At 43.6% G+C, this 144,179-nt stretch overlaps 2 protein-coding genes across 2 annotated transcripts; one reads left to right on the top strand and one right to left on the bottom strand.

Moving 5' to 3' along the window:
- Positions 1-47,139: 47,139 nt before the first annotated feature.
- Positions 47,140-58,586, bottom strand: RIBC2 (RIB43A domain with coiled-coils 2). The gene is made up of 7 exons (XM_052639842.1): positions 58,473-58,586; positions 57,664-57,745; positions 54,746-55,090; positions 53,015-53,133; positions 51,399-51,626; positions 48,384-48,550; positions 47,140-47,218 (listed from the first exon to the last, which is right to left on the bottom strand). The coding sequence occupies exons 1-7, from the start codon at positions 58,584-58,586 to the stop codon at positions 47,140-47,142; spliced, it is 1,134 nt and encodes a 377-aa protein (XP_052495802.1).
- A 341-nt stretch (positions 58,587-58,927) lies between these two features.
- Positions 58,928-142,265, top strand: SMC1B (structural maintenance of chromosomes 1B). The gene is made up of 25 exons (XM_052639831.1): positions 58,928-59,036; positions 69,157-69,345; positions 70,526-70,638; positions 70,728-70,931; positions 73,305-73,543; positions 75,110-75,368; positions 76,348-76,488; positions 80,995-81,077; positions 81,642-81,849; positions 84,699-84,884; positions 86,153-86,332; positions 97,203-97,349; positions 108,783-108,920; positions 109,220-109,336; positions 111,136-111,242; positions 119,335-119,476; positions 120,557-120,702; positions 122,297-122,450; positions 126,179-126,277; positions 131,650-131,806; positions 132,309-132,463; positions 134,981-135,132; positions 137,083-137,152; positions 140,612-140,722; positions 142,164-142,265. The coding sequence occupies exons 1-25, from the start codon at positions 58,928-58,930 to the stop codon at positions 142,263-142,265; spliced, it is 3,708 nt and encodes a 1,235-aa protein (XP_052495791.1).
- Positions 142,266-144,179: the final 1,914 nt, after the last annotated feature.

Below are 144,179 nucleotides of genomic sequence, written 5' to 3'. Positions count from 1 at the left end.
GACCCCAGAGACGGCAGCCCAGCAGGCTCCCCCCGCCCTGGAGCAATGAGGCTTAGATTAAATGCTAGCACTGGAGACCCCAAGAGGAGCTGAGAATCTCTAGCCATTGTTCTCTCTGAGGACGGAAGATGGGGCTGCTTTTGGCTGGGAGGCTCAGCCAGGGGAAGGAGAAGCCAGCTAGTACCCAGTGGTCACACAGGACAGTGGGGTAAGGAAAATTGAAGGGCTTGGGATGCACAGGCCGGTTTTCCTGGGAGCACATTTGCCGAGTTCCAGGGCTGTGCAGGGATCTGGGGAACTAGGAGGAAATCAGAAAGGCAGAGTAGGGCTGAGGACACAGAGCCCAGGCTGAAAGAAGACCTCCCTCCAACATGCAGCCTCTGTCCTGTGCCACGTAGTTGCCAGGTGTTGAAGCTACTTTGGCAGGACGTAGGAGGGCGGACTGTCCTAGTCTCTCAGGGCTGGGGGCACAAAGCCCACCAGGTCCCGAGTCAAAAGCTCAGGAGTATGAGAAATGGAATATTTCCTGCCACATCAGTAAACAAGGATGTCTCAGTCATCAGCGATTGCAGCCCTCTGGTGTGAGCTGGTGAGCCGTAAGGACAATCGGGAAGAAGACTGTGTGACCTAGCAGCCGTCAGCCTGCAGACACTCCTGACTCTGAGCTTCCTCCAAGCAATACTGGCCCCGGATAGCTGAGACCCACGTGAAAGGAGTGACTTCAGACAGCCCAGACGCTTGCATCCTCCCATACATAGAAAAATGCTAAGTTTCCTAACTTGAGATATCTGGTTTTCTTTTCATTAACAGTCATCTTTGGATGTTCAGACTACCTTCCCTCTGTTGTAAAACTTCTATACAACCTGGCTCCTCCCCTCGTCTCCTCAGAGCAGTTCTCTCAAGGTCACTTGAGTTGCTGTCTCGGGGGCTCAAAGTCCTAAAAATTCCCACCAAATAAAACGCAACTCTCAATGTTTAGGTTGTGAATAGTTTTTAAGTCGACAAGGGCATGATCTGGGAACAGGGATACCCCAGAGACAAACTTGAATATGCTCAAACCACAGGTCAGCCCCTTCCCTACTCAGTGCCTGGTTGGATGAGGCAGGAAGGCTCTCGTACCACTTATCCAATAGGGACAGTTTGGGATTTACCTTTTTTTCATGTAGGCAGAGGTATTTTTAGGAGGTGAGGAGAAACCCTCCCCAGAGGAGAATAAAGTCAACTGGATCCTCCTTGCTTTCCATACAGAATGTCCAGCATTCAATTAAAATTTCTATACATGGAAAGAGTGAAGAAAGTATGACAAGTGATGTGCAGAGAAGACAGGCAAAGGATTCATAACCTCCGCTGATCCACATATTGAAGTCAGCTGACAAGAGTTTTACAATAATAATGATTCATATGCCAAAGGGACAGGAACATAGGCAAAATAATGAAAGAGAGATTTTTCAAATAGGAAATTGGACTTTTTAGAGAAAAAAAAGCTGACATTCTAGAACTGGGAAATTAAGAACTCAAGGGAAAGGTTCAACAACACATTAGATATAGTAGAACACGGGAAAAATGAGATCAAAGATAAGTCAATAAAAATATGTAACTTGAAACACAGGAAAAAAGAAGAATGGGGGCTTTCCTGGTGGTCTAGTGGTTAAGAATCTGCCTGCCGATGCAGGGAACACGGGTTTGATCCCTGGTCCAGGAACTCGCCTGCCAATGCAGGAAACATAAGAGACCTGGGTTCGATCCCTGGGTCGGGAAGATCCCTTGGAGGAGGGCATGGCAATCAACTCCAGTATTCTTGCTTGGAGAATCCCATGGACAGAGGAGCCTGGCAGGCTACAGCACATAGGGTTGCAGAGTTAGACACGACTGGTGCGACTTAGCATGCAGCACTCCAGGAAGATCCCACAGACTGCAGAGCAACTGAGCCCGTGCACCCCAACCACTGAGCCTGCACTCTAGAGCCCGCAAGCTCAGCTACTGAGCTCACGTGCCTCGAGCCCGGGCTCTGCAACAAGAGAAGCCCCCGCAATTAGTAGCCCACACACCACAACGCAGAGTAGCCCTCCGTCTCTGCAACTAGAGAAAGCCTGTGCACAGCCATGAAGATGCAGAACAGTTAAAGAAAGAGATCTTAAAAAAAAAAAGGATTAAAAAAGGATAAAAGACCTATGGGACTCAGTTCAGAGGCCCAACAGGCATGTAACTGTAGCCCCAGAAAAACAGAGGTGAACCGGGGAGCAAAAGCAATACTCAGATCTTGGTCAAGAATTTTCCTAAAGCCATGAAAGAGGCCAGCCCACGGATTCAGGAAGTTCAATTTATCCAAAATAGTGTAAACACAAAGAAAACCACATTCTAAATACCAAATAGTCAAACTGTTGAAAAACAAACACAAGGAAAAATATTCAAAGCCACTAGGGGTGTGCGGGAGGGCAGAGGAAGGGGCAGAGGGGACCCAGGAGCCCCTGTTCTGATCGCAGAGACACAGTGATGCCTGGAGACACGATCCCTCCCAGGGGAGCTCATAGGCCACGAAGGAAACAGAGGCATGTGGTATCACGTGATTTGTTTACGACAGTCGAATGCAAAGGGGATAAAGAAACCCCATGGAGAGGAGTCAGGGAACGCAGACTCGGGGGCAGGTGGTCTTCCCAGAGAGGGAACATCTGGCTGGAGTCCTGAAGAACAGGTGAGAACACCTGGGGAAGACCGAGGATGTTCCAGACGGGAGCCACCAGCAAGTCCTCTCTGCATGACCTCCAGCCAGCACCCCACTGCCCAGGGCCTCCAGGAGGGGAAGGTCCCTCCACTTCGGGGTTCCCCAGGACTTCTCTTGGGATCCCCCGGTCCCCAACATGTTCTGAAGGGGGAACGGGGCACAGGGTACAGGTCCCACCAAGGAACTCAGAGGCATCAAGCTCTCTTCCTGCCTCTCTGGAGTCTCTCCTTCCAGGCAAAGCAACTTCTTGGATTTCAAGGCAGTGCGTCTGCTCGGCGTTCCAAAAGTCCATCTTGGAAGTGAAAGGCACCACAGCATCCTTTGCCCTGGGGCATGGATCGTACTCTTGGAGACCCATCCTTGCAACACAGCTCTAATGTCACACTTTTCAAATAATCCTTTCAGCTGATGTTTCCTAAGCACCGAACGCTGTCTGACACTGAGTTAGGGGCTGAAAATTAAGAAATGAATGAGTCCCAGTCCTGCCCTTGGGGAAGACACTTAATGAGAAACATTTGGGGGCCAGTCATTGGGCAGACTGCTCTCAAGCCAATGCGCTGTAATGCTTTTTCTTCCTGCCCACCCCGCCCCCACCCCAGCCCCCGCCCCTTCCCCAGCCTGTCTAAGGGGGTTAAGCTTGAGAAGTATGTTTGGCAAGTCCTTTTAACAACCTGCACTGCTCCTACCCCATGTTCCTTATTGGCATAAAAGAACATTGGAACCGAGATTATCCAAATGCATGAAAAAAATTGGAGGTATATGATCTCATAATTTTATGCCTGATCTCAAATACCAGTTTTCCATGTTTAAGTTTTGGCAATTTAAAATCACAGTGGGGACATAGGCCAAACACACACACACAAAGCCCAAACTGAAAAAAAAAAAAGAAGTGTATAAGTTAAAGTCACCTTTTCTATGCAAGAGTGAACCCTGAAATCAAATCTGAGATATTTTCTAGAGAATATGTGTACTATTTGTGGCAGGTTTGATATATGTCTAAGCTTTTTCAGCACACAAAAATCGCTTTAGTAAAACTTCCCTGCACACTAACACTCTAGAAAGAAAGCATCTGTTGGCAATTCTGAGATCTTATGACTTCATCCTGAAGCCAGGGAAAATTCAAAATATATTTTTTAAACTTCGATGGAAAAATGAAACAGCTCATAAAGATAGGAGATGTACTTTAGAGAGACAAGTAGGAATTTGTTCAGAGCTATACAGAATTCGTAAGACTTTACTTCTGATCCAAAAAATTAAACTTTATTTGACACACTGAAGTCATCACCAAGAGTTAAAACTAAGGGCCGTGGTGCCTTATGACCCTCTGTGCTCTAACAGGACAACACTTTAACGGCCCTTTGAAAACACCAGGCACTAACCATTCATCCGCGAAGTGCGTTTGAAAAAGAGCCAGTCCCACGAGCTGTTTTCCCCCAGTTTTAAAGCTTATCCCTTCCAGCAACAAGCCTTTGCTTCTTTATTTTGACAGTTTTGAACGGAAAGAGTTCCAAAATGTAGAAACACATTTCCTCGCCTTGAGAAACAGAGCGTGAGTTTATTTCATCATGTCTTTCTTTGATGGTTTCTAGTCTTTATGCGGATGACGTCCAGTCCTGAGTCGTCCTGGACAGGACTACGTCTGGCTCAGTTCTGAGCGGCCAGCGCACGGCCCTGCCCGGGACAGACATGCAGTCAAGGTTTGCGGGTTGACCCTTTCCAGGGAAGATGAAGACGCAGGGGAGACAAGCTCCAGCAGCCTAGGACGAATGACTGCAAGAACTGTTGCCTCTTCTCAGTGAATCTGCTCCCCAGATCTTGGGGCTGAGACCTAAGGCACCAAGACAACCCCAAGAGAGAACTCCAGCTCATGGGCACTTGTGGTCAGCTAGTCAGGAAATGCTGTGCCAACCCTGTGCACTGCCTCTGGGAATCCTAGCTGTACCCGGACTGATCAGCACATCGCCAGACATTTCTTATCTCTTCATCCCTTTAGATAACTCCCTCCCGCTCTGCTGGGCAATGCCTGCATGCTGTCATAACTCCCCCTCCTCCCCACGTTCTTTCTAAACATTTTCATGCTTTATTGGAAGCTTGTAACCTCAGGGTGGTATGAGTGAAAGAGAAGAGAAATGAGGCAGGGAAGAAATGAGGCAATGCAAGGAGAGCAAGAAACAGAGCCACATTTTGCCACTTCTAATTTCTCAGTATGATGGGGCTCATAATGTGTCCTCTGCTGTGTGCTCCACGTCTTAACGAAATATGCAACTGGGATTATATATAGGGGTTGCAAGCCAAAGGTCTGTAGGCAAGCTCCATAGATAAGTCTTTTTAAATTTGAATTTAAAAAATTATTTAATTGAAGTATAGCTGATTTACAATGTCGTGTTAATTTCTGCTGTACAGCAAAGTGATTCAGTCATACACATACATTCTTTTTCCTATTCTTCTCAGTTCTGGCTTATCACAGGATATTGCATCTAGTTCCCTGTGCTATACAGTAGGACCTTAGTGTTACCCATCCTATATATAATAGTTTGTCTGCTAATCCCAAACTCCCAGGCCATCCCTCCTCCCCGAACCTTGGCAACCACAAGCGTGTTCTCTGTGTCTGTGAGTCGGATCCCACTTCGTAGATAAGTTCATTTGTGTCCTATTTTAGATTCCACGTATTGGAAGGAACGATGCTAAAGCTGAAGCTCCAGCACGTTGGCCACCTCATGCGAAGAGGTGACTCATTGGAAAAGACTCTGATGCTGGGAGGGATTGGGGGCAGGGGGAGAAGGGGACGACCGAGGATGAGATGGCTGGATGGCATCACGGACTCGAAGGATGTGAGTCTGAGTGAACTCTGGGAGATGGTGATGGACAGGGAGGCCTGGGGTGCTGCGATTCACGGGGTCGCAAAGAGTCCGACACAACTGAGCGACTGAACTGAACTGATAAGCGATATCGAATGGTGTTTCTCTCTCTGGCTCACTTAGTGTGATAATCTCTGGGTCCATCCGTGTTGTGGCAAATGACATTATTTCATTCTTTTTATGGCTGAATAGTATCCCACTGTGTACATGCACGGCCTCTTCTTTATCCGTCCAGCTGTCGATGAACATTTAGGTTGCTTTCATGTCTCGGCTCTTGTGAACAGTGCTGCAACGTACACAGGGGAACATGGATCTTTTTGAATTAGTGTTTTCTCCAGATACATGTCCACCAGTGGGATTGCCAGGATTGTATGGCAACCCTGTTTTTAGGTTTTTGAGGAACCTCCATACTGATTTCCATAGTGGCTACACCAATTTACATTCCCTCCCACAGTGGAGGAGGGTTCCCTTTTCTCCACACGCTTTCCGGCATTTGTTATTTGCAGATGGAGTTTGACTCTGAAGGCTCTGTGTTTTAGCAATAGACTGCTCCTCCCTGGGCTTCCCTGGTGGCTCAGCTGGTAAAGAATCCGCCTGCAATGCAGGAAAACCCAGTTTGATCCCTGGGTTGGGAAGATCCCCTGGAGAAGAGAAAGGCTACCCACTCCAGTAATCAGGCCTGGAGAATTCCATGGACCGTATAGTCCACGGGGTCGTAGAGTCGCACACGACTGAGCGCCTTTCACTTCACGCTCACTACTCCTCCCTATTGTGTTCAGCTGTTTCACCTATTTCTGCTACTGACCCAGTCTTAAAGTCATCTGAACGTGCAAGGCCTGGCTTATAAACACAAATTCACTTATCCCACATGCACTACCTACCATATTGGCACAAAGATTGAGGATTAGAGGAAAGATTAGTAAGTGAATTATATCAAACACTTAAGGCAACAATAACCTCAACTTTACATAAACTCAGAAAATAGAAACGGAGAAGGCGATGGCACCCCACTCCAGTACTCTTGCCTGGAAAATCCCATGGATGGAGGAGCCTGGTAGGCTGCAGTCCATGGGGTCGCCAAGAGTTGGACTCGACTGAGCGATTTCACTTTCACTTTTCACTTTCATCCATTGGAGAAGGAAATGGCAACCCACTCCAGTGTTCTTGCCTGGAGAATCCAAGGGACGAGGGAGCCTGGTGGGCTGCCGTCTATGGGGTGGCACAGAGTCGGACACAACTGAAGTGACTTAGCAGCAGCAGCAGCAGAAAACAGAAGAGGAATGAATACTTCTCAACCCATTTTGTAAGACCAGCATTACTCTCTACAAGAAAATGAAATTGCAATTCAATATCCCTTATAAATATAGACACAAAAATCCTTAACAAGATACTGTAAGGTCAAATCCAGTAATATATAAAAGATATAATGCAAAAAAAAAGCAAAATGTATCATGACCAAGTTGGAATTACCACAGAAGTAGAAGGTATGTTTAACATTTAAAAATTAATCAATATAATTCACTACATAAGATATAAGCCATATAATTATGTACACGTCAGGATCTGACAAATTAGGCATCCACCTATGATTAAAAAAGTCTCAGAAGCCTAGGAAGGAAAAGGAACTTCTCAACCTGATAGAAGTCATCCATATAGGCTGACAGTAAACAGGCTCAGAGAAGGCTGGAGCACACATGGGCTGTTTCTGGGTTCTGGCCATCAAGAAGAAATGTGTTATAAATGTTGGTGTACAGGTTTACCTGTGAACAGAAATCTTCATTTCTCTGGAATGAATGACCAGGAAGACAATTGCTGGGACATATGGTAGGTAATTGAATCTTTTTTTTTTTTTCAGTTCAGTTCAGTTCAGTCACTCAGTCGTGTCCAACTCTTTGCGACCCCCTGGATTGCAGCACGCCAGGCCTCCCTGTCCATCACCAACTCCCGGAGTTCAACCAAACTCAAGTGCATCAAGTCAATGATGCCATCCAGCCATCTCATCCTCTGTCATCCCCTTCTCCTCCTGCCCCCAATCCCTCCCAGCATCAGGGTCTTTTAGAAAACTGCAAATTGTTTTCCAGAGTGGTTGTACCATTTCACATTCCCATCAGCAACATGTGAGTGATCCCATTTCCCTACATCCTCACCAGTATTTGGTGTTGTTGCTCTTTTTTATTTTAGCCATGTTTATAGGTGTGTAGCAAACAATCACACCATGGTTTTAATTTGCATTTTCCTAATGGCTAATAATGTTGAATGTCTTTTCACGTGCCTGTTTTTTGTCTGTATATTTTCTTTGGTGAAATGTCATGTTTTTTTCCACTTTCTAATGAACTGTTTGTTAGTTTGTTTTCATTAGTATTGAGTTTTGAGAATTGATATATTCTAGAAACTAGTCTTTTGTTAGACATGTGGTTTGCAAATTTTTCTTCCAGTCTGTAACTTGTCTTTTCAGCTTTTTAACAAGATTTTTCTCAGAGAAAAATTAAAAAAAAAAAAAACTTAAGAATTTTTCCTTTTCTGAGCAATGCTTTTGGGGTCAACTCTGACAACTCTTTACCTAGTTCTGGATCCCAAAGACTTTCTTCTATGCTTTTTTCTAAATGTTTTATGTTTTACATTTAAGTTTGTTATTAGGTCTTAGTTAATATTTTAGGAGCTGTGAGACTCAGGTCATGAGGTATAATTCTGTGTTTAGTTCAGTTCAGTTCAGTCGCTCAGTTGTGTGCGACTCTTTGTGACCCCATGAATCGCAGCACGCCAGGCCTCCCTGTCCATCACCAACTCCCGGAGTTCACCCAAGCTCAAGCGCATCAAGTCAGTGATGCCATCCAGCCGTCTCATCCTCTGTCATCCCCTTCTCCTCCTGCCCCCAATCCCTCCCAGCATCAGGGTCTTTTTCATTGAGTCAACTCTTTGCATGAGGTGGCCAAAGTATTGGAGCTTCAGCCTCAGCATCAGTCCCTCCAATGAACACCCAGGACTGGTTGGATCTCCTTGCAGTCCAAGGGACTCTCAAGAGTCTTCTCCAACACCACAGTTCAAAAGCGTCAATTCTTTGGCGCTCAGCTTTCTTCACAGTCCAACTCTCACATCCATAAATGACCACTGGAAAAACCATAGCCTTGACTAGACAGACCTTTGTTGCCAAAGTAACGTCTCTGCTTTTTAATATGCTATCTGGGTTGGTCATAACTTTCCCTCCAAGAAGTAAGCGTCTTTTAATTTCCTGGCTGCAATCACCATCTGCAGAGATTTTGGAGCCCCCCAAAATAAAGTCTGAGACTGTTTCCACTGTTTCCCCATCTATTTCCCATGAAGTGATGGGACCAGATGCCATGATCTTCGTTTTCTGAATGTTGAGCTTTAAGCCAACTTTTTCACTCTCCACTTTCACTTTCATCAAGAGGCTCTTTAGTTCTTCTTCACTTTCTGCCATAAGGGTGGTGTCATCTGCATATCTGGTTACTGATATTTCTCCCGGCAATCTTGATTCCAGCTTTGCTTCTTCCAGCCCAGCGTTTCTCATGATGTACTCTGCACAGAAGTTACATAAGCAGGATATATACTGTTAAATTCTACTTACTAGTATTTTGTTAAGGATTTTTGTATGAGGACTTCTTGGTCTGTAGTTTTTCGTTTCATTTTTTATTATACTGTTTTTATCTTGTTTTGATATAAAGATAGCATGAACTTCATAAAGTGGACTGGGTGTTCCTCCTATTTCCTGGAAGAGGTTGAGTAGAATTAATATTAATTCTTCTTTAAATATTTGGTAGAATTTTTCAGTAAAAACTATCTTGGCCTGTAGGCTTCTTTTTTAGGAGTTTTAAACTCAGGAATTCAATTTCCCAGATAGTTATGGGCTTCTTAAAATTATCCATTTCACATTGGATGAGTTGTGATATTGACATTTTCCTTTCAGTTTTGTCAATTTTTGTTTCACATGTTTTGCAGCTCTGTTCTTTTATAAAGACACATTTAGGACTTGTATGTCTTATTAATAAATCTGCCCTTTTATCTAGCAATTTGCCTCACACTGAAGTCTACTTCATCTGATATTCATATAACCAAGCGATTTTTAATTGATATTTGCATGATATATCTTTTTCTAACCTTTTGCTTTTAAGCTGCCTATACATTGGTTTCTTAGAGATGGCACATAGTTGGGTCATTTTTAAAACTCACTCTGACTAGCTCCTTTTTTAATTGTTCTTAAATAATAAATGACCATTTTCCTTTTAAAAATTATTTATTTATCTGGCTGCATCGGGTCTTAGTTGCAGCATGCAGGATCTTTTGTTATGGCTCGCAGGCTTAGTCACCCCAAGGCAAGTGGGAACTTAGTTCCCAGGCCAGGGATCGAACCCGAGGCCCCTGCACAGCAAGGTGGATTCTTAACCACTGGACCACCAGGGAAGCCCCAGGAAATGACCATTTACATTTAAAGTAATTGTTGATATGTTAGGGCATAGGTCTGCCAATTTATATTTTGTTTTACATTTGTTCTATCTTTTTTTTTTGTTTTCCTTTCCCTGTCATTTTGTGCGTAAATTGAACATTTTTTTAGAATTTCATTTTTATCTACCTATAGCATTTTTAATACATTGCTTTATATAACTATTTTAGTGATTGTTCTATGTATTATATTATGTATACATAACTTATCAGCCTATTGGTGTCATCTTACCAGTTCAGTTCAGTTCAGTTCAGTCACTCAGTCATGCTCGACTCTTTGTGACCCCATGGACTGCAGCACACCAGGCTTTCCTGTCCATCGTCAACTCCCGGAGCTTGCTCAAACTCATGTCCATCGAGGTGGTGAAGACATTCAACAATCTCATCCTCTGTTGTCCCCTTGTCCTCCCGCCTTCAATCTTTCCCAGTATCAGGGTCTTTTCCAAAGAGTCAGTTCTTCACATCAGGTGGCCAAAGTATTGGAGTTTCAGCTTCAGCATCAGTCTTTCCAATGAGTAGTCAACGATTTCCTTTAGGATGGACTGGTTGGATCTCCTTGCAGTCCAAGGGACTCTGAAGAGTCTTCTCCAACACCACAGTTCAAAAACATCAATTCTTCACCACTCAGCTTTCTTTATAGTTCTAATCTCACATCCATACATGACTACTGGAAAAACCATGCCTTGACTAGACGGACCTTTGTTGGCAAAGTAATGTCTCTGCTTTAAGGAGCAAGCATCTTTTAATTTCCTGGCTGCAGTTACCTTCTGAAGTGATTCGGGAGCCCAAGAAAATAAAGTCTATCACCATTTCCATTGTTTCTCCATCTATTTGCTGTGGAATGATGGGACCAGATACCATGATCTTAATTTTCTGAATGTTGTGTTTTAAGCCAGGTTTTTCACTCTCCTCTTTTACTTTCATCAAGAGGCATTTTAGTTCCTCTTCACTTTCTGCCATAAGGGTGGTGTCACTTGCGTATCTGAGGTTATTGATATTTCTCCTGCGATCTTGATTCCAGCCTGTGCTTCATCCAGCCTGGCATTTCACATGATGTACTGTGCATATAAATTAAATAAGCGGGGTGACAATATATAGCCTTGATGTACTCCTTTCCTAATTTGGAATCAGTCTGTTGTTCCATGTCCGGTTCTAACTGTTGCTTCTTGACCTGCATACAGATTTCTCAGGAGGCAGGTCAGGTGGTCTGGTATTCCCATCTCTTCTAGAATTTTCCACAGTTTGTTGTGATTTACACAGTCAAAGGCTTTGGCATAATCAATAAAGTAATCAAAAAAGTATATGTTTATCTGGAACTCGGTTGCTTTTTCTATGATCCAACGGATATTGGAAATTTGATCTCTGGTTCCCCTGGCTTTTCTAAATCCAGATTGCACATCTAGAATTCACAATTCATGTACTGTTGAAGCCTGGCTTGAAGAATTTTGAGCATTACTTTGCTAGCGTGTGAGATGAGTGCAATCATGCAGTAGTTTGAACATTCTTTGGCACTGCCCTTTTTGGGGATTGGAATGAAAGCACCTTTTCCAGTTCTGTGGCCACTGCTGAGTTTTTCAAATTTGCTGGCATATTGAGTGCAGCACTTTCACAGCATCATCTCTCAGGATTTGAAATAGCTCAACTGGAATTCCATCACCTCCACTAGCTTTGTTTGTAGTGATGTTTCCTAAAGCCCGCTTGACTTCGCATTCCAGGATGTCTGGCTCTAGGTGGCCCTGGCTCTACATGGTCACACTATCATGATTATCTGGCTCATGAAGATCTTTTTTGTGCAGTTCTTCTGTGTATTCTTGCCACCTCTTCTTAATATCTTCTGCTTCTGTTAGGTCTATACCATCTGTCCTTTATTGTGCCCATCTTTGCATGAAATTTTCCCTGGGTATCTCTAATTTTCTTGAAGAGATCTCTAGTCTTTCCCATTCTATTATTTTCCTCTATTTCTTTGCATTGATCACTGAGGAAGGTTTTCTTGTCTCTCCTTGTTTTTCTTTGAAACTCTGCACTCAGATGGGTATATCTTTCCTTTTCTCCTTTGCCTTTGGCTTCTCTTCTTTTCTCAGCTATTTGCAACGCCTCCTCCGACAACCATTTTGCCTTTTTGCATTTCTTTTTCTTGGGGATAGTATCGATCACTGCCTCCTGTTCAATGTCACAAACCTCCATCCATAGTTCATCAGGCACTCTGTCTATCAGAACCAGTCCCTTGACTCTATTTCTCACTTCCACTGTATAATCATAAGGGATTTCATTTAGGTCATACCTGAATGGTCTATTGGTTTTCCCTACTTTCTTCAATTTAAGTCTGAATTTGCCAATAAGGAGTTCATGATCTGAGCCACAGTTAGTTCCTGGTCTTGTTTTTGCTGACTGTATAGAGCTTCTCCATCTTTGGGTGCAAAGATAATCAATCTGATTTCAGTATTGACCATCTGGTGATGTCCATGTGTAGAGTCTTCTCTTGTGTTGTTGGAAGAGGGTGTTTGCTATGACCAGTGCGTTCTCTTGGCAAAACTCTGTTAGCCTTTGACCTGGTTCATTCCGTACTCCAAGGCCAAATTTGCCTGTTACTCGAGGTATCTCTTGACTTCCTACTTTTGCATTCCAGTCCCCTATGATGAAAAGGACATCTTTTTTGAGTGTTAGTTCTAAAAGGTCTTGGAGGTCTTCATAGAACTGTTCAACTTCAGCTTCTTCAGCATTCCTGGTTGGGGCATAGACTTGGATTACTGTGATATTGAATGGTTTGCCTTGGAAACGAACAGAGATCATTCTGTTGTTTTTGAGATTGCATCCAAGTACTGCGTTTCAGACTCTTTTGTTGACCATGATGGCTGCTCCATTTCTTCTAAGGGATTCCTGCCCGCAGTAGTAGATATAAACCCATTCCAGTCCATTTTAGTTCGCTGATTCCTAGAATGTCGACGTTCACTCTTGCCATCTCCTGTCTGACCACTTCCAATTTGCCTTGATTCACGGACCTAACATTCCAGGTTCCTATGCAATATTGCTCTTTACAGCATGGGACTTTGCTTTATCACCAGTCACATCCACAACTGGGTGTTGTTTTCACTTTGGCTCTGTCTCTTCATTCTTTCCTGAGTTATTTCTCCACTGATCTCCAGAAGCATAAGGGCATCTACTGACCCAGGGAGTTCATCTTTCAGTGTCATATCTTTTTGCCTTTTCACACTGTTCATGGGGTTCTCAAGGCAAGAATACTGAAGTGGTTTACCATTCCCTTCTCCAGTGGACCACATTTTTCAGAACTCTCCACCATGACCCGTCTGTCTTGGGTGGCCCTACACGGCATGGCTTCGTTTCACTGAGTTAGACAAGGCTGTGGTCCGTATGATCAGCTTGATCAGTTTTCTTGATTGTGGTTTTCATTGAAGCGAATTATGTTTGCGTCAATGTCAAACATAATTCAGAAAATTCAAGAGGAGAATGAAAACCTATTGTATTTTCCTACATTTTTTCTTACTTTCCTGGTTTTCCTGTTTTATTGTCTCCTTTTTGTTTACAAAAATTGCTTCAGAAATTCTTTTCGGTCTACTGACAAAAATTTCTCTCCTTTGAGTTTTCCTTCATCTTATAAAGTCTTGAATTCCCCTTAATTTCTGAAGACTATTTTCTCTGAGTCCAGAATTCTGAATTTTTTCTTCCAGCCCTTATTAAATTGGTGCTATTCCTCCTCATCTCCATTAATTCTGATGAGAAATCCGGTGTAATTTGAATTGTTTCTCCTACCGATAAAGTGCCATTTCTCACGCGTGGCTTTCGAGATTTTTTTCCTTTATCTTTAGATCTTGGAATTTTGACTTGATCTGGATTTCTTTGTGTTTATCATATTTGGAATTTTCTCAGTTTCTTAAGTGTATAAGTTTATGGCTGTTGCCACATTTGGGAAGCTTTTCATTACTGTTTCAGCCTTGGCCTCTTTCTCTTCTCCTCCCAGGCCTTGAGGTGAAAATATTAGATCCTCTGTCATAGTCCCTTGGGTCCCCAAGGTTCTGTTAACTTTTCTCCAATTTATCATCTCTCAAGGATTTATACTGAGTAATTCTTATTGTTCTGTCTTTCAGCTCACAGATGCTTCCCTTTTTATGTCTGATACATCTTTGCTGAGGAGACATTCTACTTTTTCATTTGTTTTGAGCATATTCATAAACTGATTGTTGAAATATTTTTATCATGAGTGCTTTGAAGTCTTTGTCGGACAGTCTAACATCCCTGTCATTTCAGGCTTGAGCTCCGTTTATTATCTTTTGTTCATTCGGTTTTAGATCTTTCTGGTTCTTGGCAAAGTGAGTGATTTTCGTTTGAAACTTGGACATTCTCATATAACATATGCAATTCTGGATCTTTTTTTTTTTTTCTTTGTTAGTTACTATCCTGAAATTCCAGCACTTCTTTTTATGTTTACTTCTTAAAAAACAATTATTTATTCATTTTTGGCCGTGCTGGGTCTTTGTTGCTATACGCGGTTTTTCTCTAGTTGCGGTGAGTGGGGGCCACTCTCTAGCTGCGGTGGGCAGATTTCTTACTGGGGGGACTTCTCTCGTGGAGCATGGGCTTAAGTGGGGTGAGCTTCAGTAGTTGCATCTCCCAGGCCCAATAGTTGGGGCAGATGGGCTTAGTTGCTCCACAGCATGTGGGCTCTTCCTGGATCAGGGATTGAACCCCGTGTCTCCTCCATTGGCAGGCAGATTAGAGAATCTGAACCATCAGTGAAGCCCCTTGGATCTTATCTAAAGCTTCTTTTTCAGCTGGTTTCCACTCCCTCTGCCCTGGCAGGGGAGGCGGGGTGGGGTGGGGGTGTCTGCCAAGTGGAGATAGATGTCCTGGTTTCCCACCTGGCCTTTGCTGCCGCCCATGGGTGCTCCTCATTACCGCTGGCGGGGGTGTGGGCGCTCCCCTAACCTCCACTGAAATCTCCCCGGCTGGGGCGGACAGAAGGGCTTGGGTTCCTGTCTTCACCTGGACACATGGCGTGGGAGGAGGAGCGTTCTTGTTACCACTAGGCCAGTGTGACGGGCCTGACTCTCTGCCAGGCCTCCTCTGACAAAACCCCAGTGGGGAGGAGGAGAGATGCTTTGTCACTGCCAGCTTGGGGTGGAATTCTGGACTCCCCACGTGTCTCTACAGACACCACCAGAGAGGGGCCTCGTTTCCAGCTGGCAGGGGTGAAGTCCTGGCTCCCCACTCAGTTTCTCTGGCACTAGCCCAGCGGGACGCTGGAACAGCTCGTTAGAGCCTGGCGCGGGCGGGGCCGGGTTTTCTTCTGTGTGTTTAGTTAAAGTCGGGCGGTGATTGTCTAAAGGTTTTCTGTCTTGCTTGGCTGCCCTTTCCTGGTCCTTTGGCCCAGGAGGCAGGCTTTTGCCGGGCTTTTGTTTTTCTGTGCCTGTTGGCATTTTCAGATACCAGCTTTTCCACCTCCAAGTCTGGGAGGTGTGTGCGTTAGTTGCTCAGTCGTGTCTGGCTCTTTGCGACCCCATGGACTGCAGCCCGCCAGGCTCCTCTGTGCATGGAATTCTCCAGGCAAGAATATTGGAGTGGGTTCCCGTTTCCTTCTCCAGGGGATACACGAGGCAAAAGAAAACCCAGCGAACTGGCCGATGTGCAATTCCTTGGGTCCTGAGGTCCCTCTCAGCCCACCTGCTTCTTTCCCCCTTTAAGAACCGTCTAACATTGCTGTTGTTCCTTGTTCAGTCTCTCAGTCGTGTCTGACTCTTTGTGACCCCATGGCCTGCAGCACCCCTCACTTCCCTGTCCTTCACCATCTCCCGGAGCTTGCTCAAACTCATGTCCATTGAGTCAGTGATGCCATCCAACCATCTCATCCTCTGTCGCCCCCTTCTCCTCCTGCCCTCCTTCGTTAGCTTTATATAAAGCGTTCGTAATTTTCAGCTGTACTTAGTGGGAGGAATAGGGAAAAGTACACGGACTCTATCTTTCCAGAAGCAGAAATGTCTCCCTGTGATATTTTTCCAACTTCCTGTGAGTCTATAGTCATTTTGAAGTTAGAAGTTTAAAAGAAATTCAAACATAGATGTCTCACCAATTCGAGTGTAAGAATCTGAGAGTTACTCAAGGAGAAGAAACCTGTTCATCAATTCACGATTTACGTCAAAGTGTGATAAACCCCAAAAGACAGCAGCTCAGGAGGAAGGGGTGGAGGAGGGGAGGGGAGGGGTGGGGAGGGTGGGGGTGGGGGTGGGGGAGGTGGGGGAGGGGCTGACATCACCAGGAGTACATTATCCAGGCAGCCCTGCCCGAAGCACTGGGGGCTGGCTGGGCCGACAGCTAGGGACAGACTTGTGGGGTGGTGTCCCAGAAGATCACGAAGCACTTTTCACCTCAGTTCAGTTCAGTCGCTCAGTTGTGTCCGACTCTTAGTGACTCCATGGACATGGCACGCCAGGCCTTCCTGTCCATCGCCATCTCCCGGAGTTCACTCAAACTCATGTCCACTGAGCCGGTGATGCTGTCCAACCATCTCACCCTCTGTCGCCCCCTTCTCCTCCTGCCCTCAGTGTTCCCCAGCATTCAGTCTTCAATATAAGGCCTCATTACTGCTCCCCCGTGGGGGTCCTCCAGGGCCAGCCCAGGAGGCACACAACTGCTGCCTGTTAGAGCTGGAAGGGTCCTTGGGGACCATCCGCCCAGCCCCCACCCTGCAGCAGGAAGCGAGGCCACAGCCCCGAAGCTCCAGCCAGGCGGTGGAAGCCGGCCGAGGCAGGCCGTCTGGCTGCGCGGGAGGCTGGGCTGGAGAGAGGCCCGAAGAGGGGGCCCAGCTGGCCAGCCGGACTCCTGGCTGGGGCAGCCAGGAGCATCTGGAAAGCATCACTCACTTTGACCAATCGGTGTTTAAAGGCCAGACAAAGCCACAGTGAGCACAGCCGGGTTTTTTCCCCCTTCCAAGTCGAACAGCACATCTGGGTGTTTCATTTTAGCTCATGGTCGCTTGCTGCCACAGGATTGCCTTGTGGGGGTGAGGGGGGACGGGAGCCTCTTGCCATCAGAGGACAGAGCTACCCACCTTTAACTCCCAGGGCTAGGCTGATTTCATGAAAGCAGAAATTCACACCTGCCTAAGGAAAACTGGAAATGGGTGTTCAGATTTCAATTTTTATTCTAATCCTGAACCAGGCCCTGGGGCGAGATGAGGTGGGAGGGGGGCTTGGATAAAAGCGAGACTAAGTCCCTGCCCCAAGCTGTCTGCCATCCTGCGGGATACAGGAAAGAGAACGAGGGCACTTGCTCAAAAGGATGACCGCACACCTGCAGTCTCTTCCCTGGGGTCCCTTCTGTGACCCCACCGTCCCCTGGATCACCTCCGGTCCCACCAGCCACAGCCTCGCCCGCCCTTCCCACATTGTGCTCCTGGGGGCTTGGTCCTGGGTCTCTTCTCCCTGCAGTCTCTCTCCTGGACGAATTCCACCTCCCCCTGTGGCCCCAGTTACCGTCTCTTTACCACTCCCCACCCCCCCCACCAGTTCACAGCCCCAGCTAAGTCCTGCCCTCTGAACCCAGACATGCGCGTCCAACACGGCTTCTTGGGCGTTTTCAGGGTCCTCAGGACCCAACCTGGTTAAACATACATGCGCTGGGGTTTCCATGGCGGTCCAGGGGTTAAGACACTGCGCTACCCCTGCAGACGGTACAGCTTTGATCTCTGGTCGGGGGACCAAGATCTCGCGTGCCACACAGCGTGGCCAAAAAGGAAAAAGAAAAGCTACATGTATCCTGTTATAGGTTGAACTGTATCTTTCCAAAATTCACCTGTTGAAATCCTAATCCTCAGAACCTGACCGCACTTGCAGGTGGGGTCTTTGAAGAGGTGATTAAGTTAAAATGAGATCGTTAGGGTGGGTCCTAATGCAATATGAAAGTCAAAGCCGCGCAGTCGTGTCCGACTCTTTGTGACACAGTCCATGGGATTCTCCAGGCCAGAATACTGGAGTGGGTAGCCTTTCCCTTCTCCAGGGGATCCTCCCAACCCAGGGATCAAATCCAGGTCTCCTGCACTGCAGGAGGATTCTTTACCAGCTGAGCCACCAGGGAAGCCTGGTGTCCTAAGAAGAGGAGATCAGGACACAAAGGAGGACGACGGTGTGAGGACTCAAGAAGACACCCATCTGTGGGCCAAGGACAAAGCCTCAGCAGGAACCAAGCCTGCAGCCACTTTGACCTCGAACTTCGGCTTCCAGCACCTAGAGACAATAAACGTGTCTAGATCTGCGTCTGCGCTCCAGCGCCCTCAGCCTGCAGGACTTTGTGACGGCGGTGCTAGCGGCTATTACACAGGCTCTCACCCCCACCTGGCTCACCCTGTGTCTCTGTCCTCTGTGAAGGACACCTCCACCAGCTAACGGCTCGAGCCAGAAAGAAGCTAAAGGTTCCTCTGCTTCCTCCTCATCTGTGCTGCCCACAGGTGTCCACGGCCACTCCATGTTGTTGTTTAAAATCTGTATTTATTTATTTTTGGTTGCACTGGGTCTCGGGGGCAGCACACGGCTCTCCATTGCTGTGCAGAGCCTTTCTTGGGTTGTGGGGAGTGGAGGCTTCTCTCTGCTGTGGTCCTTGGGCTTCTCCCTGCCTTGGCTTCCCTTGTCGCGGAGCTCGGGCCCTAAAGTGTGGGTAGCTACGGCCCACAGGCTTAGTTGCCCTGCAGCATGTGGTGTCTTAGTTCCCAAACCAGGGATCGAACCCGTTTCCCCTACATTGGAAGGCAAGTTCGTAACCAATGGACCACCAGCGGAGTCCCCTACATAGCTCTTAAATCATTAACTTCTCTCCATGTCTTCAGCCACCATCCCCCAACACTGACTGACCACACAGTAGGCAGAACTGCCAAGCTTGCTGTTTCTCAGCAGCTAGAGCCTCAGTGGGCACAACCCTATGTGGCCAGGTGGGTCAGCACCTCGTGGCAACGGGCACCTGCATGTGGGTGCCACCCAGACATCCCTCCATAAGCCACAGGCCGTTACCCAGAATGCGCACCACTGTGGTGTTTGGAAATCGCACCAGGAACTTGGGTATTACCCCCAGTTCACACCTCTCACAGTCATAGAAGGCGTGCGTGTGTGCTCAGTCATGTCAACTCTTTGCGACCCCACGAACTGTAGCCCGTCAGGCTCCTCTGTCCGTGGAATTTTCTAGGCAAGAACACTGGGATGAGTTGCCATTTCCTCCACCAGGGGATCTTCCTGACCCAGGCATTGAACCCACGTCTCCCGCATTTCCTGCATTGCAGGTGGATTCTTTACCTGCTGGGCCTTCAGGGAGCCCCCGTAGCCACGGTGTAATTTCACAATGAGGTGTTTAGGAGAGTATGCGTTCCCTACTTAGGGCTCCTCTCAAGTCAGAAAGCCCCCACCCTGGACTCCCAGGATGCTGTCCCCATTAACCCAAATGTGTCTCCTGGGAGGAAGTGCGAGGCTGAGGCTCGCTCACCAAGCATCTTCCTGGGCCTTTCCTGGTGCGTTGCCAAGATCCTGGCCTCTGGCTCATTGAAATGAATGGAACGTCCACATGATTTTTGTGCCCGAGTGCTTTCTCTCCTGGCCTCTGCAGGATCATTTCACACAGGCCCAAGATGCCAGCAAGCCAGGGGCACCAAACAAGTATGAGAGAAGACAGACTAGAAGCTTGCAACCATCAGTTCTAGAAAGATGCTGTTAACAGCAAATATTAGGTCTGTGGTCTGGATCACTGATGGGAGCCTAACCCGGAATCCTGGTCGAGGAGTGGGGTGCAGGGAAGAGAGAGATGGGGCCCTTCTCTGCCAAACACTGCCCACAGCAGCTAGGCCTGTCTCCTAGGACCCACTCTCGCCTACAGGAGGTGGGCTGTGAACACGGAGAAGCTGCCAGGCGTCCTGTGACAGACGTGCACGGTGGGAACCACAGACCCAAAGGAAGGAAGGAGGGAGCTGGTCTGAACAGAGACCAAAACCACTGATGGTCAAGTGTGCATACGGCAAGATAAAGAAAGGGCTGCCAGACAGGCTGGACAGACAGACAACATGAAACAGTCTCGTATGGGGCAGGGGCTTGAAGTACAACTGGAGTAGGGTGGGCGAGGGCCCACTGGGGTGGCTGCAGCGACAGGCAGGAGCCCAGCCACGGAGGGCTTGGACCACACCCGCCTGCTCTGATGTTACACAGAGGGATGCCCAGAGGCTGGGCAGAGGGACCAGTCAGCTGTGTGTAAAGAAGCTTAAGGGACTCCTGGTGGCCCAGTGGTTAAGACTCTGCCTTCCAACGCAGGGGACGTGGGTTCAGTCCCTGGTCAGGGAACTGAGATCCCACATGTCTGAGAGCAACGAAGCCTGAGTACTACAACTGCTGAGCCCATGCTCCCTGGAGCCTGGGTGCCACCTCTAGAGAGTCCGTGCGCCGCAACGAAAGACTCCACGAGATGCAAGGAGGATACCACGCGCTGCAGCCAGGACCGCACTCAGCCAAACGGACAAAGAAACCTGAAAAGAAGCTTGGACCTCACAGACTTAGAGGAGGAGCTTATGGTTGCCAGGTGGGAGGGTCGGGGGGAAGGGATAGTTAGGGCGTTTGGGATGGGCGTGTGCACAGTGCTGTATTCAAAGTGGATAACCAACAAGGGCCTACTGCATAGTACAGGGAATGCCGCTCAGCGTTATGTGGCAGCCTGGATGGAAGGGGAGTTTGGGGGAGAATGGGTACATGTCTGTGTACGACTGAGTCCCTTTGCTGTCCACCTAAAACTATCACAACATTGTTAACTGGCTATAAAGTAAAAGTAAAGTGAAGTAAACTACAGTCACTCAGTCGTGTCCGACTCTTTGCAACCCCATGGACTGTAGCCCACCAGGCTCCTCCCTCCATGAGATTCTCCAGGCAAGAGTACTGGAGTGGGTTGCCATTTCCTTCTCCAAGGGATCTTCCCAACCCAGGGATCGAACCCGGGTCTCCCGCATTCCAAGCAGACGCTTTAACTGGCTATACTACAACATAAAATAAAAAGCATAAAAAATAAAAGAAGCTTGGCCCCATGGCCCTTGTATTTTCAAATGACAACCTCACTTGGCCCATCTGTCAAATGGGGATAATAAGAGAATGTGCGTCATGAGGCTTGGTGCAGATTGATGAGTTGATACCACTAGACATGCTCAGAATAGTGCCTGGCACACACAGCGTAAGTACAGATCAATATGACCTCCTTTCTTCTCGTGTCACTGGGACGGGCCCTGGGTGGCAGGCTCCAGAAAACTGTGCACTTGTGATTGATGGCCTCCTTGCTGAGGGAAGTCAGGGCCGCCCAGCATGAAGCTGTTTACCGCACATGACGCCAGGCCAAGGGGTGAATGGTGGCCTGGATGCCGCCCACTGCAAATTGGCCAAACCGAATGCCTGGACATGGGACCACACCCATCCAGAGAGCGGACACCCTTTTCCAACTTGCCAAGCCTTCCATCAGGAGATGCAGCTGGGGACTTTCTTTAATTTGTGCCTGATTTCCTGGGGTCCCCGGGAAAGGTGAAGAGGGCTTCCTTGTCACTACCATTTAGGGTGAGGGCTGGAAGCTAAGCAGACATCTCAGTGTGCTGTTCGGGGTAGGGAGGTGAATTAGGAGGGAGGCCCGCCCCCTCGACCCCCTAGGTGGAGGCCCCTTCCAGGGGGCATGCTTCCAGGGCCAAGTGCAGGCCAGTGGACTTCCACACTAAACTAGAACCCACAGAACTTTGAAAGTGAGTGTCCCTGATGAGTGTCTCCAGCTTCAGACTGAGCGTCGTGTTCAACACAGAACTTAGAGTCAAAGAAGCCTGGATTCAGATCTCAGCGTTCCCAAGCCGCTGGGCCCGGGGCCTGACCTGCTAGGGCTCAGCTTTCTCATCTAGAACACAGTGTGATGATCACAGCTCCCCCGGTACCTGGTGACAAGATGTGAACAAAAGCGCAGATGGCAACTAGCACGGTGCCCAGCCCGGAGTGGACGCCCCAGAAATAGCAGCAACTCACAGTCCATCCAAGGCAGGGAAACATGCACGAATCATTTCCACCCACCCCTAACATCCACGAGAAGGTTGTAATTTGGCCAGGGGTTTATTTTAATTAGCTAGCAGCAGGAAAGATGGATTCAGGAATGTGACTGCTTGATGATTTCCCCAGGTGGTGGGGAAAAATACGAAATGACAAAAACAAACCAAGAAACATTCTTGAGGGAAAAAGCGAGAGAGAGAGGGCCCTGTTACTAGTGCTGCCCAAATATAGCAGAGTGTATTTTTGTAGATGGCAAAAATGGTGTCCAGGCTGGGGAAGAAAGTGCTGCCTCTTCCCAAGTTTTCCCGCTTGCTCTTTCATGAATCGAGGTGTCCAGGCACGTCTGGAAGCATCCAGTTGAGGGAGTGTCAACTTGTCAGCCTGACCGCTGGTCACCATCCAGTGCAGAGGGACAAAGCCTAACCATTTTCCAACCCTTCCCATCATACCCAACATAGTGATCAGACTGGGAGACCTTACTCTTTTTTTTTTTTTTTAATTTTATTGGCATGTAGTCACTCTAAAATGTTGTGTTAAGTTTCTGCTGCACAGCAAAGTGACTCAGCTGTGCATATACAGGCAGCCCTTCTCCCCTGGATTTCCTTCCCGTCTAGGTCGCCACAGAGCGCTGCCCAGAGTTCCCCGTGCTGTGCAGCCAGTTCTCACCGGTTACCTGTTTTATCATAGTGTTGGGAGACTTTGTTCTTTCTCACCTCTGTGGGACTTCTCTTTTCGTCTGCATTTTAAAAAGGAAAAGATGAACAGGAACTCCACAAAGGGGCTTCAGAGGCAGAATTTGGTCAAAGAGCTTCACAAACAAACAGGCGGCCTGCAGCCTTTCAAGCCCCTAATTGGGAACAGGTTAGGGGAGGCAGAGCCGGGAGTCCATGTGGTTCCTGACAATGGGCTTCTCCTTGGAATTCTTTCGCTCTGATTTCGACATAAGCCATAACACCACCATGCAAAACCAATTAAAGCCAGCTCCTCAGAGGGGGCCGAGACTCGGGTAGGTCCGGGTGGCTGGAGGCAACGCCCTGGGACAGCCTCCTCTGTGGGGGGCCACCCCCCCACCACTGTCCATCCCGTGCCCTCCCGGAGGAAAACCGCACGACATTTATTATGAGTTCGCTGACAAGCTGAAGCATTCCAAGAAGGTGATGACCTCGTAGCTGACCGCTGGTTGGGAGCAACCAGGGCATCAGCCGTTTGGGAAGGGCAGTGGGTCCATTTACATGACATGAGGGGAGAGTAGGAAACTCCCCTTCCAGATAGCAACCTATGGCTGCAGAAAGGACCTTCAGTGCCAAATTCAAGAGAAGTGCTGCGTGGGGCGGGTGGGGCTTTGGGGTGGGTGGGAGCTGCTGAGGGGTGGAGTCTGTTTGGCATCTGAGTAAATAAAGCATCCAAGAGCTCTTTCAGCAGACATCAGTGGGTGCCAACGTCGTGTCAAATCCTGACTCCACCGTTGACCCACCAAGTGACCCTGGCCTCGATTTCTCACCTGCAAATGGGTGTGATTATAGTGTGTAGCCCACAGCTTGTAGTCAGGCTACACATGAATCAGTTCAAGCAACATGCTTTGGAAAGAGCAGGGGTGCAGCAAGCATCAGATTCCACTAGATGGGTCACCATGTTGGCAAAACCACACTGAGCTTGTCAGCTTTGCCTTCTGGGTATCATGGGCAGACTGGTAGAGGAGCAGGTTTAGGGAAATTCACCCAACAAACATTTAGTTCCTAGCTGCTTTCTAAGGCAACGACTCATGTAATCAAAGCTATGGTTTTTCCAGTAGTCAGGTATGGATGTGAGAGTTGGACTCTAAAGAAGGCTGAGCGCCGAAGAATTGATGCTTTTGAACTGTGGTGTTGGAGAAGACTCTTGAGAGTCCCTTAGACAGAAAGGAGATCCAACCAGTCCATCCTGAAGGAAGTCAACCCTGAATATTCCTTAGAAGAACTGAAACTAAAGCTCCAAATACGTTGGCCACTTGATGCAAAGATCTGACTCATTGGAAGAGACTCTGATGCTGGGAAAGATTGAAGGCAGGAGAAGGGGACGACAGAGGATGCGATGGTGCTCCGGAGGAGGACTCCAACCAGGACAGGGGCCAGGGGATGAGGGGACTAAATCAGAGAGAAAAGGGCCAGCGTTTGACAGCCGTGAGACCAGCACCGGCAGGGGAGGGGCGGCCAGGAATGATCTCCAGATTTCCAGCCCAGGATGAGGCGGTGCCTTTCCTCAACGTGGCGTTTGCAGATAGCAGAGCGGGTTTGGAGGAAATGGTGACTTTAGTCTGGACATGTCGAGTTTGAGACACTTGTGGACAGCTAGGTGGAGAGAGCTCTAGTGGCTGACAGGACCAGCCGGAGGAGGTGGGAGGTGGGTTTGTCATTTTGGCTGCAGGATATTTACTACCAACCTGTGACTCCTTCCCCCGGGACACTTCATCCCAGTCCTCCTGATGCTGGCTGGGAGAGAGAAGGAGTGTTGCAACATCCCGAGGTGATTTATAGGGAAAACGTCCTGTGTGTTTGTTTCTCGGCACTGCCTTCCAAGTGGGAATCTAAAACCCCACATTCTGATCCGAAGTGTAATTTCCAGTCATTTCCACCAACAACATTTGGTTCTTATTATCAAAAGATACTCACACAGATGTAGCATTAAAATCTTGGCTTCAGTGGATAAAGAAAACAAGATAATCTAAAGTATTGCAGCAACTCTCAGACATTTACGATTCCAAGAAATGGTTGTTGGAAAACTGCTATAGAATATCCATTTCCCAGTGTGTTTCTGGGTGGAATGAAGACAGCCAGTTGGTGAATTTTAGGCTGTTGAACTGAACTCTCAATCAGGAAGATCCTAGGGCCTTAGATGGTGAATTCCTTGGGGACAAAGACCTGAGCATTTCCCCCTGGCATCCCCCAGACCTGACCCACAGGCAGGCATACCACAGGGCTCACTAACGGTTTGCTGCCTAAAGAAAGAAACAGCTGAATACCTGTTTTCAGGAAAAAGAAAAACACTGAATAAGTTAGGACATGCTAGGTTTTCTCATTTGACATTTCCTTTCAAAGGCTCTGAGGGCTTAAGTTACAGGCAGAGGTGGCTTCTGTGTCAGAAATGGAAAAATATTTATACGGAACTGATGATTTGAACTTAAATGGAGAACTTTATCTTTCCTATGTCAAATTCTGTATTAGTGGTTTGGGGTCTCTTCAAATCCCAGTAACTGGTGTGGTTTTCCCCATTCATGAGTCCTGGATATCCTGAAAGCACTTTTTTTAAAAATATAGTAATAGCTAATATTTGTGAAGTATGTCTTATGTGCCAAGGACTTTAATGAATTATCTCACTTAATTCTAACAACAGTTCTGGGATGATGACATGCTTATTATATACAGACCTCGTGACTCAGCCTTGGGAAATGCAGGCAATTTTTCCAAGAGCCATTGCTAGTGAGAGGCAGAGCTGGTCTTTGAGCCTAAGGGATGTGACCCGGGGGCCCAATTACCCATTGTTCCTGGTGCTTCATGGCAACTCATTCCCAGTATTCTTGCCTGGAAAATCCCATGGATAGAGGAGCCTGATGGGCTACAGTCCGTGGGGCCACAAAGAGTCGAACACAACTGAGCGACTGTGCTGACAGTGAGCTGGGGGCAGGTGGGATGGGCCTTCAAGAACATTCACCTGCTGACTCCTCTCCTTTTGGTACCCCTGAGCTAGGTGGTGTTATGGTCCCATTTTACAGCTGGGAAAACTGAGCCTCGCAGAGGTTAAGCTGCCTGACACAACAGGGACTTGAACCTGGGTCTGAGGATGCCAGCATGCCCCTTTTTCCTCCCATCAGCTGCAGCGCCCTGCTCCTCCCTCTGCGGCCCCCGACACCCCTCCTTGACCTACCCCGGCTCCATCAGACAGCAGGTCTCCATCACGTCCTCCTGGGGGACCCAAGCTGAGAGGGGTCTGCCTCAGCCCCAGGAATCTCCAGGAATCTCCAGGACCCAGTGGGGTCTCAGTGGAACGTGGCCACGCCATGCGTGGATCAAGAGGCAAAGGCATGGACCACCTGCAACTGATTCCTCATGAAGGAAGCCTGGATCCCAGCACACATCCTTCCTTCCGGCATCTCCCGTGCTGTTCGTCCTGCACGCCTGGCCACGTGGACAGAATCGAGAGACCGATCCAGTGCGATCCCTCTTAGGAGGCTGGCTTGCTTTGCAGGTCTGAGTCAAGGTTAGGGAAGCCTGTCTTCCTCCTTTGTGGTGCCTCCGTGACGAGCCAGCCCCATGCCCCTCCCACCTGCCCCAGTTGGCCTCTTGCAGCACAGAAGAGAGGACTGGGTTCCCCGAAAACAGCCTCAGATGATGCAGGAAGCTGCCTGCTACGGTGCAAGCACCAGGAGCCCGTTCTCACTATCTGCTGTCCACCTCACTGTCATGGGATCCAGGAGCAGCGGTTTATGGAGGCCTCTGCGGACCAGGCCTCAACACAGATATTGCATAGAGTCGTCCCGTCGGCTCCGCCAGGTGAGCAGGTTTATCTCCAATTTACAGGTGGAAGGGGAAGTCCACAGTGGGCTTTGGGGCCACACAGCCCAGATGCTCAGTTGTCGTTGGTGCTGTTGTTCAGCCGCTCAGAGTTGTATCCCACTCTTTGCGACCTCATGGACTACAGCACGCCAGGCTTCCCTCTCCTTCACCAACTCCCAGGGCTTGCTCAAACTCATGTCCGAGTCAGTGATGCCATCCAACCATCTCGTCCTCTGTTGCCCCCTTCTCCTCCTGCCTTCAATCTTTCCCAGCATCAGGGTCTTTTCCAGTGAGTCGGCTCTTTGTATCAGGTGGCCAAAGTTCGGAGCTTCAGCTTCAGTCCTTCCAATGAATATTCAGGGTTGATTTCTTTTAGAATTGACTGTTTTGATCTCCTCGCTGTCCAAGGGACTCTCAGCTCAGCTCAGTACTGCCTGGTTTTGAGCAAATCCCTTCACCTCTCTGGGCCTTGGTTTGTTCATCTCATCAGCAAAATGGGTGCAATACGGGCATTCTTCTTCTGGGTCCACAGATTCCTGAGAGACCCTTGGAAAGGATAGAGGGGTGCCATAAAAGAGGGTGGGGAAAGTTACCTCTTTATTTCCACCAACCTATAACCGAGGTGTAGCAGTTCCTCCACCAACACCTCCAGAGGCACCAGTCTGACTCCCAGGAGAAGTTGCAGTCCTTGCAAAGGCCTGGACCGTCAGTGCCAAGCCCGCTCCCTCCTCCCCTCCCCTGCCCCACTCTGCTCCAGCCTCCTGAACCCCTCGAGCAGCCTCCCTCCTCAGGACCCATGCACTTGCTGTTTCCTCTGCCTGGGAAGGTTTTGGTCCTCAGGCCTCCAGACTATGTCAGCATCTTCTCTCTGGTCTTCCTGCAGTAGTGAACACTGTGAGGCCTGGCCCCTGACTGCTGAGAGGCACCCCTGGCTCTCAGCCCTTTCGAGGATTGTCTCTGCATCCCAGGTGGCTCAGCTGGTAAAGAACCTGCCTGCAGCACAGAAGATCTGGATTCAGTCACTAGGTCGGGAAGATCCCCTGGAGAAGAAAATGGCAACCCACTCCAGTATTGTCGTCGAGGTAAATCCCATCGACAAAGGAGCCTGGCAAGCTACAGTCCATCGGGTCACAAAGAGTCAGACACGACTCAGCGACTAAACCACCACCACCATCACCATCTGCTGAAGAAAACCTCCTGTTTAAGGACGTGTGTCCTTCCAAGGCAGCCTTATCCAATGACCGATCAACACAGGGTATGAAAGTCAGATCTCAGACAATTCTGAAGGCTCATCTGTGTCCTCAGCTCCCTGGGGGTTGGCTGAAGCTTTTGGCTTGAGTCTCAGTTCAACTTCTCCTAATGCCCAATTCTGCTTCTCCTCTTTCTCCTACACCTGGGGATCCCAACTGCACTCCCTGATAAATACCCCACCATAATCTCCAAATTGAGCTTCCAAGATGGTGCTGGAGGTGAAGAACCTGCCTACCGACGCAGAAGACATCAGAGACGTGGGTTCGGTCCCTGGGTTGGGAAGATCCCCTGGAGGAGGCATGGCAACCCACTCCAGTGTTCTTGCCTGGAGCATCCCCACAGACAGAGGAGCCTGGCGGCTACAGTCCATGGAGCTGCAAAGAGTGGTACACAGCTGAAGTGACTTAGCACACACGCGCACCATCTGCCGATCAGAGCCTGCTCCCCTGAGAACTGAGTGACCCAGGCCCCCCGCCTAAGGTTGCAGACCCTCTCCCCACTCTCCTCACGGAGCCCCCCACCCCCGATCGCTGGCACCCAGCCCCATCTACAGGCCCAGATTCACTTGCCTGTTGTCTGTCCTCCCACCAGAATGCAGGCTCCGTAAGCACAGGATCTTGTTTTGTCATTTCGCTGCCCAGAAGAGTATCAGGCGTCATAACGTCCACTCAAAATACGTGGAATGAATGGCAGTGAGTTGCCACACCGTCCTTGACTTGTGGCCAACAAAATCCTCCACATCCTCTCTCCACGCTCTGTCGACTCTGACCTTCCAAGCTCATGTAACTGACCCTGGGGCCTGACTCCAGATCTGGACAATAGGTCACGGCTAAATCCCAGCCCGCTGATTCTCTGGGTCCTGAGTCTGGCTCTAATGTGCTGAAGACCTGAGAAGCACTTATTTTTTAAAAGCTCTATTGGAGTATAATTGCTTTATGATGCTGTGCGAGTTTCTACTGTACAGCAAAGTGCACCAGCTGTACATACACACCTATCCCTCCCTTTTGGACTTCCTTCCCAATCAGGTCACCACAGTGCATTAAGCAGAGTTCCCTATACTCTCAAATTGGGATTTGGGTGCTTGAGAAGACTCTTGAGAGTCCCTTGAACTGCAAGGAGATCAAATCAGTCCATCCTAAAGGAGACCAACCCTAAATATTCATTGGAAGGACTGACGCGGAACCTGAAGCTCCAAAACTTTGGCCACGTGATGCAAAGAACTGACTCATTGGAAAAGACCCTGATGCTGGGAGACACTGAAGGCAGAAGGAGAAGAGGGCAGCAGAGGATGAGATGGATAAATAGCCTCATTGACTCAATGGGCATGAATTTGAGCAAACTCTGGGAGATAGTGAAGGGCAGCGGAGCCTGACATGCTGCATCGTGGGGTCACAAAGAGTCGGACATGACTTAGCAAATGAACAACAACAGCTTAGCTCTACAGTACGCTAAGAAGCACGTATTTTAGAACTTCATCCAAGTCACCGTTAAAAATGCTGGTATAAAAAAATAAAATGCTGCACAGAACGAAATAGCTCTCCTAGTCATTTTCTTGGTAATGTTGATCTCGTCATGTATTTATTTGCTGGTTTATTTCCATCCCCGACGAGCCCTCATGTCTTGTTAACAGCTGCAGCCCAGAGCTTAGCATGGTGCCTGGCATGCTGTGGGCTCTTGGAAAACACGCATCAGATGAATGAACCGTGCTCCCCTTACAGAATGTGAGCGGCTTGGGGCAGAAGTCACATCCCAGCACCTTTGAATCTGGCAGGAAGAGGTCTTTCGGCCTTAATACATCTGTTGCGGGGGCTGGGAGAGGAGCACAAGGGTGGCTGTGGCTCGGGCGGTGCTGTGCTGGCCTCTTGGTCTCATCACCCCCAGGAGGCGGGTGTCACGTTCGCACACACAGGCCTGGCTGTGACTTGTTGGCCACAAGTCAGGCTCTCTGACCCCGAGGGGTACCTCTCAGGGACCACCGCAGAGGCCGGCTGCCCGGTACTCCCTGTGGCTCCCAGAGATGCTGGTCCTTGGACTTCCAGTGCCATCCCCTGGATCTCTAAGGGAGCCCTGTGGAGCTGCCACAGCTCTCTCTGTCGTCAACCAAGCCACTGTGATCAGGAAACACCGTGAGCCTGGACTGGCATTTTCCCCATCGTGAGTTTTTCCCCAGCAGCTCTTCAGTTATCACACACACAAGACCTTGGTGGGTTCACCCACTTGCTCTCATGATATGCCCTGAGTATGTCTGAACGCTGGGTGGACCAGCTCAGCTTATGAAAGTCACGCCCCCTCCTTCATCAGTCTCATGCAACAAATACCTGTTTCATGCTGCTTAGGGCTCCAGGAACAGAGGCAAAGAAAGCCAAGTCCCTGACCTTAAGGAACATACATTCTAGTGGCAGGGGATAAATATATGCATCAGGTGATATGTGCTGTGGGAAAAAATAAAGCAGGAGAGGAGGGAGGAGCAGGAACCATGGCGGAAGGGTGTTCCCATTTTATTTAGGGGGCAGAAAGGGCCTTGTCTCAAAAGAAGGTAGCTTTCAAGGTAAGTCCCTAAGGAGTTGACAGAGTTGGCCACGGTGATATTCAGAGAAAGGATGTCTTAAGCTGAGAGAACAGCTGGTGCAAAGGCCCTGAGGCAGGAGTGTGTTTGGCATGCCCGGTGACTAGCAGGGAAGTGAGCAGGGTTGGAGTGGAATGAGTAGCAGGGTGGTGAGGTGTCAGAAGGTAGACGAGGAGATCAGCGAGACAGACAACAGGCCACGAGTTCAGACGGGCCTCGGAAGACAAGCAGCTTCACTCTACTTGAGTCGGAAACCATTGGAGGGTTTGAAGGAAAAGGACAGTCTGACTTGCACTTGGTTTCTGGGGCTGCGGTGCTGAGAATGCATGGGCAAGGACAAGGGGAAAAGCAGGGGTATATCAGCGAGGAGGCTAATGCAGTTATCTGGGCAGGAGATAAGGGCTTAGCCAAGAAGATGGTAAGAAGGGGTCAGATTTTTTATATATGTTGAAGTCCAGCCAACAGGATTTGCTGACGGAATTGGATGTAGGGTGAGAGAGAGAGGGAATCCAAAGATGGAGCCACACGATTTGGCCTGAGCAGCTGGAAGGATGGGTCTGCCATTGATGGAGTTGGAAAGGAGTTCAGAGGAACAAGTCTGGGATAGAGCTGTCTGGACACAGGGTTTCTGGACACAGGCTTTCTGACCATCTGTTGGCCATCCAAGCAGAGCTATCAAGACAGTGATTGAAGCCATACCTGGGGCTCAGGGCAGAGGTTGGGCTAGAGAGCTATATTGGAGATCTGTCCTCCACGTCCACTCTCTGAGGTTCTGCTAACCAGCCTTCTGGGCACTCTGTTGGGGGTCTGCCTGTGGGACTTGGGGGTCAACGCCTGGCTCCAGACCTTGAGAAAAGCACTCCTATTCCCAAAGTCTCAGTTCTGCAACTGGGAGATACAACTAGCAGTATTGGTTAGTCACTGAGTTATGTCTGACTCTTTTGCAACCCAATGGACTGTAGCCCGCCCGGCTCCTCTGTCCATGGGATCCTGCAGGCAAGAATACAGGAGTGGGTTGCCATGCCCTTCTCCAGGGATCGAACCGGTGTGTCCTATATTGGGAGGTGGATTCTTTCCTGCTGAGCCACCAGAGGAACTATAAACTAGCAATAGTACACTACAGATTCATGAAAGTTTTAATCACTGAATATGCCTTGTCAGTATTGCTCTGGCCTCAACGAGCACAGCACCTACAGATGCTCTTTTGCTGGATGTGTTAGTTGCTGCTGCAAGTCCACCTCTCTTTGGACCAATGGTTAACCCTGGGCCATATCCCCCAGGCTACATCGAAAGGGACCAGGGTTGGGGCTGTGACCTCTGGACTGCCATTTGGAAGGATGACCTGGTTTAGTCAGACTCCCTGGGTGTGAATTTGAGTTGGGAATGAGGAAACTGGAGCTGTTGGTGGTGGATCTGGAGCCGAAAGGCCCTTCTGGGTCACTTTCCATGTGAGCGAGCCGAGGACAGTGTGACCTTGAGTACAAGACTTCATTGGGGCTGGCTGGACCCTGCTTCCATCCCAGGGAGGCCTGGAAGCCCGTCAAGCCTACCCCCAATCTCCTTGAATTCCCACTGGACTTTGGGTAAACAAAGGCATATTTGTTGAGCCCAAGAGCCTCAGTGGGAAACTTACGGGGTGATGAGTTCTCGGCCAGCTTGCTGTGGAGGGCATGGCTCCAGCTGCTTCTGTCTCCAGCGGGCTCTGGAATGTTCCGCCCCCAGCAATTGTGGACAATAGGGTTGAAGTCTCTTCGAGCCCTGTTAGAACAAGAGGGTTCGGAAAGCTCTGTAGAACTTCTGGTGAAAAAGACAAGACCCACTAAACCACAGGCCTCCCATTCTCCCACCTCTCTATGCACGTCCACACGCTGGGGCCACAGTCAGCACGAGGGCTGGCCCTGGAGGTGCCGGTCTCATCCTCCGTTTGGCAGAAGAAACCAGGAAGGCAGACATCCCAGCCACAGGACGAGTGAAACCAGCTTTGCCGGCTCTGGGCAGAGGGGTAACCAGTTTCCAGGATGGGGCAGTATGAACCTGGAGCTGATCCCTGGACCCCGTGAGGTGGGGGTAAGCGGGGTAAGCGCCACCCTGAAACTACTTCCTCCTCAGAGCTCTGTCTTGCTCCCACCAGACTTCTTCCAAATTCTTTTCATCCATGTGTTAACATCATGTGGACACACTGGACATGATCAAGAAGGTGCCTTGTTCGGAAAGCGTACCTAAAAGGCGCCTGCTTCATATCCCACTCCACCCTGCAGACCACCACCCGCCCACGTGCCCAGGCAAGAAGCAAGGGGACCTGTCGTTGCCTCACTGTGCCAACACTGCAGAGTAGCTGTCACAGCCCATTACGCCCACAGCCTCCACGGCATCCCTGTCCATGTGCCTGGAGAGACCAGAGACACACAGGGAAGGAGCTGGTGCAGGCCGTGCAGAAACGCCCCCTGCTGGTGGACATTGGCGTGGGCAGCCAGCAACCTCATTTCCCGCAGGTGTTAAGGCCCCTCCTTTGGCTGTCCTGATGCGGCTTGGGGTGGGGGGGCAGGTCATCGTGTTTCCTCCTGTACATTTCCATCTTTCCAAAAAATTTCTCCACACCCTTTTCAGTCAACCTGTGTCCCCTGACCTCGGTAAACATATTCTTGTGTTCATTCTAGAGTTTCACACATAGATGTTGTATTTCTGTACTTTCGGGGGGTCTGGCATGGTGTTTCTGATTGTGGTTTCTGATTTAGTCACTTTGTTTGGTATATCAGCGATTTGCTTCTTTTACTCAGAGAGTGGTACAGGTGTAACATTTGTTTATCCGATCGCCTGGTGATGACAGCTTTACTGACTGCAGTTTTTCGCTATTATGAATAGCGATGCTATGAACCCTGCTATAAAAGTCTTTGTGTGGACACGCTTTCATTTCTCTTGCACTAGTTGGTCATAGGGTAAATGTATGGTTACTTTGTTAAATATTAAATATATGGTTAAAGGTATTGTTAAACGTACACTTAACTATGTGAAAACTGCCTCTTTCCCGCCAATAACGAATTACAGTTCCAGTTGCTCTGCTTCTTGACAATCACTTGGTATAATTTTGAAAATAATTTTAGCTGTTCTAGTGCATACGTGATGGTAACTCGTGGGCTTTTGAAACATTGAGATACAATTTTCATACCATAATATTCACCCTTTTAAAGGATACAATTCAATGGTTTTCAATATATTCACAGAGTCGCGCAACCTTCACAACTCTCTAATTTCAGAACTTTTTCATCACTCCAAAACCCTTTAGTTCCTGGAAGAATGCTCACCTACTTTCTGTCTCCGTGGATTTGCCTACTCTGAACATTTCATGTCGACCGAGTGATAAAATGTGCCGTTCTGTGTCTAGCTTCTCTCAGCCTACTGTCTTCACTGTGGACCTGCACTGTGGCGTCTATCAGGCTTCATTCCTCTTTACGGCCAAATAATATTCTGCTGTGTGCATACACATACACATTTTGTTCACACATTCCTCGTCGATGGACATTTGGGTTTTTTTTTTTTTTCACTTTTTGGCTACTGTGAATAAAGCTGCTCTGAATATTCATGTACAAGGTTTTGTATTTATTTTTGTTCTATTTAATAGTCTTTGGCCATGACTTGCAGCATGTGGGATCTTAGTTCCCTGACCTGGGATCAAACCCACATCCCCTGCTCGAGGAGCATCGAATGTTAGCCACTGGCCTGCCGGGGAAGTGCAGGGGTTTGATGGGCATGTTTTTACTTCTACTGGGTGTACACCTAGGAGTGGGGCTGCTGGGTCACACTGTAACTCTGCTCCACAAACTCAGCCTCCCTGACTCTGAGCTCTGCCTCAGCTCAGCTCAGTGAGTGCGCTCTGCTTGGTCGGGTTGGGGGGGTGTCCCCTCCCCCTGTGGAGGTAGGGCCATGCCTCCAGGAGGAAGTCCTCAGTGACTGTACCGCTCGCTCTGTTCCCTTCCCTTGGGGATCTCAGTCCTGTGCAGTCTGTCGTCCAGTGTCTGAAAGCTGTGGTTTTCAGTTCAGTTCAGTTCAGTTCAGTCGCTCAGTCGTGTCCGCCTCTTTGCGACCCCATGAATCGCAGCACGCCAGGCCTCCCTGTCCATCACCAACTCCCAGAGTTCACTCAGACTCACGTCCATCGAGTCCGTGATGTCATCCAGCCATCTCATCCTCTGTCGTCCCCTTCTCCTCCTGCCCCCAATCCCTCCCAGCATCAGAGTCTTTTCCAATGAGTCAACTCTTCACATGAGGTGGCCAAAGTACTGGAGCTTCAGCTTTAGCATCATTCCCTCCAAAGAACTCCCAGGGCTATTTTGTCCAGTTTTCTGTAGTTTATAGCAGAAGAGATAGTCTAGTTACCCCATTAAGGCTGGAAGCAGAAGACCCATATTTAACATTCCTCTATCTGATACCTTCAACACCTAGTTCTAAGAGGACTTCCCTGGTAATCTAGTGGTTAAGAATCCACCTTCCAATGCAGGGGATGTGGGTTCGATCCCTGGTCGGGGAAGTAAGATCCCACATGCCAAGGAGCTACTGAGGCCCCGTGCTGCATCCAGAGAGAAGCCCTTGAGCCACAGTGAGGAGCCTGCCTGCCGCGACTAAGACCCAACTCAGCCGAAAAGAATTAAATATTTTTTAAAAATAATAAAGTTCTAGGGAGACTTAAATGTGGGTGGTTGTTTTGGCTGACACTCACGGCACTTTGTACTTGTATGTTTTTTTCTGTTTGTGTGAGCTTGTGTTTGGTCAAGTTTAATCTGGGAAGGCATCAGAAGTCTAAACTGGGATTGCTTCTTCCAGAGCTTATTTGTCTTTGCTTCTGCTAGGTACCATGGATGCGAAATTAATCCGAGAAGACTTAAATTTTTCTGCTGGGGATTTTTCCGACCTGTTGGAAAAATTAAAACTCTGGGGCTCTGTAAGAGTGAGCATATTGGGTGTGAATTCTCAAGAACCACCATCACCACCATCAACACCGAAACCACCACCATGATCACTCTCTCAGCCACAGTGAAGACTCATTGGTTTCCAGCATTTTCTCTAAGGGTGTAGCCACCTTCCAAGGTCTCAGATTAATGCAGAGGTCTCAATTCTGATGCTCTGCCTTAATGAGAGTCTCTTTAATGAGACCATTGATCCCCAAAGCTCTAGGTTCCTGTTACCAGCCTTTGTCACCAGAGCAGCTCTAGCTTCTATTTCTCGTTACTGGCCACTGTTCTGCTTTCAGTCCACTGTTCATTACTGTGTATGAGCACATCTTTCATGGTTTCATTTACCCTCTTGTGAGCACAGCAATGCGTATAAAACGCTTGGCATAATTTATCGAGGATCTAGCTGAGTTGTAGTGGGTGGATTTTTTGGGAGATTCAATCTGACATATACTTCATTCTTTGGAGGCAGAAATCCTCCACATCAGTGACTTCATCTGCAGAGAATGGAGACAGTCTGATTTCTGAGGATTGTTGTAAGGAATGGAAATATGCGAAAGGAATGCATACTTAATATAGTACTTGGCACAGATGGAGACTGCCCGCAGTACCCATTCTGGGGGTTTGTTGCTGGAACTGGGGCTCTCTCCGAGGACAGACGGCCTGAGCACTGAAGCAGGGGTCCGCAGGAGCCGGGTTGGAATCCCCACCCTGCTCTTCTTATGCTCCGATATTATTTACCGCTCTAAACCTCGGTCTCCTCACCTGTAAACTCAGGTAACAGACAGCTGTGTGTCTCACAAGTCTGTTACAAGGCTCCAGCGACATCGTGTCAGTGACCCTGGTCTGCAGTGCTGCGTGGAGACGGCTATTAGCAGGTAGGACTGGAGGGAGAGCGATGGCTTTTGAAGGTGAGGTTCTCTGTGTCCATGAAACTGAGTCCCAGCTTGTACTGCTGGCTGCTCTACGGGCCAGTAAATCAAGAGACGAGTTGCTGGGACAAGAAATAAGGGCTTGACTTGAAAAGCCAGCAGGCCGAGGTCATGCTGGACTCATGTCCCAAAGATCCAACTTGCCTGAGTTAGAAGTCAGGCAAAGAGTCGGACGCGACTGAGCGACTGAACTGGACTTCTTTTCTACTAAAAGGGGAGGGGAGTAAGTCAAGCACTTCCTGGTTCCCATCAGCCTCCAGAGGGTGTGTGTGAATTTCTTCCTCCTGCTGTCATTTACAGGCATGAGACAGGCCTGGGGCCTGGAACCCTTTGCTGCAAAGCTTGCACCTGGACACACCCCTCCTTTAGCAACAAAACACAAAGAAAATACACAGACTAAGAATAACTGCGTGCTGTGCAATTAGGGCAAATTCTGGACAAAAGAATACAAAGAGACCAAAAACCCAACTGCTACTTTGAGAAGCCTGGAGCAAAAACAAGGTACCGTGCATACCCCCTGCACTAAATGCCAGCTAAGCAGGCAGACCCCCTGAGCCACCCCTGGACACACCCCTTGTCCCCCTTCAGGGAGTCAGCAAGGGAGCCTATTATTTGTTCTTGCCCCCTGCTGCTGCAGCAGGGCCCCCAATAGTCTCACCTGAATTTCCTGTCTGGCCTCTGATCAAGCTCTGTTGATTACAGAGGGCAACAAGAGCTTGGGTGGCTCAGTGGCAAAGAATCTGCCTGCCAGGGCAGGAGACTTCAGAGACACGGGTTCAATCCCTGGGTCGGGAAGATCTCTGGAGTAGGAAATGGCAACCCGCTCCAGTATTCTTGCCTGGGAAATCCCATGGACAGAGGAGCCTTGTGGGCTACAATCATTGGGGTCGCACAGAGTCAGACACAGCTGAGCAACTGAGCAGAGCACAGCAGCAAGGGGGCCAAGAACCCCGGCCAGTAAACAGGTGGGCCTGGTCGGGAGGGTTCCTGTGAGCTAAACAAAGGTATTTTAGCTTCATGCTCCTTCCCTGGGAGGCAGGATTCCCAGAGATGGGCCATTATGTGTAATTTAAGCTCAGGCAGCTTCCCTTTAGTGATTAACTTGTGATAGAACACAAAGCGTCTTCCCTAGTTCAGTAGCAAAGGGTGTAGGGAACACTCAGGATAAGGAGAGGGATGGTGAACTAGTCTGTCTGGGTCTGAAACCAGCTCCGCCCTTAGCTAGCTGCTTGTCCTCCGGCAATCAGTGACTTCTCTGCCCTTCGGCTTCCTCATCTGTAAAAGGAGGGTAAATAGGGACCATGCGGTTGTTGTGATGAACTGACGATCCATGGAACACACTTCCCTGAGCTCCTGCCCGGGCGCATAGTAGGTATTGGGTTCGCAGGAACAGCTCCCATAATGGGGGACGTTTGGAAGCCAAAGGAACGTGGCCCACACGTGACTGGGCTGTCAGAGCTGATGGAGGAGCATTTTACACTTCAGCTATGTGAACCAAGTGTGAACTTGGCCATGAGAAGTGCAATTTTCATATTTGGAAAACAGACAAAAGCAAGAGAAAAACACTCAGCAGAGGCAAGAAGATTCGCCAAAAGTTTTAAAAATAATTGCGTCGAATGATTTCACACCAGCCCCTTATGCTGAGGATATATGTTTTCCTGTAGAAAATGCTTATTAAAAAACTCTGGATGAGAATCTTGGAAGAGCAGATGATATGAAAGGGCCAAGTTCTGCAGGCAATGGTGTGGGCAAGAACCAATGAAAACTCTTTCCACTTGGAACACAGTTTTTAGAGGATACAAACCAATAGACAAGTTATAGACATAACGTCTGAGCAGGTAACGAGGTACCGACATAAAAACATGCCTCCAAATTATTTCTTTGGTCAATCTACCTTTTAGCAAAGTCAGAAGTGCTGAGCCCTGAGTGGTGACAAGTAACAGCAACATAATTTTACCAGGTTTTCCTAAAGGAGGGCCGGCCAGAAGAAACAGGCAGGGGAAGATACTAGTAAAAACGCTGAGAAGTAAAATAACAAGTTTCTGATGTGTGCAAAGACAGGAACTACTGAACACACAGACTGGGTGTGTGCAGCTTCAGCTTCTGGGACCTCATTAGTGTGTGTATGCGTGCTAAGTCACTTCAGTCGTGTCCAGCTCTTTGCAACTCCGTGGACTATACCCCGCCAGGCTCCTCAGTCCATGGGATTCTCCAGGCAAGAACACTGGAGTGGGTTGCCAGGCCCCCCTCTAGGGGATCTTTCCGACCCAGGGATCGAACCTGCGTCTCTTATGTCTCCTACACTGGCAGGCGGGCTCTTTACCTCATCAGTAAATGTGTTCTGTTGGTGAAGTAATGACCCGAAATTTAAATATCTATATTTGCCATTAAGATACTACACAGTGTTTAGGTAAAAAATAAAAGGACACTAAGCTTGGGGAAAAAAAAAGGTACTATGCAGTGTTTAGGGTCTTGATTGTTCAAAGATTCTTGATATTACAGCACCCTCCACAAATTGATACTAGGACAGAGCAGGATCAGGGAAGAGGGCCTAGACAGGAATAAAGGTGCAAGGACTTCCCTGACCATCCAGTGGCTGAGATTCCATGCTTCCAAGGCAGGGGGCACAGGTTCAATCCCTGGTTGGGGAACTAAGGTTTCACATGTCCCAAGGCTTGGCCACTGAATGACAGTTCACGTCTGTATCATGCAATCATGAAACGCTGCATGTGCTTTTCTCCACTGGGCCATCTGTAAAACAGGGATAGGAGGACAGACGAGGGAATTTGGCTCTAGGATTATATACCCTGTGCTCGGTCGCTCAGTCTTATCCACCTCTACAGCGTCATATAAAATAGCTTTACTGCCCTAAAAAGTCTCTGTGCTCCCATCATTTCTAGCCCCATCCCCAAATCCCTGGCATCCATTGATCTTTATTGTTATTATTGACTGTGCTGGGTCTCTGTTGCTGCGCCAAGTGTGGGCTGTCTCTAGTTACGGCAGGTGGGGGCTGCTCCTTGCTGCGGTGTGCAGGCTTCTCATCGCGGGGCTTCTCTTGTGCAGAGCTCGGGCTCCAGGTGTGGGGGCTTTACTCGTGGGCTTAGTTGTCCCACGGCATGTGGGACCTCAGCTCCCTGACCAAGGATCGAGCCTGTGTCCCCGGCATTGGCAGGTGGATTCTTAGCCACTGAAGCATCAGAGAAGGCTTCAGAGTCTGGTCTCCTCAGACTGGCTTCGTCCACTCTGTGATAAGCATCTAAGGTTCCTTCATGTCTTCCTGGGGCTTCCCTGGTGGCTCAGTCAGTAAAGAATCTGCCTGCAATGCAGGAGACCTGGGTTCGATCCCTGGGTCAGGAAGATCCCCTGGAGAGGGGAATGGCAACCCACTCCAGTGTTCTTACCTGGAGAATCCCATGGACAGAGGAGCCTGGCGGGCTACAGTTCATGGGGTCGCAAGAGTCAGAAACGACAGAGTGACTAGACCACCATCACTTTTCCTGTCTTCTGACGGCTTGATAACTCAAGCAAAGAATAGTATCCCACTGTTTGGCTATACCACTGTCTTTCTGAATATTTGAAAATTTTCACAATAAGTTTTGGGGAAAAAAATCACAAAAAACAAAAAACCAAAACTTCTTGAGTGTGTACGTCTGTAAAATTGTAATGGGGCCATTCAGAGGAGCCACAGCGAGGGTCCCACCACGCCTGGACCCTGGCTGTGCTTTCGAAGGAGAGCCAGATTATTCCACCTTTCTCGTTTTCTCTCAGCAGGATGGCAATCGCAACATCCAGTGATGCACGGGTGTTGCAAGAACCTGCCCACCACCGGCATGCAGTAGCGAATCAGTCACGGGGTTCATTAGCTTTCCCGTCTGGGAATGTGCCGTACTGCTGATCACCAGCAGAGGGCACACTTGAAGCAAGCAAGTGTCCTGCTTTCAAGCTTTGTCTTCGCGGAATACCTTCCGGAAGGATGTGAAATTCAGAGTCCAAACAAGCCTCTCCACTTTGGGCTCGTGATTCCACGAACATAACTAGTATTACTGATGGCTGCAGCGTCCTCCTCGTGCTGTCTCCCTCCTAGCCTGTGCCTACCCCTCCCACCGCCCCACTTCCAGGCCAGGACCTACTTCCATATCTGGGTCTCCCACTAACTTGTAAGCGATCCTGGCTTAGGGCCTGGCACAGCACGCAGGACGTGAAGAACACGCAGTGTGCACTGAATGAACTGACGTCACCTTCCATCACCATCTCCCTGGCCCAAAGCAGGAAGATGAACAATCCACAGAGGCTGTCACTCAACCAGTAATCTCCTTGAAGCATGGCTTATTCAGCCTGGACAACTACATCCTTAATGGGATTATCCTGGGAAGCAATGGGGCCAGGGGGCCCTCTGTACTCCCCTTGTTAAAGGTTGAATTGTGTCCCTCCATTAAAGTTACATTAGAGTCCTAACCTTTAGTACCTCAGAACGTGACCTTATTTGGAAATAATGTCATTGAAGATATAATTTGTTTGATGGTAGTTTAGTCGCTAAGTTGTGTCTGACTCTTTAAACCCCATGGACTGGAGCCTGCCAGGCTCCTGGCCCGTGAGATATCCCAGACAAGAATACTGCAGTGGGTTGCCATTTCCTTCTCCAATAATTAGTTTAGGCAAAGTCATTACACACACCCGAGGTCAGGGGAGGTGGCCGAGAGGAGCAATCCCGCATCCGAGGTCAGGAGGGGCAGCCGTGAGGAAATACCCCTCGTCCAAGGTAAGGAGCAGCAGCTGCGCTTTGCTGGAGCAGCCGTAAAGAGATATCCCACATCCAAGGTAAAAGAAACCAAAGTAAGATGGTAGGTGTTGTGAGAGGGCATCAGAGGGCAGACACACTGAAACCATAATCACAGAAAACTAGCCAATCTGATCACACAGACCACAGCCTTGTCTAACTCAACAAAACTAAGCCCTGCCATGTGGGGCTACCCAAGACGGGAGGGTCGTGGTGGAGAGGTCTGACAGAATGTGGTCCACTGGAGAAGGGAATGGCAAACCACCTCAGTATTCTTGCCTTGACAACCCCATGAACCGTATGAAAAGGCAAAATGATAGGATACTGAAAGGGGAACTCACTGGGTTGGTAGGTACCCAATATGCTACTGGAGATCAGTGAAGAAATAACTCCAGAAAGAATGAAGGGATGGGGCCAAAGCAAAACCAATACCCAGCTGTGGATGTGACTGGTGATAGAAGCAAGGTCCGATACTGTAAAGAGCAATCTTGCATAGGAACCTGGAGTGTTAGGTCCATGAATCAAGGCAAATTGGAAGTGGTCAAACAGGAAATGGCAAGAGTGAACATCAACATTCTAGGAATCAGTGAACTAAAATGGACTGGAATGGGTGAATTTAACTCAGATGACCATTATATCTACCACTGTGGGCAGGAATCCCTTAGAAGAAATGGAGTAGCCATCATGGTCAACAGAAGAGTCTGAAATGCAGTGATGCTGCTCAGTCACTTCAGTCGGGTCCGACTCCGTGTGACCCCATAGACGGCAGCCTACCAGGCTTCTCCGTCCCTGGGATTCTCCAGGCAACAACACTGGAGTGGGTTGCCATTTCCTTCTCCAATGCATGAAAGTGAAAAGTGAAAATTGAAAGTGAAGTCACTCAGTCGTGTCCGACTCTCAGTGACCCCATGGACTGCAGACCACCAGGCTCCGCCGTCCATGGGATTTTCCAGGCAAGAGTACTAGAGTGGGGTGCCATTGCCTCTCCAGTACTTGGATGCAATCTCAAAAACGACAGAACCATCTCTGCTTATTTCCAAGGCAAACAATTCAATATCACAGTAATCCAAGTCTATGCCCTGACCAGTAATCCTGAAGAAGCTGAAGTTGAACGGTTCTATGAAGACTTATAAGACCTTTTAGAACTAACACCCAAAAAAGATGTCCTTTACATTATAGGGGACTGGAATGCAGAAGTAGGAAGTCAAGAAACACCTGGAGTGACAAGCAAATTTGGCCTTGGAGTACGGAATGAAGCAGGGCAAGGCTAATAGAGTTTTGCCAAGAGAACACACTGGTCATAGCAAACACCCTCTTCCAACAACACAAGAGAAGACTCTACACATGGACATCACCAGATGGTCAACACCAAAATCAGATTGATTATATTTTTGCAGTCAAAGATGGAGAAGCTCTATACAGTCAGCAAAAACAAGACTGGGAGCTGACTATGGATCAGATCATGAACTCCTTATTGCCAAATTCAGACTTAAATTGAAGAAAGTGGGGAAAACCACTAGACCATTCAGGTATGACCTCAATCAAATCCCTTATGATTATACAGTGGAAGTGAGAAATAGATTTAAGGGACTAGATCTGATAGACAGAGTGCCTGATGAACTATAGACGGAGGTTCATGAAATTGTATAGGAGACAGGGATCAGGACCATCCCCATGGAAAAGAAATGCAAAAAAGCAAAATGGCTGTCTGGGGAGGCCTTACAAATAGCTGTGAGAAGAAGAGAAGCCAAAAGCCAAGGAGAAAAGGAAAGATATAAGCATGCGAATGCAGAGTTCCAAAGAATAGCAAGAAGAGATATGAAAGCCTTCCTCAGTGATCAGTGCAAAGAAATAGAGGAAAACCACAGAATGGGAAAGACTAGAGATCTCTTCAAGAAAATTAGAGATACCAAGGGAACATTTCATGCAAAGATGGGCTTGATAAAGGACCGAAATGCTATGGACCTAACAGAAGCAGAAGATATTAAGAAGAGGTGCCAAGAATACACAGAAGAACTGTACAAAAAAGAGGTTCACGATCCAGGTAATCACAATGGTGTGATCACTCACCTAGAGCCAGACATCCTGGAATGTGAAGTCAAGTGGGCTTAGAAAGCATCACTACGAACAAAGCTAGTGGAGGTGATGGAATTCCAGTTGAGCTATTTCAAATCCTGAGAGATGATGCTGTGAAAGTGCTGCACTCAATATGCCAGCAAATTTGGAAAACTCAGCAGTGGCCACAGGACTGGAAAAGGTCAGTTTTCATTCCAATGCCAAAGAAAGGCAATGCCAAAGAATGCTCAAACTACCGCACAATTGCACTCATCTCACATGCTCGTAAAGTAATGCTCAAAATTCTCCAAGCCAGGCTTCAGCAGTACGTGAACCATGTACTTCCAGATGTTCAAGCTGGTTTTAGAAAAGGCAGAGGAACCAGAAATCAAATTGCCAACATCTCCTGGATCATTGAAAAAGCAAGAGTTCCAGAAAAACATCTATTTCTGCTTTATTGACTATGCCAAAGCTTTTGACTGTGTGGATCACAAGAAACTGGGGAAAATTCTGAAAGAGATGGGAATACCAGACCACCTGACCTGCGGTGGTCTTGAGAAACCTATATGCAGGTCAGGAAGCAACAGTTAGAACTGGACATGGAACAACAGACTGGTTCCAAATAGGAAAAGGAGTACGTCAAGGCTGTATATTGTCACCCTGCTTATTTAACTTATATGCAGAGTACCTCATGAGAAACGCTGGGCTTAAGAAGCACAAGCTGGAATCCAGATTGCTGGGAGAAATATCAATAACCTCAGATATGCAGATGACACCACCCTTATGGCAGAAAGTGAAGAGGAACTAAAAAGCCTCTTGAGGAAAGTGAAAGAGGAGAGTGAAAAAGTTGGCTTAAAGCTCAACATTCAGAAAACTAAGATCATGGAATCTGGTCCCATCACTTCATGGGAAATAGATGGGGAAACAGTGGAAACAGTGTTAGACTTTATTTTTGGGGGCTCCAAAATCACTGCAGATGGTGATTGTAGCTATGAAATTAAAAGACGCTTACTCCTTGGAAGGAAAGTGATGACCAACTTACATAGCATATTGAAAAGCAGAGACATTACTTTGCCAACAAAGGTCTGTCTAGTCAAGGCTATGGTTTTTCCAGTGGTCATGAATGGATGTGAGAGTTGGACTGTGAAGAAAGCTGAGCGCTAAAGAATTGATGCTTTTGACCTGTGGTGTTGGAGAAGACTCTTGAGAGTCCCTTGGACTGCAGGGAGATCCAACCAGTCCATTCTAAAGAGATCAGTCCTGGGTGTTCTTTGGAAGGACTGATGCTAAAGCTGAAGCTCCAGTACTTTGGCCACCTCATGCGAAGAGCTGACTCATTGGAAAAGACTCTGATGCTGGGAGGGATCGGGGGCAGGAGGAGAAGGGGACGACCGAGGATGAGATGGCTGGATTGCATCACCGACTCGATGGACATGAGTCTGAGTGAACACCGGGAGTTGGTGATGGACAGGGAGGCCTGGCGTGCTGCGATTCATGGGGTCTCAGAGAGTTGGACACAACTGAGCGACTGAACTGAACTGAACTGAATCAAATATGGCTAGTGTCCTTATAAAGTGGGCTTTCCAGGTGGCTCAGTGGTAAAAAGGACACCGGCCAATGCAAGAGACACCGGATACTTGAGTCTGATCTCTGGGATAGGAAGATCCCCTAGAGGGGGAAATGACAACTCACTCCAGTATTGGTGCCTGGGAAATCTCAGGGTCAGAGGAGCCTGGCAGGCTACGGTCCATGGAGTCGCAAGAGTCCGACATGACGTTGCAACCAAGCACAGCCACAACCTTAAAAATGGGGAGAATTTGGACGCAGACTCCGCAGGATAAGGCCGTGTGAAGAGGACAGCATGGATGTGGGCGATGCATCTGCAAGGCGGGGACCATCAAAGCCCGCTGGTAAACCCCCAAAGCTGGGAGAGGGGCCAGGAGCAGGTTCTCCTGCTGCCCCTCAGAAGGAAGCCACTCTGCCGACACCTTCCTCTTGGACTCTGCACATTTCTGCTGTCTAAGGCGCTCCCTCCCCTAGTGTGTGGTACTTTGTTACTGGCGGCCCCAGGAAACTATGCACTCTCAACCTGCTTCCCTAAAAGGGGTCCAGCTCCAACTGATCCATGTGGGAAAACCTAACAAACCTCAGCCAGGGAAGGGTTTTGAGTGTGGGAAGAACAGAAGCTGTGTTTACACACTGAGGGAACACAAGCTGAGCTGCTAGCATGGGTGTATCCAGCTCCATCTCAGCTAATGACGACCTGCCACCAAGGGCTGCCCTGGTGGCTCAGACGGTAAAGAATCTGCCTACAACACGGGAGACCCAGGTTCAATCCCTGGGTCAGCAAGATCCCCTGGAGAAGGAAACGGCAACCCACTCCAGTGTTCTTGCCTGGAGAATCCCACGAACAGAGGAGCCTGGCAGGCTACAGTTCATGGGGTCACAGAGAGTCGGACACAACTGAAATGTATAGAACAGCAGCTGCCCCTGTCACTAGCCCTGTGTGTATCAAGAAGCGTATATGGAGGAGGAGCAGTTACTGGGTGTGACCCAGTGATCCTGGGCCTGGGGTCTAGAGACCCCACTACTGCTGGACAAACTCCCTTCCTAACCCACCCTCCCCCATGTAACTTGCCTCCCTTCACCTCCCCTCTGACAAATTCCAAATCACCATTCAAGACTCCCTTTTGCAGACAGCTAGCTGTCCCCCAGTAGGTCTTCTTCCATCTTTTACTCCATTAGGGAATTGCTGCCTGTCACGTGTTAGCCACCTCAGCTTCCCAACCTCCACTGCAGCCGGGCATGGTCACATGACTGCAACCTGACCAATCAGGTGTGAGCGGAGGTGAAATGTACAGTTCTCGAGAGCCGTGGCCCAGGTGTGCTGCACGCGACCCCATATCCTCTTCCTTCCCGATTCCTCCTCCCGGCCGGCCACAGTGTGACGACGTCATGGGAGGTGGCAGGGCAGTGAGGCAGGACCACTCAAGTAGGGCTCTGACAAGAGGAGCAAATAAACTGCTGCCTTTTTGGCCACTCTGGTTTTGGGTCTCGTTATGGGAGCCAGGGGGCTTCCCAGGGGACTGGGTGGGTAAAGGATCCTCCTGGAATGCGGGAGACTCAGGTTCCATCCCGGGGTCGGGAAGATCCCCTGGAGGAGGGCGTGGTGGCCGGCTCCAGTATCCTGGCCTGGAGAATCCCATGGACAGAGAAGCCTGGTGGCTACGGTCCACAGGGTCGCGATGAGTCTGGCGCGACTGAAGTGGGAGCACACTCGTGTGGGAGCCAGGAGAGAGAAGTGCTTGAGAGTCAGACTCCGCGAGTTCGACCCCAGGTCCACCAATTTCCGTCAGAGTGACCTCAGGGAAGTCACTTAAAGTGTCTGTAGCTCGGGTTCTTCACCTGTGAGTAATGAAAACACCCGCCCCTGGGTGCTGTGAGGGAGCAATTAGTTCATTCCACGTGAAGCAGGTAAAATGGCTCCCGTGCAGACTTCCCGGGAAGTCCAGGGGTGAAGACTCTATGCTCCCAGCGCATGGGGCCGGGTTCCGACCCTGGTCAGGGAACTAGGTGAGAGTTTGCACGCCGAAACCAAAGGCTCCTGTGCGCTGCAATAAAGCCCGAGGATCCCACATGCTGCAGCTAAGACCCAGAGCAGTCAAATAAAATTAAATAAATAAACATGACACTCTTAAAACAAATAAACAAAGTGGTGGGTAACGCACCACTGGAACTGAGAGCCTAACTCGCAGGCCTTCATCCCTGGGTCCCCAGCACACAGAGGTGCTCTGGAGCCAGTTGGAGCGGAGTTGAGTGGACACGAATCCTCCTCATAGAAATACAGGAAGAGGTTTAATCAAACTTTGTCTACAACAGAATAATTCAGTTCAAACGGTATTTCTGGACCAAAGGGTGCTTTTTTTTTTTAAATAGATATGACTCTTCAAGGTAACTGCGCTTTACACATTAACGGTTCAGAGGAAAAGAAGGTGAATTTTTCCTTATCGACTTCCTGTATTAAATTGTGTGAAATAGTCTTCAGTGGCATGATTGGTAGAGAGTTCTTTCATATGTTCTTTCCTGATAATGAAACAAGGAGAAAAAGAAATCAGCAAATGCCTGACTTCCTAAATGTTCTACTTTTTATTGGTGTCTTATCCCCAGGAGACACAATTCATCCCGCACTACTCGCTCAAGGGGAAGAAGGGACATTTCGTCACTGCTGATTGGTTAGCCTGGCGTGCTGCAGCCCATGGGGTCACTAAGAGTCGGACACGGCTGAGCAACTGAACTAAACTGAACTGGCTGGTTAGCCTAGGGACCTGTGCGTGTGAGATGTGGGGACATCTTAGAATTCCGTGATTGTAAACACGCTTGCTCCTCCCATTTGATTTCTGTGAGATGATCTCTTAATTCTCCCCATTTTGACCCTCAAAGATGGAACCATCAGTCAATAGACATCTGATTGGAAAAGATACTCGTGGGTCCCCTCTGAGTTCAAGCCAGAGCTTGAAGAATAGAGAGATTAAAGAGCTAAATAATGTGTTTTTAGTGGCAGATTCACCTACTGATCCACATTTGACACTTTCTGTAGCTGGAGTCTGAACTACTCTGGGGGCCTGTCCTTAGGCAAGAAGAGACTGCCCCTCCCTCTGCCCGATGGGCCCTCCCTGTGGTGGGCAGCTGGCACCGTCGTCCCCTGTGTCTGGGCCACATGCCTCCTCCTGGAAGCCCACCCGGAGTCCTCCCCTGGGGCTCCCGGGGACCTCCGTGAACTCTGTTACCAGCACCTGTGTCCGAGCCCACTGGGCTTTGCCGGTGCCTAAGTGAGGACTATCCAGGTACAGGTATTTATGGAATGTGGGCACAGGGGAGTCTCAGTCCCTCCCTGGCCTGCGTGGGGACCGATGGCTTCCTAGCACTTGATTTCTGGCTTCCTAGCTCTGAGCCTTTTCCCCGCTCCTCTTTACCGGGTAGCTGTGCCAGAGCCCCACTCACTGCTGCTACGGGCGGGGGTGGGGGGGCCTCTGGTGAAAGATGCCCCAAGGGTCCTGAGCCTATGGGCAGGAAAGATTCAGGGAAGGTGAGCCAAGGGTCCAGGAAAGGTCAGTGATTGCTCCCTGGGCCCTGCAGGACACCAGCTCTCACCTCCCCTTTCCCCGGGCCTGGTGCCCTCGATGGTGCTCCCAGTTCCCAGCCCCCTCAACCACCCCCCCCACCCAACCCCCACCGGCCTAGCACTCACTGCAGGAGCTGCTCCCTGGCCAGGCTGAGGTTGCTGCAGTCCAGAGCCCTGCGCAGGCCACGCTGTAGGCGCTGCTGCTGCCGCTCAAACAGCAAGGTGGCGCGAGCCTTCTGAATCCTCCGCCGGTCCCAGTCCATGTCTCGCTGGCGCTCTTCCTCCTGGAGCCTCTACAGAAAGGACAGGCGACTCACCACCGCCTGTCCCCCAGGAGAGCCCCAGAGGGGATTCCCCTGGTGGTCCGGTGGCTAAGGCTCTGAGCCCCCAATGCAGGGGGCCTGGGTTCTATCCCTGGGTGGGGAATTAAGATCCCATGTGCTGCACTGAGTTCACACGGTGCAATAAAGACTCTGCAGCCACAGCTAAGACCCAACGTAGCCAAATAAATAAAATAATTTTTAAAAAATGCCTGGCTATGCTTTAATTCGGAGAAGGCAATGGCACCCCACTCCAGTACTCTTGCCTGGAAAATCTCATGGATGGAGGAGCCTGGTAGGCTGCAGTCCATGGGGTTGCTAAGATTTGGACACGACTGAGCGACTTCCCTTTCACTTTTCACTTTCATGCATTGGAGAAGGAAATGGCAACCCACTCCAGTGTTCTTCCCTGGAGAATCCCAGAGACGGGGAAGCCGGGTGGGCTGCCGTCTATGGGGTCGCACAGAGTCGGACACGACTGAAGCGACTTAGCAGCAGCAGCAGCAGCATGCTCTAATTAAAAAAAAAAAAAAGAATTGGGAACGATATGGGCACATAGAAGCCCACACTGAGAGATAGAGTATTCTTAGCGTGATCTCAACTTCCCAAATTATGTCCTTATACAGAAGAGGAGCCGGGGACAGGACACCAGAAGGCATGTTGGGGGATGGGAGAGGGGTCTTCTGAGTGTGGGATTTCACATGGGATGTTTTCTTCTTCTTGTGTTTCTCTAGCTGCTTATTTGGAGAAGGCAATTGCACCCCACTCCAGTACTCTTGCCTGGAAAATCCCTTGGACGGAGGAGCCTGGTGGGCTGCAGTCCATGGGGTCACTAGGAGTCAGACACGACTGAGCGACTTCCCTTTCACTTTCCACTTTCATGCATTGGAGAAGGAAATGGCAACCCACTCCAGTGTTCTTGCCTGGAGAATCCCAGGGACGGAGAAGCCTGGTAGGCTGCCGTCTATGGGGTCGCACAGAGTCAGACACAACTGACGTGACTTAGCAGCAGTAGCAGCTTCTTATTAATTTTCTACAGAGACTGAAAATCAGACCAAAAATGCTGCTTTTGGGACAGATGGCCAAACTTCCTTGCCAGGCAGTTGGGCTGAACTACCGTTATGAAGGGCAGAGCCGGGCCTGGCGAAGGTGGCGTCCTGATGCCAGCCTCAGGCTCCTCCCACTTTGGGCTAACTCCCCTGCCTCACCCCTTGGCTGCTGTCTGTTTCCCCTCCTAAGGCGAGGTGCCCAACCTGCTCCCCATCTCCTGGTCCAGGCCACCTCTCCCTCTCCCCGTGCCCGTCTGCTGGGAAGCTCACACCAACCACAGCATCACACCGACCACAGCATCACACCGACCACAGCATCACACCGACCACAGCATCACACGGAGCGCGGCTGTCATCTGCGGACCCCTTGGGAACCTCGCCCATCCTCTGCAGGTCTGAGAATGTCTCCAAATCTCTCTCCTGTTGTTATTTCACGTCATCCAGTACTCTTGCCTGGAGAATCCCATGGAAGGAGGAGCTTGGTAGGCTACAGTCCATGGGGTCGCAAAGAGTCGGACACGACTGAGCAAGGCTCTCTCTCAACATACTCAGAAATGACCCTTTCCCTGCTTTCCAGTGATTCTGCCTCTTCTCCAAAGACCCCCTTCCAATCTCTCAGCCATCCCCCGCCCAGGGGGCAAATGATGCCCATGGTTCTCGAACTCCAGCGGGTATCAGAAGCCCTGGCAGGGAGGGAGCACTTGCTGAATGTTTCCGGTTCAGTAGGCCTGGCGAGGGCCTGAGGATCTCTATTGCTCTTGAGTTCCTAGGTGTGGCTGGTCCAGACGGCCTGCTTTGGGAAGCTCTGCCCTCACCCTGTTGTTGCCAATACCACCCCCCTCCGGAGTCTCACCTTGGAGTCCCATCCACCGCAGTGAGGACCTGCCCCTCTTTCTCCACTCCCTCCTTCCCACGAGGTTCCCCCACACTGTGACTGCCAGTCCGCGGACTCGACACCCCTCCATGACCCCTTGAACTCCATGTGTCCTTATCTTCCTCCTCATTCAGCCCAGCGTCCACAGCTGACACCCCCTGGCAGACACCTGGGCACCCTGAGCCTCCCACCTGGTCCCACTTGCCAGGCAAGCTCTGACCATCGTTGAGTCCCAGCTCTCCCATAATAGGCGAGCATGGCCCTACTCACAAGAGTCGCTTCAAGTTCATGACCGGGACTCAAAGTAGGGGGAGAGGGGAGCTGGGGCTTCCTGGCCACTTGCCCCTTCCCCTTTCCAGATGACCTTTGAGCACTTTTGTTCTTGCAAAACTCCTCCCCTCCACCTTCGCTGCTGACCACTCTCCTATTTCACCAGGAAATAAGGGGCTCCAGAGAAGCCCCTCAAGGAAATACAGCCCTACCCACCCCCACCTTGTGGCTGCGGTCAAGGCCATGGTCCTTGCAGTTTCTGCCCCCGCAGAGAGAAGCCTCTCCCCAGGTGACTCCCTCCACCTTCAGACCTTTGTTTCAAGGTCATGAGTCCCATGATGACCCTCCTCACTCCCAGCACTCTCAGCCCCCCTACCCCAGCTTCCTCCCCTGCCCAGCACCCAGCACCTGCGGGATCATTCCACTCTTGTCCTCCCCTACAAATGGAACATAGACTCCTTGAGGGCAGCTTCTGGGGCCCAGTGTGACAGTGGCTATAACTAGATGCTCCAGGAAGGCGGGAGGGAGCACAGAGCCACGTCTGAGGGCTGGGGCGGGTGGAGAGGGGTGGTGGTAGAGGGAACAGTGGGGGGCTGGGGGCTTGGAGAAGTGGGGAGGGGACAGGCACCAGCTTCTCCTGGACTTGCTGTTTCTGCACCAGGCGGATCTCCTCCAGCTGCTCCTGGCTCATGCCCTTCCAGCGGTCAGGCACCACACAATGCGGCCCGAAGGAGCTGGCTGCCTGCTGCGGGTTCTCTGAGAGCAGGTCCCCACGCAGCAGGTTGGAGATCTCAGCTAGGTTGTCCTCCTGTTCTTGTTTTCTCTCTTGGATTTTCTTTTCCGCTGACTCCAGGGCCTGCGCAGGGGAAGATATTAAGGAGGATGCTCTGAAGGGGCTTCCCTGGTGGCTCAGACAGTAAAGAATCCACCTGCCATGCGGGAGACCTGGGTTCCATTCCTGGGTTGGGAAGATCCCCTGGAGGAGGGCATGGCAACCCACTCCAGGATTCTTGCCTGGAGAATCCCATGGACAGAGGAGCCTGGCAGGCTACAGTCCCTGGGGTTGCAAAGAGTCAGACACAACTGAGCAACTTAACACATTGTCTGAGTGAGCCTGGTGGGACTGAGGCACAGGCTGGCAAACCTTGAAGGGGCCCTTGAAGGAAGAATGTGCTAAACAGGGCTCCTGGGCGGGTGGGTGGAGACTTATCAGGTATAGACGTGGGGAGGTCCCTGGACCCCTGGCTGCCTGGGTGATGCTGGGTGAGTGGGCTGGGCTCAGAGGATCACTACCAGTTGGTCACGTGCATAATCCCGGCAGGTCTTTGTGTGCGGTGATTTGCCAAAGCAGGGAGCGGCCTCCCCCCATTAGGTGGCCATCTCCCCTCTCCTTGGCCTCACCCACCCCCAGGACAGGGCTATGTACCCTTCCCTGTGGTCCTGGTCACCCTGGGCCAGCGGCAGGCCACAAAGAACCGCCAACCAAGTGATTTGCAGAAGTGGTGAATTCTAAAAGGTGTTCCTACTGCCTGTCAACCTCAGTCCCCAAGACAAATAAATTTCTGGTCAAATCCCTGCTTACATGAAGGCGATGGGTAGAAGGGACAGGCCCTGGCTTTGTGACCTGCAGCTAGACACCTTCCCTCTCTGGGCTAGAGTTATTTCTCTGTCAAGTCAAGAGAAGGATGAAACCAGTTCTCTTTAATATTGGACAGATGGGGCACTTTGCTAGGTGCCCTCAGTAGCAGGTGCTAACAAGGAGGCCAGCCTGACTGTATTACATAAGCGCATGCTTTGTCATTGGACAGGTCTGATTTGAATACTGGACTTCTAATATTTGGAAGTCCAGTGTTTACATCTGCCAAAGCAAATCAGATTAGTACTCAGCTGTCTCTAAGAAAGACCATTCCTCCCTCTAAGCCTGTTTCTTGATCAATTGAGTTCATGGTGCCTCTCTGACAGGGCTGTTGAACACAGTGACTAATAAGATCAGATAATTGTTGCAGAGATGAAAAAAGATCCATATTCTGGGAGTCCACCAGTGGTGTAGCGGTTAGGATTCCTGGGCTTTCACTGCCATTGTCTGGGTTCAGCCCCTGGTCAGGGAACGGAGATCCTGCAAGCCACGTGGCGTGGTAACAACAACAACAACCATGGCTATCACTGATGAGCTGAGAATGCTGGGACACTCAGGGAGGTGGCTGTGTGTCTTCCCTCCCCTCCAGACAGGCCTGGGGTATACACCTGGTTCATGTTGAATTCTTTCACAGTTGTACAAACTGCCTTCCTGGTGGCGGTTTCCAGATTCTGTAAGTGCTTGGCTGTCTCATCAAACTGTAGCCTTGTCTTCAAGTAGAGATCCTCTGAAAGGAAGGAAAATACAGTCAAAGCATGTGTGCCTGCCCAAGGCTCCTTCCCAGATGTGCAGAGCGCCCTGTGGACTGTTGTTTCTGCATCTGCTTCTCATCACGCACCCATCAGAAGAAGGGGGGTGCAATGGAAGGCTCATGGGAGACACAGATGAGTTAACTCAAGCCAAGCTCTTAGACCCGTGCCCGGCAGCGTTAGCAATCATCACTGTGGCCTGGTAATGTCTACGGACACGACTGAGCACACTTATCTGCGGTACCAAGGGAGAAGGGCTTAGGGGGCGGCGTAGTAGGAGATAAGGTCAGACTGTGAAGGCCTTGCTGGTGGCTTGAAATAAATTTGGTTTTGATTGAGTAAGTGTGTTAGTCGCTCAGTCAAGTCTCTGTGGCCCTATGGACTATAGCCCTATAGCCCATCAGGCTCCTCTGTCCACGGAGTTCTCCAGGCAAGAATACTGGAGTGGGTTGCCATGCCCTTCTCCAGGGGATCTTCCTGACCAAACCTGGGTCTCCCAGATTGCAGGCATATTCTTCACCAACTGAAACAATCATTAATGAGTAAAGTAAGAAGCTATTGGTTTTGAACAAAGGATCCCACTTAATTTTTTATTTTTGGCCATGCTGTGAGTCATATGGGATCTTAGTTCCCCGACCAGGGACTTAAGCCATGTCCTCTGCATTGGGAACACATGGAATCGCAACCGCTGGAGCACCAGGGAAGTAGCAGCTTTGTGTGTATATACATTTGCCTTGGCACGTGGGATCTTTGCTGTGGCAAGCAGGCTCTAGAGCTCACAGGCTCAGCAGTTGCCACGCAGGCTTAGCTGTGCCATGGGATGTGGGATCTTAGTTTCCCTACCAGGGATAAAACCTGCGTCCCCTGCACTGGATGTCAGATTCTCAACCACTGGACTACCAGGGAAGTCCCTGAGCAGTTTAACTTTTTAACAGGATCATTCTGGCTATTGGGCTGAGAAGAGCGTGTAGGGAGACCAGGGCAGAAGCTGGGAGGCCACTCAGAGGTTATTTCGGTGATCCAGTTGGGATGTGCTGGCCTTTGAGTCTGGTGGTAGTGGTGGAGGCAGTGATGGTGGTTGGAACTTGAGATGACTTGCTGCAGGAGTGCGTGCGGCACCTGAGAGAGAGGAAGGAGTCAAGATGACCTGGTCTGGACCGGAGCAACAGGAAGAACAGAGCTCCCATCGGTGGAGGTGGACGGTCAGGTTCGGGGGATGATCCAAGCGGCTTACTGGACACGAACTGACATAGGCTAGACCTTTGTCTTTCCCACTGTCTTCCCAGCAGGCTGTGAGCACACTGAGGGTCAGACCAATGCTGAGTTACCCTGGGCTCCAGGATCCCACGGGCACCCTGACAGACCACAAGCTCAGGAAGTGTTTCCTGCATGATGGACGTGTGGCTAAAGACGTCCAAATCCGGAAACACGGGTTCTGGTGTCTCTTTGTTTGGCCATGTGGCTAAAGTAGCCTATCAGTGAGGCTTAAGAGACAAAAATGAAAAAAGAAAAAAAACCACTGGGGTTGGTTTGTTTTCTTTTTTCGTTTGTTTGTTTTGGGGGGGTTGATCTTGTCTCTGGTTCTGTTACCTGCACATTTTTGGTTCTCCCGGCCTACCATCCGTTCTTTTTGCTGTTGCAGGGACCATTCCCTGTTTTGTTCCTCTTGGAATTTCTTCCTCAGATGGAAGTTTAAATCCTCTCCCATGAACTTCTGCATTCCTGATATTGTATTCCAAGCATCATAATCTGACTGCCGGGCTGGACGATCTTTCTTAAGGGCTAGGGGGTCAGAGAGGTCAAATTCACGGCGTGTTTCCGGGCTCTGAAAGCTCTGTTGGAAATCGTTGATAGCTTTACAGAGATTTTTCCTATCTCTCCTTTCCCGGTTTTCTGATATGCATGTGATCTTGTCATTTTGTCTCATTTCAGCAGCTAGAAAAGATACAGCATGTTCATTAGCGAAAGATTCAGAGGAGAGAAAGAAATTTGAATCTCCCCCCAAAAATAATTTTTAGTGATTCTAAAAGTCATCCAACTCTCCCAAAGGTTAACACAACCATTGAAGGATTAGAATTCTGAATATAAAAAAGCATCTACAAATCAACTTTAAAACAAACAACCTAACCACAAAAGGGGCAAAGGAAGGGAAAAGGCAAATCACTACAGAGAAACCTGAATGATCAATAAGCTTGTGAAAAGATCATCAACCACTCGAGATGGGAAACATCCAATGAATTGAAGAAACATTTTAAAACGCTAAAAATAGCAGGTATTAGGAAGGATGTGGAGAAACGTAGAGGTTTCTCATGTACTGCTTGTGAAAGCATGACTTGGTACTTTTATAACCGTGGAAAGCAACTTGCCAACATCCCCTAAAACTGAAAACGCACACATCCTATGACCTGTGAATTCCACATCCAGGTCCACCAGGAACATGAGCATTGGGACACAGTGCAGGAGAGTCACTAACATTGTTTGCAATTATTTAAAAAAACTGGAAAAAAATCTAAATCAGCCACCAGCAGAGGAAAAAGAAACTGTGGTTAAAATTCATAGAAGAAAATATCATAAAGCAATTAAAATGAATATTCTGTATGGAGATCACCTACAAGTTCCCAAAATAGGTTGTTGAATTTTTTAAATGTTGCAAAAGGACACATTCAATATCTTTTATGTAAAAATGTAAAATACACACACAAATTTTATATTGTCATGGATAAACCTACATGAAGGGTACAAGTACAGAAACACGCATGGGAATGATCACATCTCTGAGGAGGGGAGAAGAGGAAAATGGTAAGATGAAGGAGAGCTTTAGCTACTTCTGTGTGACATTTAATTCTCAAAAATCATTCTCAATATAAGATATCTAAAGCCAGGTTGGCAAAATGTTCATATCTAGTCTGGTGGTGGGTATATGTATGTCTCTCACATCATTTCTGTAAGTTTGAATTACTTTTGTAAAAAATTTTATTGAAGTATAATTGATTTACATTGCTGTGTTAATTTCTGCTGTACAGCAAAGTGGTTCAGTTATACATATATATATATATTCTTTTTTATATTCTTTTCCATTATGGTTTATCACAGGTTTCAATTACTTTTACACTACAATTTTAAAAGAAAATATGAAACACTATAAAGAAGAAAAGATCCTGATGCTGGGAAAGATTGAGAGCAGAAAGAGAGCAGGGTAACAGAGGATGAGATGGCTGGATGGCATCACTGACTCAATGGACATGAGTTTGAGCAAACTCGGGGAGATGTGAAGCTCAGGGAAGCCTAGCGCACTGCAGTCTGGGGGTCACAGAGTCAGACACAACTGAGCGACTGAACTGACCTGATGAAGAAGCAAGTAAACTTCATTCATCATACCATCACTCCAAATTTACCACTGCTCATATTTTGGTATAGCTCCTTGGTGTCTTTTTCTAAACATATTTTTATATATTTTTAACTTATGTATAGACATTGCTTTGCTGAGTAAGGTCCGTCTAGTCAAGGCTATGGTTTTTCTTGTGGTCACGTATGGATGTGAGAGTTGGACTGTGAAGAAGGCTGAGCACCAAAGAATTGATGCTTTTGAACTGTGGTGTTGGAGAAGACTCTTGAGAGTCCCTTGGATTGCAAGGAGATCCAACCAGTCCATTCTGAAGGAGATCAACCCTGGGATTTCTTTGGAAGGAATGATGCTGAAGCTGAAACTCCAGTACTTTGGCCACCTGATGTGAAGAGTTGACTCATTGGAAAAGACTCTGATGCTGGGAGGGATTGGGGGCAGGAGGAGAAGGGGACGACCGAGGATGAGATGGCTGGATGGCATCACAGACTCGATGGACGTGAGTCTGAGTGAACTCTGGGAGTTGGTGATGGACAGGGAGGCCTGGCGTGCTGCGATTCATGGGGTCGCAAAGAGTCGGACACGACTGAGCGACTGAACTGAACTGAACTTATGTATATTTATATATTTAAACTTAATTGATAACCCATTGTACAAATAATTTTGTATCCTTTTTTTCTATTCAAAAAATCCTTATGGTGCTTTAAAAGGCATTGTTGGACATAACCGGGGCAGAAATGAATACTATTTGAGAATCTGACCCACAAGCCAGAACACTTTTACTTGAACCGTGCCTGGTTCTGAGTCAGCTCTGGGGTATGGGCTCAATAGTGTGTGTTGTCTACTATTACCAGCTGTCCCTGGTAGAAGGTCTTGAGCTTTTGGCAGAGAATGTGTGTGTGTATGAGGTTTTTCATACCTAGTTTTTTAAAGAAAACAGAGAAAAATTTACATATCTGCACACAATATATTTTCTACTTATATAGAATTCAATAGCTAATTTTCAAGTGTGGAAGAATTGGTGCATTAAGTTAACTGAGCACAAGAAACTGAAATTTTAAAAGGAAGAAGAGCGTGAAAATGACAAGGCTTTACATACATGAGGAATGTGACCTGGGTCTAAAGGCACACAGCCCTGAACTATGGCCATTCAGAGAATGCTCACCAAAGGCTTCCTCTCTCGCTTTTTCAGTTGCTGCTTTTATGTTCTGGTCACAAACCTGAGCATCCCAGGCCATGGTGTCACCCTGGGTAAGGAAAACAATGGGAGAGAATATGGTTCTTCAGCCTGTCTTAACTTTCCCTAGAGCTTCCTTCTCCCTTTCTTAGTCAGTAGGTCCTCATCCTCAGAACACTGCTTAAGCATTACCTCCTCAGCAGCAGCAGCAGCCTCCGGGAAGCCCCCTCTGCTTCCCTCTCCCAGCCCTAGTTGCGTTGACTTCCCTGCATTATAATATGGCCATTTTAACGCCTGCCTCATCCACTGGGCTATCAACTTGACAAAGTCAAGGGTCGTCTTATCCTTCATCTCCAAGGCCTGGCTCAGGTTTGCCACAAAATAAGAACTCTCTCTACTGGCATCTGTCTGTTGAATGGACTGGAGGAAATCCCTGGCAATGTAGAAAGTCTGGCTCAGAGAGAGAAGAACCGCATTCCAGTCTCTGGCCACTAACTCCAGGTAAGCTCGCTCCCTGCTGCAGGACTCAATTTGCCTGACTGGCAAGTGACAGGGAGCATTTTTCGGTCTTGTTCTGAGGTCTCCCTCATTCTCCGCAAACTCAATAGGTGGAACAATTCTTCCCGGCAAAGCTTGGATCCGTCCGCGGCTGTGCCTGGATCACAAGCTTCATTCCAATAGTTTATCATCTCTTGCCGCTCGCTGCTCGCCTCTCTTGTTTCCCCCGCCCCTTGTCCCCCTCCCCTCCCCCACCATTCCCTCCTGGCTCCTCTCCCTTCCGATCCGGAGGGTCTCACCCCGATGATCCTGTTCCTGGCGTTGAAAATCCGTTTCTGCCTGCCCAGCTCCGCATATCTTCTTTTGGCCAGGACAAAATCCTCCTGCAGGTCCTTGGGCTGTGCTACCTCCATGACTGCGAATTGCTAAGAAATTCTAAAAGGTTTCAAAAACATGCGAGATTAAAAGAGAAAACAAGAAAAATAAAACTAGCTCAAGCCCAGCGAGGCTGGCTCCCTAGGAGTCCGGGCAGGTGGGATGCGAGCCTGCCCAAGAGGCTTTCAATCGGCCTTCTCTCACTGCCCCAGAGGCCTGGAGTCTCGGTTTCCTCGGAAACGTAAACAACTCCGGTTGCTAAGAAACAGCGCAGGGCTCGCAGGTGTTCTCGCTTTCCTCTCGCGAGACCGCACGAGGCGCTTCCCGCGCTTTTCCCGCCAGCGTGTGAGAACGCAGCTGAGGCGCGGAGGGCGCAGCCATGAGCCATTTGGAAGTGCTGCTTGTGGAGAACTTTAAGTCGTGGCGGGGCCGCCAGGTCATAGGCCCCTTCAAGAGGTTCACCTGCATCATCGGCCCCAACGGCTCTGGTAACTCGGGACCTAGAATGTCTTCTCCCGCCGCAGTCGGCCGAGCCGCCTCTTGCCTGAGGAAACGTGAGGGAGGCCTCAAGGCCTGGTCTCAGGCTCGACCCTCGCCACCCACCTCAGGGACGGGGTGGGATGGAGGATGGGGTGGGAAGCGACCCTCAGACTCCATCCAGGGCGGGTTGGAAGTGGCAGGGAGCCTCCTCTCGCCCGCCAACCGTCCCCCTCGGCCCCGGCCCCCGACTGCACCCCCGGGAGCCTGACCCTCCTCTGCTGCCCGAGCTCCCTGACCTCAGACTGCACCCCCAGGGGCCTGACCCTCGCCCTCAGCCCTGGCCCCCCGACCCTCAGGCCGCACCCCCAGGGGCCTGACGCTCGCCCGCTGCCCCAGCTCCCCGACCCCCGACCGCACCCCCGGGAGCCTGACCGGAGCCTGACCCTCCTCTGCTGCCCCAGCTCCCTGACCCTCAGACCACACCCCCAGGGGCCTGACCCTCACCCTCTGCCCTGGCCCCCCGATCCTCAGACTGCACCCCCAGGGGCCTGACCCTCCTCCACTGCCCCAGCTCCCTGACCTCAGACCGCACCCCCAGGGGCCTGACCGGAGCCTGACCCTCCCCCACTGCCCCAGCTCCCCGACCCTCAGACCACACCCCCAGGGGCCTGACCCTCGCCCGCTGTCCCAGCTACCTGACCTCAGACCGCGCCCCCAGGGGCCTGACCCTCCCGCGCTGCTCCAGCTCCCCTACCCTTAGATCGCACCCCCAGGGGCCTGATCAGCCGCTGCCCCAGTTCCCCGACCCTCAGACCGCACCCCCAGGCGCCTCACCCTTACCTTTAGTCCCAGCTCCCTGACCCTCAGACAGCACCCCCAGGAGCCTGACCCTCACCCTTGCCCCAGCTCCCTGACCCTCAGACCACACCCCCGGGAGCCTGACCCTCACCCTTGCCCCAGCTCCCCGGGCCCCTGACTGCACCCCCAGGAGCCTGACCCTCACCCTTGCCCCAGCTCCCCGAGCCCCTGACTGCACCCCCAGGAGCCTGACCCTCCTCTGCTGCCCCAGGTCCCTGACCCTCAGACTGCACCCCCAGGAGCCTGACCCTCACCCTTGCCCCAGCTCCCCGAGCCCCTGACTGCACCCCCGGGAGCCTGACCCTCCTCTGCTGCCCCAGCTCCCTGACCCTCAGACCGCACCCCCAGGGGCCTGACCCTCACCCTCTGCCCCGGCCCCCTGACCCTCAGACCGCACCCCAGGGGCCTGACCCTCACCCGCTGCCCCAGCTCCCCGACCCTCAGACCGCACCCCGGGGCCTCACCCTTACCCTTGTCCCAGCTCCCTGACCCTCAGACAGCACCCCCGGGAGCCTGACCCTCACCTTTGCCCCAGCTCCCCAACCCTCAGACTGCACCCCCAGGGGCCTGGCCCTCACTCGCTGCCCCAACTCCATGATGCTCAGACCCCACCCAGGCCAGACCCCCCGCCCTGCAGCCCCAGCCCCAGGGTTCCACCCTGGACTCTCCTCTCCTTCACCCCTGCTCCTCTGCCCTGTGGGTTCCTCCTCTTGCCCTTAGCCGTGGTTGGTCTCCTCTCCATCCCCTTCCCTTTCTCATCTAAAAGGACATAATGGGAGTGAGATTGGGAGGAAGTCATTGGTTTCAAGGGGCTTGAACAACTGTTTGGATCCAAGGAACCCTCGCGATAATTGAGCTTTCCCCAAATTCCTGGTACCCTTCTTTTTGTTTAATCCTCACAAATGCATATAATTCCCATTTTACAGTGGAGGGAACTGAGGTTCAGAGGGTCCAGATGACTTTCCAAGATTGCCCAGTAAGTGGCAGAGTCTGGACTGGAATTGGGGCCTGGCCAGGTTCACCTTGGCTCCATGATTGGAAAGAGGGGGTTAATGATCCAAAGCAGGTGGGAGTAAGCTCCAAAACAATAGTGACCTTGAGATTTTTGCCAAATCTGGAGACTCCAATTTGGCTTTCTCAGTCCAGATTTCCTTTCTTAGCTCAGACACCTTTTGTGAGTTGAAAGAGACCTGTTGCCTCAGTAAATTCATGTATATGTCAGATACGAATGGGGGCACTTAAATGTGTGCCTTCTGGGCACACCAAATCTGGAATATAATTATTGTGGAAGTGTAAAACTTCTGTTGCATTTTAAAAACAGCTGTTGTTTAAGGTTTTCTTTTGCACTTAGTATATGTGAAAGAATGTGCTTAGTTACTCAGTCCGCCTTTTTCTGACCCCGTGGACTGTAGCCCACCAGGCTCCTCTGTCCATGGGGATTCTCCAGGCAAGAAACTGGAGTGGGTTGCTATGCCCTCCTCCAGGGGATCTTCCCGACCCAGAGAATGAACCCAGGTCTCCCGCATTCCAGGCAGATACTTTACTGTCTGAGCCACCAGGGAAGCTCACGTGAAAGAATACCTGAGCTTGGATGTATTCACATATGTGATTTCCTTGCCTCTTCTCTGTAATATATTTCCTCATTTTCCCTTTACTCTATTATCAGAAAACATTGAAAAAATGATTACTGTAGTCAGTCCTGCATTGTTATCCTGACTCCACTCATTTATCAGGAAGTTACTGAGCCCACCACCAGGTGATTTTCACCTTTTAACTGATGATTATGTGAAGGGTTGCTCAATTCCGTTTTGCATTTCCAATGGTGTGATACTTGGAATGAGTGTTTGTACAAAGTCTTGAACTCCACTCAGTACACTTGAACTGAGCTCAAGTGTCTTTTCATATGGTTAAGGGCCTTTTGTATTTCTTATTCTCTGAGTTGAACTGAACTGAACTGATTGTCTGAGTTGCCCTTTTATGTTCTTTGCCCATTTTTCTGGTGGGTTGTCTTAGAAATCTTTCTAAAATGTATCTGAAAAAGTCACTGCTATTCCTGAAATCCTTTGTAGCTTCCTGTAATCTTCAGCATTAAGTTTAGTTTCTCTCTTTTCATTCCCGACCTTGCAAGCTTTGTTCCATCTCTGTATATTCAGTTCAGTTCTGTTCAGTTGCTCAGTTGTGTCCTACTCTTTGCGACCCCAGGGACTGCAGCACGCCAGGCTTCCCTGTCTATCACCAACTCCGGAGCTTGCTCAAACTCATGCCCACTGAGTTGGTGATGCCATCCAACCATCTCATCCTCTGTCATCCCCTTCTCCCGCCTTCAGTCTTTCCCAGCATCAGGGTCTTTTCAGATGAGTCAGTTCTTCACATCAGGTGGCCAAAGTATTGGAATTTCAGCTTCATCATCAGTCCTTCCAATGAATATTCAAGACTGATTTCCTTTAGGATTGACTGGTTTGATCTTGTCGTCCAAGGGACTCTCTTTATCATTACTTACCCTTTTCTTACTAGAATGTGCTAAGTTGCTTCAATCTGTCTGACTCTCTGCAGTCCTATGGACTGTTACCGCCAGGCTTCTCTGTCCATGGGATTCTCCAGGCAAGAATACTGGAATGGATAGCCATGGGGGACCTTCCCAATCCAGGGATCAAACCAGAGTTTCTTATGTCTCCTGCATTTGCAGGCGGGTTCTTTACCACTAGTGCCACCTGGGAAGTCCATTCTTAATAGAGTGGTACCTTCCTTTCCCGGGTGTACCAGTGATCAAGCTGTAACGGTTATGTTTACCTTCAGCATCGCTTCCCCAAACTTCTACTTCCTCTTTAAAATTTAGCCCAGAAGTGTCTCCTGCAAAGCCTACTCAGAGTCTCCAGTAGTTAGTGCTGCCCCTAAGTGTTTCATAGTTCTTTGTGTATTAATTTTAGATTAGAACTTATTGTGGTAAGTTATAATTTCCTGCTTTTAGGGGGAAGAGTATAGATTTTGGAATTAGACACCTAACCCCCAAATATGATTGTTTGAGCATCTGCTTTTTTATTTATGAAGTGAGGTTCGATAAAAATTGATAATATTCCCCACTGTAAGCACCTTAGGGGAAAATCCTACATACTGTTTCTTTTTAGCCTCAGTAATTAGGAGAATGCCTGATTAATAGGTGTTCCATAAATGTTTATAGAATGAAGGAATGAATTTGAAGAGGCAAGAGAGTGAATGTTGAGTCCAGCTAAGAGTCTTCTGAAAGAAAGGAGGGGTTGAAAAACTAGAATGGTAAGGAAGGAGAAGAATGGAAGAGATATGCAGAGTTGAAATCAGAAGGGACTTAGCAGCTGTTGGTAAGAGGGCAGATGAGTGCAAAAATTAAGGTTTTGAGATGGGAGAGTGATATTGTAATTTTTATATCTTTGAATACTTGGTTCATCTTCATCAAGTGATGATAGTCTAACATATTACTCTTCCAGAATTATTTTCCTGATGTTGATTTTGAGTTATTTATAGTAGAGGTTCCTGCTCTGACCATTACAAAACTTAACTTGGTTGGTTCATTCATTCATTCATTTTTGTCAATAGGTGGTCTCCTGTATTACAGGCAGATTCTTTACTAAATGACCCACCAGGGAAGTCCCTACTTAATAAATGTTTCTTGATCCTATCAGAAGTTACCTCTCCCAGTTACCCTCTGTTTCATCCCTCAGTTTGTTTCCTCACCAATACTTACTATAATATATAATTCCTGTTTGTTTATTGTTTGACCTCTTAGTAGATTATAACATTTGTTAGACAGGGTTGTTATCTCGTTCATTTACTGTATCCTTATGACCTAGGACACAAAAGAATTAATGTAATGAATGAGTTTGGATTCAGTTCAGTTTAGTTGCTCAGTCGTGTCCAACTCTTAGCAACACCATGAACCGCAGCACACCAGGCAACCGTGTCCATCACCAACTCCCAGAGTTTACCCAGACTCATGTCCATTGAGTTGGTGATGCCATCCAACCATCTCATTCTCTGTCGTCCCCTTCTCCTCTGCCCTCAACCTTTCCCAGCATCAGGGTCTTTTCAAATGAGTCAGCTCTTCACATCAGGCGGCCAGAGTATTGGAATTTCACCTTCAACATCAGTCCTTCCAATGAACACCCAGGACTGATCTCCTTTAGAATGGACTGGTTGGATCTCCTTGCAGTCCAAGGGACTCTCAAGAGTCTTCTCCAACACCACAGTTCAAAAGCATCAATTCTTCAGCGCTCAGCTTTCTTTATAATCCAACTCTCACATCTGTGCATGACCATTGGAAAAACCATAGCCTTGACTAGACGGACCTTTGTTGACAAAGTAATGTCTCTGCTTTTTAATGTGCTGTCTAGGTTGGTCATAACTTTCCTTCCAAGGAGTAAGCATCTTTTAATTTCATGGCTACACTCACTCTCTGCAGTGATTTTGGAGCCCCCCAAAATAAAGTCAGCCGCTGTTTCCATTGTTTCCCCATCTATTTGCCATGAAGTGATGGGAGCAGGTGCCATGATCTTCGTTTTCTGAATGTTGAGCTTTAAGCCAACTTTTTCACTCTCCTCTTTCACTTTCATCAAAAGGCTCTTTAGTTCCTCTTTGCTTTCTGCCATAAGGGTGGTGTTATCTGCATATCTGAGGTTATTGATATTTCTCCCAGCAGTGTTTCCAGCTTGTGTTTCCTCCAGCCCATCGTTTCTCGTGATGTACTCTGCATAGAAGTTAAATAAGCAGGGTGACAATATACAGCCTTGACGTACTCCTTTTCCTATCTGGAACCAGTCTGTTGCTCCATGTCCAATTCTAACTGTTGCTTCCTGACCTGCATGCAGGTTTCTCACATCTCTTTCAGAATTGTCCACAGTTTATTGTGATCCACGCAGTCAAAGGCTTTGGCATAGTCAATAAAGCAGAAATAGATGTTTTTCTGGAACTCCCTTGCTTTTTCAATGGTCCAGCGGATGTTGGCAATTTGACCTCTGATTCCTCTGCCTTTTCTAAAACTAGCTTGACCATCTGGAAGTTCACGGTTCACGTATTGCTGAAGCCTGGCTTGGAGAATTTTGAGCCTTACTTACTAGCTTATGAGATGAGTGTAATTGTGCTGTAGTTTGAGCATTCTTTGGCATTGCCTTTCTTTGGGATTGGAATGAAAACTGACCTTTTCCAGTCCTGTGGCCACTGCTGAGTTTTCCAAATTTGCTGGCATATTGAGTGCAGCACTTTCACATCATCGTCTTTTAAGATTTGAAATAGCTCCACTGGAATTTCATCACCTCCACTAGCTTTGTTCGTAGTGATGCTTCCTAAGGCCTGCTTGACTTCACATTCCAGGACGTCTGGCTCTAGGTGAGTGATCACACCATTGTGATCATCTGGGTCGTGAAGATCTTTTTTGTACAGTTGTTCTATGTATTCTTGCCACCTCTTCTTAATATCTTCTGCTTCTGTTAGGTCCATACCATTTCTGTCCTTTATTGAGCCCATCTTTGCATGAAATGTTCCCTTGGTATCTCTAATTTTCTTGAGGAGGTCTCTAGTCTTTCCCATTCTGTTGTTTTCCTCTATTTCTTTGCACTGATCACTGAGGAAGGCTTTCTTATCTCTCCTTACTATTCTTTGGAACTCTGCATTCAAATGGGCACATCTTTCCTTTTCTCCTTGGCTTTTGGCTTCTCTTCTTCTCACAGGTATTTGTAAGGCCTCCTCAGACAGCCATTTTGCTTTTTTGCATTTCTTTTTCTTGGGGATGGTCTTGATCCCTGCCTCCTGTACCATGTCACGAACCTCAGTCCATAGTTCATCACGCACTCTATCTATCAGATCTAGGCCCTTAAATCTATTTCTCCCTTCCACTGTATAATCATAAGGGATTTGATTGAGGTCATACCTGAATGGTCTTGTGGTTTTCCCCACTTTCGTCAATTTAAGTCTGAATTTGGCAATAAGGAGTTCATGATCTGAGCCACAGTCAGCTCCCGGTCTTGTTTTTGCTGACTGTATAGAGCTTCTCCATTTTTGGCTGCAAATAATATAATCAGTCTGATTTCGGTGTTGACCATCTGGTGATGTCCATGTGTAGAGTCTTCTCTTGTGTTGTTGGAAGAGGGTGTTTGCTATGACCAGTGTGTTCTCTTGGCAGAAATCTGTTAGCCTTTGCCCTGCTTCATTCTGTACTCCAAGGCCAAATTTGCCTGTTACTCCAGGTGTTTCTTGACTTCCTACTTTTGCATTCCAGTCCCCTATAATGAAAAGGACATCTTTTTTGGGTGTTAGTTCTAAAAGGTCTTGTAGGTCTTCATGGAACTGTTCAGCTTCAACTGCTTCAGCGTTACTGGTTGGGGCATAGATTTGGATTACTGTGATATTGAATGGTTTGCCTTGGAAACGAACAGAGACCATTCTGTCGTTTTTGAGATTGCTTCCAAGTACTGCATTTCAGACCCTTTTGTTGACTATGATGGCTGCTCCATTTCTTCTAAGGGATTCCTGCCCACGGTAGTAGATATAATGGTCATCTGAGTTAAATTTATCCGTTCCAGTCCATCTTAGTTGGCTGATTCCTAGAATGTCAGCGTTCACTCTTGGCATCTCCTATTTGACCACTTTCAATTCATGGACCTAACATTCCAGGTTCCTATGCAATATTGCTCTTTCCAGCGTTGAACCTTGCTTCTATCACCAGTCCCATCCACAACTGGGTATTTTTTTTGCTTTGGCTGCATCCTTTCATTCTTTCTGGAGTTATTTCTCCACTGATATCCGGTAGCATATTGGGCACCTACCAACCTGGGGATTTCATCTTTCAGTGTCCTATCTTTTTTCCTTTTCATACTGTTCATGGGGTTCTCAAGGCAAGAATACTGAAGTGGTTTGCCATTCCCTTCTCCAGTGGTCCACATATTGTCAGACCTCTCCACCATGACCCTCCTGTCTTGGGTTGCCCCACAGAGCATGGCTTAGTTTCATTGAGTTAGACGAGCTGTGGTCCATGTGATTAGATTGGCCTGCTTTCTGTGATTGTGGTTTCAGTCTGTCTGCCCTCTGATGCCCTCTCTCAGCGCCTACCATCTTACTTGGGTTTCTCTTACCTTGGACGTGGGGTCTCTCTTCATGGCTGCTCCAGTGGAGCAGAGCCGCTGCTCCCTACCTTGGACGTTGGTGGGGAGGCATTTATTTTAGGCAGATTTTAAATAAGGATCGATAAAACTAATTTCTGTTGAATTCTGTTATCATCAGACTTCATAACTTCAGTTAACGTTCTATATATGTAACCTACATATGCTCAGGTGTCAAAGAATCCACCTGAAATTCTGGAAACCCCTGTTCAATTCCTGGGTGGGAAGGATCCCCTGGAGAAGGGATAGGCTACCCACTCCAGTATTCTTGGACTTCCCTTGTGGCTCAGATGGTAAAGAATCCACCTGCAATGTGGGAGACCTGGGTTTGATCCCTGGGTTGGGAAGATACCCTGGAGAAGGGAAAGGCTACCCCTGCAGTATTCTGGCCTGGAGAATTCCATGGACTGAATAGTCCATGAGGTTGCAAAGAGTCAGACATGACTGAGCGACTTTCACTTTCTGTGAATGTAACCATCTTACAATAGCTTTCAATCTGCAGATTATCTGTTAACCCCCCAAAAAGCCATGTTTCATACCTGTTAGTTAACTGAAACTTAGCTAAATATATTTGCAGCATTTTTAACCACTTCTAGTTCTTTTAAAAAAGACAGTGCACTTCTAAGCCATATTTCCAGTGATTTGCAGTATCCTTCTATGTTACTTTTTCTGCTTTTGGCGCTAGAAATTTAAATTGCTTGTGGATATGAGGGAATGAATGTGAATAAGAAAAAACATTAAACAGAGATAGTTGTAGTTGAAATGACACTGCACCTTGGAAGTTGTTTTGTACTCTGTGCTCATGGTTGTAGAACTGTTTGCCATTTGAGTTGGGAGTCACCAAGACTACCCCCAGTTTTGGTGATTCACTAGGAGGACTCATAGGACTCAGCATATAGTTGTACCCAGGACTGTTACTCATAACAGTGAAAGGAAACAAAACTCCGCAAAGGGAAAAGGCACATGAGGAACTCTAGGAAACCAGTTGCAAGGTTCCGTGAATCCTCCCCCAGTGAAGTCTCGCAGGACAGGCTTAATTCTTCCAGCAACAAGTTGTGACGACATATCTGAGATGCTGTTAACCAAAAACTCATTAAAGACTCAACTCTGAGGATTTATATTAGGGAATGGTCACATAAGCACCTCCATTCCCCAAAATTCCAGACTGCAAGAAAGAAAGCAAGTGTTTAGCCTAGATCATATTGTTGATACAAACAGTTTAGGCACAGTGATACATTCTTAACAGAAAGTGGTGGAGGGACTTCCCTGGTGGTTCAAGTGTTAAGACTCCATGCTGCTTCCCCCACAAGGGGAACGGGTTCGCTTCCTGGTGAGGAACCAAGATCCCACAAGCCATGGGTGTGGCCAGAAAAAAGGAAGTGGTGGGAATCCTCACAGAATCCAAATCCTAATCCCATGATACCTGCTAACTTTGTAAGCAGAACTTTCATAGGATGACAGCCTTGGACATGCTACGTAACTGATCTACACTATCCAACACAAACCAACCATAAATATTCTAGCAACCCTAGTCTAGCCTTTAGGAAAATCCTGAGGATACCCTTTTTAAAAATGTGACACTTAAAATTTCTAAGGTGGAGATACCCGAAATTCAGAGAAGTTAAATGATTTGCCATGGTATAATACTTGATGGTGGGAGAGAGCTGAGGCTTAGCTCTGGTATAGAGCTTTACATTTATATCACTTAATACTCTACCATAGCTACACAGAAACCAGTTATCTACATAAAATTGTTCAGTCACATGCGTTTTGAATACAGAAAAAAACAGTACTAGTTAGATGTGTATCGGCTGTATCGGGCTTTGTAGGTCACACTGGTGGTAAAGAACCTGCCTGCCAGTGCAAGAGACATAAGAGATGCGGGTTCCATCTCTGGATCAGGAAGATCCCCTGGAGAAGGAAGTGGCAACCCACTCCAGTATTCTTGTCTGGGGAATCCCATGGACAGAGGAGCCGGGTGGGCTGCCATCCATTGGGTCTCAAAGAGTTGGACACGATGAGAGTGACTTAGCACTAGCGCATTGGTTGTATTTCACTTTCCTTAGTAGCCTGGTTTCTTTGACACTGGGCAAGACTTTTTATCATTAAAAATAAATAACTCTTTTTCCTGTCTTTCCTTCCCCAGGGAAATCTAATGTAATGGATGCACTTAGTTTTGTAATGGGAGAAAAAATAGCTAATTTAAGAGTGAAAAATATTCAAGAACTCATTCATGGAGCACACATTGGAAAACCTGTTTCTTCTTCTGCAAGTGTAAAAATTGTATATTTGGAAGAAAGTGGAGAAGAGAAGACATTTGCAAGGACTATCCGAGGTATTTTTTTTCTTGGAGTAGCAGATATCAGAAGCAAATAATAGAACCTATTTGATTCTCCACTGGATTTTTCTTTAAGCAGACATATTTATTCAGGTTCCCGTACTGTCAGTTAGTGGTTTTTCTCCCTGGTTATTAGGTTAAAATGAAAGGGGGAGTTTACCTCAAAGGTGGTGGTATCATAAAAGTTTTTCCTGAGATTCTTTATGTATCTTTATCCAGTTTTCCTAGTGATGAAGCAACTATAATAATGCATATTTTGATTTGTACAGAAAGTTTTTCCTACCACCAAAAAGCAAATTACATGAAATATTTGACTTTTTATTTTGTTAGGATTTATTCACAAATCCTTGTATTTCCTGAGTAAATAAGATTCAGAGTTACATATATATATTTTTCTGTTTATGCTAGGATTTTACTGGGCTTCTGTAAATAGATGCCTCTTGGTTGTTTTTTTAAAAGTCCAAGATGAGGGTACCAGCATGGTTGGATGAAAGCTCTCTTCCGGTTGCAGACTTACCATTGTGGATGGGACTTGGGAGACTTGTAGGATCTTTTTATTTTATAAGCACCACTATTTATGGCAACCCACTCCAGTATTCTTGCCTGGAGAATCCCATGGACTGAGGAGCCTAGTGGGCTGCAGTCCACAGGGTCACAAAGAGTCAGACACGACTGAGTGACTTTACTTACTTACTTAATACTATTTATGAGGGCTCCACTATCATAATCTAATCACCTCCTAAAGGCCTCACCCTCTAACACCATCACTTTTGGGGTCAGGATTTCATCACACGAATTCAGTGGAGACACAGACAGACTGTTAAACGATCCTGTTTAAAATAGTGATGCCTCTTTCTCCTACACAGAGACTTCCATACCCCTTCCCTACCTCCATTTTACTCAGCACTTAACACTTTCCTACATGATATTTATTTTACTTAGCTATCTCATTTTTGTCTGCCTCCATTACTAGGATATAAGCTTGAGATCAGACTTTCGTCTGTTATGTTTACTACTGTAGAATACTACTTGGCATGTAGTAGATACTCAGCATTTGTTGATTGAGTAAATGCATTTTTTAACATGTATATTACTGCCATAACTGGCCATTTCAATAGTTGTTGATACATATTTGGTATTTATACTTCCCATAATAGCATTTGTTCTTTTATTTTAGGAGGATGCTCAGAATATCGTTTTAATGATAATCCTATGAGTCGTTCTGCTTATATCACAGAGCTGGAAAAGATAGGCGTAATAGTCAAAGCACGGAACTGTCTAGTTTTTCAGGTAAGTAGCGATAGTATTTTATTTTATTCGTGATTTTGAAAATGTATCACTATATTTTATATGTTGGTGTGCTTAACTATTTTTGAAAGGGAACTGTGGAGTCAATTTCAATGAAAAAACCCAAAGAAAGAACCCAGTTTTTTGAGGAAATCAGCACTTCAGGAGAGCTTATAGGAGAATATGAGGAAAAGAAAAGAAAGTTACAGAAAGCAGAAGAAGATGCACAGTTTAATTTTAATAAGAAAAAAAATGTAGCTGCAGAGCGCAAACATGCAAAATTAGAGAAAGAAGAGGTAAGATGTCATGAGGTAACCAATTAAGTGTTGCATACAAAACCTGTGTTAGAATTGTAAGTATTGGTTTGGGGTTACTAAAAAAATTCTTTTAATAACTTAAATAAAGCCCATTATTCATCAAAGATAAACTTTTTGGTATATTTTCTAGTTTGGGTTTCTTTCTCCGAAATAGGCAGGACAACTTGAGCTGCAAAGGTGTCTGATTTTCCCAACTAAAATTAAACTTGAGGGATTTATATCTCATATGGCAGAGGCCCTCAGATTTTTGGATCTTATCCTTTTATACTTTAAAAATTATTGAGGACCCTGAAGAATTATCTATCAATATTTATTATATTTGAAATTTAAACTGAGACATTTAAAAATTATATTTTGATGATTTATTTTTGTAAAAATAGCAATAATAAACTCATTGCATGTTAACATAAAATAGCATATTTTTATGAAAAATAAACTGAGTTTTATAAAACCAAATAATTAGAAGGGTGGTATTGTTTTACCTTTTATAATTTCATGAATATCTGACTTAATAGAAAACTGAATTCTCATATCTGTTTCTGTGTTGAACCTGTGCTAAGACCTAGGAACTTTACCCTCCTTTGGCTTTTACACCATTGGTACAAATGTCAACACAGTGAAAAAAACAAATGAAATCTGAGTATTATTAGGAAAATAGTTTTGATTTCAGGGGCTCCATGAAAGGGTGTTGGGGAACTCTAGGAGGCCATGGTCACACTTTGTAAATGCTATTCTGTGTTACTTCTTGGTGCCCTTTACAGTGCGTGGTGTAGTGCCTTGTAAACTGTTGATTATTGTTTGCCTTTAGAGTATTCTTTTATCAAATGCAAAGCAGATTTTGTCATTGTTTTGCATAAAACCTCTTTTGAAGCAGTGCTTTCCACTGCACTGAGAATCTAGTCTCCCTTTCCTGCCTGCTGATCTGCGTCTTGTTCACCTCTGAAACTTTAACTTCCTCTACTCTTCAACCACATTGACCTTTATCATTTATTGAAAATATCACGTTCCCTTGTGTCCTAGCGCTTTTGCTGTTTCCTCTGCCTAGGTAATTGTGTGCCTGATTTTTACATGGCTAATACTCTCATTCAAGTTTTCATAAAGAAGCCATTTTCTCAGGCAGACATTTGCTGTCCACTCTCCCAATCTAAATTAGCATCCCTTCCCTGGTACTACTGCATTACTCCATTTTGTTTCTTTTGTAGCATATTTTGCTGTATGAAATTATCTTGTGTATTACTTATTGCTTATTTATTCTCTGACTCTGCTTCCCTCCCTGCTCCACTAGGATAACTTGGTTGTAATCTAAGAAGAACAGAGACTGTTTCTACCTTATTCCCTACCATATTTCACAGCACATAGAAGAGGGCTTGGCACACAATAGCCAGTTAATAAATATTTGAAAAAATAAATGAAAGGTAGACGTGTCCCTTATTAGTGATATTTTTCTGTTTCTTCAGATTTTTATAAGTGTGTGTGTGTGTTCTTGGTTTTGTCAGTGGAAAGGGATGGTGGTGTAAGTGCAAGTCAAACTATAGTGTTTGTAATATACTGGAAAAGCTTATAGAGAGTAGAATTGCAGAGCTTTAAACATTGTAAGGACAGTTAGAATAGTCCAACTTCATGATTATTTTTAACGACATCCTGGCAGATTGCTGTTTACCTGTTACTTGGAATATTTCATTGATTAAGAGCTTTCTTAAGGTAGAACAGTCCTTTTTTCTTTACTAATGGTACAAATACTCAGGAAATTCTCCCAATCTCACATATAATTTAGAACTTTAACAGTCCTATTAGTTCTATTCATAGGAAAAATTACATTCTATAGAAGAAATTTTACCTGGAATCTTTGAATTGAAAATGGCTAGAAACTTTGAAAGTTATATTACTTCCATTAGTTTACAAATGGGGAAGCTGGTGTTAGACTTGCTTGCCAAACTTCTGAGGTCAAGACAGAAGTGGGACAGGACTCAGTTAGTGGGTGCCCCAGATAGTTCTTTTGGAGAAGGAAATGGCAATCCACTCCAGTATTCTTGCCTGGAAAATCCCATGGACAGAGGAGCCTGGTGGGCTATAGTCCATGGGGTCATAAAGAGTCGGACATGACTAAGTGACTAACAAATGGTTCTTACCACCATACCATTGTGTGCATGAATATAAAATCCTTTACTGGTTTATTATAGAAGTATATGCAGAAGCCTTATCCAAATAATGGTACTTTGGGCAAGAATGTCATTTGTTAATGACATAAATGAAAATTCATTAGAGATCATTTATTAGTACTCTAGTCGAGTTTATGAAAGGTCAATGTAAAATATACTGTTTCTTAACTGTTGTTGAATTTCACTGTTGTAGGCAGACCGTTACCAGAATCTCCTTGAAGAACTGAAAATTAACAAGATACAACTGCAGCTTTTCCGACTGTATCACAATGAGAAAAAAATTAATTTTTTGTACACTGAGTTAGAGCGTGTGAATAAGAATTTGAGTGTCACAAAAGAGTCTCTTTCTCATCATGAAAACATAGTTAAAGCCAAGAAAAAGGAACATGGAATGCTGAGCAGACAACTGCAACAAACAGAAAAAGAATTAAAGTGAGTTTTCAAAATCATTATTAACAGTTGGATTTTATTTAGATTGATAGAAATATTAAGTGATGCTTTGAAAATTGATTTTTAAAATAGATTTTTTACTTTGGAATACTTTTAGATATACAAAAAATTATAAAGATAGTATAGAGAGTTCCCATATTCCCCACACTAAATTTCTCTCACTTACAGCAGGGGGAGGAGGGGGCTACAGAGGATGAGATGGTTGGATGGCATCACTGACTCAATGGAAATGAGTTTGAGCAAACTCCCGGAGGTAGTGAAGGACAGGGAAGCCTGGCGTGCTGCAGTCCATGAGGTCGCAAAGAGTCAGACACGACTTAGCGACTGAGCAACAAATAACATCTTACGTTATTAGTATGCTACACTTGTCAGAATTAGTTAGCCCATATTTATTCATTATTATTAGCTAAATTCCATACTTGATTCATTTTTTAATGTTTTACTTAATGTTCTTTTTCTGACCCAGTATACCATATTGTATTTAGTCATCGTGTCTTCTTAAGGTCCTCTTGGTTGTGACAGTTTCAGACTTAAACCTTGTTATTGGTATCCTTTACAGTTTTAAGAAGCATTGGTCAAGCTTTTTGTAGACTGAATCTCAATTAGTATTTCTCTGTTACTTTTCTCATAATTAGACAAGTTTATGGGTTTTGGGGAAGAAGACCACAGAGGTAAAATGCCATTATTATCATAGTATATCAGGAATGTCAACATATCATATACGGGGAATTCCCTGGTGGTCCGGTGGGGTTCAAACTCTGGTTGGGGAATTAAAATCCCACAAACCACATGGTGTGGCCAGTAAATAAATAGACTCTACCATATATTTAAAAAATATATGTGTTGTATTATTAGATCATCTATCTAATATAGTATCAGCCTGCCATCATTATTGATGGTTTTTGGGGGGCTTTTTGGCTGTGCCACATAGCATGTGAAATCTTAATTCCCTGACCAGGGATTGAACCTGTCCCTACTGCAGTGGGAGCATGGAGTCTTCACCACTGGACTGTGAGGGAAGATCCCACATGATACCCATTTGCTTAATTGTTCAATTCCAGTAATCACGTGTGGCAGTATCAGAATTATTAAACCATGTCCTTGCGGGAAGCAAATTTATCAACTAGAGTACAAGGCTTGTGTATAATTATTTTTGCTTTTAATTTTATGGACTCTGCTCATTTCCAGCAGAGTACTACAGTTAGGTTCTTTTGTCACTTTCTATATTTTATCTGGGATCCCTCACCTTCTAAGTGAATTTTTTAAAAATTTGTACATTAAAGTTCACTCTTGGAGCTGTAGATTTCTGTAGGTTTTGACAAATGCATGATGTCATATGTCCATCACTGCAGTATCATACAGAGTGGTTTATCACTCTTTAAAAATTCCCCAATGCTTCACCTATTTGAAGCATGGCAACCACTGATCTGCTTATAGTCTCTGAAAGTCATTATTTAGCATTTCTTTTTAAATGTATAATTTGATCAGAAGAGCCTCTTGCCTTTATGTAAGATTTTCCTTTAAAGCAAAGTTTATTTTTCTTTTTAGATCTCTTGAAGCGCTGTTAAATCAGAAGAGACCTCAATACATTAAAGCTAAAGAAAACACTTCTCACCACCTCAAAAAATTAGATATGGCTAAAAAATCAATAAAGGACAGTGAAAAACAATGTTCTAAACAGGAAGATGACATAAAAGCCTTAGAGACAGAGCTCGCTGATTTAGATGGTGCATGGAGAAGTTTTGAAAAGCAGATTGAGGAAGAAATGTTACATAAAGGGCGAGACATTGAACTAGAAGCTGGTCAGGTGAAAAAGTTGGCATATGGGAAATCATTTGTTTCTATTGTTTCAGCTTCTCCTTTTGATTAGAATTTAAAGGATGACTTTTTCTGATTATTATAAGAGATTGCCACAGAATTTAAATTCTAGAGATTTTGATTTTTCAGTCTATATGGAGAATCTAAATTTAATCTTTACACTAGGCTATTTTTCCTTTATAAAAGTAGGTGACATCATAACATTTGTGAGTTAACTAAAGTCATAGAAAATACTTCAGCAAGATTACATGGTTCATTTTATGGAATTATATTCATATGTTTTTAAGGTAATTAACATTCATGAGGAAAAAATAATTACCTTTAAAACATAATTATATTCATATGTTCTTAAGGTAATTATTTTTTCCTCATGAATATTTTAAAAACTAACAGTCAGATTATATATGGCTTTGAAGAGACATGATCACTTAATTGACAGGAGGGAAATTGGTTAAGATTGTTTAAAATGTTAAGTGATTAATGAATATCCAATTTAGTATATAAGATATGTCAATAATATATATCCAGAAATTTATAATCCAGAGTTTTCAAACATTCTTTCAACTAAATTTCTATTGTTTATCTCTTTCATTAATTTTATGATAACTTTATTTCACAATATATATGCTAAAATAATTGTGACTGTATAGATAGAAAAATACATAATTTTCTCTGAACTCCTCTTACTTCTGGACCATTAATGAGTTTTAATGCGCTTTCTCTTACAGAATTTCTTACAGAGACCTTATAGAGTTGGTTTTGAATACCTTGTTGATGTATCTAAGCAGTTTTAAATAAGATGTTCATTTTGTGTTCATGCTATCTTAGCTGGAGAAGATGGCTAATTATGGTATAATTCATATAAAACATTTTTGATAAGTTTATCTGCTAGTAAGGAATATCATAGAAAGAATTTCCTCTCACACTTCTTTAAATGAATTATCAATATTTAAATACTCTTTATACAGCTGGTTCAATATAAAGAACTTAAGGAACAGGTAAGAAAAAAAGTGGCTATAATGACCCAACAGTTGGAAAAGCTGCAGTGGGAACAGAGGTCTGATGAAGAAAGATGGGCATTTGAAAAGAGGAGACATGGGGAAGTTCAGGTACCTCGGTTTGTGCAATAAATGATTTAGAATTATTTTTCATGAAATTTTATTCCCTTTTTATATTTGTTTTTCAGTATATAAATGGTTTTACATCAGATACAGGAATTAATTAAATTTTCTGGATTACCTGTTAGACTGCCTAGCACTATTGAGGTGCTCTTTCATAGTCTAAGATATAGACAGTGGAAGGACTCCCCTGGTGGTCCAGTGGTTAAGACTCTGTCTTCCAAGGCAGGGGATGCAGGTTCAATCCCTGGTTGAGGAACTAAGATCCCACACGCCATGAGGCAACTAAGCCCATGCACCAAATTTAAGAGAGAAGCCCATGTGCCTCAGCAAAGACTGAGAACAGCCAAATAAGTAAAATAAAAGTGTAAAGAAACTGATAAAAATAACATATAAAAATAGTGTCTTCCTTCATATAGTCAGTAAGCATTTTATGCATACTTGTATAATGATAGGCAGAAAGCAAAGAGGAACTAAAGAGCTTCTTGACAGGTGAAAGAGGAGAATGAAAAAGCTGGCTTAAAACTCAACATTCAAAAAACTAAGGTCATAGCATCCAGTCCCATCACTTCATGGCAAATAGAAGGGGAAAAGTGGAAACCGTGGCAGGTTTTATTTTCTTGGGCTCCAAAATCACTGCAGATGGTGACTGCAACCTTGAAATTAAAAGATGCTTACTCCTTGGAAGAAAAGCTATGACACACCTAGACAGTGTATTAAAAAGCAGAGACATCACTTTACTAGCAAAGGTCCATATAGTCAAAGCTATGGTTTTTCCAGTAGTCATGTACAGATGTGAAATTTGGAACATAAAGAAGGCTGAGTTCCAAAGAATTGATGCTTTTGAACTGTGGTGCTGGAGAAGACTCTCGAGAGTTCCTTGGACAGCGAAGAGATCAAACCAGCCAATCCTAAAGGAAATCAACCCTAAATATTCATTGGAAGGACTGATACTGAAGCTCCAATACTTTGGCTACCTGATGTGAAGACCTGTCTCATTGGAAAAAATCCTGATGCTGGAAAAGACTGAGGGGAGGGGAGGAGTAGAAGGTGGCGACAAAACATAAGATGGTCGGGTGGCGTCACCGACTCGATGGACAGGAGTTTGAGCAAACTCTGGGAGATAGTGAAGGACAAGGAAGCCTGGTGTGCTGCAGTCCATGGGGTCCCAAAGAGTCAGACATAACTTAGTGATGGAACAACAACATAATGATAGGCACAGGCAGATGCTATTGTCTGTTCTTAGATGTAGGTTAGTTCATTGAGGTTAGCAGGAGGATAGCTAAAGGAAAAAAGAAAAATAGCATAAGTGAAAGGTCATTTGCACACATTAAGGACACAGCCCAGGAGGAGCTTAATAGTTTACATGAGAGGTAACCATCAAGAGAGCATTCTACTATTCTGCCTTAGAGTAAGAGAGACTTGGCTTCCATCCAGTCTTGTCCTGTCACTGACTGTGTTGGTATAGCTAAATCATTTCACTTTTTTGAACTTTGATTTCTTCATTTGTACAGTGTCTTTTTTTTGTCTTTTTTATGGTTGAGTAGTATTCCATTGTATATATAATATACCACATCTTCTTTATCCATTCATCTGTCGATGGACATTTAGGTTACATCCATATCTTGACTATTGTAAATAATACTGCAGTGAACATGGGAGTGCATATCTTTTCTAATTACTTTTTTTCTTTTCTTCACAAAAATATCTAGGATTGGTATTTCTGGATCACATGATAGTTCTATTTTTATTTTGTGAGGAATCTCCGTACTGTTTTCCATAGTAGCTGCACCAATTTACGTTCCCACCGATAGTGCATGGAACTTCACTTTTCTCCATATCCTTGCCAATACTTTTCTTGATAACAGCCATTCTGACAGGGGTGAGATGATATCTCATTGTGATTTTGACTTGTATTTCTCTGATAATGTTGAGCATCTTTTCATGCACCTGCTATCTGTATGTCTTCTTTGGAAAAACGTCTATTCAGATAACCTGCCCATTTTTAAATTGCTTCTTGTTTTTATGTTGAGTTGTATGAGTTCTTCGTACATTTTGGATGTTAACCGCTTAGGGCATATATTGTTTGCAAACCTCTTCCATTCAGAGCTGCTGCTGCTGCTAAGTCGCTTCAGTCATGTCCAACTCTGTGCGACCCCATAGACGGCAGCCCACCAGGCTCCCCTGCCCTTGGGATTCTCCAGGCAAGAATACTGGAGTGGGTTGCCATTTCCTTCTCCCTCAGGTTAAATCACTACAAGCTTCCCTCTTAGGACTACTTTTGCTGCATTCCATAGGTTTTGGATCATTGTATTTTGTCTCTAGGTGTTTTTAAAAATTTCTTCTTTGATTTCTTCAGTGATCCATTGGTTGTTTAATAATAATTGTTTAGTCTTCACATATTTGTTTTCTGGCAGTTTTTTCCTTCTGTTTGATTTCTAGTCTCGGTTGTGGTGAGAAAACATGCTTGATATGGTTTTAGTTTTCTTAAATTTATTGCGACTTGCTTTGTGGCAACTCCTGGTTCTAGATCACTTAGTAAAGGAGTAAGACATTATTTATTGACTATGCCAAAGCCTTTGACTGTGTGGATCACAAAAAACAGTGGAAAATTCTGAAAGAGATAGGAATACCAGACCACCTGACCTGCCTCTTGAGAAACCTGTATGCAAGTCAGGAAGCAACAGTTAGAACTGGACATGGAACAACAGACTGGTTCCAAATAGGAAAAGGAGTATGTCAAGGCTGTATACACCCTGTTTATTTAACTTCTATGCAGAATACATCATGAGAAATGCTGGGCTGGAGGAAACACAAGCTGGAATCCAGATTGCCGGGAGAAATATCAATAACCTCAGATATGCAGATGACACCACCCTTATGGCAGAAAGTAAAGAAGAACTAAAAAGCCGCTTGAGGAAAGTGAAAGAGGAGAGTGAAAAAGTTGGCTTAAAGCTCAACATTCAGAAAACGAAGATCATGGCATCCAGTCCCATCACTTCATGGCAAATAGATGGGGAAACAGTGGAAACAGTGGCTGACTATTTTTTGGGGCTCCAAAATCACTGCAGATGGTGACTGCAGCCATGAAATTGAAAGATGCTTACTCCTTGGAATGAGCAACCTAGACAGCTTATTAAAAAGCAGAGACATTACTTTGTCCACAAAGGTCTGTCTAGTCAAGGCTATGGTTTTTCCTGTGGTCATGTATGGATGTGAGAGTTGGACTGTAAAGAAAGCTGAGCGCTGAAGAATTGATGCTTTTGAACTGTGGTGTTGGAGAAGACTCTTGAGAGTCCCTTGGACTGCAGGGAGATCCAACCAGTCCATCCTAAAGAAGATCAGTCCTGGTGTTCATTGGTAGGACTGATGGTAAAGCTGAAACTCCCAATACTTTGGCCACCTGATGCGAAGTGTTCACTCGTTTGAAAAGACCCTGATACTGGGAAGGATTGAGGGCAGGAGGAGAGGGGGACAACAAAGGATGAGATGGTTGGATGGCATCACAGACTCAATGGACATGGGTTTGGGTGGACTCCAGGAGTTGGTGATGGACAGGGAGGCCTGGTGTGCTGCGTTTCATGGGGTCATAAAGAGTCGGACACAACTGAGCAACTGAACTGAAAACAAACTAATGTTGCTGTAATGCACAGAATGAATTAGACAGGGAAAAGGTTAAGGGTAAACAAATTAGAGACTACCACAATCCTTGGACTTAGTGATAAAGTGAATGGAGCAAGACTTGTGAAGTCCTCCTTCCACAAGCCTGTAGTTGCCTATTAGATTCCTATACAGTTACAGTATTGAGCCACTCTAGTGGAATTACTTGTCTGTTTCTCCCACCAAACCTTAGTCCTTGAGAGCAGAGACTCTGTCTTGTTGATTATAGTATCTGTAGTTTCTAGCACATGGTAGGCTGTGAATAAATATTTATTGAATGAGTTAGTTTGAGAGAGAGAGAGGACTGTATATAAATATTTGAAAATAATCCCCTTGGGGTTTAAAGTTACCAGTAAACTTGCTGAAGATAGATATCTAGTAAATGATGGAGCCAAGATTTGAACCTTGATTCCTGAAACCTCAAAACTTTTTACCATACTGCCTTTTCAAAATAAAAATTTGCTCTCCTGAGAATTTTCATATGGTTATCTATATATTTCAAATTTAGAATAACATGCAATTATAGGCTTCCCCAGTGGCTCAGCAATAAAGCATCTGCCTGCAGGGCAGGAGCTGCAGGAGAACGCGAGTTCAATCTCTGGGTCGGAAAGATCCCCTGGAAGAGGGCATGGCAGCCCACTTCTGTATTCCTGCCTAGAGAATCCTATGGACAGAGGACCCTGGTTGGCTAAGGTCCATAGGGTCACAAAAGAATTGGACGTGACTGAAGTGACTTAGAATGCACAGACGAATGCTATTACAAGTTCTAGGCATCTAGTGAAAAACTATTTGTTTGGAGTTGCTATAATTGATTTCAGATTTCATTTCCTATTTTAGGAAAATATAAAACACATAAAGGAACAAATAGAAGATCATAAAAAGCGAATGGAGAAGTTGGAGGAGTATACAAAAACATGCATGTAGGTATAGTAAAAAAAATTGCTTGCAGCTTTCTTGTATCTCTGGGGTCTTGTATATTTGTGGTGAATGCTTCCCCTGTATCATAATGTTCTCTCCCACTGTTTTTTTATTTCATTGTAGATAATTAAAAATTATAATTAACCAGTTAAGGTTGAGATTTTGAAAATATAAATGTTTAACAGTGGTGAAACTTAAAACTCTCCTTTGGTATTGATATTTTATAATAAAAGTATGTCATGAAAACTATCAGCACCTAAGTATTCTATCACTAAGAATTTCTTTTTAATTGACATTTACTTACTGTTAAGCTCATGATGATTGCTCTGGTTATAGTGAGTGATCTATTCTTTTTTCTCAGAATCCAGAAATATGTATCTTTTGACTCAAGAAAGAATAATTTAAGTATCTTTTGCTCATGTTTGGTGTTAGGTTTATTATATTGTATTTTTCACCATTTGAAATAGATAGAGCTCTATCCCATTCCCCTGTGATGCCAGGCTAGAGTGTATTGCAATTCCTAAATTTTGGGTTTTCTTTTTGCTATTATTGTTATTGTCATACAGGAATTGCTTGAAAGAAAAAAAAGAGCAAGAGGAAAACTTAGTAAATGAAATAGAAAAAACAAAATTAAGAATGTCTGAAGTTAATGAAGAATTGAATCTTATTAGAAGTGAATTGCAGAATGCTGGACTTGATACCCATGAAGGAAAACGTCAGCAAAAGAGAGCAGAGATTCTGGAACACCTTAAGAGACTTTACCCAGATTCAGTGGTAATTGAAATAAAAAGGCTAAGCTTTCTTATTTGTGATTAAAAATTTGAAATTATTAGGAAGTATTATTTCAGAAACCTATAAATTTTCTGTTTTATTATTTATATTTAAGGCATAATAGTAACTGGGGTAAAATGTGTATAATCCCCAGTAATGTCTATAGGTAAGTAATTATCGGGGAGAAACGTTGATATGAACACATTACCCAGAGAGTCCAGATATCCCCAAAGGATATGGGTATATGAAATAGTCTGTTGCCCTGTAGACACATAGCCTTAAACCTCATTTTCTTCATGATTTCAGTTTTTTTTTTTTTTAAGTACTTTCTTCAGTGGACATTGTTGGCATACTTTTGAACAGTGAATTTTTATTCTCTAAATCTGACTGTCCATCCAGTATTACTAGTTTGTTTCATTAGCCCCAGTGCAGCAATATCTAACCTGTTATGTGAGGTATCCACTTCATAGTTTGATATTGGGGTCTGTCATCTCACTCTCTTGTCACTAACACCAGTGGACACTGTGTGCTCCTTGTTTCATGACAGCCTTTTTTTCCCAGCATTTGACACTGTTAACCACTTGCACTTTTTGAAACACTTGTTTTTTGGTCTCCTTGATACCACACTCTCTTGGTTTTCCTATTTTTCTCTTCACCCATCTTCATTTCGTTTTAGCATCTTTTTTTGCCTCTCTGATTCTTAAGTGTTAGTCTTTGTTTCTAGATAATGATAGAAGAATAAGGGTGGGTCACAGAATTCTTCCCCCAATACCAAGGAAAATCAGAAAAACTAGTTCAGCAACCAAAAGAGGAAAGGGGCTCATACATCATGCTCTGCTAACCTTCAGAAAATAGTAATAGTCCAGGATTTCTTTTTAAAGATTAAAATACAGCATTGCTGATTCTTAATTCTGCAGAAGGCAAACTGGTAAATTGATTAATTTCTGAGAATTCTCAGTATCCCTTAATCTAGCAAGAAGCAAACTTTGTTTGTTTCATTCTGAGTAGAAAACTAACACTCAAATAGAATCAGAGAATATGGACCTCTGCTTCTCTTAGATGAAAGTGAAGGCGCTAGAGCTCTTCATTAAATTGAGAAGCCAATTCAAAGCCCTCTCCCCCAAAATGGGATTTGTTCTCTTTCCCCCAAGAAGAAAAACCTTAGTATGGGATATTAATTGAAGAAAAAACAAAACTCAGTTATTCAAGTAAAATACATGCATAGCTTTAGCACAGCTCTCATTTACCCTAGCTTTTCAAACCCATGGGCATCCCTGGTAGCTCAGCTGGTAAAGAATCTTCCTGCAAAGCAGGAGACCCCGATTCAATTCCTGGGTGGGGAAGATCCCCTGGAGGAGGGTATGGTAACCCACTCCAGTTCAAGTCCTTGGGTGATGGGCAATCAGAAAATCCTTAGAATACAGAACAGAAAATGCTTGGTCCGTCATTTGTTGCTCAGAGGAGATAACCATCTCAGTTTTAGGTGAGACAATCAAAAAAAGTTATCCATCACAGAAAATAAAAGATTTACACAGAGCTGCCCACATTAAATATAGGAAAGGTGAAGAGAAGCTGTATGGTAGTATAGGTACATGTATTAAAAGAAAAAAAAAAGAATAAAAGGCATTTAGAAGTCAAAGAACCTTGTGGGAAAAAGTTACAGAACAAAATTCCCCATAAGTTTTTTGTGCTGTAGACAATAAGAGCTTGAATTCACAAAATCAAGTTCAAATATCTGAATAAAATAAACAACTAGCACTAAGAAAACAAGACCAAACATTACTGAACTAATCAATTGCAAATAGCAAGAAACGGGTTACATAGCTGAAAATCAAATTACTGACCTAGAAGTCAGATTTTAGTTAATCATACCTGAATTGAGAAGAAAAAACAAAAGATAATAAATATTAAAGACAATGATGATCTATCATAAAGAAATTGGTATTTCTGATGTAGAACTTAGCAAATGAGTCTAAAGACGTAAAATTGAATCCACAAGACGTTCTAGGGAGCGTTGATACAGGACGGCTGGCATTCTGATGTTTTCTAGGCTTTTTGAACTTCAGTCTGATTCTTGACCAGTCCTCAGATCCTCAAAAACACTTCTCTGTGGGAAACCATCTCTGGCTTCTTAGGTCAACCTGGTCCCTGTTACACATTCTCAGAGCACTCTGTGCTTAGTCACAGTGTCTCTTTTAACTCTACTTTGTACATGCGTATAATTATTGGTTATTTATTTTCTTCCCCTACTAATCTGAAAGCTCTGTGAGGTTAGAGAGGATCTGTTTTGTTCAGGCATGTTTACCCAGTGCCTGGCTCAGTACCTGCATGCAGTAATGCCTCACAGATTCTTATTTAAAAAGTAAAGTCATGAATGAATACTATTTAATTACTAGGTTTGTAAAATATTTTAATCCCTTGGTATTACTAGTCTCTCCTTATTAGTCTTTTGTTAAATGAAATATGACACACCTAACATATTTCATGTGCTGTGTTGTACTTAGTTGCTCAGTCGTGTCTGACTCTTTGTGACCCCATGGACTGTAGCCCACCAGGTTCCTCTGTCCATGGCGATTCTCCAGGCAAGAATACTGGAGTGGGTTGCCGTGCCCTCTAGGGAATCTTCCCAACCCAGGGATCGAAACCAGATCTCCCACATTGCAGGCAGATTCTTTACTGTCTGAGCCACTAGAAATTTATTTCCGTTTTCCATTCGAGACTGTTAAATTATGATGTTTATAATTTTGTAAAATTAGTTTTGGTCTGTGCTGCTTTGTTACATTAAAAAAATGATGAATTATATGTTTTTCATTAATGTGTTTGTTTTTCTCTCCTTTTTGAAACCTGCGAAGTTTGGAAGACTTCTTGACCTGTGTCATCCTATTCATAAGAAATACCAGCTGGCTGTTACTAAACTTTTTGGTCGGTACATGGTTGCCATTGTTGTAGCCTCTGAAAAGGTAGCAAAAGATTGTATTCGATTTCTGAAGGAGGAAAGAGCTGAACCTGAGACGTTCCTTGCACTAGATTACCTTGATGTAAGAAATTTTAAATCCTTAGTTTTTAATAGTGATAAAATACTGTCTTTTAAAGTATGTCTTTATTGCCTGAGACTGTGGTAGTAATTTACAAAGTCATTGATTGGATGCCAGTTAGTCATTCAAATGGCTGGTGTTAATATATTGACAGGCAAAGAATAATATCTGGAGAAGGTGATGGCACCCCACTCCAATACCCTTGCCTGGAAACTCCCATGGGCGGAGGAGCCTGGTAGGCTGCAGTCCATGGGGTCGCGAAGAGTTGGACACGACTGAGCGACTTCACTTTCACTTTTCACTTTCATGCGCTGGAGAAGGAAATGGCAACCCACTCCAGTGTTCTTGCCTAGAGGATCCTAGGGATGGTGGAGCCTGGTGGGCTGCCGTCTGTGGGGTCGCACAGAGTCAGACATGACTGAAGCCACTTAGCAGCAGCGGCAGCTGTCTTTCTTGCCTTCATATCATTTCTCCCTAGTTTTACCATAATTTATCTTAATGATTTTGAGCACATTGCTCTAGCAGTGCACCCCTAGCCAGCAGTTTATTTTCTCCTGTAGCATAGTATGTTGGAGAAGGATGAAACGTATGTTCTGTCAGTGGAATGCTAACCCGAAGTTTCAGTTGTAAATGTGTGGTCCAGTAAATATGTGTCAGCTATTGGTGGAGCAAGCTAAATTTTGAGGTTTGAGATATGTATTGAAAGGTCTTAAGAGTATCTAAACTTTACATAGTATTTATATGTGCACACATATTTTGGTTATATATAGCGTTTTTATTTATGAAAATGAAATTATACTTGCTGGTTTTCAGTAACACATTGCAAATATCTTTTGATCTCTTTATCAACCCAACTTAAGTCATGTCAAAGGGGATCTACAAGCTTTCCTGATATTTAAGCCTAAAATGGTTTTCTGAGTTCCATACTATTGTGCCATTCTTTTGAAAGTATACAAGTAGGTATTTTCTCCCACTAGATTTTATGATTTTGAGAGCAGGGAGAGTTTCTCTGTCATTGCTTAATCCCAACTAGTTAGTGATAAAATTTAATCTGGAAATTATATCTTCTGGCATTTGATGAAGTATATTTTTTAAAAATATTAAATAAAGCCAGTGGTATTGTTCATCAGATTCTCATCTAATTTTTATTGTGTATAAGTGCATACTACAAATCACTTACTGTTATATATGTTCTTTGAAAAAGAATGTCCTGAATATTTGGTTTATATTTTAATATACCTAATATATCAAGTATTTTTTAAACCTTTTAGATTAAACCAATCAATGAAAGATTAAGGGAGATTAAAGGCTGTAAAATGATGATTGATGTCATAAAGACTCAGTTTCCTCAGCTGAAGAAAGTAATTCAGTTTGTGTGTGGAAATGGCCTTGTCTGTGAGACTCTGGAAGAAGCAAGGCATATTGCCTTTGCTGGACCTGAAAGACGGAAAGTAAGAGATTTAAATTGCAGTTTTGGATAATTTAAAGCAGTATTTGTAAGACTAACATATTACATATACAAATATTTATATATGCTTTCATATGTTCTCCTATGTGAGGAAGATTAACAGAACCTAAGATATTCATGGCTGCAGTAGTTTTTGTAATGTTAAGTATTCAAAAAATTAATTTCTCTAATATTTCCCCAAATCAGAAATCATATTTTGAAAGTTAGATTTGTTGTAGTGATATCCTAAAGCTGTTAATTTTTAACTATATATACAATAAATGTTCCTGTTGGATCTCAGATTTTCCCTGTATATATATTTATATTTATATATATATATATATTTAGCAGCATATATATATATATATATATAAATATATAAAATACATACATTTCTGAATACCAGGAAAGAATTTGGGTGCTTAGTTTACATTCTCGGTTATTCTATAGTTTAATAAAGATACTAACTGTCCTTTTATACATTCAAGGTTTTAACACATTTGAAGTTATATAGAAATAGCACAATTGAAATGAGGTTACTAAATATTAGTCTCTCAAATAATTTAGGTTTTAAAAATATTATTTCCTCTCAGTTGAAATAGAGTTTGTATTAAGCAGTGTAAAATTATTCAAATTATCTGATATAGTCTTTTTTTAAAAACTACTTTGTGATAACATAGTACCTAAGGGCATTAACTATGGAGTAAGACCAGTTCCCTGATAGCTGGTAAAGAACCTGATAGCTGGTAAAGATACCCTGATAGTTAGTAAAGAATCTGCCTGCAATGCAGGAAACCCCAGTCTATTCCTGGGTCGGGAAGATCCACTGGAAAAGGGATAGGTTACCCACTCCAGTATTCTTAGGCTTCCCTTGTGGCTCAGCTGGTGAAGAATCGACCTGCAGTGTGGGAGACCAGGGTTTGATCCCTGGGCTGGGAAGATCCACAGGAGAAGGAAAAGGATACCCACTCCAGTATTCTGGCCTAGAGAATTCCATGGACTGTATAGTCCACGGGGTTGCAAAGAGTCAGACATGACTGAGCAACTTGCAAAAGGAAAAAAAGACCAGTGATACTACTTAGTAATTAATTATATAAATTTAGGCAAGTTTCTAAACCGTTTAGTTTGTTCATCTAAAGTGGCAGAAATAATGGTACTTATTTCATAGAGTTATAGGATTAAATAAGTAATAACATGCAAAATGCTTTTATAGTGCCCAGGAAATAGCTCTCAAAAAAGTGATAGTCGTTTTGTATTTGCTAGTCAGTTTACACACATTGATGTGAAATGTCCAGAATCGCAAATTAACACAAAGCAGGCTATTCTTATGAAAGATAGGAATTTCCCATATTAAATATATTGACTTGTCTTATATGATTAACTTCTCATACACTTTAGTAGTTGTAGCTATAATAATCTTAATGTGATCTCTGTCACTGATTTCTCCATATTAAATTTAAGCAGGTGTAATAAGTGAGCTACTTAAATATCTTCCTTATTTGCTACCTCATTAACTATGCTAAAGTTGATTTTTGTATATTTGTAAAATTGATTTTTGAAGATTTGTGTGATGAATTTAAAGAAGTCACATGAAGATAAGACTGTGTTTAACTTTTCCTTCATTCACCGAATATTGATGGTTTGTATCTTGTTCATAGTAATATGCCTTCCTCCTTTAGGCTATATTTTTTTCTTTTTGTTATTTCAAAATTTTAATCATCTTTATAAATCATATTTTTATCTTGAAGTATGTTCCAGGGACTCGTCTTCCCATTGTTATTATTCCACTTGAAGAATATTTTGTATTTTAGGTTGCAAAAGACATTTGGATAGATGTCATATTTTCACAGAAATCACCTGAGGTTTTTAATTTGAGCTTTTGGTTTTCCATGGACTTGATGTCTTTCCATTGTCTTGATAATGTGGTTTAAAATTTTCCTTGTTCAAACGTTGCAAGTTATATCACAAAATTATATTTTTGTTAGTTTATAAACTACATCTAGTATGTGTAAACTATATAATATAAATTACAGTGATTTTGCTAGCTATAGTTTAGTCATTACGATATTTATAACTCAAAATAGTTTAAAAATTTATGTGACAAAATTTTAAAATCTAGAGTCTCTTTCAATACATGTGGAAATACAAGGGAATTTCATCCATTTCCCTTAAGCAAAGAAACAACAATTATTTGCTTCCTTTTCTCATAGACTGGATGGTTATTTCTCTAAATCATATATAGAAATATCTGTTTATGCTTTGGGCTTCCCTAATAGCTCAGTTAGTAAAGAATCTGCCTGCAATGCAGGGGACCCCAGTTTAATTCCTGGGTGGGAAGATCCCCTGGAGAAGGGAAAGGCTACCCACTCCAGTATTCTGGCCTAGAGAATTCCATGGACTAGTCCATGGGGTCACAAAGAGTCAGACACAACTGAGCGACTTTCACTTTCATTTATGCTTTACCCTTCTAATATGATGTAGCAAAAAAACAGACCCAGAAAAATGTCATTAACTAGCTGGTAATCTGTGAAAACATCATTTTTCCAAAAATTAAATACATTAAACAAGAGAGAATAAAAATGCAGGGTACAGTAGGTTGAAAACACTGGGTATCATCTGGAATAAAATATAGTTGAATCTACACTTCATACCTTATATCAGTATATTCATAGATCAGAAATGTAAATGTTAAAAAATAAAAGAGAAACTATGGGAAATTTTTTTCTTAACCTCAGAGATAGTAAGGCCTTTCCAATATGACCAAAAATAAAAAAAGCCAACCCCAAGGCTAAAAACATGGGTGAAAAAGTGAAAGTGTTAGTCACTTAGTCATATCCAACTCTTTGTGACCCCATGGACTGTAGCCTGCCAGGCTCCTGTCCATGGCATTCTCCAGGGAAGAATACTGGAGTGGTTTTTAGCCATTCTTAATCGCTATGCATAAATTTACATAAACATAACATTTCTGCATAGAAAAGACCATTATAAGCAAAATCAAAAGACATGGCAAACCAGAGAAAATATTTTCTTCTCATAAAAAAGAAAATTTGCCACCAATGAATCAGGTAAAGAACAGAAATAAAGTTGAAAAATAGACAAAGGAGAGGAGCAAACTTAGGTTCATAAAAGGAAATATTCAGTTCAGTTGCTCAGTCGTGTCCAGTTCTTTGCGATCCCATGAATTGCAGCATGCCAGGCCTCCCTGTCCATCACCAGCTCCTGGTGTTCACTCACATTCACGTCCATCGAGTCGGTAATGCCATCCACCCATCTCATCCTCTCTCATCCCCTTTTCCTCCTGGCCCCAAACCCTCCCAGCATCAGAGTCTTTTCCAAGGAGTCAACTCTGCATGAGGTGGCCAAAATACTAGAGTTTCAGCTTTAGCATCATTCCTTCCAAAGAACACCCAGGACTGATCTCCTTTAGAATGGACTGGTTGGATCTCCTTGCTGTCTAAGAGACTCTCAAGAGTCTTCTCCAACACCACACTTCAAAAGCATCAATTCTTCGGCACTCAGCTTTCTTCACAAGTCCAACTCTCACATCCATACATGACTATTGGAAAAACCATAGCCTTGACTAGATGGACCTTTGTTGGCAAAGTAATGTCTCTGCTTTTGAATATGCTATCTAGGTTGGTCATAACTTTTCTTCCAAGGAGTAAGCGTCTTTTAATTTCATGGCTGCAATCACCATCTGCAGTGATTTTGGAGCCCCCAAAAATAAAGTCTGACACTGTTTCCACTGTTTCCCCATGTATTTGCCATGAAGTGATGGGACCAGATGCCATGATCTTCGTTTTCTGAATGTTGAGCTTTACGCCAACTTTTTCACTCTCCTCTTTCACTTTCCTCAAGAGGCTTTTTAGTTCCTCTTCACTTTCTGCCATAAGGGTGGTGTCATCTGCATATCTGAGGTTATTGATATTTCTCCCGGCAATCTGGATTCCAGCTTGTGCTTCTTGCAGCCCACCGTTTCTCATGATGTACTCTGCATAGAAGTTAAATAAGCAGGATGACAATATACAGCCTTGATGTACTCCTTTTCCTATTTAGAACCAGTCTGTTGTTCCATGTCCAGTTCTAGCTGTGGCTTCCTGACCTGCATATAGGTTTCTCAAGAGGCAGGTCAGGTGGTCTGGTATTCCCTTCTCTTTCAGAATTTTCCAGTTTATTGTGATCCACACAGTCAGAGGCTTTGGCATAGTCAATAAAACAGAAATAGATGTATAAGTGGTGTTAAATACGAAAACTCACCCTCACTTAAAATATGGGAAATTCCCATTAAAACTATACCAAAATACTGTTTTCACTTGTCAAATTGATCAATATCAAAAAGTTTGATAGCACTTTATGGGGAAAGAGAGCCTTGGGTTCACTGCTCTGGGCATGTAAATTTGTGCCAGCTATGTGAGGGGCAAGTCTAGCAGTTGTAAAGAACTTTACATACACATAAAATCGTATGTGTATGAAATGATATATATACAAGATTTAGTTATTGAACCATTGTGTGCAGCAAGAAATTTGGAAACAATTTGCGCATGACTGTTCAGTAAAGTTATAATGCATTTATAAAATGGGACACTATATAACCTTAAATAGAGGGAATGAAGCTCTTTATGTACAAGTGTCAGATAATCTCCAAGATTTCAGTTCAGTTGCTCAGTTGTGTCCGACTCTTTGTAACCCCATGGACCATAGCACGCCAGGCCTCCCTGTCCATCACCAACTCCTGGAGTTTACTCACACTCATGTGCATTGAGTCGGTGATGCCATCCAGCCATCTCATCCTCTGTTGTCCCCTTCTCCTCCTGCCCTCAATCCTTCCCAGTATCAGGGTCTTTTCAGATGAGTCAGTTCTTTGCATCAGGTGGCCAAAATATTGGAGCTTCAGCATCAGTCCTTCCAATGAATATTCAGGACTGATTTCCTTTAGGATGGACTGGTTGGATCTCCTTGCTGTCTAAGAGACTCTCAAGAGTCTTCTCCAACACCACAGTTAAAAAGCATCAATTCTTCAGCGATCAGCTTTCTTTATAGTCCAACTTAAATCTATACATGACTACTCCAAGATATAGTCAGTTTTTTTAAAAGTAGTAAGTAGACTAGTGCTTATTATGTTACCATTTGTGTAAAACATGAGGAAAGGAGATGTGTATTTGTTTATGCAAAGATATTTCTGGAAGAATACATAAGAAATTGACAGCATTGATTATCTCTAGGGAGGGTAACTGGGTCGTAGGGGCTAGCAATGCCAGGAAAATTTTTTACGCTATGCCCTGTATCTTTTGGAGTTTCAACTATGTGAATGTCTTACCCATTCAGAAGTAAAAGGAAATGTTAAAGTATATTATTTTCCATACCTGTGAAAGACAGCTTAAAAATACGTATAACCTATATAACACAAAAGTTACAGAGGATCTGCTTCAGCAGCTTATAACACTGAAACAGAATTTCTTGAAACAGTTGAATTTGGTTCAATGGAATGATCGGATATACCTCAGAATGAATTTTTAATGCCAAAGAAATCCTCCTTTTCCTAAGCCAGGCTCTCTGGAACTTTTATTTAATGCTACTAATATTTTTAAATGCCCCCCAACTTCTTATTTTATATGAGATTCCCAACGTATTTTTTGGGGAATGCAAGCCCCCAAATAGGCATAGGATGACTGCACTGAGCAACCATTGTAAACTGTAATTTTCAGGCTAGAAATAGAAATTGTAGTCCTGCCAGAATAGCTTTGACTGTCAATCAAATAAAAATAGGTTATTTGATACTGTTTACTTTTTAAAGAAATAAATTCTTTTAATAAACCTAGAAACTATTTTTAAAAGCCCTATTATTCTATGAATTGCTCCCTATTTCATTTTTAGAATTAAAGGAGGTCTATAACATGGTGATTATTAAGAACATGGACATAGATGTTTGATCAACTGTTGATTTAGGGATTTTAGTCCCTATCTTAAAGAGATGGGAATGCCAGACCTCCTTACCTGTCTCCTGAAAAACCTGTATGCACGTCAAGAAGCAACACCTTACGTGGAACAACTGACTGCTTCAGTTGTGGGAAAGGAGTATGTCAAGGTGTTGTATATTGTCACTCTGTTTATTTAGCTTTGTGCCGAGTACATCATGTGAAATGCCAGGCTGGATGAATCATAAGCTGAAATCAAGATTGCCAGGAGAAATATCAACCTCAGATTTGCAGATGATACCACTCTGATAGCAGAAAGTGAAGAGGAACTGAAGAGCCTCTTGATGAAAGTGAAAGAGGAGAATGAAAAAGCTGGCTTAAAACTCAGCATTCAAAAAATGGAGATCATGGCATCAATCCCATCACTTCATGGCAAATAGAAGGGAAAAAGTAGAAGCAATGACTGATTCTATTTTCATGAGCTCCAAAATCATTGTGGACAGTGACTGCAGTTGTGAAATTAAAAGATGCTTGCTCCTTGGAAGAAAAGCTATGACAAACCTAGACAGCATGTTAAAAAGCAGAGACTTTACTTTGCTTACAAAGGTCCATATGGTCTGGATTTGAGTGAAAATGAAAGTTGCTCAGTCATATCCAACTCTTTGCAACCCCATGGAATAGTCCATGGAATTCTCTAGGCCAGAATACTGGAGTGGGTAGCCTTTCCCTTCTCCAGGGGAACTTCCCAATGCAGGGATCAAACCCAGGTTTCCCACATTGCAGCCAGATTCTTTACCAGCTGAGCCACCAGGTAAGCCCAAGAATACTGGAGTGGGTAGCCTATCCCTTTCTGGGGGATCTTCCTGACCCAGGAATCAAACTGGGGTCTCCTGCATTGCAGATGGATTCTTTACCAGCTGAGCTACCAAGGAATGGATGTGAGAGTTGGACCATACAGAAGACTGAGCACCGAAGAATTGATGCTTTCTAATTGTGCTGGTTTTTTCCAGTAGTCATGTATGGATGTGAGAGTTGGACTGTGAAGAAGGCTGAGCACCGAAGAAATGAGCACTTTTGAACTGTGGTGTTGGAGAAGACTCTTGAGAGTCCCTTGGACTGCAAGGAGATCCAACCAGTCCATTCTGAAGGAGATCAGCCCTGGGATTTCTTTGGAAGGAATGATGCTAAAGCTGAAACTCCAGTACTTTGGCCACCTCATGTGAAGAGTTGACTCCTTGAAAAAAACTCTGATGCTGGGAGGGATTGGGGGCAGGAGGAGAAGGGGACGACCGAGGATGAGATGGCTGGATGGCATCACGGACTCAATGGACTTGAGTTTGGGTGGACTCCGGGAGTTGGTGATGGACAGGGAGGCCTGGCATGCTGCGATTCATGGGGTCGCAAAGAGTTGGACACGACTGAGCGACTGAACTGAACTGAACTGAATTGAATTGTGCTGGAGAAGACTTTTGAGAGTCCCTTGGACAGCAAGGCGGTCAAACCAGTCAATCGTAAAGGAAATGGACCCTGAATATTCATTGGAAAGACTGATGCTGAAGTGGAAGCTCCAGTACTTCAGCCACGTGATGCGAAGAGCCGACTCATTGGAGAAGACTCTGATGCTGGGAAGATTGAAGGCAAAAGAAGAGGGCAGCAGAGGATGAAATGGTTAGATAGCATCACTGACTCTCTGGACATGAATTTGAGCAAACTCCGAGAGATAGTGAAGGACAGAAAAGCCTGGTGTGCTGCAGTCCATGGGGTGGCAAAGAATTGGACATGATTTAGCAACTAAACAACAACAGATGGCTTTAGGCAAGCTTCTTAATATCTGTAAGCCCCAGTCTATAAGATGGAAATCATATTTACTCATGGGGTGCAAACATACAATTGAATAGCATATATGCACTATGTCAAGCATAGTATGATAAATAGTTACAGTAATGACAGCAGCAGCCAACAAAGTAATAAAAAGAATCTCAGAAAATTGTGAGTACCCTCTGCTCTAAGTGGGGAAGTTGACTTGGCCAAGTGTGATGCCTGGAAAGAGAGAGCGGGCATAGGATAGCATATGTGTTATGACAGCTTCTTAGTTCAAAGTTCTTGATACACTTCTCTCTCTTCTTGCCAAGCCAGCCCACAAATTTGTGTGTGTGTGTCACATTTGACTTTTACACATGCAAAAAACAAGTTAATAAATGTTTAGTTTGGAAATAGAGCTCAAAAAGGAAAATCGGGACTTCCCTGGTGGTCCAGTGGTTAAGACTCCACACTTCCGGTGCAGGGGACATGGGTTCAGTCCCTGGTGGGGAACTGAGATCCCACATGCCACGTGGTGGAGCCCCCCCCCCCCCAAAATAAAGGAATAGGAAAACCATCCCTAACATGTTCTATAGAGTTGCCAGATCAAATATTTGGACATAAATTTAAAAGTTATTTGTTGTTTATCGGAAGTTCAGATTTAACTGGGCATCCTATATTCCTCTTTCCTAAGTCTGGCAACCATACTCTTGAAAGATGTAGTGAGTGTTGTGGTCTATGTGCCAGATATTTGATAGTCAGCTATATTACTCTTAGCCTTTGTAGGTATTGATATATGTATAATTGGGTCTTTACCATGAGATCAAGTATGTATTTACTACAGTTTTTAATGATATCACTTCTATATTTTAATTTTAATCTAGAATTAATTTTAATATGTATTATTAGATGTAGATATTAGCTTCCCCCTCAAATGGGTGATTATCCCAGTATATTTAATAATTTCTCTTTTTGATTGAATTGACTTCTCATCATAGTCTAAATTAGTTATACTTTCTTTTTTCATCAAGTTTAATTTGCTATTTCTTATTTGTAGCTGTCTTATTGTATATTTATATTTAGTACAATAATCTTTAATCTGTAAAAGAATTAATTTCTTTTAGGAAATAGTCAAGATATACATTATCAGTAGGTAAAATGTTAGCCCACAGACAGTATAAAATTATGTATGAAACTAAACTCATGTTCTTTCTAAATCTTGATCTCAATTCTTAGTACCACTCTTCTAACCAAATGAAATTCTGGTTTTTACTCATGGATCTCCTTATAACCTCTGCAGTTCCCATAACTTTTAAAATTATACCACCTAAATATATCTCAAAATCTTTTTCCTTTTCTTTACCTTAGATATTATTAGCTGATTTCATACCATCACCTCTGGCTTCACGTGGACCAGTCAGTCCATTTTCCATATGGTTGCCAGAGTGGTCTGTTTAAAGTTCACATCTCACCATCTCTCTCCTTTGCCGTCAGACAGTGCTAATCTCCAGCCCCTCCACACACCCTGTCAGTCCTCAGCTGCGTTTGATCCACATTCTTCCTGTGATGACGTACAAAGAGCTCTGTGATCTGCCCTGTCTAGCAGCCTCACTCTTTCCTTTCTTTCCTGAAATTCAGACACAGTAGCTAGAGCTCTAGGAGTCATCTTGGACTACAGAATGACTTTGAAGGTTGTCAGATAAGAGCTGCTTGACACATCACTAGTGACCTACAGTGTGGATGTAAAAGCAAGCTTTATTGAGAACAGCCGAAAGGCAGAGGAGCAGCGGAGCCTGTGTAGTCCGTCAGCTTTCATTCTGTATAGGTGTACTTTGCTGGCAAAAACGGCATGAGCTAGAAGTGTTCCAGGAGAGGGAAGCTTTTATGGAGAGGTCAGAGGAGTAAGGTGTTCATGTAACAGTGGGCTTCCTAGTCAGGGAAACTTCTTTCTGGATCAGACACCACCTACAGGAGTTCAGTTTCTGTGCCATTGCTGTTGGTATCTGGTAGAGATCTAGTGTCCTTCCTGAGTTCAGACGTGATGAGAAAACTCATTGCCAAGCTAACAGTTGGGAGGGAAGGGAACCCCCAATGCCTTCCAGAAAATAAAAGGCCTGTCCCCTTGGAGGGGTAATCCCAGTAAAATACTAAGGGTGGCAGAGCGGTATGACAGGAGTGTGGGTTAACTGTGCAGCAACATAGGCACACTGGAATGTTTACCTCTGAAATTGCAAAAGAGAGAGAAACTTAAGTTTTTTGTTAAATGTAATTAATCTAATTCTAACTCATACTTTTGATAAGACACAGTGAAAGCCTTCACTGCCTCTGGAAGGCTTCTGCGAACCTTCCAGGCTGGGTTGGAACACCCCAGTTTTATGCCCACAGATTACTCTGTTTCTGTTGTCTCCTACTTCACATTGTAATGATATGTTTATGTGTTTCTTTTCCTTACTAGTCTGACCATAAGGGTCAGTGCCATACTGGACTCTCTTTTGGTCACTCCAGTTCCCAGTATAGAATGTCTCAAACACAGCAGTCACACGGAGTGTCTGAATCTAGGAATGAATGAGGCTTCTGTTGGCTTTTTTTAAAATTAGTTTACATTACGTGGCTTTAGTCCTCCACAGGCTCTCTCCTCTGCTCTGACTAATTAGAAACATTTTAAAAACACTGAGAATTGCTTTCATTTATTCCATAAAGCAAGACTATAAATTTCAAGCTGTTTTATACATTTGACTCAGTTAAAATTTGGGGTCCAATTTCATATTCATTTTAGAGTACATGGTATTTTTGATATTCTAGAGTAACTAAGGCTGTTTTCAAAGAATGTCTTTGACATGTGTGTCAGAGTCTTTAAAATACGGTATTACATAATGCAAAGTATGAGATATTAAATACAAATACTCTTGGTTTTTTTCTTCTCAGTACTGAATATGTTTGGGACTAACATATAATTTTATTCTGCTACTCATTTGTGCCTGAAATACAAAACAGTGAGTTTGCTGGCTGGTGTCCCTCATGAGCTAGTTGTCTTATGATAGAGTTTAGCAAATAGTTTTTTTAACTACATATTCTTAGCTGTATAAGTTGTTGTGTTATATTCTGTTTTTATCTTCTTTGTGTACATTTCTCCAAGGTAAAATATTTTTAATTTTACAGACAGTAGCTCTTGATGGAACATTATTTTTAAAATCTGGAGTGATCTCTGGAGGGTCAAGTGACTTAAAATCCAAGGCTAGATGCTGGGATGAGAAAGAGTTAAAGAATTTAAGAGACAGGAGAACCCAACTAATCCAAGAATTAAAGGTAAATCCATGTAAAAATTGTAGAATACTAAGTAGAGTAATTGTGTTTTTAAGCAAATTTCTTAGGTAATAAAAGTACCATGCCGTTAGTTTAAAGAAGTCAAATTATGCAAAACGAAATAAAGTAAAAAATAAAAATCTTTCCCTTGCCCACCCTTACATTTCAGTGGTATTTGTTAAACATAGTTTGATGCATATATTCTAGAAATTTTCTCGGTACATGGAAGTCTATGTATTATTTTCCTGATTTGTTTTATAATAGACTTTTGCTATTGATTGTGTTTGCAACAAGCTTTTTACTTAGTATCACAACATGGACAGTGTTTTCATTTAGCATATAGAGAGCTACTTTGTTTTTTAATGAGTCCTTCCTGCTATTTTATTATATAGATTTTAACCAGTGTCACTTTGGTTTTTGTTATTACAAATGAGGCAGCATTCAACTTTCTTTGGAAAGAGAAAGTAACACAGTGCCTGAGAGTATAAATCCTATGGCCACACTGCCTGAGTTTGAATCCTGACTTGCCCACTTACCAGCAGTATGAGCTTGGGCAAGTTCCCTAGCCCCTTCGTACCTTGAACCTTTTAGAGTTACTTTAAAGATTAAATCAGCTATTCAAGATAAAATGCTTAATGCCTGACAAAAATGTAAGCACTATATAAATATTTGTTGTTAGTATACCTTTACTTACATCTCTAAGATGATTTCCTACACATGGGATTTCTGGGTCTGAGGATGTGTGTATTTAAAAAGTTGATAGATGCTGCTAAATTCCCACTGAAAGAAAACCTGTAGAGTTTGTATGTCCCTAGATTGCAGCACTAGGTACTAGCAAATATTTTAATCTTTGCCAATCTGGTAAAAAAAAAAAATCTAATTGTTTGAATATGCATTTCTTATAACTGAGGTTGAGCATTTACTCTTATATTTATCATTTGTTTATTTACTCATGTATTTTTTTTCTGTGAACTTATTAGGCTATTTGTCTTATTAGCTACTTTAAGAATTATCTGTATAATAAGCAAATTACTTCTTAGCATGTATGTTATAAATATACTTTCTATTCAGCTATTTTTGTTGGCTATATTGAAGTATAATTTATATACAATAACAGTCACCAATTTTAAGTGTACGGTTGAGTAAGTTTTGACAAGTGTATGTATTCACCACCAAAATCCTGATATACAACATTTCCATACCCCGCCACACACAGTTCCTTTGGGCTTCTTTGTAGTCAGTCCCTTCCCCGGGACTTCGTAGAACCTCTGGACCTGCCAGCTCAGTCTACTTTCTATCACTGTAGCTTTTTCTCACTTAGAATTTCATATAAGTAGAATAATCATACAATAGTAGTCTTCTGTTTTATGCTTTCTTCATTTAACCTAATGCTTTTGAAATTCATGTTGTGTGTATCAAAAGTTTATTCCTTTTTGCTATTCAGTAACTGTTTGACATTTAACTTTGTTTTGTCACATACGTATTTTTAATCTTTATATAACCAAATTTATTAATCTTTTATAACTTCTGGATTTCAATGTCATGCTCAGAAAGACATTATTCTTTCTGAAAATGACAAAAGAAATTCAATAATGCTTCCACCCATAGTATCATTTATTTGAATATTATAATCCCACACACAAATTTACTTGAAATGTAAACTTTCAGTTCAGTTCAGTCGCTCAGGCGTGTCCGACTCTTTGCGACCCCATGAATTGCAGCACGCCAGGCCTCCCTGTACATCACCAATTTCCAGAGTTCCGTCGAGTCAGTGATGCCATCCAGCCATCTCATCCTCTTTTGTCCCCTTCTCCTCCTGCCCCCAATCCCTCCCAGCATCAAAGTCTTTTCCAATGAGTCAACTCTTCACATGAGGTGGCCAAAGTACTGGAGTTTCAGCTTTAGCATCATTCCTTCCAAAGAAATCCCAGGGCTGATCTCCTTCAGAATGGACTGGTTGGATCTTCTTGCAGTCCAAGGGACTCTCAAGAGTCTTCTCCAACACCGCAGTTCAAAAGCATCAATTCTTCGGTGCTCAGCCTTCTTCACAGTCCAACCCTCACATCCATACATGACCACTGGAAAAACCATAGCCTTGACTAGACGGACCTTAGTCAGCAAAGTAATGTCTCTGCTTTTGAATATGCTTTCTAGGTTGATCATAACTTTTCTTCCAAGGAGTAAGCGTCTTTTAATTTCATGGCTGCAGTCACCATCTGCAGTGATTTTGGAGCCCCCCCAAATAAAGTCTGACACTGTAAACTTTAAGAGATACTAAATCAGGATTATGCTTTTAGATTATTTATTTTTCCTATTTAGCTTTCTTCTTTTGTTTATACAAATGATCGATTTTTTATTCAAGGAGGTGTTCTGGCAGAGTTACTCAGCTAATTTTAATCTTTTTCTATAAACATGAGACCACAAACAAACTATGCTTTGATCTAAGGTATACAAAAATTAAACTTTCAGAGATTTTACAAATTTAGGCCTAGGCACAGGGGAAGTTTCAGGAATGTGGCAGCTTGAATGAATCTGGTTTCCTATCCGTGTTTATACTAGGTTCCCACCTGTGTCTGTCTCACCTGACCCTAGTAGAGAGTTGGGTGTGAATGAGATCTTGGGTTCTGGGAAAGGCCACCAGGAAAAGCTGAGGTAGGGCTTCTCTTTTGATCTTTGAAGAGAGCTAGGAGAAGAATCAGGGCATAGGGGAGTACTGAAAGAAAAAAAAGAAAGCTCAGTCGTGTCTGACTCTTTGCAACCCCATGGACTACAGCCCGCCTGGCTCCTCTATTCATGGGATTTCCCAGGCAAGAATACTGGAATGGGTTGCCATTTCCTTCTCCAGGGGATCTTCCCGGCCCAGGCACCGAACCCAGGTTTGATCTGCATTTCAGGCAGACGCTTTACCATCTGAGCCATCAGGGAAGCCAGGGGAGTCCTGGAGGAAGGTTAAATATTTGTCCCAGGCTTAGTCTTGACCCTCATGAAGCTAAATATTAGTAGGTTATGGCCCCCCAATTCCTGAGTTTGTGGGAGAAGGCAATGGCAACCCACTCCAGTGTTCTTTCCTGGAGAATCCCAAGGACGGCGGAGCCTGGTGGGCTGCCGTCTATGGGGTCGCACAGAGTCGGACATGACTGAAGTGACTTAGCAGCAGCAGGGAGACCAGAGAGACATCTTTTCCTCCATCTCTGAGTGGGGCACTGGCAAGTTTCTGTTGTAGTTGGCTGGCCTTTGGAGAATATCTATGGGGCATCTGCCACTGGGGGTGCTTCAGTACGCAGACCTGAACCTCAAATAGGCAAAAAAACGCATAAATGCATTTAAGGTGTTCCAGGAGCCATCAACACTTGAACAAAAAACTAGAAGCATTAAAGAGATATGGAGTCTTCCCTGGTAGCTCAGATGGTAAAGAATCTGCCTGCAGTGTGGGAGGTCTGGGTTCGATCCCTGCGTAGGGAAGATCCCCTGGAGAAGGGAATGGCAACCCGGTCCTGTATTCTTGCCTGGAAAATCCCATGGACAGAGGAGCCTGGTGGCTACAGTCCATGGGGTCGCAAAGAGTTGGACATGACTGAGCGACTAACAGACACAGGGAGATACAGTGTAATGTTGACCCTCTCTGTAACGCCACTCACAAGAATATTTTCACAAAAAAGGAAATATGTGTTTCTAAACTATAGAATTAAAAGACGCTTACTCCTTGGAAGAAAAGTTATGACCAACCTAGATAGCATATTCAAAAGCAGGGACATTACTTTGCCAACTAAGGTCTGTCTAGTCAAGACTATGGTTTTTCCTGTGGTCATGTATGGATGTGAGAGTTGGACTGTGAAGAAGGCAGAGCACCAAAGAATTGATGCTTTTGAACTGTGGTGTTGGAGAAGACTCTTGAGAGTCCCTTGGACTGCAAGGAGATCCAACCAGTCCATTCTGAAGGAGATCAACCCTGGGATTTCTTTGGAAGGAATGATGCTAAAGCTGAAACTCCAGTACTTTGGCCACCTCATGGGAAGAGTTGACTCATTAGAAAAGACTCTGATGCTGGCAGGGATTGAGGGCAGGAGGAGAAGGGGACGACCGAGGATGAGATGGCTGGATGGCATCACGGACTCGATGGACATGAGTCTGAGTGAACTCCGGGAGATCGCGATGGACAGGGAGGCCTGGCGTGCTGCAATTCATGGGGTCGCAAAGAGTCGAACACGACTGAGCAACTGAACTGAACTGAAACTATAGAATGCAATAGATGGATTGAAGGATAGGATCGCCGTTGTTGAGATCCACATTAATAACCTGGAAGACAAGTGAAATAGTATCTCAGTGTCAGGGGAAAAATTGCAAAGGTAAGAAAATAGTGAGAAAATAGAAACTTAGGTAGACTCAGGAGTCTTGGTATGAGAATAATAAAATTTTCAGAAATTGGAAAAGGAGCACAGAGAAGTAATTTTTTAAAAAAGAAAATGTCTCTTAAACTGAGGATCCACCTTAATTTACCAATTGAAAGGACATGCACAGTTGCATGTGGGATTAATGAGAAAAGGCACACATTAACACATGTAGTTCCCTACATCCTAGGGTACAGAGGCAGTGCTAAAATACGTCACCCCCCTTCAGGAAGATTCCTTATACATAAAAAAAGTCAAGCTTGCATTATGAAACTCGTTGAGACTAGAGTAAGAGCTGTAGGCAATCGAGGGAAAAGCACTACATCCCAAGATATTTACATTTCAGGAACCTGCAGATAAGCAGATGCAAAAATAACGTCATCCACATGCTCCACGTGAAAACACACCAGAGAAAGTGCTCTCAGCAGCACATGTGTTAGAACAGACCTAATTGTAACAAATGAGCAGTGCTAACCTAACTCAGCAAAACCTGGGAAATAGAGATGGAGAGAAATGAATATGTCCCACAGATCTTACCTGTGAGGAGATGAAGAATATTCTGAAGATTGTATCGTGGTGGATGGAGGAAGTTGGGTGGGACTAGAATGTTTAAAAGTACATTCAATTAACATGGGAACAAATAGCAAAATAAAGCAAGAAAAGAATAAAGGATAAAAAGTAAGATGGGGGAAATAAAATTTTTGCTAATCAGTCATTACAGTAAACATGAGTAGATTTAAATTTCCCATTAAAAGACCAAGATCGGACTTCGCTGGTGGTCTAGTGGCTAAGAATCTGCCTGCTAATGCTGGGGACACGGATGTGATCCCTGGTCCAGGAATTCCGATCCCACTTGCTGTGCACCACCCACTCAGCCAGTGCACCACCACTACTGAGCCCATGTGCTGCAACTGCTAAAGCCCTTGTGGCCTAAAGCCTGTGCTCCGCAGCAAGAGAAGCCACAGCAGCGAGAAGCCTGTGCCCCACAGCTAGTGAAAGCCTGCACACAGCAGCGAAGACCCAGTGTAGCCAAAAATAAATACACAAATAAAAATTTATATGTTAATAAATAAAAGTCCAAGATCCTCATAGCTTAAAAGGCAAAACTCAGCTAAATGTCATTGTAAGAAACTGTCTTAAAATTGAATGTTGAAAATTACGGATGAGCACCTGGCAAATGCAGACAGAAAAGGGGTGATGGTATCAGACAAGGTGAACCTTAAGGTTAAGAATCTTCAACTATATAGCAAGCTTTCAGTGAGCATTGAGTAAATGAATAAAGAAGGATATTTAGTTCAGTTCAGTCGCTCAGTCGTGTCCAACTCTGCGACCCCATGAGAAGGATATTATGTATTAAAAAGTAAGATCTCTATTTTAAACCTCTTTTCAGCGCATACTACCTAAATATTTAAAACAAAGCTAGTTAACAGAAATGAAATTATAATGAAGCATTTCACTATGTATGTCTTTCAAAATTGGACACATCTAAGTAGACAAAAACAATAACTTAGAGGAATTGGTAATTCAATCAGTAAGCTTAAATCCAGATTCTATTTCTAACACTAGCAATGTGGCTCTGAGTAAGTTACTTAAATGCTTTAATGCTTTAATTTTCTCATCAATAACAATGGGTATAGTAATAGTACTATTTCATAGCATTGTTAAGAGGATTAAATAGGTTAATATAAACTTTACAAAACATGTGCTCAATAAATTTGAGATATTATTTAAATTAGCTGTGAAACACTAAAAACTGATCATATGCTTGTCCACAATGGAAACCTCAGTAGTTTTTTTAGAGATTTTTATAGATCATTTTGGTTATAATTTAATGAAATAGAAATAGTGACAAATTTTTTTTGTCTACATAGAAATTAAAAAATGTACCTCTCAATAGTTTAGGGATCAAACAAGTAATCAAGAGGAAAATTACAAAATGTCTCAAAAATGGTGAACACAAAATCTTTGAGATACAGTAAAGCTATATCAAAAGGAAAATACATTATTAAAAAATAAAAATGAAATATAAGGGAATTTATTACTTTAAGAAATTGGAACCACAAAATAAAACAATAACGAAGATTTTTAAAGTTACAGTTAAATAGAAAACTTCAGATAGAAAAGGGTAAATCAATCTAAAAACTGGTTGTTTTGAAAGACTAATAAAATAAATAAACCCTGCAACTCTAATGAAGGGAAGAAAAGTTAGAAGTAATCATATGCAGATTAGGAATGAGAAAATTAGAATAATTTTAAGAGACTCTTATAAGCAAATAATTATATAATTAAAAATTGAAAATCTGTATGGATGATGTTCAAAAAAATATAAATTGCCAAGATTGATCAGGAAAAAGTGGAACATTTGAAAAATTAGACAGTGGCAGGGAGTGGTGTAGTTGGCTGGCCCAATACCTTGCCACAACCTTTTCCTTCCTTGCTTGCATCTATTATAGAATCATAAAACTAAATTTGATTTCTGAAGTTTTCTTGTAGCTAGTAGTGGCCGTGTGACAGTTTTGGCAATATAAATGGGAATGTTCATGTTCTCCTTTGCATTTTTCCCTTCCTGAGTGGAATGCAATCGAGAGGACTAGAGGTGCAGCAGCAGTTTTCTGCCAAGAGAGCAAGCTGTAGTATAAAAGCCATTGTATTAAGAAGCCAACATTGTTTGATAAAAGCCCAATATGGGCTTCCCTGTGGTAAAGAATCTGCCTGCAGTGTGGGAGCCACAGGTTTGATCCCTGGGTCTGGAAGATCCCCTAGAGAAGGAAATGGCACCTCACTCCAGTATTCTTGCCTGGGAAATCTGATAGACAGAGGAGCCTGGTGGGATTACAGTCCATGAGGTTACAAGAGTCTGACATAACTCAGTAATTAAACCACCACCCACCATACCCCAATACAAAATAAAAAGTGTAAAAAAAAGAAAGCTGAAAGTTAGATGCCGTTGTTGAGGAACTGCATCATTGTAGACTGCTTTTGTGTGAGAAAAATAAAGCCACATTTTTTTAAGCCACTGTTAGTTGAATGATCTCCCATTGAAAACAGACTCCAGGAATGCAGAATAATGAGGCAGCTATGGAAAAGAGTGTGGCAACTCACAAGAAATTAAAAATAGAATTATCAAATGATCCAGCAATTCTCCATCTGAGTATATATACCCTAAAGAATTGAAAGCAGGGTCTGGATAATACTAGTTAATAGTATTAGATAATAACAGTATTATTCCTAACAGTAGCATGTTCATAACATCATTATTCACAATAGCCAAAAAGTAGAAGCAGCCCAAATGTTCAATAGATGAACAGATGAACAGAATACGGTCTATACATATAATGGAATATTATTCAGCCTTTAAAAGGGAGGAAACTTAACACATGCTACAAAAATGGGTGAATTTTCAAGAAGTTATGATACATGAAATAGAACGTGAAAGTGAAAGTCACTCAGTCGTGTCCAACTCTTTGCAACTCCATGGACGACTGTATAGTCGCTGGAATTCTCCAGGCCAAAATACTGGGGTGGGTAGCCTTTCCCTTTTCCAGGGGATCCTCCCAACCCAGGGATTGAACCCAGGGCTCCTGCATTGCGGGTGGATTCTTTGCTAGCTGAGCCACAAGGGAAGCCCAAGAATACTGGAGTGGGTAGCCTGTCCCTTCTCCAGTAGATCTTCCTGACCCAGGAATCAAACTGGGTTCTCCTGCATTGCAGGCAAATTCTTTACCAGCTGAGCTACCAGGGAAGCACATGAAATAAGTAAATTACAAAAAGACAAATATTGTATGATACTACTACTCGTATGAGGTCCCTAGAACAGTCAAATTCATAGAGGCAGAAAAGTAGAGGACAGTTGCCAGGGCCTGGAGAGTAGAATGGAAGCTTGTTTCTTGGGTATAGGTTCAGTTTTATAAGATAAAAAGAGTTCTGGAATTGAACCATGTTTATTATCATATGTGAAACATTGCCAGTGCAGGTTCGATGGATGAGACAGGGTGCTCAGGGCTGGTGCACTGGGATGATCCAGAGGGATGGGATGGGGAGGGAGGTGGGAGGGGGGTTCAGGATGGGGAACACATGTATACCCATGGCTGATTCATGTCAGTGTATGGCAAAAACCACTACAATATTGTAAAGTAATTAGCCTCCAATTAAAGTAAATAAATTTTAAAAAAAGAGTTCTGGAACTTGGTTGCACAACAGTGTGAATGTACTTAAAAACTGTTGAACTACACTTTAAAAATGACAAAGATGATTAATTGTATATATATTTTGCCACAATTAAAAAAGATTAGGATCAGATGGGTTTACAGCTGAGTTCTAATGTAATTTTCATGTAAGCCATTCTATATCATAGAAAAAGATGGAAATGTCTCAGTTTATTTAATATAGGTAGTATATCTTTAATATCAAATATTATAAAGATAACCACAAAAATAAAACTAAAGACTGACTTTCCTTGTGAGCATAATGTGTAATTTCTAAATATCACTGCTGAGTATTTAGCAATGTAGTGATAGAAAAATACATCTATTGAATAGAATTTGTTCTAAGAATACATGGGTGTTTCAGTGTTGCCGTCAGTCAATATAATCCATTACATTTACAGATTAAAGGCAGGGGAAAAGTCATGTGATCCCAATTAGATTTTATAAAGGTCAGCAGCTGGTCCTAATTAAAGTTCTAAGTAAAAGAGTAGTTTGTGGAAATTACTTTAAAAAAATAAATACCTCTTGCCCAAAACAACAGAAATAATTGATTAAATGCTGAAACATAAAAATTATTTTAGTTAAAATCAGGAAGTAAACATATATCTGCTATCACTGTTATTATTTAACATAGTCTTGGAAGTGATATTAATTAGGCACAAAATGAAATAATTTATATACATTTTTTAGAAGGAGAAAAACCTTTTTCTGATAAGACTGTAGTTTTAAAACTACTAGATTTAATAAGGTAATGAGAGTGCTACATAAACAAAACTCTGTAGTTTTTCTCTATACTGTAAAAGAGCATCTAAAATTGGGAAAATATTCTACTCACAATAGAAATAAATGTAAGTATAAAGACACGTAACTATTAGAAAACTAAATCCTACTGAGGGACAAGACAACACCAAAGAAAAGACATACTATATTCTTGGGTTAGAAGTTCTCCAGTTAATATAATTTGAATGCAAGTTCAAGTAAGATATTAGCAAGGATTTTTTTATTTGACAAAGTGATTCTCTAATTCTTAGAAATGAATTTCCCGAGACTAGTAAAAAAAAAATATGTAACAGAAGAGAGTGTGGTAGAACGTCTGTTGGAAGTTCTAATGGACAGGTTAGTTGAGAAAGAATAGGAACTTCAGAAATGGGCCCAGTTATATTTGACAAGTTAACATACAACTGGGATGATATTTTGGGCTTCCCTGGTAGCTTAGACAGTAAAGAATCCACCTACAATGTGGGAGACCTCAGTTCCATCCCTGGGTTGGGATGATCCCCTGGAGGAGGGCATGGCATCCCACTCCAGTACTCTTGCCTGGAGAATCCCATGGACAGAGGAGCCTGGTGGGCTGTAGTCCACGGGGTCGCAGAGTCAGACACGACAGAGTGACAGAACACAGCACAAAATGAGAACTTTAGTTTGGCGAGATAAGAAGAGAGAGATGGTGTTGGGCTTCCCTGGTGGCTCAGCTGGTAAAGAATCCGCCTGCAATGCGGGAGACCTGGGTTTGATCCCTGGGTTGGGAAGATTCCCTGGAGAAGGGAAAGGCTACCCACTCCAGTATTCTGGCCTGGAGAATTCCATGGCAGAGTCAGAAACAAGTGAGCGACTTTCACTTTCATTGGCACATCTAGGGAAAGTTAATTTTGTGCTCCATATTATGACATATAAAAATAAGGATAGATTGAAAGCTTAAATTAAAAGTAGTATTTTAAATGAGGATAACAGCCATTGTATAAAATTTTTTAAAGTTTTAAATGAAGACTGTTGGTTTTATGCTATCAAAGAGTTCTATAAATTGATTTGAAAAAGCCACGATAGAAACATTTGGGAAAGGAGGGGCTTAGGCAGTTCGTAGAGGAAATCCATATGGCTAATAAACCTGAAAAAATGCTCAGTATAGAATATAGTACTCAGGATTACTTCATGCGTATCAATAAGAGTTGGGAAATATATATATGCTAGTAGACTTATAAAGAAACACATACTCACTCATACATCATTTATAGAAATATGAATGGTTAAAGCTTTGGAAAAGCAGTTAGTACCAGCTAGTATAATAAGAACATCAGCACCTTTGACCCATTGATCTCACACTGGGGAATCTATTGCATAGAAATAAAAACAGCAGTATTTAAGGGTACGCACCAAAGTGTGTTACCGCAGCGCTGTTTGTGATGGCAAAAACCTGGACACAAAATGAATGTCCATCATTAAGAGTGAAATAATTTTGTTACAGTCACAATGGACTAATATACAACCATTAAAAGAATTAATTTAGAGCTTTATCAGTTTACTTTTGTGAGTAACTGAATGAGTAAAGCAGGAGGTAGGAAAGTATGTCTGATGTGATTCTAAAATTGCAAAACAGACTGGCAGAAACATGTAGGTGAGTATGTATACACATGTTTTCATATACAGACTAGGAAGTAAAAAATATAGAACATACATGAGGGAGTTTATTTGGTTGAGCAGTAGGATAGGTGAAGAGAGAAGGAAATGGATGAGGCAAGCCAAGAAGGCACTAAAGAAAGGCAACAAAGATCGCATGGTCTCATTTACACCATTTGTGTGCCTTGGGTAGAACGTGCACTCCCCATTCTTCATTTTCTTGCCTGTTTCCTGTGAGGACATAAGTGAGTTTTCTGAGGAGGCTGTATGGCATCTTCGTTACTCCAGATGACTTACGCACTTAGTCGCCCAATCTTTTATCAGAAGGGAAGGTAGAGTTGTGGATATAGCTACATGTAAAAAGCAGTGATTTATGATCTATGAAAGTACTGTGAAAAGTGAGAGTGTTGTCTATTATAAAGTGTTGTTACATCTCCCTTTCTTTTTAGGATTTAATGAAGATAGTGCGCAAGGAAGCAGATTTGAAGCAAATACAGGCTCTAATACAAGGAACTACTACACGACTCAAATATGCACAAAGTGAACTAGAAATCATTAAGAAGAAGCACCTTGCTGCTTTTTACCGGGTAATATAGATTTACATAAAATTTGATGGAAATTGGGACCAAGGCATAGAATTTCAGGAATTACATTTATAAAGCACCATGTAATTTTTATATTTTCCCTTGTGATTGAGGTATATTATAGTCCTTTAAGTTACTTTATTTTTATGACTTTATTTTAATGTTGTTATTCAGTTGTACCTGAATTTGCCTTATCTCACAGAGTCTCTTTTTTTTCTGAAAGATACCTATCATGTTTTTGGCTTTACTGTATAAAGCTAATATAGCCATGTTAAAAAGACATTTTTCTTTTTTATAATCAGGAACAATCTCAGCTACAAAGTGAACTACTAAATATTGAATCTCAATGTGCCATGTTGAGTGAAGGAATCAAAGAACGACAACAAAGAATTAAAGAATTTCAACGAAAGATAGATAAGGTTATGAGTAATATATTTATTACTAAATGGCATGTGGCTTGGTTCTAGACCAGATACCAAATTTAAGGCTTCTTCAATATGTGCTGAAGCAAAGTTTGATAAATGCTAAGCTTTATTGGTTTGCCAAATTAATTTCCTTATATTGTATTAGTTTCCTTGTATCCCTTGTATTTTTTGAGACGTACTATTGCTCATCTCAAGGGACCATGAGTACTAGTACATGGTTATTCTCTTCAGCTGTCCATCCTCTCCTTGTCCATTGTAAAATTTGCAGTCATTTTCTTTCTTCCACTGCCTAAGAAGGAAAAAACTTTGTCCCTTGTGTCATCTTTTAAGGTTGTGTATTCACTCAGTAATTTTGTCTTGAACATTTATTATATGCCAGGCACAGCTGCTTGGCTCTGGCGTACCAAAGATATGATCATCTAACCTCTGCTTATAAAGTAACAGGAACTTTCTGGCTTAATTCATTCCACTGTTGCTTATCTTTAACCCTTAAAACATTGTTTGTCACACCATCACTCAGTAGCTTTCACCCATTGCCTCTAGTTCTGCCTTTTACCACATGAAACTACCCTTATGTTGCCCCTTAATTATCCTTTTCCAGGTTAAATATCCCTAATTACTTATTTATTTATATTTACTATGGATTTAAGACCAATTCTGGTAACCAGCCTTTGTCAATGCCTAGAATAAAAAAAAATGTGAAAATACTGTCTGACCAGTATAGAGTACCCTGGAACTCTGCACACAGAAACATAATTTTACATGACTTGGATTATCTCCTTATACAAATTATAGATTACTGTTGCAGTAGTCATATCACTTTCATATTTAATTTACGTTCAACTGAAGTGTGAAACTTTTTTACATGTCCTGTTGCTAAAACAGGTCTCTCTTATCCTATAATTGTGCATAAATGCCGGGCTTTAAAAATCTTTGTGACCCCATAGACTGTAGCCTGCCAGGCTCCTCTGTCCATGGAATTAATTCTCCAGACCTGAATACTGAAGTGGGTAGCCATTCGCTTCTCCAGGGGATCTTCCCAACCCAGGGACTGAACCCAGGTCTCCTGCATTGCAGGCAGATTCTTTGCCTTCTGAGCCACCAGGGAAACTCTTAAAATATTAATGTTAAATGTTACTTCGTTGGATTTGGCTTATTCTAGTTTTTCCAAATTTTCTGAATGTTAATTCTATGCTTTAGTCCTCTTGGTTTTATATTATTTAAGAATCTATGAAATGAATCTCCAGTCCAGGTTTGATGCATGATACAGGATGCTTGGGGCTGGTGCACTGGGATGACCCAGAGGGATGGTATAGGGAGGGAGGTGGGATGGCGGTTCAGGATGAGGAACACGTGTACACCCGTGGCAGATTCATGTTGATGTATGGCAAAACCAATACAATATTGTAATTAGCCTCCAATTAAAATAAATTTATATTAAAAAAGAATCTATAGTATTACTCATAAAGAATATTTTCTGTATTTATATAGAATGTTATCTTTTAGTATGGCTAAAGTAAACATTCCAATTTTGTATTAAACACTTCATAAAGCCAAAGCACTTAAAAGGCCACCGTGAACTTTCTTATTTTGTTTTTAGAATAAGAACTTTGAAAATAGGTAAGTGTAGTTAACTAAAGAGAAAGCACCAAATTTACAGAGTAGTGATGCTTGTCGGAAATAGTCTGTCCTAACCCAGAAAATCTTGGTGGGAAAAACATAGATTTAAGGATTGTCTATATATTTTTGTAAAATTGATTATTAAACCATTTGGTTTTAAAATAATTTAAAAGGTTGAAGATGATATTTTTCAACACTTCTGTGAAGAAATTGGTGTAGAAAATATTCGTGAATTTGAGAACAAGCATATTAAACAGCAACAGGAAGCAGATCAAAAAAGGTATTTTTATTAAAAGATGTTGGTAAGCAGTTATTTATATGTAAATGTAACTATTATTTCATAATTTAAAGGAATTATGCCTGAGGTGGCCTTTATTTCAGTTCATCAAGAAATAGCTAATAAACATTGCTGTTTTTATAAAGAGGTCTAATTCTTTTATTCCGCAATTTTTTAAGAGAAAAAGCACAAATATACACAGTAAGAGAATGGGGAAATAATTACACACACCGTGGTTATTAAAATGTACTTAGTTCTCTTTAAATATCCATATGTGTAGATAAAGTTGTATAACCTTTCTATAAACAAACAGCCTCAGGCCACTTGCCAGAAAAGAGGATATTCCCTTCTGTTTCTAGCTTGCTGAAATTTCTTTTATTATGAGTGAGTGTTGAATTTTGTCAAATACTTTTTCTGCTATCTGTTGGGATAGTAATACTTTTGGAGTTTGGGGGGAGGTGGCTTATTAATATACTAAATTACAGTGATTGATTTTTAGAATATTAAACCAACTTAGCATATCTAAGATGAACCCCACTGGGCCATGTTGTATTATTCTTTTTAAATATTTTTGGATTGACTCATTAAAATTTTGGTGTGGATTTTTATATCTATATTCATGAGAGTATTGGTCTATAGTTTATTTTTCTTGCAAATATTCTTTTTTACATTTTTGTATCAGGTAATGCCAGACTTATAAAATGAGTCAGGAATTATTCTCTCCTCTGTTTTTCATGGAGTTTCTGTAGAATTTTATTATTTTTTTTCCTAAAAGTTTGGTAAATTTTGCAAGTGAAGCCACTGGTGCTACCCTCTTTTCTTTATGGAAATATTCTTAAATTACAAATGCAGTTTCCTTATTAGATATAAGGCCATTCAGGACATCTTTTTTCTTGAGTAAGCTTTGGTAGCTTGTGTATTGAAAATAACATTTGTATATTTCATCTGAGTTATCAAATTTATTAATAAGAAGTTATTAACATTTCCCCTTTCATCCTTTGCAGTTTTGTAGGATCTGTACTGATGGCCCTTTCATTCCTGATATTGCTAATTTGTCTTCTTTTCTTCTTGATGTCTAGCTAGAGTTGTATCAGTTTTATGGTCCTTTGTAAGACCAGCTCTTGACTTCACTGATTTTTCTCTATGGTTTATCTGTTTCTGTGTAGTTGACTTCTGTTCTTAACTTCTTTATTTCCTTGATGCTACTTATTTTGGGTTTAATTTACTTCTCTTTTTTCTTACTTTTTAAGATAGAAGCTTGCTTTATGTATTTTATGCTTTTCTTCATTTATAATATAAGCATTTTAGCTGTTTATTTTCCTTTAAGCACTGCTTAAGCTCTATCCTACTGTTGCTGGTATGTTTTATTTCATTTTCATTCCATTTAAAATATTTGTTAATATTCTTTGTGGTTTTGTTCTGTGATCCATGGGGTGTTTAGAAGTATTGTTTAGTTTAACAGAAATTGTTGTGATGAGGGGAGGATTTAGATATGTTTCTGTTACTGATTTTTATTGTGATAAGAAATATATTTTGCATTATTTAAATCCTTTTAAGTTGATTGATGCTTATTTGATAGCATGGCATGTATTATATCTTAATAAATATTCTGTGTGCTATTGAAATGAATATGCATTGTTCTGTTGGGTAGAGTATTTTCTGAGTAGCCTTTAAGTCAAGTTGATTGGTGTCTTTTGTGTACTTACTAACTCTTTGTCTAATAGGTCTAGTGTTCCCTAAGAGAGGAGTTTTAAAATTTCCAAGTACTTTTGGATCTGTCATTCTCTTCAGTTTTCTCAGTTTATGTTTCATGATGTTTAAAGTTCTGTGATTAGGTACATTCATGTTTGGGATCATTATGTCTTTTTGAGGAATTAATCCTTGCTCCAGAAAGAATGAAGAAGCTGGGCCAAAGTGGAATCAATACTCAGCTGTGGATGTATCTGGTGGTAAAAGTAAAGTCCGGTGCTCTAAAGAACAATATTGTATAGGAACGTGGAGTATTAGATCGATGAATCAAGGTAAATTGGATGTGGTCAAGCAGGCGTTGGCAAGAGTAAACAGTGACATTTTAGGAATCAGTGAACTAAAATGAACAATAAAGGGTGAATTTAATTCAGATAACCATCTACTACTGTGGGCAAGAATCCCTTAGAAGAAATGGAGTAGCCCTCGTAGTCAACAGAAGAGACCAAAATGCAGTACTTGGGGCAATCTCAAAAGCAACAGAATGATCTCGGTCATTTCCAAGGCAAACCATTCAACATCACAGTAATCCAAGTCTATGCCTCAGCCAGTAATGCTGAAGAACCTGAAGTTGACTGGTTCTGTGAAGACCTACAAGACTTTCTAGAACTAACAACAGAAAAAGATGTCCTTTTCATCATAGGGGATTGGAATGCAAAAGTAGGAAGTCAAGAGATACCTGGAGTAACAAGTAAGTTTGGGCTTGGAGTACAAAATGAAACAGGACAAAGGCTAATAGAGTTTTGTCAAGAGAACACACTGGTCATAGCAAACACCCTCTTCCAACAACACGAGATGGCTACACATGGACATCACCAGATGGTCAATACTGAAATCAGATTGATTATATTTTTTGCAACCAAAGGTAGAGAAGCTCTATACAGTTAGCAAAAACAATCTGGAGTTGACTGCAGCTCAGATCATGAGCTCCTTATTGCAAAATTCAGGCTCAAATTGAGCAAGTAGGGAAAACCACTAGGCCATTTAGATATGACCTAAATCAAATCCCTCATGATTGTATGGTGCAGGTGACAAATGGATTCAAGAGATTAGATCTGATAGAGTGCCTGAAGAACTATGGATGGAAATTCATAACACTGTACAGGAGGCAGTGACCAAGACCATCCTAAAGAAAAAGAAATGCAAGAAGGCAAAGTAGTTGTCTCAGAAGGCTTTACAAATAGCTAAGAAAAGAAGAGAGGTGAAAGTCTAGGGAAAGATATACCCAACTGAGTGCAGAATTCCAGAGAATAGAAAGGAGAGATAAGAGAGCCTTCTCAAGTGAACAATGCAAAGAAATAGAGGAAAACAACAGAACGGGAAAGATGAGAGATTGCTTCAAGGAAACTGGAAATATCAATGGAACATTTAATGCAAGGATGGGCACAATAAAGGACAGAAATGTTATGGACCTAACAGAAGCAGAAGTGATTAAGAAGAGATGGCAAGTAGAACTATACAAAAAAGATCTTCACGACCCAGATAATCACAATGGTACAATCACTTACCTAGAGCCAGATATCCTGGAGTGTGAAGTCAAGGGGCCTTAGGAAGCATTACTACCAACAAAGCTAGTGGAGGTGATAGAATTCCAGCAGAGCTATTTCAAATCCTTAAAGATGGTACTGTTAAAGTGCCGCACTCAATATGTCAAAAATTTGGAAAACTCAGCAGTGGCCACAGAACTGGAAAAGGGTCAGTTTTCATTCCAATCCCAAGGGAAGGCAATGCCAAAGAATGTACAAACTACCATACAGGTACACTTATTTCACATGCTGGCAAAGTCATGCTCAAAATCCTTCAAACTAGGCTTCAGCAGTACATGAATTGAGAACTTGCAGGTACAAGATGGATTTAGAAAAGACAAAGGAACCAGAGATCAAGTTCCCTATATTAGCTGGATCGTAGAGAAATCAAGGTAATTCCAGAAAAACATGTACTTCTGCTTCACTGACTATACTAAAGCCTTTGATTGTGTGGATCACAACAAACTGTGGAAAATTCTTAAAGAGATGGGACTACCAGTTGACCACCTTACCTGTCTCCTAAGAAACCTGTATGCAGGACAAGAAGCAACAGTAAGTACCAGATATGGAACAACGGAGTGGTACCAAATTGGAAAAGGAGTATGTCAAGGCTGTATATTGTCACTCTGCTTATTTAACTTATATGCAGAGTACATCATGCAAAATGCCGGACTGGATGAATAACAAGCTGGAATCAAGAGTGCCAGAAGTAATATCAGTGACAATATCAATATGCAGATCATACCACTCTAATGGAATGAAGAGGAACTAGAGAGCCTCTTGATGAAAGTGAAAACAGGAGAGTGAAAAAGCTGACCTAGAATTCAGCATTCAAAAACTAAGATAATGGCATCCAGTCTCATCACTTCATGGAAAATAGGGAAAAAGTTGAAACAATGACAGGTTTTATTTTTGTGGGCTCCAAAAATCACTGTGAATGGTGACTGCAGCCATGAGATTAAAAGATGCTTGCTCCTTGGAAGGAAAGCCATGACAAACCTAAGCAGCATATTAAAAAGCAGAGACATCACTTTGCTGACAAACGTCCATAGACTGAAAGCTGTGTTTTTTCCAGTAGTCAGGTATGGATATGTGAGTTGGACCATAAAGAAGGAGAGCGCCGAAGAATTGACGCTTTTGAGTTGTGATGTTGGAGAAGACTCCTGAGTGTCTCTTGCACTGCAGGGAGATCACACCTGAATATTCATTGGAAGGACTGATCCTGAAGCTCCAGTGCCTTGGCCACCTGATGTGAAAAGCTGACTCATTGGAAGAAACTCTAATGTTGGGAAAGATTGAGGGCAGGAGAAGAAGGGGGCGACAGAGGATGAGATGGTTGGATGGCATCACTGACTCAACAGACAGGAGTTTAAGCAAACTCTGGGAGATACTAAAGTACAGGGAAGCCTGAACGTGTACACCCCATAGTGTCGCAAAGAGTTGGACATGACTTAGCAACTGAACAACACATTAAATATTACTTTCTTTTTGTCATTACTGCTGTTATTGCCTTTGTATTAGTAGTATTTAGCACAGTGTCTGATACAATTAGTGCTTTAAAATGTTTCTTATATGAATGAGTCTATTAGCAGGTCATGTGAGGGAGGGTAGATGGAGAAAGGATGAGCTATAGTTGATATTGGAATTATTTTTTTAAGATATGACTTTTACTGATTTATAGTTGATATACAGTATTATATAGTTACAAGTATACAGTGTAATGATTCATAGTTTTCAAAGAATATACTCCATTTGTTATTATAAAATATTGATTATATTCCCTGTGTTATTCAGTATATCATTGTAGCTTATTGTATACCCACTAGTTTGTACCTCTCAATCCCCTCCTGCTATGTTGCTCCTTTCTCCATCCTTCTCCTCATGATAACCACTAGTATTCTTTCCTGGAGAATCCCAGGGACGAAGGAGCCTGGTGGGCTGCCGCCTATGGGGTCGCACAGAGTCGGACACAACTGATGCGAATTAGCAGCAGCAGCAGCAGCAGTTTATTCTCAGTGTCTGCTTCTTTTTTGTTATATTCACTAGTTTGTTGTATTTTTTTGGATTCCACATATTAATTATAGCATATAGTATTTGTCTTTGTCTGACTTACTTCACTTAGCATAATACCCTTCAAGTCCATCCACATTGCAAATGGCGAAATTTTCTTCTATTTTATAGCTGAATAGTATTCCACTGTGTGTATATATATACGTATAGTGAAAGTGAAAGTGAAGTAGCTCAGTCGTGTCCAACTCTTTGTGACCCCCTGGACTGTAGCCTGGAGAAGGCAATGGCACCCTACTCCAGTACCCTTGCCTGGAAAATCCCATGGACGGAGGAGCCTGGCAGGCTCCAGTCCATGGGGTTGCTAAGAGTCAGGCATGACTGAGCGACTTCACTTTCAGTTTTCACTTTCATGCATTGGAGAAGGAAATGGCAACCCACTCCAGTATTCTTGCCTGGAGAATCCCAGAGACAGAGGAGCAGCCTAGTGGGCTGCTGTCTATGCGGTCGCAGAGTCGGACACGACTGAAGCGACTTAGCAGCAGCAGCAGGACTGTAGCCTACCAGGCTTTTCTGTCCACGAGATTCTTCAGGCAAGAATACTGGGGTGGGTTACCATTTCCTTCTCCAGGGGATCTTCCTGACCCAGGGATCGAACCCGGGTCCCCCACATTATAGGCAGACGCTTTAACCTCTGAACCACCATATCACATCTTTATCCATTAATTTGCTGATGAACACTTCATTTGCTTCCATATCTTGGCAATTGTAAATAATGCTGCTATGAACAGTAGGGTTCAGTTCAGTTCAGTCGCTCAGTCATGTCCAACTTTTTGTGACCCCATGAATTGCAGCGTGCCAGGCCTCCCTGTCCATCACCAACTCCCAGAGTTCACCCAAACTCATGTCCATCAAGTCGGTGATGCCATCCAGCCATCTCATCCTCTGTCGTCCCCTTCTCCTCCTGAACCCAGTCCCTCCCAGCATCAGAGTCTTTTCCAATGAGTCAACTGTTCACGTGAGGTGGCCAAAGTATTGGAGTTTCAGCTTCAGCATCAGTCCTTCCGAAGAACACCCAGGACTGATCTCCTTTAGAATGGACTGGTTGGATCTCCTTGCAGTCCAAGGGACTCTCAAGAGTCTTCTCCAACACCACAGTTCAAAAGCATCAATTCTTTGGCGCTCAGCTTTCTTCACAGTCCAACTCTCACATCCATACATGACCACTGGAAAAACCATAGCCTTGACTAGATGGACCTTTGTTGGCAAAGTAATGTCTCTGCTTTTGAATATGCTATCTAGGTTGGTCATAACTTTTCTTCCAAGGAGTAAGCGTCTTTTAATTTCATGGCTGCAGTGGGGTGCATGTATCTTTTTTATTTAGAATGTAAATATTTTTTATTTACATTCAGTTTTTTTTTAATATGTACCCAGAAGTGCAAGTGCTGGGTCACAGTGGTAGTTCTATTTTTAGTCTTCTTTTTTTATTTTTAGAAATCTCCATATTGTTTTCCATAGTGGCTGTACCAATTTACATCCCTATCAACAGTGTACCAGGGTTCCCTTTTCTCTACATCCTTGCCAGCATTTGTTACTTGTGTTCTTTTTAACAATAGCCTTTCTGACAGGTGTGAGATGAATTTGATTTGTATTTCCCTGTTGATTAACAGTGTTGAGTATCTTTTCATTTGTCTGTTGGCCATCTGCATTTCCTCTTTGGAAATAGTGTATTCAGATCTTCTGCCCATTTTTTCATTGGTTGTTTGGTTTTGAGTTGTTTGAGCTGATTGTATATTTTGTATATTAACACCTTAGCAGTTACATCATTTGCAAATATTTTCTCACATTTAATAGATTGTCTTTTCCTTTTGTCAGTGGTTTCCTTTTCTGTACAAAAAGCTTACAAGTTTAATTAGGTACCATTTGTTTATTTTTGCTTTTATTTCCTTTGCTTTAGGAGACAGATTCCAAAAAATGTGGCTACAATTTACGTCAAAAAATATTCTGCATATGTTTTCCTCTAGGAGTTTTATGGTTTCTGATCTTACATTCAGGCCTTTAATCCATTTTGAGTTTATTTTTGTATATGGTGTTAGAGGATGTTCTAATTTCCTTCTTTTACATATAAAAGAAGTCCAGTTTTCCCAGCACCACTTACTGAAGAAACTGTCTTTTTGATACTGGACTTCTTTATGGGGAGGTTATGAAGCTCGCATAGTAGGAAAGTACATCAGGAAAGAACATATTCTTGAACTCCCAAGTTTGGAGTTTGTGAATGAACTACTATTTGAAAAGATTAATTGACTAAATAGAATAAACATATGAATTGTAACTTAAAGAAAAAGATAAGAAAACTATAGATTGTAAAGGATTTGAGAAACACATTCATATGCAGTATATAAATCCTGATTCAAACAAACCAGTTTTTTAAAATTAATGAGAATCAGGAAATTTGGCAAAGATAGCACTTTGATATTAAGAATGTTATTATTTCTACCTATAGAAGTTTATGGTTATGTATTAAAAGTCACTTCACTTTCAGAGAAACATTAAAATATTTATTGATGAAATTACATGATGTCTGAAATTTGCTTTAAATAATTCAGTGATGAGAAGGAGTAATAAGTGGGATTATAGGTAAAACAAGATGAACCATGAATTACTTATTAGGGTTGGGTAATAGCTGTATGGAAATCCATTGTAGTGTTCTTTTTTTTATGTTTGTATTTGAAGTTTTCTATAATAAAAACCAAAAAATTTTTTTAAAATTAAAGGACTCTGTTTACTACTTTTAATGCTTGACTTTATTATACTAGATTAGAATTTGAGAAACAAAAAACTCGGCTTAATATTCAACTTGAATATAGTCGCAATCATCTGAAGAAGAAACTGAATAAGATTAACACATTAAAGGAAACAATCCAGAAAGGGAGAGAAGACACTGATAACCTGAAGAAGGTAAGTAATGATGCGTGACCAAAGTGGCATTGAAATGATGACTTTCTTTGATGAATAAGCATTTGTTGAGTTCCTGAAAAGCTCTAATAGTGATAGAAGGTGGGGAAGGGGTACAGATTTGAGAAATACTTGATGTAAAATCCGCACAGCTTCATGACTTTCTAGATGTTGAGAGCATGGTCCTGAATTCTCACTTGGGTGATTGGTGGATAGGAGGAGAGATCGCTACTGCTAAGTCGCTTCAGTTGTGTCCGACTCTGTGCGACCCCATAGACGGCAGCCCACCAGGCTCCCCCATCCCTGGGATTCTCCAGGCAAGAACACTGGAGTGGGTTGCCATTTCTTTCTCCAGTGCATAAAAGTGAAAAGTGAAAGTGAAGTCGCTCAGTTGTGTCTGACTCCTAGCGACCCCATGGACTGCAGCCTACCAGGCTCCTCCATCCACGGGATTTGCCAGGCAAAAGTACTGGAGTGAGTTGCCATTGCCTTCTCCAGAAGGAGAGATTAAGGAGAGAAAATTCTGGACCTGTGGAGTATGACTTCCCTGTGTGACATCTAAACAGCAATTTCCGACAGGTAGTTAGCAAGTACATGGATAACAGGAGAAGTCTAGGCTGGTTTATGGGAGTAGATTGAATACATCCTGTAAATTCAGAGAGTAGGCAGCGAAGAGCAGTGGAGCAAGGATGGAGTTCTGGAAGGAGTAGCTGCCTTGGCTATGAAGACAGCCACGATCCCCAGGGTGTGAGGGGAAAGGAAGTGAGCAAAGTTAAAGTGAAAAGGCTAAAGTTAAAGCCAAGAAGGTAAAGTCTGGTAGGAAGAAGGTTTTCACTGGCAGTGGAAACAGAAGTCAGATGGCAGCAAGCTGGGAAATGAATCCAAAGTGAAAGAGAAAGGTAGGTAGTGATTACCTGGTAGTATAAACAGGAGTGGGTCCCATTCTAAAGTGGAGGCTCTGGCAGCATATAGGACAGGGTTTATCTTAGAATGACTGGCATGGTTGTATTAATAATAAAATGACCTGTTGGCCTTACTAATGTAAAAGATGGTAAACCTGTAATGTAAATCATCTCCATACAGGTTGAAGAAAATTGTCTGAAAATTGTGGATGAACTCATGGAAAAACAGCAGCAACTTAAGGATGAATTTGTCACTCAGAATACCAATGTTGAGAAAGTCCAAGCTCAAATTGAAGAGGAACGAAAGAAGTTTTTGGCCATTGATAGGTGATTAAAAAGTTTATCAGAGTTTAAAAAATGTTTACCATCAATTTGAAATTTATTATAGAAGTTTTGTTATTTGAATATGTACCTTTATGTGGCTTTTGGTCTCCTATTGCATCTATCAAGCATTGCAACTTAGGGGAAAAACCAAGAAAGGTGGTTAGTTGTTTAGAGTGTACAGTACTTTTAAATGAGTAAAAAGAGACCTATACAAAGAGTTCAGTTCAGTTCAGTCACTCAGTCGTGTCTGACTCTTTGCGACCTCATGAACTGCAGCATGCCGGGCCTCCCTGTCATCCATCACCAACTCCTGGAGCTTACTCAAACTCATGTCCATTGAGTTGGTGATGCCATCCAACCATCTCATCCTCTGTCATCCCCTTCTCTTCCTGCCTCCAATCTTTCCCAACATCAGGGTCTTTTCAAATGAGTCATTTTGTCACATCAGGTGGCCAGAGTATTGGAGGTTCAGCTTCCTTACCATAAATCTCCTTGACACCGGTCCCTTCCTGTTAGGAAGGCCCTGCTAGTCTGTGTGACAGAGCATAGCGAGTGAGGTGTAGAATCTGGAGCCATGCTGCATGGTTCCAGGCCCTAGCTCTGCTGCTTATATATGGTGCCTTCATTTTCTTATCAGTAAAGTGGGAATGGTAATAGTGCCTACGTCATAGAATAGTCGTAAGGATTAAATGAGTTCATATGGTACTTGGAACAGTACCTGGCATACAATGAGCATGTATTTGCTGTGATGATGATCAGTAGCACTTTGAGTCCACTGGCCTGTTGAACCAGTGACATCTGCTCTCCTGTGTGATTGACACAACCGTAAGTGAACAGGTGCAGTGAGTTCTGTTTTTGCTCAAACTCTTGAATATTTCACAATGTTCAAAGTCTTAGTGTTTCAAGATGCTGCCAGAAAATTCTTTGTCTAAGATTTTTGAGTGGAATTAAGTTTGTTTACAGATGATTTTTTTTTCTGGCTCATATTTAATTTAAATAGAACCACATCTCTATCATCAGATTTTTGATAACCATATAATTCTTAATTTATTTTCTTTTATTTTTAGTCTTCTGGGTCCTCTTTAAAGTCCCCCCTTTTGTTTCAACTGGATTCAACTTGGTTTTTCCCCTCATTAAGATCGAAGGCCTTACATTAGTGGTGGTGATGGTAGTAATAAAGTTAGACTGTTAAGTGTGTAATGACTTAATTGGTAAGACATTTATCTTGCTAACAGACACTATCTCTTGGTTTGAGGTTCTAAAATGTAGAACTTATATTGAGAGAGATACAGCTTGAAAAATTGTACAGATTTAAAACTAAGGTAACTTGGAGAGCACTGTATTGTTGCTAGCCTGATTAAAGTAATAATGTTTATTATTGGAAATGTTCCCTTGGATTAAATAATTATATTCGTGGCCTTTGTCAGGAGTGTTAAAGTTTAAATTACAAGCGTTCATGGACTAACTGCAACTTAACAGCACTTGAAAGAAAAAGTTTTTTTTTTTCAAGTAAGTTTATAAACATGTTTTTCTTCCTTGATGGAACTTTATGTAATTAGTAAAATATAATCACTTTTTTATATCTGTGTATTTGCAGGGAAGTGGGAAAATGGCAAAAAGAAGTTGTGATCCTTCAGAGTTCTCTGGAACAGAGTCGGTTGGAGAAGCATAACTTGTTGCTTGACTGCAAAGTTCAAGACATTGAAATAGTTCTTTTGTTGGGGTCGCTGGATGACATCATTGAAGTGGAGGTACTCTAGCAAGTGATTTTAAATATGTGCAGTTGTGTGGAACTTTATGTAGGCCTTTGTCTGTTAGGCTTCCCTGGTGGCTCAGAGGTTAAAGCGTCTGCCTCCAATGCGGGAGACCCGGGTTCGATCCCTGGGTCGGGAAGATCCCCTGGAGAAGGAAATGGTAACCCACTCCGGTATTCTTGCCTGGAAAATCCCATGGACAGAGGAGCCTGGCAGGCTACAGTCCACGGGGTCGCGAAGAGTCAGACACAGCTAAGTGACTTCACTTCACTTCACTTTGTCTGCTTAGTGAAGTTGTAGCCATGCAGATTCTTAGTCTTGTTCTAAAGCTTTATTAGGAGCAGAAGAAACAGCTCGTCTGGGAGGGGAAAAGGGCAAAATGATCCTCATTCCGGAAGACTGGGCACTTTGTATAGCTCTCTTATTTCTCTTGCTAATCCGTATCCTTTTAGCTCCATAGGACCAGTTTCTTACATGTATATAGACACCCAAGAGGAATCAGAACTAAAGCCATGGGAGTCCAGGGGCATTCTGGGGAGGTGGGGTAGCCACAGTCCGTTGCAGGCAGGGGCACATGCCTGATAGCGTGAGCAGTGCTGTACTCTGGGAACACTGTCAGTGGTGTGTGGAGGGATCTTGTTCTGCACCTTCACCAACAACTTGAGGTCCTTTTCAGTAGAAACATGCTTCACTGAGTCTGTCCAGGTGATGAGAGTGTGGGGAAGGTGATAATAGATACCCAGGGAGTCAGAAGATGAGACTGAAGTCTCCTCATGGTGGACATTTTTCTGTTAGCCTCCTTTGCTTTCTCATCACATTCATACTACACAGTACTCTTGAGGTCGGCGGGACGCTTATATACCCTTTGTTCTGCTGCTCACGTTAGGAAAGATATGACGACATAGTTCAAGAAGAGTATCTTACTATTAGCTAATGCAGAGGATGGTGAACATAGTTCTTTTACCTCTCAAATTATCTTTTAAATCTTTAGTGATCTCTTCCTTGTAGTCCCCCTTCCACCTCCCTCCTCCCCTTTCTGCTTTGTCACCAGTCAGAAATCCGTGCATTTCCCTCCAGTTTCTACTCCAGAAGAGGCGTTCAGTCCTTTGGTTTCTTCAGTATGAAGTAACTGTGAAACAGTTTTTCTCTTGTTGATTTCGACTATTTCTCATAGCATAATTCTGGTGTTACATTATACTCAAAAGTCTTTTGCTGGGGGAAGGGGAGAGATTCCCTGGCAGTCTCACTGCCAGGGCCCCCAGTTCAGTCTCTGGTCAGAGAACCAATATCCTATAAGCTGCACAACTAAGCCTGAAAAAGAGTCTTTTTTCTCTGTTTTAGCAGAGATTACATCCCAGATGGAAGGAAAGGAGAAGCCACTTTACTGGCCACAAATGTCATGAGCCCTGCTCAGATGGCTTTAAAGGGGGAATGGGAGGTCAGGGGATAGGACTGAAGTGGAGGATGCCTCCCCTGTGACATGGTCCAGGAATTTGAACACTGTGGAGAACTTAGTATATATTGGCTTTATTTGTTCAGATCAGCTTTCCTCACATGGCTGCAGCTGTAACCACTAGCTTTGACCAGAGGGGGAAGACACCTCTCTCCTGCCCTCAGTTAGAAAACTCTTGAGGAAGAACTCTAACTGGTTCATTCTGGGTCATGTGTCCACTCTTAAGGGTGCAGAAAGAGGGAAGGGAGGGTCTGTAACAGAAGAAGTGGATGGAAGCAGAAAAGCGGTACTCACAATAACAGAGAGAGAAATGGAAAGTCTGTTTAAAAGGCTGTAATTTTAGAAGAGGTTTGTCATTGAATATTGTAGAAGCAGCAGCAGCTTTAATGACTGACATCTAAGTAAGTGCTGCTGGTCAAGTATTGCTGCTGCTCCTTTGGTCCTATTGTTTTTCCAGTCAGTGAACTTTCAGAAGTATTCTCCAACATGTGTGCCCACCATGAATGTGAAATTATTTACTTGTTTATTAGGGTGAATGACTTTCATATTCATAGTGGGTTATTTCAAAGCAGGTATTAATACCTTAAGCTAGATTAATACTGAATCGTTATCTAGAAAGGGATACTTCTGCTCTACTTTGTGCTGGTCAGACCACATTGGAATATTGCATTTACTTTCTAAAGCATGATGTTGTCTGAGAGTAAAGTGTCCATGATAGTGAAAAGGCCCAGACTGTGTCATGCTGGGAAGAGAAGTCTTGGGGAATATGGTTATTCCCCTCCAGTAGAAGAAAGTCTGTCACAGAAGACAGAACATCCTTGTTCTTTCTAATCCTCAGGGGGACACTAGCCTTGGGGATGGAGGACACAGAGTCAGATTTCTTCTACTAGGGAACACTTCCTACTAGAAAGAGGGAAGGCCTCTAGTGGTGAATCCCCTGATTGAAATTTTACAAGTACATCTAGTTGTTGGTGTTTAGTTGCTAAGTCGTGCCTGACTCTTTTGCGACCTCATGGACAGCAGCCATGTAATGAGGGTGCTGTACAAGGTCATCTAAAGTCCAAAACAGAAGAGGCATTGGGTATAAATTCTCTTTCCAGAAGGCTGGACAAGGATCGCCACATAGAATTAATTGTCTTATGCAATTGTAGGAATTGTCTTACAACTATTGTAAGGTAGAACTGAGATTTCCCTTCCATGGGACGTCTTCAGACACGGGATGAGTTACCTACATCTGCCAGAATTCTCATAGGAAATTCTTATGTTGTGGGAAAGACTGTACCAGATCACTGGTTCCGAAACCCTACTGTGCACATGAAGCCCCTGGAGACCTTGTTTCCCTGATCACACTTCGAATAGCAAGGTTTTAGGTGACTCATATAGAAGCTTAATACAAAGTACAATGTTGAATCATAAATAGTAGTTGTAAGATTCGAGGGTTCAGTGTTACCCTTTGTGTTCAAATTCCCCTTCTGCGTGAACCGTTTTAGTGTAAATATATTATATAACATGTGGACTTACTTCCAAAAGTAGTTTCATTGGTTTGTTTCAGGTGAGAACATCTGTAGAAGAGTGAGCACAAGGTTTTCTCTTAATTTGTAGGGCTTGCTTTTGGCGTCAGCGTTGCACCAGCAGCCAGCCTGCAGCTGGATAAGTGCCTCTTTATTTGTTCCTTCTTTCCTCCTCTTTCTTTGTTCAGACAGTGACATATATTGACACTGAAATGCATGTTTCCAGCGTTGCGGTAGGCACTGAGACTACAGCAGTGAGTGTAACTACCCTAAATCCCTTGCTTTGCATTCTGCTGGGGTAGAGAGAGGCACAGAAACAAAGTGGCAGACGGTAACATATTCAAGTGTTTGGCAGTGATGTAGGCTAAAGAAAATATAAAGCAGGGAGGGAAGTAAAGAGAATTTGATGCAGAGGCCTTGGATGTCCTGAGAGAAGGCAGCTGGCTAGTAGACGAGGTAAAAGATGAAGAGATACAGATGTGTAGAGGAAGGGTGTCCAGGCAGAGGGCATGTTGCCAGCCCTAAGTGGATGCATACACGGTCTGTTCAAGGAGCCCAGGTTGGTTGGAGCAGGGAGACTAACACCAAGTAAAGTTAAAGGGGAAGCTGAAGCCAGATCATTGTGGCCTTGCAGGCCTGCATAAGGCTTTTTTATCTTCTAATCTGAGTGAGGTGGCCATCAACTGGAGGACTTGGGACAGACACATGAGTAGAGAGCACCATTTTCAGATAACAAGGTAAGGGCTTCGTGTGTTTTTCAGTTGGGAACTGAAGCAGAAGGTACCCAGGCAACCACTGATATATACGAGAAAGAAGCAGCCATTGAGGTGGACTACAGCTCTCTCAGAGAGGATTTGAAGGTAACTGAACGATTTCTGTTATGACTAACTTACGGTAATATTGAATATTTAAATCCTATAGAATAATTTTTAGATGACAGAGCATAGTTTAGGGGGGTAAGTAGATTTCCTAATAGTTTTTAAAGAAATAGTATAAACAGATTGCATATAAAATGCTTAAAACATTTAAAGTGTTTATATCAGCATTTCTCACTCTAGTCTGTAGAATACTGATACCATGAAAGACCTTGTCGAAGAAGAAAAGTTTCTGCCAGTATTTTGAGAGGCTGTTCCCTTCTTGAGGATTCACAATGAATAAAAAAGTCATTGAAAGGTCCTGAAACACACAAAAGCAGCCAACACAGTCCAGCATTCTGAATCACCCTGTCGGCGTCTCAGTGCAGTATCTCAGGAAGTGACAAGTTCTTCCTAGCGGCAGAGCACAGACCAGAAATCCAGTTTCATGGTCTCCTTAATTTAATACCTCTGACTCTGTTTCTGTTACCCCTGTAACCATATGTTGCTCTGTGTTTTGATTTTGTCCTGAAGCTGCTGCTTGTATGAGGGCAAAATGACTGTGGCCTTTCTTGCCTTCCAGCCAACACAACCACAACCCTCAGAGAAGAGAGAGTGCCTTTTGTAGTGGTGCTATTCTTAAGATTGAAGAAAAGCTTTTCCACAGAGGTCCAACAGTTGTCCTCTCATCACAGTGTCCTGAATTGGGTCACATGTTCACTCCTGACCAGTCACTGTTGGAGTGGGATGGACTTAGCTTAGGCCAGGCAGGGTTCATGGGCCCTGTGAGGGAGACATGGCCAAACCTGGGCTTTGTTAGAAAGGAAGAAATGGAGAATGGATGTCAAGTAGCAATAACTACCACATCTTTTTATTTCATGTTTTTAATATTAATATATTTTGTTAGATTTATTGAGTTCTTTTATTGTTAATTGTGGTGCTTTGGGAAATCAGAAAATAACCTCTTATCTATTTTATAGTCTGTTCAGTGCTTTCATATTTAATAAGTCCTTCCCTACAACATTACTCAGTAACTATAAATATTCTCTTCCTGTTAATGATTTTTTCTTTCCCTAATTTAATTTATCTGAAATTTATTTTTATATATAGTATGAGGTAAGAAGCTGTTTCTTAAAAGGTATATAAGTTAACCACTTTACTCAGCATCTTCTAAAAAATTCTTTCCTCCAATGAATTAAAACACACCTTTATCAGATGTTAAATAACGCCTCTACGGGGTCAAGAAAGTTTTCCTGGAAGGTAATGCCTGCCGCACTTTTTCCCTTCTCTCCTTACTCAAGTTAGTTCTGCTCATGGTTTAAGTTCTAGTTTAAATGTTACCTCCAACTGAGCTATTTAAAATCCTAAAAGATGATGTTGTTAAAGTGCTGCATTCGATATGTTAGCAAATTTGGAAAGCTCAGCAGTGGTCACAGGATTGGAAAAAGTCAGATTTCATTCCAGTCCCAGGGGAAGGCAGTGCCAAAGAATGTGCAAACTACCATACAATTGTGCTTATTTCACCTGCTAGCAAAGTCACACTCAAAATCCTTCAAGCTAGGCTTCAGAAGCACGGGAAGATATTAAGAAGAGGTGGCAAGAATACGCAGAAGAACTATACAAAGAAGATCTTCACGACCCAGATAATCACAATGGTATGATCACTCACCTAGAGCCAGACATCCTGGAATGTGAAGTCAAGTGGGCCTTAGGAAGCATCACTATGAACAAAGCTAGTGGAGGTGATGGAATTCCAGTTGAGCTGTTTCAAATCCTAAAAGATGATGCTGTGAGAGTGTTTCATTCAATATGCCAACAAATTTGGAAAACTCAGCAGTGGCCACAGGACTGGAAGAGGTCAGTTTTTATTCTAGTCCCAAAGAAAGGCAATGCCAAAGAATGTTCCAACTACCACACATTTGCACTCATCTCACATGCTAGTAAAGCAATGCCCAAAAATCTCCAAGCCAGGCTTCAACAGTACGTGAACTGTAAACTTCCAGATGTTCAAGCTGAATTTAGAAAAGGCAGAGGGAGTTGGTGATGGACAGGGAGGCCTGGCGTGCTGCAATTCATGGGGTCGCAAAGAGTCGGACACAACTGAGCGACTGAACTGAACTGAGAGGAACCAGAGGTCAAATTGCCAACATCTGCTGGATAATCAAAAAAGCAAGAGAGTTCCAGAAAAACATCTATTTCTGCTTTATTGACTATGCCAAAGCCTCTGACTGTGTGGATCACAACAAACTATAGAAAATTCTTAAAGAGATGGAAATACCAGACCACCTGACCTGCCTTTTGAGAAATCTGTATGCAGGTCAGGAAGCAACAGTTAGAACTGGACGTGGAACAGCAGACTGGTTCCAAATAGGAAAAGGAATATGTCAAGGCTGTATATTGTCACCTTGCTTATTTAACTTAGATGCAGAGTACATCATCTGAAATGCTGGGCTGGATGAAGCACAAGCTGGAGTCAAGACTGCCCAGAGAAATATCAATAACCTCAGATATGCAGATGACACCACCCTTATGGCAGAAAGCAAAGAAGAACTAAAGAGCCTCTTGAAGAAAGTGAAAGAGGAGAGTGAAAAAGTTGGCTTAAAACTCAACATTCAGAAAACTAAGATGGCATCTGGTCCCATCGCTTCATGACAAATAGACAGGGAGACAGTGGAAACAGTGAGAGACTTTATTTTGGGGGGCTCCAAAATCACTGCAGATGGTGATTGCAGCCATGAAATTAAAAGATGCTTACTCCTTGGAAGAAAAGCTATGACCAATCTAGACAGCATATTAAAAAGCAGAGACATTACTTTGCCAACAAAGGTCCATCTAGTCAAGGCTATGGTTTTTCCAGTAGTCATGTATGGATGTGAGAGTTGGACTATAAAGAAAGCTGAGCGCTGAAGAATTGATGCTTTTGAAGTGTGGTGTTGGAGAAGACTCTTCAGAATCCCTTGGACTGCAAGGAGATCCAACCAGTCCATCCTAAAGGAAATCAGTCCTGAATATTCATTGGAAGCTGAAATTCCAATACTTTAGCCACCTGATGTGAAGAACTGACTCATTGGAAATGACCCTGATGCTGGGAAAGGCAGGAGAGGGGGACAACAGAGGATGAGATAGTTGGACGGCATCACCAACTCAATGGACACGAGTGTGAGTAAACTCCAGAAGTTGGTGACGGACAGGGAAGCCTGGCGTGCTGCCGTCCGTGGGGTCGCAAAGAGTTGGATATGACTGAGCGACTGAACTGATTAGATCATAGGAAAGGCAAAGGAATTCCAGAAAACAACCTACTTCTGCTTCATTGAGTATGATAAAGCCTTTGACTGCGTGGATCACAACAGACTGTGAAACAATCTTAAAGAGATGGAAATACCAGACCACTTTACTTTTCTTCTGAGAAACCTGTATGCGGGACAAGAAGCAGCAGGTAGAACCAGCCATGGAACAATGGACTTGTTCGAAATTGGGAAAGGAGTACTTCAAGGCGGTATATTGCCACTCTGCTTATTTAACTTCTGTGCAGAGTACATCATGTGAAATGCCAGACTGGATGAATCACAAGCTGGAATCAAGATTGCTAGGAGAAATATTAAGCTCAGATATGCAGATGATACCACTCTTATGGCAGAAAGTGAAGACAAACTCAAGAGCCTCTTGATAGGTGAAAGGAGAGTGAAAAGCAGGCATAAAACTCAACTTTCAGAAAACGAAGATCATAGCATCTAGACCCATCACTTCATGGCAAATAGAAGGGGGAAAAGTGGAAACAGTGACAGATTTTCTTTTCTTGGGCTCCAAAATCACTGTGAATGGTGAGTGCAGCCATGAAATTAAAAGACACTTGCTCCTTGAAAAAAAAAAAAAGCTATAAAAAACTTAAAATGTTAAAAAGCAGAGACAGCACTTTGCCAACAAAGGTTTGTATAGTCAAAGCTATGGTTTTTCCAGTAGTGATGTATGGATTTGCAAGTTGGACCATAAAGAAAGCTGACCACCAGAGAATTGATGCTTTCAAATTGTGGTGCTGAAGAACACTCTTGATAGTCCTTTGGACTGCAAGGAGATCAAACCAATCAATCTAAAGGAAATCAACCCAGAATATTCGCTGTAAGAACTGATACTGAAACTCCAATACTTGGGCCACCAGGTGCCAAGAGTTGACTCATTGGAAAAGACCCTGATGCTGGGAAAGATTAAGGGCAGGAGGAGAAGGGGGCTGCAGAGGAGGAGATGGTTGGATGGCATCGTGGATTCAATGGACATGAGTTTGAGCAAACTCTAGGAAATAGTGAAAGACAGGGAAGCCTGGTGTGCTGCATTTCATGGGGTCGCAAAGAGCTGGACATGACTTAATGACTAAACAACCACCACCAGATGGGCTGGATCCCTTCTGCTGCCCCATAGTACTCACACTTACCTGGTGGAGGGCTTCATACTGCTGTCTACGCCAGTTTGCATGTCTGACTTCCCTGTTAGCTCTTTAAGGGCAAGGACAGAGTAGCTTTCATCCTTGAGCCCTTATACGTACTAGATGATCGGTATTCTTTGATGAACGGGTGTGTGTCCATTGACAGATGAATGGGCACAGAAATTGTGGCACATATATACTATGGAATATTACTCTGCTATCCAGCTCATCCTAATGAGCTGGATGAAGCTAGAGCCTGTTATACAGAGTGAAATAAGTCGAAGAAAAAGACAAATATTGTAAATTAATGCCTACATATGAAATCTGCAAACATGCTACTGATGAATCTATTTGGAGGGCAGCAGTGGAGACGCAGACATAGAGAAAAGGCTTGTCGACACAGTGAGGGATGGAGAAGGTGGGGTGACAAGAGAGTAGCATGGAAACATACATATTACCATATGTAAAACAGTTAGCTGATGAGAATTTGCTTTGTGACGCTGTGCTCTGTGACAGGCTAGAGGGGTGGGATGGGGAGTGAGATGGGAGGGAGGGTTCAAGAGAGAGGGCACATATGAATACCTGTGGCTGACTCATGTTGATTTATGGCAGAAACCAGCACAGTATTATAAAGCAATTATCCTCCAATTAAAAAAATTTTAAAAAGAAGCGATTACATGAATTGTTTACTTTTTTTAGCCAGATTGAGAAATACAAAGGTGAAGCATGTTCCAAGAGGGCAGCATCCATGATGCCTGAGCTATGAAAGGGCACAGCCAACCCAGGAAGCCACAGTAGCGCCCCAGACCGCGCTGGAGGCTCAGAGAGGGCTGCCAGGGCCGGCAGGGCTGGATGCAGAGCGAGGGAAACGGGCCATACCCTCAAGGGCCCTGTGCCTACTCACCTCAGCACTTGGAGTCTAAGTGGCATGCTAATCATTGCTGTTCTTTGCCAATAACAGGCTCTCCAATCTGATAAAGAAATTGAGGCCCAGCTTAGACTCCTGCTACAACAAGTAGCATCCCAAGAAGATATCCTGTTGAAGACAGCAGCCCCAAACCTAAGAGCCATGGAGAACCTGAAGACTGTCAGAGACAAGTTTCAGGAGTCCATAGACGGTGAAGTTAACCTTTAGTTGGTAGCAAGATCATATTTGTTGGTATTAGGGTTTTTGATTTCTGTAACATTTACCAATAATCCCCCCTGAACTGTACCTTTGTTTTGATTATATATATATTTTTTTTCTTCTGTTATCTTATAGTAATGTACTTTTAATGCTGAATTATTAATTTCTTCCTTTTTGAAAAGAGTTTTGCTTTAATTTAAAAACAGGGGTATTGGTTATTTTTGAACAGTGTCTTCATAGCAGCACAAGAGGCATATTGGATACTCTGCTGTAATTTGTTATTATTGCTTAAAAATGAGCCCTACCCAGAAAAGGGGTCATCAATTTTAATAGTCATTTTCTTGGACTTAATAATAGCTGAGATGTTTTGAAGGTAGACTTAATTCAAGATGGCCAAACTCAAAATCTAGCTTAAAAATTGTTTTATGCTTTAAAGTTGAAATAAGAAAAGCCCTTGGTGATCTCCAAAATAAAGAACACTGATTCTCTCTTAGCTTTTGAGGCCAGCAGAAAGGAAGCCAGAATATGTAGGCAAGAGTTTGAACAGGTGAAAAAAAGGAGATACGATCTTTTCAACCAGTGTTTTGAGCACGTCTCAATCTCAATCGATCAAATCTACAAGAAGCTCTGCAGAAACAACAGTGCCCAAGTATGTATTTCTCACACTCAAATATGAGTAGGAACTTTGTGTTATTTGTGTTGTTTTTCTTTAATGGTGGTAAATCACCATCACGCTCTCTTGAGCGACCCACTTAACTGGGTAAAGTCAGCTCATGAAAATTGGTTATCACCGTGACCTGTGTTCTAGGTCTAGTCAGCCTGGCAAGTCAAAATCTCTGGTCCTGCTTCTTTATCTGCACAATGAGTGGGTTAGATCATCTGGTTTCCAAGTTCTGTTTCAGTCTGGAATTCTGTGATCTGTACTAATTTGACTTTGTAGAGCTGTTAGTGGTCTCTGCAGTAGAGTTAGGGTAATGTAGGGGAAAGAGGTTGATGTGGGGTCTGTGGAGAGGGAAGGAACTAGAGGCAGGGTTCAAGTCTAGACACACCCCTTGTCGTATCGGTCTTTCCATTCCGTGATCAGTATCCACAGCAAATACTGTGCAGTTGGACATGGACAAAAGACGTAGACCAGGTCATATATATTTGAGTTTCCCTCTTTCTCTCGGTATTCTTTTATGACTGACGTAATCTTGAATCACATACTTAGAATTTCAACCAAGAATAACTTTGTTGTGGTGGTGGTGGTGTTTTTAATAAATTTAATTTTAACTGGAGGCTAATCACTTTACAATATTGTAGTGGTTTTTGCCATACATTGACGTGAATCAGGCATGGGTGTACATGTGTCCCCCATCCTGAACGCCCCTCCGACCTCCCTCCCCATCCCATCCCTCAGGGTTGTCCCAGTGCACCAGCTTTGAGTGCCCTGTTTCATGCCTCAAACTTGGACTAGTGATCATTTCACATATGGTAACATACATGTTTTAATGCTGTCCTCTAAGATCATCCCACCCTCGCCTTCTCCCACAGAGTCCGAGTCTATTCTTTGTATCTATGCATCTTTTGCTATCTCACATATAGGGTCATCGATACCATCGTTCAAAATTTAATATATATGCATGACTTCCCTGGTGGCTCAGATGGTAAAGCATCTTGCTTACAATGTGGGAGACCTCGGTTTGATCCCTGGGTTGGAAAGATACTCTGGAGAAGGAAATGGCAACCCAGTCCAGCACTCTTGCCTGGAAAATCCCATGGATGGAGGAGCCTGGTAGGCTACAGTCCATGGGGTCGCAAAGAGTCTGACACAACTGAGTGACTTCACTTTCACTTTCATACTGTATTGGTGTTTTTCTTTCTGACTTACTTCACTCTATATAATAGGCTCCAGTTTCATCCACCTCATTAGAATTTATTCATATGTGTTCCTTTTAATAGCTGAGTAATAATTGTGGATATGTACCACAGCTTTCTTACCCATTCGTCTGCTGCTGGACATCTAGGTTGCTTCCATGTCCTGGCTATTATAAACAGTGCTGCGATGAACATTGGGGCACACTTGTCTCTTTCAATTCTGGTTTCCATGGTGTGTATGCCCAGCAGTAGGATTGCTGGGTTGTATGGTAGTTCTATTTCCAGTTTTCTAAGGAATCTCCACACTGTTCTCCATAGTGGCTGTACTAGTTTGCATTCCCACCAACAGTGTAAGAGGGTTGCCTTTTCTCCACACCCTCTCCAGCATTTATTGTTTGTAGACTTTTTGATAGCAGCCATTCTGACCGGTGTGAGATGGTAACCTCATTGTGGTTTTGATTTGCATTTCTCTGATAATGAGTGATGTTGAGCATCTTTTCATGTGTTTGTTAGCCATCTGTATGTCTTCTTTGGAGAAATGTCTGTTTAGTTCTTTGGCCCATTTTTTGATTGGGTTGTTTATTTTTCTGATATTGAGCTGCATGAGCTGTTTATATATTTTTGAGATTAATTCTTTGTCAGTTGCATCGTTTGCTATTCTTTTCTCCCATTCTGAAGGCTGTCTTTTCACCTTGCTTATAGTTTCCTTCATTGTGCAAAAGCTTTTAAGTTTAATTTGATCCCATTTGTTTATTTTTGCTTTTATTTCCATTACTCTGGGAGGTGGGTCATAGAGGATCCTGCTGTGATTTATGTCAGAGAGTGTTTTGCCTATGTTTTCCTCTAGGAGTTTTATAGTTTCTGGTCTTAAGATCTTAATCCAAAAATTAACTTATTTTTTATAAAGTAAGACTACAAGAAACCTCTTAACTCCTTGAGGGCAGGATTCTTCTCTGTTCCTTTAGAACCTGACCCATAATAGGTGTTCAGTAAAGATTTGATGAAAGGACCAGTGGAAGAATTGAATGAAGGCTGTTTTAGTAAGACTGCAGCATATGCTTCTGAACTATGAACAGAAGACCGATGGGAAGATCTTATCTTTTATGTGTGTTAGAATGTTTTCCCTGTACTACCTATCCAGTGAACCTTGTTATCTCTGATTACAAGTAGAGCTGAATACATTATTTACAAGTATTGGTATATTTTTCCATCAAATGGACAAAAATATAACCAATAGTATTTTGCAGTTCCAAGTTGAACTTTACTAATAGCTTTTTTGATACTGCTAAATAAATAACATGTATTTCAGGCATTTCTTAGCCCAGAGAACCCAGAAGAGCCTTACTTGGAGGGAATTAGCTATAACTGTGTGGCCCCAGGCAAACGGTTCATGCCGATGGATAACTTGTCCGGGGGAGAGAAGTGCGTGGCAGCACTGGCACTCCTGTTCGCTGTGCACAGGTACGGTCACAGTGAGCCCTCTGACTGTGCATCAGGGCAGAGACCAAATGGCCCTTCCTACAGACGGTCTACTAATTACTTGTCTTTATGCAACGTATGTCATACAAAACTATTGTTTTCAGCCAGACAATTCAGGTTATGGTATAGGCCTGTAATAATTTAGACAGCAAATTTAAGAGAGAATTCAGTCTTTGACAGATTTTTATTCAATTTGTTATTATCAAAAGTTACCAATGTCCAGCTTAATCGAAAAGAAAGGAGAAAAGGGGGTACCAAATGGCCAGATTTGAATTCAAGATTGCAAAAAAACAATTCCAACAACAAATCCAAACAAAATAAAAACAGCTAACTTTTATGTTATTTTCCTAGTCCACATTCAGAGATCTGCTATTTAGTAAGGAATGTTAGACAAAGTATTTCTTCTGAAAAAAAAAAAGTTTAACCTCCTCATTTCCACTGATGATGGTGACATTTGTGTTTGTAAAATAAATCACAGGAAAGATGTTAGCAAAAATTAAAGCAATTAACTTTTCAACGTTCAAAGCACTAGATGAAGAACTATGGTATGGATAATAGAGCCTCTCTATTTTCATGATCATAAAGATCAACACAAGTTTTACAGCCGTTTGTTACTGGTCTCAAGAAGGAAAAAGAATTGGTGATGATAGGAAAGTGAAAGAAGATGCCACTAATGCAGGAAGACTTTGAGAGACGGAGGAGGCAGGGACTCAAACAGGAGCCTGTGTGGAATGAATCTTAGCAGAACACTGTTCCTGGGTGTCACCCCCATCCATTTATTCAGCAGATATTTGTTAAACATTTACTGTGTCGAGTGGTGTTAATGGGCATAGGAGACACCGCAGTGAAGAAAACAAATACCCTGCCTCAGAGAGACTTAATTTTAGTTGGGGAAGACAGATGATAAATAAGGCATATTAGGAAACTAATTCTCTAATACAGAGACCATTAGAAAATGACAGATGCTGTAGAGACAAAGGAGGCAATGGCAATAGTAACAGGGAAGGGTTTGCAATATTAAAAAAGTCTTCTGGGAAGGGCTTTTTGAAAGGGTAATATTTGAGCAAAGATTTGAAGAAATTAAGGGGTCAAGTCACATGGGTGGGGTGTTCTAGAGGAGAGTTCTAAGGGAAAAATATTCTAGACATAAGAAATGAGTGCAAAGGAAAGCGCTGAGGCCAGAGTGAGCCTGGTGCCTGTAGAGAACAGACTGTCTGCAGCAGCAGCAGCCGCAGGGTTAGGGAGCTATGGTAGCAATCAGGGCGGAAGATGGTGGCGGTTCGGACCAGCGTGGGAGCAGACACAGTGTGGGGTAGGAGGGAGCCTAATCAACTTAGAGGGATAAGAGCTGCCATTAACTGAACTGGAGAGGAGCACAGGAGGGGTGGGTTTGAGGGTAGGTGAAAACTTTGATTTTGCTTGAGTTTGAGCAGACACCCACGTGGAGCTGAGTAAGCCACTGGACCAGTGAGGCAAGGGTTTGAGAAGTCACAACCGTCAGTATAAGTGTGAGAGCATTCCATCTATGAATGATACTTAAAACATCGAGAGCAGATGAAATCATCAAAGAAGCTAGTTAGATAGAAGAGTGCTCTGATCACTGAGCCACAAAGGCACCGCAGTGTCAAGAAGTTAAGAGATTGTGGAGTTGGCAGAAGGGACTGGGGCCTGGAGCAGTGGGTGGGGCAGGGAGTGGACCATGGTGTCCTGGACATCAGAGGAAGTTGGGGAGGACCGCCCTGGTTCATCCACCTTCCTTTGAAGGGATGTGGACTGGGAACTGAGCGTTGTATTTATCGACATAGAGGCCATTGGTGACCTAGACAAAGGCATACGAAAGGACACGTTTTATTTATTCTGAATGTTCTTAGTCCTGTCCTCCAAGTCTCGCAAAACAAAGTTGTAACTGACGTGATTGTAATTTTTTTCCAGTTTTCGGCCTGCTCCATTCTTTGTTTTAGATGAAGTAGATGCAGCCCTGGACAATACTAACATTGGCAAAGTAAGTTCCTTTCTGATTTAACTTCCAGTACAGTGTTTACAATTCAAGAGTCAGGATGCAGTCAGAAGGCAATTTACCCTGAACAAACATAGTTTGATAGTTGCTGTATAAAAGCAAAATCTAAGTTAAGAATCTAAAAATAAGATGCTTCAGGGCAGTAGTTTTCACTCAGGGTTTAGGGGACTCAAGTAAGGGTCACTGTGCTGGACCCACAGCACTGCTGCTGAGTGACTTCCTTTTCCCCAAATCTAGGTATTGGGACCTAGAGGGTCCTTAAAAGTAGACCACATGGCAGATAGGACCAAATTAGTTGTTTACTGCTGCTAAGTCGCTTCAGTCGAGTCCGACTCTGTGTGACCCCACAGACGGCAGCCCACCAGGCTCCCCCGTCCCTGGGACTCTCCAGGCAAGAACACTGGAGTGGGTTGCCATTTCCTTCGCCAGCGCATGAAAGTGAAAAGTGAAAGTGAAGTTGCTCAGTCGTGTCCGACTCCCAGCGACCCCGTGGACTGCAGCCTACCAGGCTCCGCCGTCCATGGGATTTTCCAGGCAAGAGTACTGGAGTGGGGTGCCGTTTAATAAAGTCCAAAATAACATATCTAAATAAAATTCCAAAGGAATTAAAGTTCAAAATTTTGCTCCCCTTCATTTATTAAAATGTCTCCAGTCAGTTAGTGCATTTGCACATAATCCTGTTTTCAGTATTTGAGACCACGAGGGAACTAAGGACACAACTGAAAATCAGCCTTAAAGATCCGCCTGTGACAGACTCTCAGACATCTCAGCCATCTTGACTGTAAATTTCGGACTTGACTGGAAGGGTGACCACAGGATGGAGGCAAACGCTGGCAGCCCCATCACTGCCCAGGCTGGGGCGGCCCCATCCTGCAGAGATCCTGGGCCGTGGTCCTATTGCCAGAGCCGTCCATTTCTGGAAGGAGACGAATTAAACTCCTGGTCTTGATTCTAGGTTCATCAGCCTTCCAGAAGTGACTGGACTTAGCAATTATAGCTGTTTATAAGGAGGCTGCCCTGGTCGTTGGAGAAGGAAATGGCAACCCACTCCAGTATTCTTGCCTGGAAAATCCCAGGGACAGAGGAGCCTCGTGGGCTGCCGTCCACAGGGTCGCACAGAGTCAGACAGGACTGAAGTGACTTAAGAGCAGCAGCAGCAACAGCTCTGGTCATGCTTACAGAGAAGGTCTCTAGTAATTTGTTAGGTTGGCATTCTGGGTTATACTTTAGTCTTACAAACTTGGTTACTGAGTCCAACCCTGAGAGGTGTATTGAGTCTTGGGCACCACCCTGAGTCTCTGCAGTTGACCTCCCTTTCTCTTTCTCTGTTGAGCCTCTTGTGTGATCCTGGAAGACGCAGGGACTTTCCAGGAGCTGCAGCCCAGGGTAATTTCTGGTGGGAGCAGTGTCATCTTCCAGCATTTCCAGGCTGTATTCATCTAACCCAGCATTTCCAGGCTGTATTCATCTAACCCAGCTCTCTCTAGGGCCTTGCTGTGTGAACATGTCACTGCATACATAAGAACAGCACATGGGGGCCACACCCACAGAAGCTAGGGGCTAAATCCAGAGCCCCCTGAACCTTGTAGAGAACAGGCCAGAGCCACGTTCTGTGACCTGCTGGAGATGTCGGGATGGCTGGGAAAAGGAAACAGGAATAGAGAGAGTCTTGATTCATCTCTCTGGAATGCCAGCCAGTCTGCATCAGCTGCTTGGACTCCGAGGCCTGACTCATTTGGGAGAATTTCCCCTCAGGAGGTTAATTTTAGCACTTTGTATCCCCTATCCTTTGTGTGGGGGGCGGGGGGTGGCTCTATCACTGTGGACTTCAGACATTCCCCTTCTCTTTGAAGGGGAACTGAAGTGTACTCCATTGTTGTTTAGTCAGTTGTGTCTGACTCTTTTGTGACCCCATGGACTATAGCCTACCAGGCTCCTCTGTTCTTGGGATTTTCCAAACAAGAATACTGGAATAGGTTGCCATTTCCTTCTCCAGGATCTTCCTGAACCAGGGATCAAACCCACATCTCCTGCACTAGCAGGCAGATTTTTTTACTGCTAAGTCACCAGGGAAGCCCAAGGTATCCACGTGAAAATGAAGTCGCTCAGTCGTGTCCGACTCTTTGCGACCCCATGGACTGTAGCCTACCAGGCTCCTCCATCCATGGGATTTTCCAGGCAAGACTGCTGGAGTGGATTGCCATTTCCTTCTCCAGGGGATCTTCCCGACCCAGGAATCGAACCCGGGTCTGCCACATCGCAGGCAGACGCTTTACCGTCTGAGCCACCAGGGAAGCCCAAGGTATCCATATCTTCTAGCAAAATTTAGATGTTTGTATTAGTGGAATCTTAAAGAACTAGGTCTTATTTAGTACTCTTTTCTATTGGCACCTATCCTATGTACTAAAAACCTCTTAATTTCCAGTTTCCCTTTGAGATTTACATTCCCGGCACCCCACTGCTGAATTGAGTATGAGCATGATGTAATATGAGCAACTGTGAAGGAGCTTCCACTCCAACTTGTGGTCAGGGTACCCAACCCTTATCACACGTGACTCCTAGCAAAATGCATGCCTTGCATTTTTGCGTCCTGTCTCCTCTTCCATTCTGTCAACACCCTAAGACTTTTTAAAGACCTGTCTCACAGCGGCTACCATTGCTTCTAATGGGGGAGTTCCTTCCATGAATTCAGCCTCTTAGCCTGAAGCATTTTCTCCCTCTCATCATTCACCTCAACTGCTGACTCATTTCCTCTACTGAAGCTGCCATTCCTGCTTCCAAAATACGTCCTTCATTTCTTGAGTGCAGTCAGGAGAAGACATACTGTAAGCTTGCAGAGAAATCCAGGGTGTTGGCAAGTAACCGTTAAAACTGTAGTTTGAGTCCAAATTGTTCTTCATAATTTCCCAAGTTCTGAGTAGTCTGTCCACCAAGACCCATTTCTTTGCAGTCTGTCTTGTTCTTATTCTCATTCCTTGGAATTAAGTCTTTGAGTTTCCCTCTAACCAAATGAGTTGATTATGGATTATGAATATATATATAATTGTCATATTTTTCTCATCTTAAGGCTTTGATGGCAAGATAGGAAGTTGGAAGTTTAAATACCACCCTTTACCCTAGAAATATCTGAGTGGTAGTTTTATTGTCAAGATTGATTGCCTATTCACATCATGGTATCTCAAGTTAAGAGTTTTATTCTTAAAAATATTCTTCCAAGTTTTCAATCATAGATTTAATGAGCCTTATATATTTTTTTTACTAACCTCTTATTTTACAGTCTGACTGTTTCCATTTCTATAGTGGATTTATTGAGTTTACAGAAAGAGAAGTAAGTGCCTCGTCATCTAAAATGGGCAGATTGAGACCTGCAGAATCTGTCCTCAAAGCCCCCAAAAAGGAGGCCTTTGCTTACTGATGAAACATATGCTTTCTGTTTCCTCCCAGGTGTCAAGTTATATTAAAGAGCAAACTCAGGAACAGTTTCAGATGATAATCATTTCCCTCAAAGAGGAGTTCTATTCCAAAGCTGATGCACTGATAGGCATCTATCCAGAGGTAAAGATAAAACAGATAAAGTCACCTTATAGTGTGTCCTGACACCACAAGTTCCTAGTATACTGTTTGATTTCTGCAGTTTATTAATATAGGCCTAAATATTTTTTAGTCAAATGAGACTTCATAGTAACTACTTAGATATTTTTCTATGGCAGTACAGAGAAATTTAAGTTGTATTTTAAGTGAAAAAGCAAATAGAAAACTGTACAACATAAGTATAATTTTGTTTTTAAAACAATAGTACACATTAACTTACACAAACTGTTGATATTATCTTCCATATTTTTATGTTTGAATGTTTTAGCAACAACAAACGCACTGTTGTAGAACTAACAAGGAACCATTTATCCTCCAAAGCTACTAAAAGAAAAAACAAAGAATTTGACAGAGTTCCAAGTTGTATAGTAATTTCTGTAATTCAGTTTCTTAAGCCATTGGAAGTCCTTAGCTGAGCTAATGGAGCAGAGCAACTCATTCAGATCATTCAGTTCTTGGACAATTAGGTTTTACTTCCTGAGTTTTCCTTTAAGATAAAAATTAAAGCAACTGTACTCCAATAAAAATTAATTTTTAAAAAAACTGAAAAAAAAAAAAAGCTAAGATTAAAAATAAATTTCCCTTCCTGTGCCTAGATAATGTCAGGGGGTCACTGGAAGAGAACTGAAAGTTCTCACTGCCAGTGTAGGGGAGGGGTGAACTCTTCAGGGGTGAGCCTAGGTCTCAGCTGGGCCCTGTCAGCCACACCAGACAGGTCATTAATGTGCATCGTGCGTACACGTGGGCACACCTAGCAGTGAGTAACTCAGAGGAGGCAAGAACTTGGACTTGTAAGCCAACCCTAGGCTAAAATAAGCAAAAGGGCCTTGGGGCTTCTGGGAAGGGAAGGCAAGCAATGGGACAGTGAGCTGAGAAAGCACAGTAAACAAGGACTGTTCAGTCAGATTTGCTTTGCTGATTCGAGTGCCTTCTCCACTGAGGAAGAGTTCAAAGTGGAAAGTATGTCACCTTTTACAAAGATGTAAATTTCCTTTACAAAAGGGAAACTTGTGCTCAGCTTTTAGAGCTTCTCCTGTACCTGCTGGTTCTCAGTAGCCTCTAGCTCATAGCAGTCCACATGCAAAAGAGGCATATTTCTGGGTGGCACATTCTGGTGCCTTCAGTTCAGTTCGGTCGCTCAGTTGTGTCCAACTCTCTGCAGCCCCATGAATTGCAGCACGCCAGGCCTCCCTGTCCATCACCAACTCCCAGAGTTCACCCAAAATCTGGCACCCTTACCAAAAACAAAACATAAAGCTGATGGAAGTGTAGAAGTAACACCTTCTCGGAAGGCTATAAGGAGGTTCCTTTAAAATGCAAATCCAGACTCACTAATAGCTCTTTACCTTTAATAGCACTTACTTTCTACTGAAACTGACTTTTAACTGTCTTTTCTCTGTTTCAGCACGACGACTGCATGTTCAGCCGAGTTTTGACCCTAGATCTTTCTCAGTATCCAGATACTGAAGGCAGAGAAAGCAGCAGGAGACAGCGCAAGCCCCACTAGGGCCTAGAATGCCCTCGAGCTGGGAGCAGTCACACAGTGCCCAGGCCAGTCTGTTTAGCTCAGACCCAGACTGCTTCTGGAGCAAAAGCTAGGTGGCCTGTGTGCCATTTGTGGAAAAGCTTGACTGTTACAGGTAAAGATACTGCAGCTCACATCCGTTAAGGAGTGTCCAGGCCCCACTCCAGTAGGTAATGTGTCCCATGAGAGTCAGCTTTGATTGAGTTTAACAAACCACCACAGTTTAAACTTTTAAACATTTTGAAAGTCGGTCAGAAAATTTTGAATCCTGCATCATCCTAACTCTGATCTTGCCTTGTATGTTTAAGTAATCTTTAAGGGAAACTCATGGTTTTAAATAGTTACAGGGTGTTCAATCTGTTTCATGGAAAGAAAGTTATTTCAGAAGAACTGAAGTCAATATTGAAAATGCCAATAAAAAACTCTAATTTCAAATGTGTACAATCTGCAGTTTTAGGAACACAAAAAAATTTAAGACAAAATTGAATTATGTCTGCTTCTGTGCCATTTAAATTTCTCTGAATATAATTTCTGTTAAGGAAACACTGAAGAACACAGGCTTTCCCAGTTAACACTGACTTCACAGGGAAACAGTCGTCCTTATCTGTGGGCATCATGTATATCAAAATCCAAGCATGCTCAAATCCCTTACACAGATTGGTGTAATAATATTTGTATATAACCTATGCACATCCTGTCATATACTTCAAATCATCTCTACTATTATTGATAATGCTTAATACAATGTAGATACTATGTAACTTAGTTGCTTGTACACGCAAACTCAAGTACTGCTTTTTGGAACTTCTCAGCATCTTCTTTTCCCAACTATTTTCCTTTTTTTTCGCCATATGGTGTGGCTTGTGGGACCTTAGTCTCCTGACCAGGGATTGAACCTGTGCCCCCTGCAGTAGAAGCACCATCTTAAGCACTGGGCCACCAAGAAATTCCCTTTCCTATTTTCAATCCAAGTCTGGCTGAGTCCACAGATATGTAGCCCAGGGATACAGCAGGCCCTCTCTGCACTGTTAGGAATAGGAAAGAAAGCTGCAGTTTTCAATAGTACTTCATTTCCATTTAAAAATGGAATTAAACAATTCTAAGGTACTGGTGGTTGGTGGTCTTGTATTTAAGGCTGTTTTGAAACGGCCCAAGCGCCATTTAATCAAGGAGTAGCCTCCTAAAGTAATGGAATCACTTTTGAACATTATTTCAGGTAAACAAAATACACTCTGTGCCTAAGAAGTCAAGTCACAAAACACTTGCTTTCTGTTCTCCATCAGCTGGTCCCTAAGAACGAGCTAGCAGGTGCTACTATATTTGTCCTTTGTTCCTTTTTCAGTGGTGGTAAGATCATCTAAACCACTGCCTTACTCTCCTTTGAAAGACATCACCTTAACACTGAACTGCCCCTTTGGTGCCACATGAGCTCAGTGTAGCCCTGATCTCTGCCTGGGCTCTTCTCTCTCATAACTTGGACTCATGGAGTGTCACTGATCCTTCAAAGTACATCATTGTTCTGTTGTAACGTAGTATACCCGTACTCCTGAAAACCCTCATGCCATGCAGAAGTACACAGAACCTCAGGGTGATGGGAAACAGCGGCACCCCCCCCACCCCCGCCGCAAATAAAGAGGCAGGAGCTTAATAAATAGCTGGGTTTACACACACTAAATAGTTAACACAAAATGTAAAAACTATTCTAGCTTGAGGCAGCAAACAAAGCCATACGTAGTCACTCCCTGACCCACTCTCAGAGATGAAATTATAAGTAAGTTATACTTGTGTGCAGGTGTGCTAAGTCGCTTTAGCCATGTCTCTTTGGACCCAATGGACTGCAGCCCTCCAGGCTCCTCTGTCCACGGGATTCTCCCGGTGAAAATACTAGAGGGGGTG

Source organism: Budorcas taxicolor, chromosome 5 (assembly GCF_023091745.1).
Source record: "Budorcas taxicolor isolate Tak-1 chromosome 5, Takin1.1, whole genome shotgun sequence".
Taxonomy (NCBI): domain Eukaryota; kingdom Metazoa; phylum Chordata; class Mammalia; order Artiodactyla; family Bovidae; genus Budorcas; species Budorcas taxicolor.
This window is presented reverse-complemented; position numbering and strand designations above follow the sequence as displayed.

What these genes read in the sequence shown, in the direction of transcription:
- SMC1B (XM_052639831.1), top strand. Translation starts at nt 58,928, where the DNA reads ATGAGCCATTTGGAAGTGCTGCTTGTGGAGAACTTTAAGTCGTGGCGG. An exon ending in ACCTTGCTGCTTTTTACCGG is followed by an intron (nt 108,921 to 109,219) that starts GTAATATAGATT and finishes TTTTATAATCAG; the next exon opens with GAACAATCTCAGCTACAAAG. An exon ending in TGATAGGCATCTATCCAGAG is followed by an intron (nt 140,723 to 142,163) that starts GTAAAGATAAAA and finishes TCTCTGTTTCAG; the next exon opens with CACGACGACTGCATGTTCAG.
- RIBC2 (XM_052639842.1), bottom strand. Translation starts at nt 58,586, where the DNA reads ATGGAGGTAGCACAGCCCAAGGACCTGCAGGAGGATTTTGTCCTGGCC. An exon ending in GGAGAACCAAAAATGTGCAG is followed by an intron (nt 53,134 to 54,745) that starts GTAACAGAACCA and finishes CCTTCCTTTCAG; the next exon opens with AGGATCTCTACTTGAAGACA. An exon ending in AAGAATTCAACATGAACCAG is followed by an intron (nt 51,627 to 53,014) that starts GTGTATACCCCA and finishes TCCCCTGCGCAG; the next exon opens with GCCCTGGAGTCAGCGGAAAA.